This window comes from Dendrobates tinctorius, unplaced genomic scaffold (assembly GCF_039654945.1).
Source record: "Dendrobates tinctorius isolate UK_male_01 unplaced genomic scaffold, ASM3965494v1 ptg000189l, whole genome shotgun sequence".
Taxonomy (NCBI): Eukaryota; Metazoa; Chordata; class Amphibia; order Anura; family Dendrobatidae; genus Dendrobates; species Dendrobates tinctorius.
Window position 1 is genome coordinate 3,809,965 of NW_027361856.1, and position 144,179 is coordinate 3,954,143.

At 46.3% G+C, this 144,179-nt stretch overlaps 2 protein-coding genes across 2 annotated transcripts; one reads left to right on the top strand and one right to left on the bottom strand.

The window, feature by feature from the left end:
- Window positions 1-21,053: 21,053 nt before the first annotated feature.
- On the bottom strand, window positions 21,054-71,491 carry LOC141055631 (immunoglobulin superfamily member 11-like). Its single transcript, XM_073552278.1, has 7 exons — window positions 71,384-71,491; window positions 68,482-68,642; window positions 68,199-68,403; window positions 24,283-24,438; window positions 23,848-23,967; window positions 23,100-23,235; window positions 21,054-22,878 (listed from the first exon to the last, which is right to left on the bottom strand). The coding sequence occupies exons 1-7, from the start codon at window positions 71,475-71,477 to the stop codon at window positions 22,509-22,511; spliced, it is 1,242 nt and encodes a 413-aa protein (XP_073408379.1). The 5' UTR covers window positions 71,478-71,491; the 3' UTR covers window positions 21,054-22,508.
- Window positions 58,805-61,897, top strand: KIAA1586 (KIAA1586 ortholog). Its single transcript, XM_073552259.1, is given in 4 exon segments — window positions 58,805-59,381; window positions 59,384-59,460; window positions 59,463-59,578; window positions 61,165-61,897. Coding segments are annotated over 4 exon segments (1,503 nt in total).
- Window positions 71,492-144,179: the final 72,688 nt, after the last annotated feature.

Below are 144,179 nucleotides of genomic sequence, written 5' to 3' on the forward strand. Positions count from 1 at the left end.
TGTGGCTCTAGCAACTTACCTGGACGCAGCCGCAAGAGGAAAACTGATGACAAAACTTAGTGATGGATAATACAATCTGTCCCTTAATACAAACACAAAGCCTTACCTCTATACAAGGAACGATCTTTGAACAAATTATTAAACAGCAAGTATGTAAGTACTTGGATAAGAATACAGTAATTAACCAGAGCCAGCATGGGTTAGTTTCAAACAAGTCATGCCTGATTAATCTAATTTCCTTCTATGATAGAATCACTGACTGGCTTGATCAGGGAAATGCGGTATAGTATATCTCGACTTCAGCAAAGCATTTGATAAAGTATCTCATACTATCCTTATTGAGAAAATGCCAGGTATGGGATTGACAAGGCTACGGTTATGTGGATTCATAACTGGCTCAGTGATTGTACTCAAAGTGTGGTAATAAATGATTGGAAGAGTGTTTCAAGTGGGGTACCACAAGGCTCTGTCCTGGCCCCAGTGTTCAACATTTTTATAAATGATCTAGTTAAAGGAACTGAAGATAAACTAATCAGATTTGCAGATGATGCAAGGCTAAGAGGTATAACTAACACTAGAAAAGACAGAGAGGCTTCAGAAGAATTTAGATAAGCTTTAACAGTGGGAAGTGACTAATAGAATGGTATTTAATGGAGAAATGCAAGATTCTACATCTGGGCACAAGAAAAGAAAATTACATCTTCAGAAAGGGAGGAATAGAACTAAGCAACAGCACATGTGAAAAAGACTTGGGTATGCTAATAGATCACAGACTGCAGAAGTCAACACTGTGAGGCAGCAGCAAAAAAGACACAGTTCTAGGATGTACAGTATTAAGAGAAGCAAACAGTCTAGATCATGTGAAGTAATTATCCCCCTCCTGTCCCGGAAGAGAAGCTGCTGCCAGAGAGTCCAGAGCGATCTCTGTGCCGGCATCTCTGAGCCTGTCTGCTGGTGATTTCTGTGCCCGCTGCTCTGTGCCTTTTTCTGGTGATCTGTGCCCCTCAGCTATGTGCCCCAATATGATCTCTGTGCCCCCATGTGATCTCTGCCTCCCAGCTATGTGCCCCCATGTGATCTCTGCCCGTCCTGTGATCTCTGTAGTCCCAGCTTTGTGAACTCTGTGCCCCATAGCTATATGTCCCCTGTCATCCCTGTGCCCTCCAGCTATATGCCCCTTTGTGATCTCTGCCCCCACAGCAATGTGAACCCCTATGATAGCTGTGGCTCCCAGCTTTGTGCCCCCCTGTGATCCCCTGCTTTGTTCCCTTCTGTGATATTTGTGCTCCCATGTGATCTGTGCTCCCTGTTGTCTCTGTCCCCTCCAGCTATGTGCCACTCCATGATCTCTGTGCCCTCCTGTGATTTTTGTGCCCCCTATGATCTCTGTGCCCCCCTGTGATCTTCGTGCCACCCCTGGTGATCTCTGCCCCCCCCCGGTGATCTATGACCCCCACCTATGTGCCTGGTGCCTGTCCCCCCTAGTGCTGTATATACCTCCCAGGGCTGCATGTGCCCCCAAGTGATGTATATTCCCCAGTGCTGCATTTACCCCAAAAGTGCTGTATATCCCCACCTGTGATGTATATTGCCCCCAGTGATGTATATGACCCCACCAGTGATGTATATTCCCCCAGGGACATATATACCCCCAGTGCTGTCTGTGTTTCCTAGTGATGTATATAACCCCTCAGTCATGTCTCCCCCCCCCCCCCCCCAGCCTCCACGGTGATGAATATGTCCCAGCATCTACTGTGATGTCTATGCCCCCCAGCCCCTCCTGTAATTTATATGACTCCAGAGTCTCCTATGATGGATGTACAGCAGTCTCAATGTTTCTTGTTATGTATGTACAGAAGTCCCAGCATCTCCTATGTGATGTATACACTGGGTGCAGAATTATTAGGCAAATGAGTGTTTTGATCACATCATCCTTTTTATACATGTTGTCCTACTCCAAGCTGTATAGGCTTGAAAGCCAACTGCCAATTATGTAAATCAGGTGATTTGCATCTCTGTAATGAGGAGGGGTGTGGGCTAATGACATCAACACCCTATATAAGGTGTGCATAATTATTAGGCAACTTCCTTTCCTTTGGCAAAATGGGTCCGAAGAAAGATTTGACGGACTCTGAAAAGTCAAAAATTGTGAGATGTCTTGCAGAGGGATGCAGCAGTCTTGAAATTGCCAAACTTTTGAAGCGTGATCACCGAACAATCAAGCGTTTCATGACAAATATCCAACAGGGTCGCAAGAAGCGTGTTGATAAAAAAGGCGCAAAATAACTGCCCATGAATTGAGGAAAATCAAGCGTGAAGCTGCCAAGATGCCATTTGCCACCAGTTTTGCCATATTTCAGAGCTGCAACGTTACTGGAGTATCAAAAAGCTCAAGGTGTGCCATACTCAGGGACATGGCCAAGCTAAGGAAGGCTGAAAAACGACCACCTTTCAACAAGAAACATAAGATAAAATGTCAAGACTGGGCTAAGAAAATTAAGACTGATTTTTCTAAGGTTTTATGGACTGATGAAATGAGAGCGACTCTTGATTGCCCAGATGGATGGGCCCAAGGCTGGATCAGTAAAGGGCAGAGAGCTCCACTCCGACTCAGACGCCAGCAAAGTGGAGGTGGGGTACTGGTATTGGCTGGTATCATCAAACATGAACTTGTGGGACCTTTTCAGGTAGAGGATGGAGTGAAGCTCAACTCCCAGACCTACTGGCAGTTTCTGGAAGACACCTTCTTCAAGCAGTGGTACAGGAAGAAGTCGTTCAAGAAAAACATGATTTGCATGCAGGACAATGCTCCATCACATGCATCCAAATACTCCACAGTGTGGCTGGCCAGTAAAGATCTAAAAGAAGAAAAAATAATGACATGGCCCCCTTGTTCACCTGATCTGAACCCCATAGAGAACCTGTGGTCCCTCATAAAATGAGAGATCTACAGGGAGTGGAAACATTACACCTCTCTGAACATTGGGAGGTTGTGGTGGCTGCTGCACGCAATGTTGATCGTAAACAGATCAAGCAGCTGACAAAATCTATGGATGGAAGGCTTTTGAGTGTCATCGTAAAGAAAGGGCTATATTGGTCAGTGAGTTTTGTTTTTGAATGTCAGAAATGTTTATTTCTAAATTTTGTGTTGCTCAAGTGAGATGAGTATATATTTGATTTTTATTAAGTTGCCTAATAATTCTGCACTGTAATAGTTACCTGAACAAACAGATATCATCCTAAGATAGCCAAATCTAAAAAAAACCCCACTCCAACGTCCAAAAATATTAAGCTTTGATATCAATGAGTCTTTTGGGTTGATTGAGAACATAGTTGTTATTTGATAATAAAAAGAATCATGTCAAATATAGCTTGTCTAATAATTCTGCACATGGTGTATACAGCAGCCCCAGTGTCTCCTATGTGATGTACAGACAGCAGTACCAGATCTCCTATGTGATGTATACACAGCAGTCCCATGGTATCCTATGTGGTGTGTATACAGCAGTCTCAGTGTCTCCTATGTGTTGTATTTACAGTAGTCCCTGCATCTTCTATGTGATATATAGATATATATATATATACAGATGTCTCAGTGTCCTCTATGTAATATAAATACAGCAGTTGCAGCGTCTCCTATGTGATGTATATACAGCAGTCTCAGCAACTCCTATGTGATGTATATACAGCAGTCCAGGCTTCTATGTGATGTATATACAGCAGTCCCAGCGTCTATGTGATGTATATACAGCAGTCCCAGCGTCTATGTGATGTATATACAGCAGTCCCAGCGTCTATGTGATGCTTATACAGCAGTCCTATCGTCTCCTATGTGGTGTATATACAGCTGTCTCAGCATCTCCTATGTGATGTATATGATTTACAAAACTTATTATGAAAAAAAGTTGACTGCTCTCCTGGCTGACACAAACCTGGAAAAGCAGCTGTGAGAAAAGAATGATTGGTATCAACTAACATCACAGCTGCACCAATGAGAAGCAGCTCTAGCCGTCACATTAAGGGTGAGTTACCGTAATTAATAGTTTGACTAAATAAACCAGGGTAATTTTCAAGGTGATCATTTTTGTGTGGCCCCCAAATGATAGTATAAATTTCCAAATGGCCCCCCAGCTGGAAATAGGTTCTCCACCCCTGATCTAAATCCTACTTCTCATCTTTGGAAGAAGCTGAGACCTGCAATTTGGAGAAGGCATCTCATACAAGTGGGACACGAGGAGCCACCAAAATACCTGTGAGCGGAGAGGAAAAGTCTCACTGACAGGCATAGAAATGATTTGTTTGCAGCGATTGCCCAAAAGATCGTGCAATAAAATACTAAGTAGAGGGAACCGTCATTTTTGCCCAAGACATGGTCCTTAGGTTTTTTACATATTTTTTTTTGTTGAATGACAAGTCAGCAATGTCTGACTCCTTTGTTGTTATTCCGGAAATTTACATTGAAAACTACTTTAGTCAGTTTCACATTATTTCGGTGCTTATTGTGGGTTTTTCTTACATTTGTGTAACCTGTCTCAACTGAGAAAATCGGTCCAATTATTCTAATCACACTCTGATCAGAGTTTAATACGATTTTCTTGAATAATTTTTTTTACATCTTTTCTATATCCATCTTTTCCATTTGCAAGTCAATGGGTCAGTCAAAAGAATCGGACATCCAATGATCTCCGAGTGTAGTCCGATTTTATTTATTTTTTTCTACTAACCCATTGCCCGGTGTGCTCCAATTTCCAGATACAAATTGCGCATGCTGCAATTGTTTCCACGAACAAACTCTGTCCGAGGGGGAAAATCAGACGTACACGGCCCCATAGAATAGCATTGGTCTGAGCGTGATCCAATGTTTTCGCATTTAAACCAAAAATACGGTCGTCTGCACCTGTCCTAGCAAAGGGGGGCCAATAAATTTGTGTGTAAAAGTTCTTGGAGTTCGCACAATACTCTGTGGCACAGGGTGTTTCGTGAACCGGATCACTCTTGTGATCTAGATAAGATTATGGATGAATACTATTAAAGGTGGTGCCTCCTACGCCATCTATATGAGCATGTAGGAACATAGGAAGCGAAATAACATGATACCTTGCTATCCATGATCTGATGTCTTATTCCGAAGATCTGTGCAGGACTAGGGGCCACACATAGCTCTCCCTCCTCCAGAGCTTAATATACAGTAAATGAAAGTTGTCATGAACTGGGGGTGTGAGGTTGTCCCCAGTTGTCAGGGATTTATTATATTCCACCAAGTGTCACAAATTTACTATTGGTGGCCAAGGGCCATATAACCACCCTGTTCTGTCTCCGACATAAATAATGACTCTTAAATGTTTATTTTCATAGCATAAATTCAGTGATAATGCTCAGTTTCATAGTTTCTGATGTTCATTGTTTCCAGCTCCATCTAGTGGCCAAAAATAACTGCAGTGTTATTCTCTTCCTGCTTTCGTTTCATTTTCCCTCCAACTCCCACTGTATCATGGGTAAATTTGCAAGGGATTATGGTCTAGTCCAGCCCCATTTCCCTGTCTAGTCCTCCATTTTCAATCTGCTTGCATACTGGAAACACCTCATCCATCTTTCCCCCAGTGTTAGCATCGCTGGTAAGTGACATGCTCCCTTTATCTATAACTATCTCTCATATTGGCCAGCTTAGATAGTTCCATGGTCAGCTATTAGTGCAGTCATGTACATTATGTGTATATGTATTTTCTATGTATCCGGCACTGATTGTCTCTGTATTTCTGTTTATAGTTTCACCTCATCTTTATACCTACGTTCAATAAAACACAGATTCAACTACAGTCTCCCTTATTGGACCCGGTATACCGGTTTAGCTGCTTGCTAAGCTATTTGAATCCCGTTCATTTAGTGAGAGCATGACCGTGAAACAGCGGCTTTCCAGCTAGTGGGAATACAGAGAGGAGCTTTCCATCTTGCAGGACCCTAGTGAAATGGCGGCTTTCCAGCTAGTGGGAATACAGAGAGGAGCTTTCCATCTTGCAGGACCCTAGTGAAACGACGGCTCTCCAGCTAGTGGAATATAGAGAGAAGAGCCTTCATCCAGCTTGCAGGAACTAGTGATGCTGCAGAAATTCATCTAGGGAGATTCAAGTCACTGGCTACACAGAGACTGATACAGCTATAGCAATCTCTGCACAGCCAAGCATCCCTCTAAGACACCATGTCACACAAATCACACAGGACAAAATCTGCTACATCCGTCTCCTTAAAGACTATCCATCAGCAGCACGGTCGCCATTGCGCGTGCAAACGCTGAAGCCGCCAAAATGCGAGCAAGGTATGCTAAAGAAGAGATGCAACTTAAATTAGAGAAAGCACGACTAGATGATCAGGAGAGAAAGGCGCAGTTAGAGAAAGCCCGCCTAGATGATCAAGAGAGGTCACAGATAGAAACGGCACGAGTAGATGCTGCCTTAGAGAGTCTAGCAGTAAAAAGAGGCTGCTGCAGCACTGGCAGAGGCAGAAGCACTGGAAGCCGCACACAACCCTGAGCTACATAGTCGCAGCAGTACGTCAAGTCTGAAGTTGCCACTGCAAGATTCACCACAACACACATCTCAATATGTTAATGAACTTCCTGATCCAAACTATAACCAAGATCACGACACATCCAGTGAAACGAGTGAGAGTCATCATGAGGCTCAGCTCCAGGAAAACGTGAAGCAAAGCAACTCTCCTGTCTTCCTTGCCCCTCACCAGGTAACCAACGTGAATCACCTTGCTGACACACCGCATGTCAGACCGAAGCAATATGATACCGGCTGGCGCCACCCTGAGGATACTAACAGGTATGAATGCACCTCACATCACTATCAGGGTGACCCATCACCAGTATACTCTGCTGACAACCGGTTCATATCAGAACTTGCTAGGATCTTCACACGACGCAATCTAGTTGCCAAGGGACTCATGAAATTCACTGACCACGCTGAAGGTTACAGAGCTTGGAAAGCTTCCTTTCAAAATGTTACCAGAGACTTGGGGCTAAAAAAACAGGGAGGAGATAGACCTCTTAGTCAAATACCTGGGAGAAGAGTCCGTCAAACACGCAGTAAAAATCAGAGACATTAATATAAACCACCCACAAATAGGCCTTAAAGAGATCTGGAAGAGGCTAGATGAGTGTTACGGCTCTGCAGAGGTAATAGATAGAGCCTTGTTCAAAAGAATCAATGACTTTCCTAAAATATCTAACAAAGGTCTCCCAAAACTTAGAGAGCTAGGTGACCTGCTACAAGAGGTCCTAGTTGCCAAATGTGACGGTGACCTACCATTACTTGCATACCTCGACACAGCCAAAGGTGTTAACCCTATAGTCCAAAAGTTGCCCTACAATCTACAGGAGATGTGGCTCCACGTACAAATACAAACACAGTGTTTCATTCCCTGCCTTCTCCGTTTTTGTAGACTATACACGAACAAGCGGCAATCAGAAATGATCCCAGCTTTGACTTTACAACGTCATATGCCGCACCACCACCAGCTGCAAACCCACGCAGAACATCTGTGGCAGTGCACAAGACTAATGTTTCTTCTCCAAGTTCCAATTATAGGTCTGGCTGCTCTCGATCAGAGACAAAGATACGGGAACCTGGAAAGCAGTGCCTGCTTCATCAGAAGCCTCATCCTCTCCTGAAATGCAGAGCCTTCAGAGAAAAATCTATGCCGGATCGCAGAATCTTCCTGAAAGAAAACGGTATCTGCTACAAGTGTTGCTCATCTACCACTCATCTCACCAAGGATTGTAAGGTCAGTGTAAAATTCACAGAATGTGGAACCACAGATCATAACACTGCCCTTCACCCTGGCCCAGCTCTATGGAGTGCGCAAAATACGCCAGCTGATAGTGAGCATGGCGGGGAGGAAAGGAGCACTGATGCAGCTATGCCAGAGATTACTTCACAATGTACTGAAGGCTGTAAAGGGACAATAGACAGTAGGTCTTGTTAAAAAATATGCCTCGTCAGAGTATAGCCAAAGGGCCATAGACACAAAGCTGTGAGACTGTATACGATCTTGGATGATCAAAGTAATCGATCCCTGGCTAGATCAACATTCTTTGACCTATTCAACATTAAAGGACCAAGCACTCCTTACTCATTAAAGACATGTGCAGGTACTGTGACAACGGCATGCAGGAAAGCCACTGACTACCAAATTGAGTCCTTAGACGGACAATTCTGCCTGCCACTACCTACAGTCATCGAGTGTAATCAGATCCCAGACAACAGGTCTGAAATCCCTACACCAGACGTGGCAATCCATCATGCTCACTTAAAACGCATAGCACACCTCATACCGGAACTCGACCCTCAGGCACAGATAGTACTGCTGTTGGGAAGAGACATCCTGCAGGTTCATAAAGTGAGAAGTCATATCAATGGACTCAACAATGCTCCCTATGCACAAAAGCTAGACCTAGGATGGGTCATAATAGGAAAGTATGCTTGGGACACATGCACGCCCCATCTTCTGTGACAAGCATGCTAACAAATACACTGGAGAAAGGGCACCCATCTCTTTCAACCTTGCAACGAGTTCCATGTCAAGGAACTGCCACACAGCATCCAACTACCCAATCACTTAATAGACTTTACTCATGACAGCAGTATGGTGTCAGAAAGCTATGAAGATCAGCTGGGGTGCACAGTCTTCCAGAGAGCTAAGCAAGACAACCAAATAGCAATGTCGGTAGAGGATAAGCTGTTCTTAGAGGTAATGGACAAAGGGCTCGTAAAAGATGAGACCAACAGCTGGGTCGCACCTCTTCCCTTCAGAACCCACAGACCACGTCTACCAAACAACAGAGATCAGGCATTCAAACTTTTCTCCTCTCTCAAACACAATCTGCAAAAGAAGCCAGAGATGAGAGATCACTTCTTCATGTCAAAGATTTGAGAACTGCCATGCAGAACTAGCTCCCACTCTCAAAGACTCTGGAGAATGTTGGTTCCTACCCATGTTTGGAGTATACCACCCTAAGAAACCAGGCCAGATTAGAGTGGTGTTCAACTCCAGTGCTAAGTTTGATGATGTCTCCCTGAATGATGTTCTACTGACAGGACCAAATCTCAATAACAAACTACTGGGAGTACTTATGCGCTTCCATAAGGATTCCATTGCCTTCATCGCTGACATCCAGCAAATGTTCCATTGTTTCCTTGTGAGAGACAGGAACTTCCTAAGAGTCTTCTGGTACAGAGACAATGATCCTACTAAAGAAGTCACAGAGTACCACATGAGAGTGCACATCTTTGGCAATAGCCCTTCTACTGCAATCGCCATCTATGGACTCAAAAGGTCAGCTCTAGAAGGAGAAACAGAATACGGGTCAGATGTCAGACAATTCATAGGGAAAGACTTTTATGATGATGACTGTCTGAAAGCCATGCCTTCAAATGAGACTGCCATCAGTCTTCTCAGGAGATGCTTGCTTGCTCTAACCTCAGACTTCACAAAATAGTCTCAAACAGCCAAGAACTCATGAAAGCATTCCCTTCACAAGACTTGAGTAACGGTCTCAGAGACCTGGAACTGGGGTCAGACCCCACACCAGTGCATCGCAAGCCTCGGGCTTCTCTGGAATCTACAGTCAGACACTTTTACCTTTTCAGGTCAGCCAGGAAGAAAAGCCTTTTCGCAGAGGTGTCCTGTCTGCCATCAACAGCCTGTACGATCCGTTAAGTTTTGCAGCTCCTGTTACTTTACAAGGCAAAGCCATACTAAGAGACTTAACCAAGGAGTCTTCTGACTGGGTTGCACCTCTGCCACCTGATAAGAGAGTCCAGTGGGAAGCATGGAAGAACTCTAGCAGCTCTCTCCAACCTAAATGTGCCAAGGTCATACACCCCTGTGCCGTTTACAGAGATACAGAACCAAAGACTGTATGTATTTGCAGATGCTTCTGTCAAAGCAATTGCTGCTCTTGCTTATCTCAAAACTGTGGAGTCCAAATGTCAAAGCCACATTGGATTCATCATGGGGAAAGCCAAACTTGTTCCACAACCAAAGCACACCGTACCAAGGTTAGAACTTTGTGCTGCAGTCTTAGCCGTCGAGTTAGCAGAGTTCATCACATCCGAGATGGATATCGACTTGACAGAAGCCAAGTTCTACTCAGACAGCAAAGTAGTCCTGGGATACATCTACAATGAAACCAGGCGATTCAACGTTTGCCATCAACAGAGTGCTACAAATTAGGAGATCAGTTCATCCAAAACAGTGGCATTACGTCCCCACGGACCAAAACCCTGCAGATCATGCAACTAGAGCAGTTGACGCAAGTCGACTAGAGAGCACAACATGGCTCTCAGGACCAAAACTATAGTACACTGAGGAGCGTTGTCCAGACACCTTTGAACTGATAGGAGAGGACTCAGATGCTGAAATCCGCCCTCAGGTGTCTACACTCCATACAAAGACTCCATCTACTCTCCTAACCCAGAAAACAGGACTATCCAGTGCCCCTCCAGGAGGATTCGACACTAAAGACCTCTACAAGCGCCAAAGGAGGCAGGTACAAAGTCTTGCCAATGCATTCTGGGACAGGTGGTGCAAACAACACTTGTCTACCCTGCAGCCACAGATGAAGTGGCAATCTACCAGGCCAAATCTTCAGATTGGTGACCTCGTCCTTGTTAAATACTGCCAGGCCCATCAGAACCAGTGGCCACTTGGACTAGTTACTGCTACGTTCCCGAGTAAAGATGGCCATGTCCGCAAAGTCGAACTCAGGATGGCCAAAGGAGATGGACCTAAGACATTCTCCAGACCAGTGACTGAGCTGGTCCTATTGTTATCTTCGGAGGATAAGGATGGTGGCATCTGTTCGATGCCAGACGGGAGTGTTCTGTCTCCGACATAAATAATGACTCTTATTAAACGTTTATTTTCATAGCATAAATTCAGTGATAATGCTCAGTTTCATAGTTTATGATTTTCATTGTTTCCAGCTCCATCTAGTGGCCAAAAATAATAACTGCAGTGTTATTCTCTTCCTGCTTTCGTTTCATTTTCCCTCCAACTCCCACTGTATCATGGGTAAATATGCAAGGGATTATGGTCTAGTCCAGCCCCATTTCCCTGTTGCCCAGTGTTAGCATCGCTGGTAAGTGACACGCTCCCTTTATATATCACTATCTCTCATATTGGCCAGCTTAGATAGTTCCCTTGTTCAGCTATTAGTGCAGTCATGTACGTTATGTGTATATGTATTTTCTATGTACCCGGCACTGATTGGCTCTATGTATTTCTGTTTATAGTTTCACTTCATCTATATACATACGTTCAATAAAACACAGATTCAACTACAGCTTCCCTTATTGGACCCGGTATACCGGTTTAGCTGCTTGCTAAGCTATTTGTATCCCATTCATTTAGTGAGAGCATGACACACCCAAAACTTTTGTTTCCACCTTCAGTTCTGGTTTTGGAACTTGCCACTATCTGGCACCCCCTTACCCTCAGGTCAGTCAGGGAACTACACCTAGGATAAGTATTCGCCAAAAAGGCTGCCTTGCCGTGAACTGGCTATTGGGCACTCTGCAGGTAGGGCGGTATGTATGTCCCCAGTCTCAGGCGGGTAATACACACATAAATCTTCCATTACGTCACTGCCAGGGTCTCCCAAATACCCCAGAACACTGTGCTGCCACCAGCTCCTCGTTCTACATAAAAATCAATATCTGGTCAGGAGCCAACACACACGGTAGCGTAAATTTAGCAAGGAGGACGTGGCGGTACGTTTTAAAGCAAGGAAACACTAAACTAGTACATTTTTACAGATTTACTCAAGAAAATATAGGCAGTGTTTACAAAAATATAAAAGACAAGTGATTGCACGCGGTGGGATTACGAACCACGCAACAGACTGGCGTATGTGCAGACTAACAGCACTGTCCCCATATGGGAATAGAAGTGGATATGTCATTGCATCACACTTTCTGTGAAGAAAGCTGATTTGAACTGTTTGGTTTTCACTTTTCAGGTGAACTCTGATGTCCCTATTAAATGGGAGTTCACCCAATGCATTTTGGTAAATTATAGCTACTTCATTGCACCTTGGTGCATTGTAGCGCCTCTGGTCATCATTGTAGTCATTTATAATTGACATCATTATTTCGAGTGGATCGTGATGTTCTAATTCAGCAATCCTCTGGCTCAGTGGTTAGTACTGCAGCGCTGGAGTCCTGGGTTTGAATCCCACCAAGGACAACATCTGCGACTGCAAGGAGTTGGTATCTTCTCCTCGTGTTTGCGTGGGTTTCCTCCGGGTACTCTGGTTTCCTCCCACATTCCAAAGACCTACTGATAGGGAATTTATATTGTGTCCATTGGGGACAGTAATGATAATGTGTGCAAACTGTAAAGCGCTGCGGAATATGTTAGTGCTATATAAAAAAAAAGATTATTATTATCCTTTCTTCCGCTCTATCAAATTCCCTCATCATTGTGAAGGCTCTTGCGAGTGGGTTAATTGCTTTTATTTTCTCTCCAAGAGATAACAGCAGTGCTGGGAGGCAGTTTTTATTTGCTTGACTTGTACTTAATGCTTCTTCACTGTCCAAAATATAAATCTGGGCATACTTGGGAGTATTACCCACAGCGGGATGCAATGGGGCAGTTCTGTGGTAAATTTATCCATGAATTCAAAAACAGTATGGACCATGCCCAGGAGGTGGCGCTACTTATGCTCCCATTGATGTGAAAAGCAAGAGAGCTATTGTATTGCCTTTTATTAGTCATAAAGTTCTTAGAGTGCTGATGCTCTCCTTTCATCAACTTGACTAATTGATTATCCATGCGAATGGGCCGTAATTGGATGCACCCTCTCTTGCAGCAGGAAGGGAATGTTTTGTCGTGCGCCATTTCATCTTTGAAATTTAAAGATTGGCAGAACTGACATTGAAATGTCAGTTCACCAGCATAGTGCTCTTCAATACGTGTCTCATCAATTTGATTAAGACGCCCTCTAGCGGCAAATGTAACTTGCCGTCGTCGAGTGGCTCTTGCATTTTGGACACGTCTTCTATCTTGTTCTCGTCTTTGTGAAATTTGTGTATCACATTGTGCATTGTGTGTTGCTCGTTGTCGTGCAGCATTAGATGTTCTACGTGGTTCAATTACTTCATTCATTTCTCTTGCTCTGGCTGCCCTCTGTCGGGCTGCATCAGCAGGTCTTCGACCATTTTTGTTTGTCTTCTGTTTCACTAAGACGCAGGTTACACATCCGCCTGCGATTCGCTTCTCTACATGCAGCAGCGCAATCAATTTGATCCATCTTTGCAATGTTGCCTCACAGTGTTGCCTCACAGGTTAACGTTCAAAAAAGGCTTATGCCTTAACTCATCCTGAGGGAGAGCTCCTCTCCTTATTAGATATGTCACTTAACTCCTATCCAGGGCCTTACAGTACTTTGGTATCCATGGTTACGCCCATGGATATAGTCAGCTGCTAGTGGTAGTAACTGGATACCTAAGTTACTGTTGAGCTGCGGATGACTCATTGTGCACAGACCCACGGACACGTCCAAATTAGGTATATGGATGTTACAAACGAGACAAGATACAGTATATACAGGCAATTACAAAATAATATGGATTAAAATAAGAAACTTGTATATCTCAGTCAATGGCACGCCATGTGGAAGAGGGGGGAGGGGCGCCTTCCCCATGGAAAAATGGTCTATCAGCACAGTTTCCTAGCTGGCACCCCAGGCAAATGAAAAATTCCTAATTAGGCTTCATAGCCTTATACTTTTCCCTGGGTGACCTCATTGGGTGGACGGAGCTATAGAATGCACTCCCTTTTTGAAAGTTACTGAAAACTTATGAGAGCCATAACTCTGGCTGCTGGCCTCATAGCGTGCTGACAGAAGTGTCATATGTTTTCTTACCAAATTAAGTCCAAACAGGCCGTGTCTGTCTGGCACGGTCGGGTAGAAATCCATTTCTCGGATTCTGGTGGTCGCAGAAGTCGACAAACGTTGTGGTGAATAGCTTTAAGGATGTAGATCCCAAAAATATAAGTTTCCTGCCTCTATGCCTAATCTGCGTTATTATATTCTAGTTTGATTAGACAAAAGAACATGTGCTACAGGCAGACCGGATTTTGCTGGTCATAAGCCACATTCCCGAGGGAGGGGCAAGAGTGGGGTAGAATTACAAGCAGGCAGACAGATTACAGCTATTTGCCATTTCAACAATGAGAAAAAGGGAGGGGGGAAGAGGAGGGAGGCTGCAGCTTCCTGAGTGGGATGTAGCCTGAGGGTTTCAGTGTTAACGGCACAATCTAATGGGTGATGGGGTAGCATGTCAAACCCACTAGATGGAGCGGAAAGCACGCTATGTGTAATCGACAACATGAAAAATGAATCATTTTCCTGACACCTCCCCCTTTTGGACTGCGTTATGGAGGTAGAACATCTTGATACTCCTCCATGCGCACCTCTGCAGACTTGCCCCGGGACAACCTGTCTGCATTGCCATTCTCGCTGCCCTTTTTGTGTTTAACGGTAAAGTCATACTGTTGGAGGGCAAGGCTCCAGCGTAGCAACCTTCTGTTCGTACCAGACATGGAGTGAAGCCAGCTCAGGGGGTTGTGGTCAGTCACCACAGTGAAGCTGCATCCGTACAGGTAGGGCTGCAAACATTGCAGGGCCCAAACCATGGCCAGGCACTCCTTATCTATGGTGGAATAGGCCACTTCCCTCGGCAGAAGCTTCCGGCTCATGTACAACACGGGGTGCCCTTGGTTCCCTGAGTCAACCTGGCTAAGTACAGCACCAAGGCCAAACTCGCTGGCGTCGGTCTGTACTAAGAATGGCCGACTGCTGTTGACTGCCCTTAGCACAAGAGAGCTGCACAGGGCTGTTTTCAAAGCCCTAAAAGCCACCTCACTGTCTGTCCAGTTGACTGTATGGGGTACCTTCTTCCTGGTGAGGTCTGTCAAGGGCTTCGCAAGGCTGCTATAATTGTGTACAAAGCGCCAATAGTACCCTACAGTGCACAGGAAGGACATCACCTGCTCTTTGGTCCTGGGGGTGGGCCAAGACACGATAGCGTTCACTTTCCCAGGCTCTGACCTCATAGAACACCCACATACCCGGTGCCCCAGGTAGTGGACCTCTCTCATGCCCATCTGGCACTTTCTCGGCTTGATAGTCAGGCCTGCTTGGTGGATGCGCTCGAGCACCTCCGGGAGATGCTGAAGGTGTTCCTCCGAGGTGGAACTAAAGATGACAATGTCATCCAGGTACGCCACCGCGCACCTCTCCAGTCCCTGAAACAGGTGGTTGACCATCCGCTAGAATGTGGCAGGGGCATTCTTTATTCCAAAAGACATGACCGTGGACTCTTATAGTCCGAAGAGGGTGATAAAGGCAGACTTCTTCTGTGCCCCGGGGCTCAGGGGAATCTGCCAATATCCCCGACTCAGACCCATAATGGATAGTGCATATGGCTAACTGCTCAAGCATCTCCTTGATGCGTGGCATTGAGTGCGCATCAAAGGCTGTGATGGCCCACACGCTCTTGGACTGTTGAATCACCCCCAGCTGCAACATCTCATCGATCTCCTGGCGTATGACATTCTACACCTCATCAGAGATCCGATAGGGTGTCCGCTGTAGGGGGGCATGATTCCCGGTGTCCACTTCGTGAACCGCTACCTTAGTCCTTCCGGGTTGGTTGGTAAACACAGCCCAGAAAGGGTTCCAGCATGGCTAGCAGAAGCAACTACGGGGGTGCTGATAGCAAAGTGCTTACTTCCACGTCCTCCATTGCCTCACCAGCCTTAGCTTGGGCCAGCATGTCCAGGAGGGGGGTCTTCCTCCCCGTCCTTGGGCAGGTTGCAGACTGGTAGGACGCAAGCTCCATGTCTTTGATGAGCTTTAAAGATATTGACATGGAAGGTTGAGCCTAAACCAAGCGTGGTAAAGAGTGACCACCTAGGTGACTAGGTTGAGCTGTTGGTATACGACATACAGGCCTTAACAGGCTGCCTGAAGCTTATAATGATAAGAAAAAAAGTTTGTTCCAGCTCCTTTTAAAAAATTTTATCCTTTAATGATTCCAAAAAAGTTTTCACACGAGCTTTGAGAAAGATCTGTAATAGATCGAAACATGTCGCTTGCACTCATATTTGCATTCTGTCTGTGGAGTTTTTAATCGCGTGAAAACTTTTTTGGAATCATAAAAGGATAACATTATTTAAAGGAGCTAGAACAAATTTTTTTTCTTGTCATTACAAGATGACATCGCATCAGGATGGAGTTCCGTGCACCTGATGGTCTGGTTGGTGAGCTGGCTTTGGTTTTATACCATTTTCTTTTCATATATGCCTGAAGGTTATCCTTTGGTACGGGAACCAGCACCCACACCTTCTGACCCACCTGGTAGGTCCGCTCCCGGGCGTTCTGGTCGTACCAGTGCTTCTAGTCAGCCTGCGCCATGTTGTCATGCACCAACTGCGTCAAGGTCTGCATCTTGTCACGGAAGCCCATGACATATTCCAGGATGGACACTTCTGAAGGGCTCAGCTCTTCCCAGGATTCCCTTACCAACCCAAGGGGTCCCTGGACTCGCCTGCCGTACAGGAGCTCGAAGGGAGAAAACCCTGTTGAGGCCTGTGGAACCTCCTGGTAAACAAAAGCAGGTGTGGGAGGTACCGCTCCCAGTCACGTCCTTGGGTTTCAACCAGCATTCTTAGCATCTGTTTGAGGGTTCCGTTGAAGCGCTCACACAAACCATTGGTTTGGGGGTGATACACCCTCGATACCAGACGCTTCACTTGCATTTTCTTACAGAGAGTCTCCTTTAGGTGAGACATTGGGTCCCCTGGTCGGTAAGCATCTCCCTGGGAAATTCTACTCGTGAAAAGATGGCCAACAGGGCATCCGCCACCTTATCCGTCCTAGCTGAGAACAGAGCCACTTATTCCAGGTACAAGGTAGCATAATCTACCACAGTGAGAATGTACTGCTTTCCAGAGCTGCTAGGTATGGCCAGTGGTCCCACATTGTCCACTGCAATCCTCTGGAAAGGCTCTTCTATCGTTGGCAAAGAGATCAGGAGGGCCTTTGGAGCAGGCCCTGACTTTCCCACTCTTTGACAGGTGATACAGGAGCCGCAGTAGTTTGTTTCATCTGTCCCCAATTTGGGCCAATAGAAGTGTTGAGACAGCCAGGCCTTAGTTTTGCAGACTCCCAAGTGTCAAGCGAGTGGAATCTCATGGGCGGGCAATCCATAACAACTCAACCCTAAATTGTAGGGGACGATCAGCTGTCTTTCCCTCAACCACTCCCTTTGGGATTTAAGGGGAAATATCTACCGGTACAACCTCCCTCATTCCCAGAACACCCTCTCCTTATCAGTCTCGGAGGTGGTCATCTCAGCGAGGTGTCTCAAGGTCTCCAGGCTCACATCTGAGTGCAGAGCATCCTGAAACTCCTGGCTGGAGGCAGCCAGAAGTGATGTCAAGGTCCCTTCCTCACGGGAACCCTCTGGGACCTGCTCTAGGTCCGTCTCTGGCTCAGTCATCCCTCTGACTGAGGAGGGTCCTGAAGGCAGGGCTTTAACTACATTCTGGGCACTCTGATCGTGGGTGACAGCGGCTACATAGGCTTTCTCCCCGGGGATTTCCACAGACCCATCAGCCGGCGCTGCTATGGGTACTACCTCCCCATCCACCCCCATTACCTTAGGAGCAATGCTATATATGGAGCAGTTACCTTCCTCTGTGGCACAGGTTAGTTGCACAGCATCACATTCCTCCTGTTTCCCGTGCCTTTCCCCATTTCCCTTAGCACTGTCGCTTGCTCCTGTTAGGGGTTCCTCAGCCATCTCACCCTGCAGCGTGACATGGCTGAGTATTCCTGTACCTTCAGATACATAATAATTATCAGATAAATCATTATTAGGTAAAGCGTTATGGGGTAAATCATTGTCGGGTATAGCATTATCAGGTAAATCACTGTCAGATGAAGCATTATCAGGTAAATCACTGTCAGGTAAAGCATGCATATTCACATCATTATCATTAGCATTACCCTCAGTCTCAGATTGGGGCTGTCAGGGACATAATATGCGAACATCCTCCCCAAATCAGTCCCCAACAAAATGTCGGCGGGCAAGTTTTCAGACACCCCCACTTCCTTCACCCCGTTCCCGACTCCCCAATCTAAAAAAACCCAGGCCATCGGCAAGGGACAGCGGACACTCCCAATCCCAGTGACAGGGTTTTCCCCAGAATAATCTCTTCAGGGGCTGCCAGTTCGTGTTGGATGAGGGTTTGTTCGGCCCCGGTGTCCTTGAGGCCTCTAGCGCCCTTGCTCCCCACAGTGACGTGCTGCAAATTTTCACAGGCCCTCCCAACTGCCCCACCCACAAAAAGAACTGCTGCATTATGCCCTGAGGCATTGACTGGGGGGCTTTCTCCTGCTTCTCTGGTCAGGTGGCGCTGAGATGTCCAGTCTGATTGCAGAAATAACTCTTGCAGGGATTGGATGTAGGCCTGGTGTTGGCGAAGGGGAAAGGGCCTCCAGTGAGTTGGCTGGCAGGGGTACTGGGATTGGTTGTTGGCTTACCCCCTTTCCAGCTGGCGGTGACTGGCTCCCCCCCTCCGGTTTCCAGTTGGCCTTGTAGGTGTCGGCGATCTGCGCTGCTTTATCCTCGTCTTTTGTCTCCCGGTCCGTCACAAAGTGTCACACCTCAGCTGGGCAAAGATGTGGGAACTGGTCTTTTATCATCAGGTCCCGCAGCATCTCAAAGGTATCCACTGACAGTCATGGATCCACTGGTTAAAGTGGGTTCTGAATGCATGCACCACATCACTGTAGCTGTCGTGTGGGCCACGATGGAGGTTCCGGAACTTTTTATGGTAAACCTCAGTAGTCAGCTGGTATTTCTTTATCCGGGCCTGCTTCATGGCCTCATAGTCTCCATCTTGGTCTGGAGGGAGAGAAGCAAACGCCTCCAGAGCTTTTCCTTTGAGCCCTTGGGATTTGAGGCTTTCTCAAATCCCTGCAGAAAAATGTCCTCGTCCTTTTCCATCACTGGAAAGTGCTCTGGGGTTTAGGAGTTGTTGCATTATTGGACTCCACGCTCCATGGGCTAGATGGTGTTACCCTGAGTCAGGTCAACTGCAGTTCATGGTCCTTGGCTTGGGCCTCCCGTTCAGCTCTTTCAGCCTCTCGCTGGCTGATACTAATGTGTCACAAACAGGAAGTTGATATCACCAACCATTCCCATTTAATTTAGGTGTATCCATATAAATGGCCCACCGAGATCTAACCTTATAAATGGCCCACCCTGTAGATCCCAAAAATGTATGTTTCCTGCATCTATGCCTAATCTGCATTATTATATTCTAGTTTGACTTGACAAAAGAACATGTGCTACAGGCAGACCGGATTTTGCTAGTCATAAGCCACATTACCGAGGAAGGGGCAAGAGTGGGGTAAAAATTACACGCAAGCAGAGAGACTGCAGCTACAGTCTCAAATGAAAGCTGAAAGTCTGAACTTCAACTGCATCTGAATTGTTTTGTTTAAAATTCATTGTGGTAATGTCTAGAACCAAAATTAGAAAAATGTTGTCTCTGTCCAAATATATATAAACCTAACTGTATATGCCATTCCAACAGGGAGAAAGAGGGAGGGGGCAGAGGAGGGGAGGGACAGCAGCTTCGTGAGGGGGATGTAGTCTGAGGAGTTCAGTGTAAACGGCACAATCTAATGGGTTTTGGAGCAGCATGTCAAACCCAGACAAAAGTTACCAGTATGAGAACTGTAACACAAGACAGCAGAACTGAACTTTGTCTCATAACTAACACTATCAGCTGCAGCTCTCACAGCTCTGCTGTATTATCTGGGCTCCTGTGAGATCCCAGTAGCAGATGTGTCAGTGATACACACAAAGCTCTGCAGTGGATTCAAGAGAGCAGAAAGCGGACATCACACTGTTAAACAATTTACAATAATCTCTGGAGGTGGAGTCTCATGAGATCTATGCCTCGCCCATAGTTCTGAACAGTTCATTGGAATAAGACATCGGATAACAGATATCAGGGTAGCATTGAGAGTATATCTTACTACCAAATTCCTTTTAAATATATGGAGAAATGACCATGTCAGCTTGATGGTCGGTACTAGCCCTGTGACGTTCTTTTCAACCTTAGCGAATGTGACAAACCAGGAACCTCCTCACCCCATATCCCACACTGTCTCTGGTCAAAGACAGTGATAAGGCTTACCCAATGCTGCTGCTCAGTGTAAATGGGTCATGGGGAACTAATGACGGAGAAAATAAGCTGCATTGGTGGGATCTCTTTATAAAAGGCGTGAATAGGGGAGGGGGGTTATAAGTAGAATAATTGAGTTTTTCTGCAGGATTCTGCACTCTGCCTCATGGTTTCCGATGCCCTCCACATCATCTTCATTGGATTCCAGGGCCTTTAGCACTGTAAGAGCTGAGCACTGACCTATGAAGAGTGTACAAATGACAAACATGATGGTAAAAATTAAAAGCTCTCACTTTACAAATATGTCACTATACAAATATTACAAAAATCTGTCAGGATGGATTATGACTCACTGCAGAATCTGAGGAACCTGCTCCAGAAATAGTGAGGGCACCAGGAATCTTCTCCAGAGACAGCGAAGGCACCAGGAATCTGCTCCAGAGAAAGTGATAGCACCATTAATCTGCTGCAGAGACAGTGAGGGCACCAGGAATATGCTGCAGACACAGTGAGGGCACCAGGAATCTGATCCAGACACAGTGAGGGCACCAGGAATCTGATCCAGAGACAGTGAGGGCACCAGGCCTCTGATCTTACTTGATATTGGGACTATAAAACTTTCACACCACTAATCTAATCCAATTATGGATTCAGTCTCTGAGCTCAGTTTGTTTATTTAAATGTCCATGTATTATGCCATGCCTTTATTTTTTTTCTTTTGTGCATAAAACTTTGTTATACCATGCCTGAGGAAGAAACCTATAAGAAGACTCAAAAGCTGCTTTGTAAAATCATTTATTTTATTTTTGTTAGCCATTAAAAGGTATCATAACTACAAGAACAATCTTTTTACAACTATGACACAAAATAATTTGTGAACTTACTACAATGTTTATCTACAAATTCTGGATTTGTGAAGCTTCCAACAAGTAAAATTCAATTACTATATTTAATAACGGACAATTTACAGATCAGAGAACAGAAAAGACAATAGAGAAGAAACGACAATGGGAACGGTCAGCACGGAGAGAACCAGGAGGATGGGAATGGGCAGTGCAGAGACAACCAGGATAGGCACGGGCAATATGAAGACAACCAGGATAGGAACGCCCAGTGTGGAGCCAACCAGGAATGGAATGCCTAGTATGGAGATAACAAGGAATGGAACGGCCCGTGCGGAGAGAAACAGGAATGAAATGGCCAGTGCAAAGACCACCAAGAATGAAAGAGCCAGTGCAGAAACAACCAAGAATGAAACGGCCAGTGCAGAGACAACCAGGAATGAAGCGGCCAGTGCAGAGGCAACCAGGAATGAAACAGACAGTGCGGAGACAACCAGTAAAGAAACGGCCAGTGTGAAGGCAACCAGGAATGGAAAGACCAGTGCAGAAACAACCAGGAGGATGAGAATGGCCAGCGCAGAGAGAACCAGGAGGATAGGAACACCAAGTGTGACAACAACCAAGAATGGAACGTGCAGTGTGGAGACAACCAGGATGGCAACACCCAGAGTGTGGGTTACAGGGAAAGGAATACTCAGGGCAGGTAGAACAACTATGGGAATGCTCAATGTGGGGGTGACAGGAGAGAAATGCTTAGGCTGAGGGGTACTGGAATGGTAACACTCAGAGCAGAGTTGTTTTAAGAACCTAGAGTGCTGTTGGACTAGGCCAAATGAAAGAAACATGGCTATAATAAGAGAACTATGAATTGAATGGATGACACAGATTACGAGACTACCTGAAGATGGAAGTCTACCACTGAGTGTACCAAAAGGTGAGGTTTTCCAATGTCTACTGTGTGTAATATTTGGCACAAGTTTGAAGACCTTAACCATTAATCCAATCTCAACCCCATTATAAATTTGTGGAAATGAGAAGGTAGAGTCATGGAGTAATTTGGTGATCAAACAACATATCAAATTGACATACGCGTTAGATCCAACTTTTCATGAACATTTATCATTGGGAACCTCAAAAATCCCGAATATCACTTATTTATTTCCAGATGATGATTTTATAGTTTTTTACACACTTTTTTTTTTACTCACTGAGCTGAAGAAACTTCCTCCATTAAAGGTTCACTACCCTGAGTTTTTTGTAAATTTCACAAATCTAGCCTGAGGGGTACTGGATCTAGCCGCTAAACAAAATTTTGTGTCATATCTATGATTTGTGTATTTGCTACAAAGTAAAAAAAAACAAACATTTTACCATCGTCTTTGTGTCAGAGGATTACACCAGGTAACCTGAGTGTACAGAGTAGATGGGTGAGTGTGATACGTTCCTTTTTTCATACTCCTCCTCACTTCCTATAGTGCTCAAATCTGAGGATACTTCCAGTGTGGGGGCCAGGGTGGCCCAAGTCCAAGGTCTGCTGACAGTGGACACCTCCATGGTGGCATGGCTCTCCTGTCTGCTGATGGGAACCTGCAGGATGGACTGGCCTTGCTGCCTGCTGATGGTGGAAACGTTTACGGTGGGCTGTTGAGGCTGGCTCTGCCGCACACTGTAAAGGGTATGAGGTGGCTCCTTGCTGGACATGGTATAATCAATGCAGTGGCTCCTGTTCACAGGATGCTGTCCAGAAAACATATTATCCACACTATAGAGGAAGAACATTATAATTGTATGTTAAAAGCATAGTGGAGACCACTACACAACCCCGAGATTAACCATGCTGTGGTTCACTCTAGAGTATACACCTATACATGACACATAGCGCATATGATGTGAAGGTCCAAGAACTTCAACCCACCCCTGTGACTTGTCTGAGACTTCTCCCATCCACTGCCTCTACATCTCTCCGGCTGTCATCCTCATTACCTGTACAATTCTTCATGCCATTTTTCTCTGCTATGCTGATGTAAGCACAAAACCAAGATGAAGAGCACCAAGAGAACCAAGCCCATGATGAGAGTGATAGTGATTGCAGCGAAATTGCCCATTGATCCCAGGCCACCTAAAACACAAAAGAGCATGCTTGTGTCATGACATACTGTACTGTTGCAATCAACATTGTTCATTCCCCATTATAAACTTGGTTTATTGCAATTAGTAAAGCGGTTTCTCCAAATTCGGCTAAAATGCCACTTTTACTGAATGCTGCAGTCTCATGATTATTCAGCTATTTCTGACCAGTGTCTTTAGTTGTCAGTAGAGCCCTTCTGGCTGTTATGAACTGCTGCAGACATTATTCACCAGTTTGGTTACATTCCTCATTGGCAATGGCTTCCTGGTCATTAATATACTTAGGTTCGCAGGAGCCAGCTTCTACGCATCCCACTAGAGTTTCCATGGATGTCATGTCAGCCACTCCAGAATCTTCCAGAACTACTTCTTCCAAGCCTTGGTGGACTGTTGGAAGACCTAATGATGATTGAGCTTCAGCTCCTCATCGAAGACATGTTGTTTTCATCTAGGGTTCCTAATACTTGTTATATTACTTGTCTTCAGCTGGTTACATGCAAACAGCAGAAAGTTTCAAAATGTGATGAATAAACCGACTTTACAGTGGGGTGTATATTGGGGGAGAATTATGATTGTAAGTGTATAATTTTCCTTAGGTACATACCAACACTTATGTGCAGCTCCACAGAACATGTCTTGGATCCAAGCTGGTTGCTGATGGTACAGCGGTAGAGTCCTGAAGTTTCTGATGAGATGTTCCTTAGAGTAGTAAAGGCGTGATAATCTGCAGAGACAGTAATGTGGTTGAGGATATCCACATCATAGCTCCTTGCTCTACTTCTGGACATGAGAGTACAAAGTACACGAAAATTGCAGAAATGGCAGTCGTGCACCGCAGATAGAGATGTGATGGTTACATGTGAGGCTCACCTGGGCCTGCACAAAGTAGTCACACATGACGGCTAAACATGCAGACAACACGTGATGTTTACATGTGACAGTTACATGGTCTCATGTAGAATATATTAGAGCTCGGTCTCTGCATGGATGGCATGCTGCTCTAAAGGCCTTACTCACAACCTACATCGATTACGCTCACCTTCCCGGGTGCTGATCAGTTGCTGAGCTCCAGGTGCAGTTTTCTCCCATCGTATTGTTGGTGTAGGGATCCCTTCCTTCACTGCACATCGAAGTTGGATGCTTCCCCCTTCTTGTCCATAACTGTCACTGGAGCAATCAGGAATCGACGGGGGCACTGCACATACAAGAAAGGCAGGATGTGAGGACTACTGCACACCTTTCTTACCAATTTACTACCCATTTACGCCTCCCAGCCAGGATTTTCCAAATCTCAACTTTCATCATAACCATCCCCGCTACAGGTTGTCAGGACATGCCAAATATTATAGTTTTACAACAACTAGAGAGACCTAAGCAAAGAAACATTGATCTACACACCTAAACATGAGTCAGTAACGGGTCACCTCTGCATAAAACAGCAAAAAAAACAGACTCTACAGTGCAGCTGCTCCAAACGCTCTCCAGGAGCTCTAGTATCCTCTCAGTATGAGGGCGCAGTATGTCATCCCCACAGTACATTCCCCCCACACAGTATGATGTCCCCATAACACATTTCCCCCACACAGAGTATGATGTCCCCACAGTACATTCCCTCTTCACACAGTATGATGTCCCCACAATACACTACCCCCACACATATTATGATGTCCTCATAATACATTCCCCTCACACACAAAGTATGATATCCCCACAATACATTACCCCCACACAGAGTATGATGTCTCCATAGTACATTACCCCCACATGCACTATGATGTCCCCACAGTACATCCCCCACACACAGTATGATGTCCCCCCAATTCATTAGCCCCTCACAGAGTATGATGTCCCCACAGTACATTCCCTCCACTTGCAGTTTGATGTCCCCACATTACATTACATCCTCACCCTCCACACAGTACGGTGTACCCACCCACAGTACATTCCCCCCACACACAGTATGATGTCCCCACAGTACATTACCCCCACACAGAGTAAGATGTCCCCACAGTACATTCCATCCACACACAGTATGATATCCCAATGGTACATTCCTCCGACAAACAGTATGATGTCCCCAAAATACATTACCCCCACACAGAGTATGATTTCCCCACAGTACATTTCCTCCACACACAGTATGATGTCCCCACAGTACCTTACCCCACACACAGTATGATGTACCCACATTACATTCTTCCCCACACAGTATGATGTCCCTATAGTACATTTCCCCCACATACAGTACAGTAGTACGTCCCCACAGTACATTCCCCCCACACAGAGTATGATGTCCCCACAGTACATTCCCCCACACAGCATATGATGTCCCCACAGTACATTACCCCCACACAGAGTATGATGTCTCCACAACCAACCTGAGCAAAGTGCGGTCCGTGGGCCACATCTGGCTGCTCCAGTCCGGCCCGCAGACCAAGACAACTGAGGGGCTGAAAACAGTGGCCAACAGGCTGCACCGTGCCCACCCGCTCGTCTCAAAAAGCCTGCCCACTTGTCTCAAAAATCCTGCCCACCCGTTTGCAGTCTCCGCAGTCACTCTCCATCGATGCTGACTGCATTGGTGAAGGAAGGGCCTCTGGCCACTTCCTCCATCAATCAGTGTGTGAAACAGCTGACACGATGACGTCATGTCATCGCGTCAGCCATGTACTGCGGAGAGTCAACGCATCAGAGGCAGAAGCAGAGCGCTATGGTAACGGGAGAGAGGTGAGTATGTGTTTTTTTTTATTTATGTGTATGGGATGTATGGCTGCATATGGGGAGGCTATATGGGTCTTGTCATAGGCATGGGGAGGGTATATGGGTCTTATCATGGACATAGGGAGGCTATATGGGTCTTATCTTGGACATGGGGAGGTTATATAGGTTTTATCGTGGACATGGGGAGGCTATATGGGTCTTATCATGAACATGGGGAGGCTATATGGGTCTTATCATGGACATCGGGAGGCTATATGGGTCTTAAGGACATGAGGAGGCTATGGGAATCTTGACACGGGGAGGCTATGGGGGTCTTAAAATGGGTATGGGGAGGTTATGGGGGTCTTAACATGAACATGAGAAGGCTGTTTAGGGCTCATATGGTGACCATGGGGAGGCTGTGTGGGCCTCATATGGTGAGGTGACCATTGGGAGGCTGTGTGGGCCTCAGATGCTGGCCATGGGGAAGCTGTGTGGGCCAAACATGCTGGCCCTGGGGAGGCTGTGTGGGCCTCAAATGCTGGATATGGGGAGGCTGAGTGGGCCTCAAAAGTTGGACATGGAGAGATTGTATGGGCCTCAGATGCTTGACATGGGGAGGCTGTGTGGGCCTCAGATGCTGGCTATGGGGAGGCTGTGTGGGCCTCAAATGTTAGACATGGGGAGGCTGTATGGTCCTCAGATGCTGGACATGGGGAGGCTGTGTGGACCTCAGATCCTTGACATGGGGAGGCTGTGTGGGCCTCCGATGCTGGACATGGGGAAGCTGTGTGGGCCTAAGATACTGGACATGGGGAGGCTGTGTGGGTCTCAGATGCTGGACATGGGGAGACTGTGGGGGCCTCAGATGCTGGCCCTGGGGAAGATGTGTGGGCCTCAGATGCTGACATGGGGAGGCCATGTGGGCCTTAGATGATGTAAATGGGGAGGCTGTGTGGGTGTCAGATGCTGGACATAGGGAGCTGTGTATGGTCCTCATATGCTGGACATGGGGAGGCTGTGTGGGTCTCAGATGCTGGACATGGGGAGGCTGCGTGGGCCTCAGATGCTGAATATGAGGAGGCTGTGTGGGCCTCAGATGCTGAACATGGGAAGGCTGTGTGGGTCTCAGATGCTGGACATGGGAATGCTGTGTGGGTCTCAGATGCTGGACATGGGGAGACTGTGGGGGCCTCAGATGCTGGCCCTAGGGAAGATGTGTGGGCCTGAGATGCTTGAAATGGGGAGACTGTGTGGGCCTCAGATGCTGGCTATGGGGAGGCTGTGTGGGCCTCAAATGTTGGACATGGGGAGGCTGTATGGTCCTCAGATGCTGGACATTGGGAGGCTGTGTGGGTCTTAGATGCTGGACATGGGGAGGCTGTGTGGGCCTCAGATGCTTGACATAGGGAGGCTGTGTGGGCCTCAGATTCTGGACATGGGATGGCTGCGTGGGCCTCAGATGCTGGACATGGGGAGGCTGTGTGGGCCTCAGATACGTGCCCTGTACTCCTTACATATGTTCCTAGTAAAAGAGGTATATTCCATATATCTTGCAATGTCATGTATTGTGATTTATTGTGTATTGCATTGTACCTATATTTATGGGTTGCGAAGATATAGGGATAGTGTAAGGACTTAGGCCAGTAGGGGGAGCACAATAGAATAGGATAGGGATTAGTTAGACCAATAGGATTTGTCTGGTTAGGAGGGGCTAAGAAAGGGTAGTGTTATGATTGGGTCACCGAAGCAAGACCAAGCTAAGCCACAGAAATCCACAGAGGTTGGTAACTAAGCGGATTGCAGACCCCTGATCCTATCCACACAACTAGCAGTAGCCGTGGAGTGTACCTACGATGATTCTAGACGCCTCGACACAGCCGGAGAACTAAATAAGCCTAAAGCAAGAAAGGGGAAATCTAAACTGCCCCAGAGCAGACCCCAAAGGAATAGATAGCCCCCAAACATATATTGTCGGTGAGACAAGATGAAAACACAAACGCAGGTAGGAAAATAGGCTGAGCAAACGATGGGGCCCAAACTAACTAGACAGGACAGGAAAGGAAAGACACTGTCTGCAATCACGCAAAAACCCTGCAAAAAATGCCCAACACGTCTGATAGAAAAAACACTGAAGTCACTAGACTTCGCCCACTATATCAGCACTCTGGTATATTCTGAAAGCAGAGCAAAGGGAGGCCAGTCTAATAAGGGACAAAAACAAACAGTAACATAAGGATGGAAATTCAGCACAGCCCCAGCCGGGGCTGGCTGACCACACAAAACTGAAATAGACAAAACCAAATCAAATGTGAACAATACCAAAAGAACACTTAGCTTGAGCATGCAGGGACTGAGCTGGAAACTAAGACCTCAGGAGGCAGGAAAAAATCACGAGCAGGGATAGAGGGAGTCGGCTGTCTTAAATCCAATCAGAAACTCCAGATGTCCAATCATCCTCATTATCAGGTGGCAGACCTCTGTTAATTAGATCAGCTCCATTACCTCATGTAACCAACAGAGGGAGCCCGGAAAGAGAACTCGCAACCCCTCTGTCAATACAACCAGCTCCACTGCCTTCACTAGTAACCAGAGGTAGGCCAGAAAGTGAATTCACAACAGGGTAGTTTGGGGAGCTTCCTGGAGTTAGTTAGTGTGAACCGTGAGCAACAACAGGACAGCCGTATCCAGGGGAGCGTTTAAGCAGAGGAGCCAGCGGTCCAGGGCCTAATAGCTGACAGTCACACAGTGGTGGAGGAATATCAGGGCAGCATAAGTATGGTAGCAGCTAACTTTGTGGGAACAACCCTTAACGTCCGAGGCCTACGGCCTGGAAAGGAATGGTAGAGCCATCCTTCAACATCACCTTCGCAGAGGGAAGCAGGAGGAAAACTCCAGCTCCGCCCCTCATGGGCGTCCTAATCTGAAAATGGCATGAAACTCCGTATGGCAGAGACAGTGACCCGGGCCTGAGATGCACCCCTTGGTGAGCGGTGCCCGCCCATGGTTGGCGCGACAGAAGAAAATTAAGTCTCGCCCATTACAGCAGATTCCCAAGGAATGGGCAGAGTCCGATGCTGAACAAATGGAGCAGCCAGAAGCGGTTCCACCCTGGAACGGGTAGGGCCCAGAAGAAATCCTCATGTGCAGCTATGCGGCACCATTGCGAGGCATAGCACGGGCACCGATGGCACACTCCTGTATCCGTTGTTGTGGAGGTGTTGGCCGCATGTAGTGGAAGTGGTGGTAGGCAGAGGAAAGAACCTGGCCCGGAAAGTTGTGGGGAGCATCCGATGTCGGAGATGAGAATCGGCCCGACAGGTTCCTGTTGTACCCTGGAGAGCAGTAGTGGCGGCTGCTGGACCCGGAACGCCACCGCGTAACGGAGGAGATCGGTGATCCGGAAGAATGTGATCTGGAAGGAGCTGCCCCGGAGGAGCCTGAATTGAAGGAAGCGGAACCGGAAGAGCCTGAGCCGGAGGATGTGACAGCTGTGCCTGTAGAGTCTGACGGTCGCAGAGCAATCGCGGCTGGGATGCCGGAGCAGCAGGAGTGGGACGACGAGCAGGCGGTGAGTGGAACTCAGTCCCACACCCTGGAGCACAGGCCCATATTCATAGATGTTCCGTCCCTTGTTCCATCAACCCAATACCAGGAAGGAGAGGGTCCCTTCCCATCCCCTTGGCAGGCAATGTGGATAGCGGGGGTGATTGAAAGGAAGAAGGAGAGAGAGAAATCTGGTCAGAGCTGCACTGACCAGGAGGGGCGCAATGGCTGGACGGCAGACCAGCGGGTTGTTGATGCACACCAACCCGTCTCACGGGTATGGCTTTATCCGTGAGGCCTACACCGATGACAAGGTGTATGGGAACGCCAGCTCTGTCAAGTTTCAGAGGCCCCTGAGGGAAGGAGATCAAGTCACCTTTTTCAAGGAGGATGTACCCTGGGGGTATTTTGCCATTGCAGTCGCCCTGCTACTCCCGGAGGAAGACATGGAACTGCACGAGTGCCAGGAACGGGCGCAGTCGTCCTCACATTCGTTGTCTGTTGCACGCCGGGCTTTGCATCTCCCCTGTTGTTGACTCTGGGGGACGTGACACCTGAGGTGGCATTGGAACTACTGTCACTTGCTGGAGCACGGGTGTGGAGCCGATGTGGGATAGAGCGGCACGGGCCGTGTGCCGCCGGGACACTGACTGACAATGACCACTTGAAAAGGAGGGTTGTGCTTGTTGCACCTATTGATAAGGAAAGGAGAATGTGACTGTTCCGCGTCCCTGTGGGCAGAGGAGCCCTGTAGTACCAGAGCCTGGTGCGGACTTGAGTGCAGTGTGGCCGGTGCAGCCACAGTTGAACGTTAATGTGGAACATTGTTTTTTCCCCTCTCCATGTTCTGTTGCGCCCGTTGCGCCTCCCCTGCTGGATTACAGGATTCTGACCCTGAAGGATTATGTGCCCTTGGACTAAAAACGGACTGTACATAGCTGCTGCAAAGGACTGTGTTTTAGCTTGCTATGTGTAACCTGAACTTTATCCCTAGGGAAGAGCAGCACACATGCGTTACAGGGCCATACTCTATACAAAGAAGAGAGGGGGTAAAAACTCAACCAGGAGAACCTGGTGAACTAGTCAGGTCAATATAATGTGGACTGTAGCTGCTGGGACTGTGGTGAGTCCTAATGTGAACTGTGTACATGCTCGGGTCATGGAGGACTGTACCCAAGCGCCTGCCCAAAGCATATTGCTGGCCAAAATGTCAGAGGTGGACGTTAAAAAAAACCTGACTCTCATGTAGAGCAAAGAGAACTTTATTACGGTTGACTATGTTTTTTTAAAAAAAATGTGTCTTATGTTGTGCCAGCACTATATGGTCGGGGACAACCATATTTTAGGAGGGAGGTGTGTAAGGGGTGCGGGGGGTTAGTTTAGTGTCCTGCACTCCTTGCACATGTTCCTGGTAAAAGCAGTATATTCCATATGTCATGTAATGTTGATATATTGTGTATTACATTGTACCTATGTTTATGTGTGCGAAGATACAGGGATAGTGTAGGACTTAGACCAGTAGGGGTAAGCACAATAGAATAGGATAGGAATTACTTAGACCAATAGGATTTGTGTGGTTAGGAGGGGCTAAAAAAGGTTAGTTGGGGGAGCTTCCTGGCGTTAGTGTGAGCCGGGAGCAAGGACAGGTCAGTCGTGTCTGGGGGAATGTTTAAATAGAAGAGCCCAGCGGTCCAGGGCCTAAGAGCTGACAGTCAAACGGTGGTGGAGGAATATCAGGGCGGAATAAGAATGGTAGCAGCTAACTTCGTGGGAACAACCCTTAACGTTCGAGGCCTACGGCATGGCAAGGAATGGAAGAGCCATCCTTCAACTTTACCTTCGGAGAGGGAAGCGGGCGGGGAACTCTTGAAGTGGGTTAGTCTGACCAGTCAGGAAGCCGTGGTACCAGCAGATATGGTACGGAAATGTGATATTCCTGGAGGAGTGATGGACAGTACAGGGAACGGAATGGTTATATTCTGCGAATAATCTTGTGCTGTTTCTGTGACTAAACTGGATAAGCTGAGTAAAGTTGTTTTGCTCAAAATGAACTTGGACTCTGACTATCATTGTGTGGTGCTAAAAGAAAAGGAGCCCCGACAGTTTGGAATGGACCCTGACTTACTAGTGAGTAGGGCTACAATGTGTTAATGTGGCAGGAAGATAGGGTTTGCCAGTACTACCATGTCACCCACGAATATTCCCCTGGCCTCTGTTTCACTCACACAGTACATTCCTCCCACACATAGTATGAAATCCCCACAGTACATTACCCCCACAAAGAGTATGAAGTCCATCCACACACAGTATGGTGTCCCAACAGTACCTTCCCCCACACACAGCAAGATGTCCCCAAAGTACATTCCCCCTGCACACAGTATGATGTTCCAACAGTACATTACCCCCAAACACAGTATGATGTCCCCATAGTACATTCTCCCCATGCACAGTATGATGTCCCCGTAGTACATTACCTCTACACAAAGTATGATTTCCCCACAGTAAATTCCTCCACACAAAATATGATGTCCCTACGGCACATTACCCCCACACAGAATATGATGTCCCCACAGTACATTCCCCCACACACAGTATGATTGATGTCCCCACAGTACATTTCCCCCACACAGAGTATGATGTCCCCACAGTACATTCCATCCACACAGTATAATGTCCCAATGATACCTTCCCCCACACACAGTATGATGTCCCCATAGTACATTCCTACCACATAGTATGTCCCCACAGTACATTCCCCCCACACAGAGGATGATGTCCCCACAGTAAATTACCCCTACACAGAGTATGATGTCCCCACAGTACATTCCATCCACACACAGTATGATGTCCTAACGGTATCTTTCCCACACACGCACAGTATGATGTACCCGCAGTACATTCCCCCCCACACAGAGTATGATGTTCCCACAGTACATTCCATCCACACAAATTATGACATCCCAACAGCACCTTCCCCCCCACACACAGTATGATGTCCCCACAGTACATTCCCCCACACACAGTATGCTGTCCCCACAGTACATTCTCCCCACGTGCAGTATGATGTCCCCACAGTACATTCCCTCCACACACAGTATGATGTCTCCACAGTACATTCCCCCCACAGAAAGTATGATGTCCCCACAGTACATTCCCCCCACACAGAGTATCATGTCCGCACACTACATTACCCCCACACAGAGTATGATGTCCCCACAGTACATTCCATCCACACAGTATAATGTCCCAATGATGCCTTCCCCCACACACAGTATGGTGTCCCCACAGTACATTCCTACCACAGAGTAGTATGTCCCCACAGTACATTCCATCCACACACAGTATGATGTCATAACGGTATCTTCCCCACACACTCACAGTATGATGTACCCGCAGTACATTCCTCCACACACAGAGTATGATGTCCCAACAGTACATTCCATCCACACACACTATGACGTCCCAACAGCACCTTCCCCCCACACACAGTATGATGTCTCCACAGTACATTCCCCCACACACAGTATGCTGTCCCCACAGTACATTCTCCCCACGTACAGTATGATGTCTCCACAGTACATTCCCCCTCACACAGTATGTGGTCCCCACAGTACATTCCCTCCACACACACTATGACGTCCAAACAGCACCTTCCCCCCACACACAGTATGATGTCTCCACAGTACATTCCCCCACACACAGTATGCTGTCCCCACAGTACATTCTCCCCACGTACAGTATGATGTCTCCACAGTACATTCCCCCTCACACAGTATGTGGTCCCCACAGTACATTCCCTCCACACACAGTATGATGTCTCCACAGTACATTCCCCCGGCACAAAAAATATGATGTCCCCACAGTACATTCCACCCACACACAGTATGATGTCCCCACAGTACATTTCATTCACACACAGTATGATTTCCCAACGTTACCTTCCTCCATACACAGTATGATGTCCCCACAGTAAATTCCCCCACACTGATTATGATGTCCCAATGGTACATTCTGTCCACACACAGTATGATGTCCCCACAGTAGCTTCCATCCACACACAGTATGATGTCCCCACAGTACATTCCCCACAGTATGATGTCCGCACAGTACATTCTCTCACAAAATATGATGTCCCCACAGTATATTGTCCCACACAGATTATGATGTCCCAATGGTACATTCAGTCCACATACATTATGATGTCCCCACAGTAAATTCTCTCACACAGTATGATGTCCCCACAGTACATTAACCCCACACAGAGTGTGATACCCTCACAGTACATTCCCTCCACACACAGTATGATGTCCCCACTAGTGATGAGCGAGCATATTCGTCACTACTTGGGGTCACTGCTCAAGATGCTCTGTGCTCACCGAGTATTTCCGGGGTTGCTCGGTGAGAGCTCGGGTCCCCGCCCTGCATGTTTGCCGCTATTTAGAGAGCCAGTGAATATGCAGCGATTGTCTGCCACACACTGTAATGCCACAGCCATGTTCGTTGTGGCATTACAGTGATTGGCTGGCCGCACAGCATCATCACGTCTATATCAGACCTGGCACCGCCATGTTCGTCAAAGTCTGCTCCGGAATCAGGCAGTGTAGGGAGAGGTGCTGCTGAGCTAGGGAGAGATTTACTTGGTTCTTACTTAGTGTGGGTATACCATATATAATACATATATCCATCTCAACAAACAGTCCTTCTGAGGACTAATAAAGCTGCATAGATATACTGTAAGTGCTAGGCAGGCAGGCAGTGTATGTGGCAGACTGCAGTGCATATGTGCATATAGCAAGAGGGTCCATTCCAGTTCTGTCTGCTGCTGCTATTACAGATATTTTTAGACATAGCCCCAGGTATCAGGGGCCAGGAATAATTTTTTTACAGGCCAGCTGTTTCAAACAGTGGTTTGTCCGTCACAGGGATCAAAGATAAAAAGTGGGCTCAAAATTCTGCCATTTCTATCCTCCCTTTAAATTCTGTTCCAGTGTGTTATCGAATTTATTGAGACCAGTTTGCTAGTAAAAATAGTTACCTTCAAGCCAGCTATTTCAAACAGTGGTTTGTCCGTCACATGGATCAGAGATAAAAAGTGGGCTCAGAATTCTGCCTTTTCTGTCCTCCCTTTAAATTTTGTTGCAGTGTGTTATCGAATTTATTGACACCAGTTTGCTTGCAAAAATAGTTACCTACAGCCCAGCTATTTCAAACAATGGATTTACGTTACACCGATCAGAGATAAAAAATGGGCTCAAAATTCTACCATTTATGTCCTCCCTTTAAATTTTGTTGCATTGTGTTATTAAATTTATTGACACCAGTTTGCTGGTAAAAAAAAAGTTACCTACAGGCCAGCTATTTCAAACAGTGGTTTGTCTGTTACACGGATCACATATAAGTTCACTCCAAATTCAGCCCTTTGTAGTGAACGTGGAAAATAATGTCCCCCATTTAAAATGGGCAAGGCGTGTGTCAAAGGTCGGGGAACTGGACGTGATGTTGATAGTGCATGCAGAGGCCGTGGTCAAGCTGAAATTATGCCACAACAAACAACCACATCTTCTCACCTGACCTACCTGTCCAAATTACTAGAGGACCGCAGCACAACACTATTGAACGCAGAACGGTGTCAAAAGGTTGTTGGTTGTATAGCAGATAATGCTTCAAGTCACTTTGCCACCACCACCCTGTCTTCCACACAGTCAAGTCGCAGTAGCCGTGAGTCTAGACCGTATATTCCTCACCTTGATCCTCCTTCCTCCCATAATGTCGAGTGCCCAAAGACAATTGACCCCACACCTGGACATTCCGAAGAGCTGTTCACTTTTCCATTTATAGATTTGGACCTCTAGCCCGGTCCACTTGCAGCGGGCAAGAAGACATCGCATATAGCGATGCCCAAATATTTGAACAGCCACAGTCACATGAAGGCGACGGTGGGAAAGTGTCACAAGAGGTGGATGATAATGAAGACCCAATTGCCAGAAAGTCAGGCGGAGGACCAGGGTGCGGAAGTGGAAGATGAGGTAGTGGATGATATAGAAACTGACCCAAGCTGGCAGGAGGTCATGCAGAGGGAGGACAGCAGCACACAAGGTGAGGGAGGCGTAGCACCCCAACAGGCAGGAAGAAGCAGTGTGGTGGCCACAGACAGAAGGCGGGCAACCCTTCCCCCTAACACCAACACGACTGAAGTTGCCAGTCCAACTATTAGGTCTTCCCGAGTCTGGTTGTTTTTTAAAGACTCTGTCGATAACCCCAAAAAGCCATTTGCACCACCTGCAAGGCCAGCAACAGCAGGGATAGCAAAACTACCAGCTTGACCACCAGCAGCATGATCAGGCACATGACAGCAAAGCACTTGACTTTGTGGGCCGAACCCCAGGCTCCAGGAACAATGTCTGCGGATGACACCACTGCTTCTTCTGCTGTTGTGCATGCAAGCCAATCCCCTGTCCATGGTGCATGTGAAGATGCCTCCTGCACTGCACCTGTCATTGCACACACTCAATTAGCACCATCAGCAAGCACGTCCGCGTCCTTGTCCCAGCACAGCGTTCAGTTGTCCATATCCCAGTCCTTGGAACACAATCGCAAATACGCAGCCAATACCCTACAGGCCACACTACTAAATTCACACATTTCACGACTGTTTTCACTCGAAATGTTGCCTTTTAGGCTTGTGGAGATGGAAGCTTTCCGCATCCTGATGTCAGCGTCCGTCCCTCAGTACTCGGTCCCCAGCAGCCACTATTTCTCCCGGTGTGCCGTCCTCGCATTACACAAGCACGTGTCCCACAACATTAGCTGTGCCCTAAACAATGCAGTTACTGGGAAAGTCCACCTAACCACGGACATGTGGACAAGAGCTTGTGGGCAGGGACGGTACATCTTGCTGATGGCACACTGGGTTTACATAGTGGAAGCCTGGACCCAGTCTGACCTTGGGATGGAACACATACTCCCGAAAATGAGGATTGCGGGCCCTATGTCAATCAGGGTTGCCCCCCACAGTCTACAGCTTCTGCACCTCCTCTTCCTTCTCCTCCTTTTCAGTTTCCATCTCCGAAATGACCACATCAGTCACAAGCTGGAAGCACTGCCTCAGTCAAGCAGCAGCAGGCTGTGCTGAAGCTAATATGCTTAGGTAAAAATCTCACAATGCTGAAGAGTTGTGGACAGGTCTAAAAGAGCAGGCAGATCTGTGGTTGACACCGCTGAACCTACAGCCAGGCATGGTTGTGTGTGACAATGGCTGGAATCTGGTGGCGGCTCTGAGGCGAGGCAAGCTCACACACGTACCATGCCTGGCCCATTAGCTTAACCTCGTGGTGCAGTGGTCTCTCAAAACTTACCCGGAGCTGCCAGATCTGTATGTAAATGTACGCCGTCTGTGTGCCCATTTTAGAAAGTCAGCTATAGCTTCTGCCTCCCTTGCCATGCTTCAGCAGTGTTTGCATCTTCCAGCTCACCATCTGGTGTGTGATGTCCCCTTGCATTGGAACGCTACACTGCAGATGTTGGAAAGGATTTGTGAGCAGAAGGGGGCAGTTGTTGACTACCAGCATCAACAAGGCCTTCAGTATTCAGTTCAGAATCCACACATAATTAAACAAAACCGTTGGCACAACCCTGTGGTATTGGTGGTGCTCAAGTAGGATCCCAATCCGTGACTCGTGATATACAAAAACTTGGCACACACTAGTGGATTCTGATGCAGAAAAGTGATGGAATTTAATAAAGTACAGTACATACAAAAAGACGTTTCGGTCTATGACCTTCATCAGTGTACGTGAGACTGTACTGTGAGCTCAAAGATAACTGGGCATAATTCTAGAAATCCAATAAATGAGGAGGCACAAGAGGCCGTTTCTCGTTGCTTATAAATGGTAAATGGACGCGGTATCCGCCAGGACATGGAGTGGACATGGATGTCAGACATATGTATCATCCTCCAAAACTTTGAGGACTCCACCAAGATAGTGAGCTGCGTTGATGCCATAATTAGCGTTACCATACAGCTACTCTGTGTTCTGAAATGCTCTCTGCTCACAATGTAAGAGGATGCATTGCAGGCGGAGCACGATGAGATGGAGCAAGGAAGCACACAGGTTGATTACACACAGCCCAGCCTCATCTCATCCCAATGTGGATTGGGTGACAATGAGGAAGAGGAGGAGGAAGAACAGGAGCTAGTTTCATGCGCTATAGATGGTACTACCTGCACAACTGTCATACCGTTTGTTCATCAGGAATGGCCCGAGGACAGGAAGGAGGAGTAGGACAGCATGGTTAGTTATCCTCTTGGTGAGGACATGGAAGTCTTGCCTATTAGCAGTTTGGCAGGCATGGCTAAGTTTATGTTACGCTGCCTTTCCCATGACCCTAGCATTCTCAAAATTTTGGGTGATAGTCATTACTGATTGGTGTCACTTCTAGAAACACGCTACAAGGAGAACTTTCTATCTTTTATTCCCAAGGCGGACAGGTTTACTAAAATGGGGTAGTGCCAGAGAGCCATTGTTGTGGAATTATTTAAAAAAATCCCATCTGAAAACACTGGCAGCAGAGGTCACAGTTCCTTGGACAACCAAGGAGTACAGACGAGAGAGACGCAACTCCAATCCAGCAGAAGCAGGGGAACACTGCCAAAATCCTGAGAGCGTTTTCTCAGACCATCCCATAGCATTGGCCCTGAGGTGTGGGGTACTCTTACAAGGAGTGCAAAGTTTTGGAGGATGCTTAGGGAGTAACTTGCTGACTGTACCAACTACCTCTGTGTTTCCTCTGTGCCTTATAATTATTGGGTATCCAAGCTGGACACATGGCATGAACTGACTCTCTACGCCTTGGAGGTCCTGGCCTGCCCTGCCACTAGCATTTTGTCAGAGCAGCTTTTTAGTGCTGCTGGTGGAATTATAACTGATAAGCGCATTCGCCTGTCAACTGAAAATGCTGACATCCTGACTCTTATAAAAATGAACAAAGGGTGGATTGGGCCAGACTTATCTACACCACCAAAATGATAACAGTGAAACATAACCTCCAATACAGTGTCTTTTTTTCTAACACAGACCACCAAGTAAGGTCAGCAAGGGAAGAGTCCTTTGGCTTTGGGCCAACAGCGTGGATGCTAGCTGTCAGATACCCGGAAAGACAGCTAACATCCACACTGTGCTGATGAACCATTTTTCCTTAGGATGGCTCTCCTCCACTTTATCGACATGTCATACCTGTGACTGAGATAGAGTAAGTTTCTTATTTTAATCCCTTTTTTTGTAACTGTCTGTACATACTGTATTTTGTTTCCTTTTGTAATATCTTTTGTATTTTTGTAAACACTGCCTATTTTTTCTGGAGTAAACTAAAATTACTAGTTTAGTTCTTTTGCTCTATGATCAAATCGACACGTGCTCCACTCCAAATCACGGTACCTGTGGGTTGGTTCCTGACCCGATATAGGTCTTAGTATCAAACGAGGAACTGGTGGCAGCATAGTGTCCTGGTGGTATTGGGGAACCCTGGCAGTGACGGATCTGAGGTTTATGTGTGTATTCCCTGCCTGAGACTGGTGAAATACACCCAGCCAGAACGCGACAAGGCAGCCTTTCCGGCGACTACTTATCCTAGGTGCAGTTCCCTGACTGACCTGAGGAACAGGCGGGCGCCAGAGAGCTGCAAGTTGCTAACTGGAACTGAAAGTGGAAACAAAAGTTGTGGGGTTATATATCTCATGACAAATTGGTTTTAGATTACTATAATTTTTCTGACAAAGGGGTATTGGGGTGCGTCAAAATTTTTGCCAACCATTGCATTTACTGCATAGGCAAACAGTATGGGAGACCCACTTCCTAATAATGGGAATATTGTTTTCATAAGACCCTCCTGTACGCCTAGTCAAAGAAGTATTGGGGTGCGTCCACATTTTCAGAAGCCCTGCCACTCACTGAATAGGCAAACACAGTGTGATACCCACTTACTAATAATGGGAACATCGTTTTCATGAGGTCCCCCTGTACGTCTCGTCAAAGGGGTATTGGGCTGCGTCTAAATTTTTGGCAGCCATTGCATTCACTGCATAGGCAAACACTATGGGAGACCTACTTGCTAATAATGTAAACATTGCTTTCATGAGGCCCTCCTGTACGTCTCGTCAAAGGGGTATTGGGGTGCGTCCACATTTTGGGCAGCCCTGCCACTCACTGCATAGGCAAACACCATGGGAGACCCACTTCCTTATTATTATGGGAACATTGTTTTCTTGAGGCCCTCCTGTACATCTCTACAAAGGGGCAGTAGCATAGCTACCAGAGGGCAGAGGGGGCGGTGGCCCCGGGCCCCGCGCTCTGAGGGGGCCCACCCAGAGCTATGCTATTGTAACGGTATCGGCATGAGATCTCCCTGCTCTCTCTGCTCTGCTGCCGCTACGGTGCCAGCAGTGGGTCCCCCGCCCATCATCGCGTGGGGGAAGTGGACTGATGTACGGACCTGTCTGCAGTGGAAGGGTTAATGTACAGGGTGCTGGACAGGGACTGCTGTAGGTGAAGGTGGGAAACAGCTAGAAAGAGAAGTATGTTGGAGTACAGGGTTTGGCCACTAGGCGGAAACCAAGGACAGCAGAAATGAAGGAAGGTGTAGTACTGCAGTTTGGCCACAAGATGGGAGTAGAGAGTTGTGAGCAAAGGACTGAACAACAGCTTTGGGCTTAGGAAATCGCACAGTGATGGGGGGCGTGGTTACAGGAACTCTAGAGTGGAATTCCCAGTGAGAGAGGGGATAAAAGGGAGCTGGAAAGTTCCAGAAGTGGTCAGTCCAGAGAGAGGAGCTAAGGAGAAAAGAAGACCCCAGGAAGGAGAGAGACAGTGAGGAAGCTCCAGGGAGGACTGAAAGCTGAGACGGTCAGGGGCATGGCCCCGACTAGAAGAGCCGCAGGACAGACAAGGCCCCGGGGGGTACCAGATGGATGACGTACTCGGACTGGTGAAGCGCTGTGGTAGATAGGCCTAGGGCAGCCACAGTGAAAGAGCTGCGAGGGACGCCACTACTAAAGGGAAGGAAAGTGAAAGTACCCGGGCCTGTGTACGGAGAAGTGTGAAGCTGCTGCAGTGTATTGCTGTCATCATCAGGAGGGCGGCCAATAAACGCCGACCTGTTGGACACAACTCTGTCTCCGTCTTGAGTCTGTTCACAGTAAGCGGACCACCCCCCCAGTTGGCTCACGTTCCCACATTCGCAGGGTCAGCTGTATCGGCATCCAGTCGATACAGCTGACCGCATTGATGAGAGAAGGAGCGAGTGCTCTTCCCATCATCCATCTCTCAGCGTCTGACAGCGGGCGCGATGACGTCACTGCCCATCAGGAGATGAGCGGGAGAACAGAGAGCAGCGCAGGAGCCAGGAGGAAGAGAGGTGAGTACTGGATTTATTATTTTTGTAATGGGGGTGCATGATACTACAAAGGCTGCCTATGGGGCTGCATTATAATATAGAGGCTGCCTATGGGGGTGCATTATAATATAGATTCTGACTATGGGGGTGCATTATAATATAGAGGCTGCCTATGGGGGTGCATTATAATATAGAGGCTGCCTATGGGGGTGCATTATAATACAAAGGCTGACTATGGGGGTGCATTATAATATAGAGGCTGACTTGGGGGTGCATCATAATATAGAATCTGCCTATGGGGGTGCATTATAATGCATAGGCTGCCTATGGGAGTGCATTATAATGCATAGGCTGCCTATGGGGGTGCATTATAATACAGAGGCTGCCTATAGGGGTGCATTATAATATAGAGGCTGTCTATGGGGGTGCATTATAATACATAGGCTGCCTATGGGGGTGCATTATAATACAGAGGCTCTCTATGGGGGTGCATTATAATACAGAGGCTGTTTATGGGGGTGCTTTATAGTACAGAGGCTGCCTATGGGGGTGCTTTATAATATAGAAGCTGCCTATGGGGGTGCATTATAATATATAGGCTCCCTATGGGGGTGCATTATAATACAGAGGCTGCCTTTGGGGGTGCATTACACTGTAGAGGCTGCCTTAACCTTTTCCATAACAAGTATTTTACGACCAGCAAAACCATCCACCCTTGTTCGGAATTCGACACTGGCTGTAGCAGCACGGAACAAGTTAACGCTGGTGATCTAGTGGCGGTGGATGATGAGACTTGGAGGAAGGCCTCATTAAAAACTAGGCCCAATTTAAAGGAGCGGGTCTCCTAGACTCGTAATGCCCATACACTAACAGCATGGGCTGACAAACATTTCCCCCTGGGGGAGTAAAATTGTTAAAAATATTTTATGAGCATCATAGACACTCTTGCCAAAAATTGGACTGCCTGTAGCAGCCCAGAATACATTAACCCTGGTTATCTAGTGGTGGAGAAGGAGGAGACATATAAATTTATATTGGAGAGGTATACACTAGGTCACAAGAGGATGTTTCACAGATAGGCAATAAGAATAAATGGGAAGAATATACGTACATCTCAGTTTTATGACAGTTCCCCCTGGGGGAGTAACATTTGTTTTGATTTCAAATTAGTACCGGGCATCATAAAAACACCCTTGCACAAAAATTGAGTGACTTTTGCATCACTGAATATGTTCACCCTGGTGATGTAGTGTTAGAGAATGAGGAGACATTGATGAAGGCCTCATTAAAAACTAGGGCCAATGTAAAGCGGTGGGTCTCCTAGACTTGTAATGCCCATACACGCAGTGCATGGGCTGACAAACATTTCCCCATGGGGGGTATATTTTTCAAAAATATACCATGGGAATCATAGACACCCTTGCCAAAAATTGGACTGCCTGTAGCAGCACAGAAGATGTTAACCCTGGTGATCTAGTGGCGGAGAATGAGGTGACATAATGATAAATCATACTGAAATCAAACAAATAAATAAAAAATGTGAAACCACCTATGTAAGAAAATAACAAAAGGGAGGGGCGAACACGGCTTCATAGATATGAAGCCAGAATGTGTCCAAGAGATATGTTTGTCCCTAGCAAAAGCTCAGAGACATTGATATAAATTAAAATATAATATAATAGTATTTCAATATTTTTCTATTGTAGACACATACACTAGGTCCTAAGAGGATGGTCCAGAGATAGTAAAACTGGAAAATATAAGAATAAATGGGAAGAATATACGTACATCTCATTTTTATGACAGATCCCCCTGGGGGAGTAACATTTATTTTGGTTTCAAATTAGTAACGGGCATCATCAAAACACCCTTGCACAAAAATTGAGTGACGTTTGCAGCACGGAATACGTTCACCCTGGTGTTCTACTGGTTGTGGATGATGAGGATGAGGATAAGGAGGAGGCTAACACCAAGCAGACCAAATCAGGAAACGGATACCCATGTGTGGTTGTGAAGAGGTGCATGAGAATACACCTCCACAAAAAAGATAATGTATTTGAAGTTATGTTTCGCTGTTTTCATTCGGTAGTGTACAGAAGTCTTGCCCAATTCAGCCCTTGTTCATTTTTATAAAAGTCAGCCTGTCAGCATTGTCAGTTGGCAGGCGGATGCGTTTATCGGCAGGGGTGGGATTCAGCCGGTTCTCCCCGGTTCAATGGAACCGCTTATTAAAAAAGCAGCTGGTTCCCCGAATCGGGGAGATTCAGAGCCGCAATCCGGTACTTTGTTATGCAGCGCGCGTAGAACAACACTACGGAGCAGGGCTCTGCTTCTTAGGCTGCACACCCCGCCGGGCCCTGCGCACTGATACCATACCTGCGGCAGTGCGGCAATTGGGTATCTCCTGATGCTGTTTCACATGTTACAGCAGGCAGCATCACCGGACTCTTGGCACTAGTACTGTGCTCACCACGCTACCCTACGCTACCCAATGTGAGCTGCGCTGGACTGGACATCACCCCGGTGTAACTTGTGCAGCTGGAGCAGGTGCACGTGCGGGGGCTGGGGGTGTCCATCTAGGAACCGATTTACAGAACCCCAAACCCGATACTGCACTAGTGAGCAGGAGGATCTCGTCCATTGTGCAATAGGGTGGAATATGACTGTTATTTCTGCTGTCCTGTTACTAGCAGAAGACCCTGGTGGTCTGCGGTGCCCCCCAGTGTAAAAATTACTGTGAGCCTCAGTGCTTCTGTATAAGGAGAGCTGCACGGTAACAGTTCTAGTTTCCAGGGTCTTGGCTCCAGGCCAGCGCTGAAAGCAATCTCATGTGTCACCATGATGTGATGTATAGAGGGGTATATTCTATATACAGAGCAGTGGGGGGCCATCCAGCCTGGGGGTCAACCGCTGCAAAGCTCATCACCTACCGGGACTGAGACGCTGCCTGTGTACCAGGACTGCACCAACGCCATGTCAGAGCCTGACACCATCCTTGTGTGCCCCAAAATGTGCCCTGAAATGTCCCAAGACTCCCAAGTATGCTCTGGGCCTGTGTGCGTGCCCCAAAATGTACCTAGTATGCCCTCTGTGTGTCCCGATGTGCTGTGCCCTGAATTGTACCACGTATACTCTGTGTGCTGAGCCTGTGCCCCACAATGTACCAAGCTAAGTATACCCTATATGTACTGTGCCCCAGAATGTGTCCTGTAGCAGGAGTGCACAACCCCAGGTCAGAGCTCGACCCCTTGTGTGCCCTGAAATGTACCAAGTATACCCTATGTGTGTCCCGATGTGTGCTGCCTGTGCCCCATAATGTGTCCTGAAATGTACCATCTACACCCTATATGTGCCCCATGTGTCCTGTACCAGGAGTGCACAACGCCAGGTCAGAGCCTGACCCCATGTGTGCCCTGAAATGTGCCAAGTATACCCTATGTGTGTCCCGATGTGTGCTGCCTGTGCCTCATAATGTGTCCTGACACGTACCATGTACACCCTATATGTGCCCCATAATGTGTCCTGTACCAGGAGTGCACAATGCCAGGTCAGAGCCAGATGCCATGTGTGCCCTGTGTGTGCCCTGAAATGTACCAAGCATACCCTATATGTGTCCTGAGATGTACCAAGTATGCCCTATGTGTGCTGTGCCCATTAATGTGTCCTGTACCAGGACTGCACCAAAGCCAGGTCAGAGCCTGACACCATGTGCGCCCTGAAATGTACCATGTATTCCCTATACATGCCCATAATGTGTCCTGTACTAGTACTGCACTAATGCCAGGTCAGAGCCTGGCACCTTGTGCGCCCCAAAATGTGCTATGTATATCCTATATGTGCTGTGCCCCATAATTTGCCATGTATACCCTATATGTGCTCCTTAATGTGTCATGTACCAGAACTGCACCAACCTCAGGTCAGAGCCTGATACCATGTGTGCCCCATTATACAGTAAAGGAGTGTGCCTCATTATGTACAATGTATGCCCCGACAAGTGCTGTGCCTCATTATACAAGATGGGAATGTGCCCCAATAATGTGTCCTGTACCAGGACTGCACCATGTATGCCCCATAATGTGCCCTGACATGTTCTGTGCCCCATTTTACAGGACAGGATTGTGTGCCATAATGTACCATGTGTGTCCTATATGTGTCCTGTATTAGGACTGTTCCAATGCCAGGTCAGAGCCTGACACCATGTGTGCCCCATAATGTGTGCTGACATGTGCGGTGCTCCATAATGTGCTGTGCTCCGACATGTGCTATGCCCCATAATGTGTCCTGCATTTCATAATGTGCCCAATAATGTACCATTTGTGTCCCAAAATGTGTCTTGTTCCAGGACTGCACAAACACCTGGTCAGAGCCTGACGTGCTGTGCCCCATTATATAGTACAGTAGTGTGTCCCATATTTTGGCCCATAACAGATCTGCCAGAGCTCTAGTTACAGTATGTGCTGTGCCCTGTTACACAGTACAGGAGTGTGCCCCATAATGTGTCCTTTGCCTCATACCTTATGATATAGTACAGGACTGCACCAACACCTGGTCTGAGCCTATTCCTTATGGTTTTCCCATACATGCCTGATTATATAACACAGGAGTGTCCCATACTTTGCCCCATAACTGGACTGCACAAACAGCAGGTCAGAGCCTGAAATCTTCCTCATGTCTGCCCCATAATACGCCCTAAATGTGCACTGTGCCTCTTATCTCATTATAATACTACATCAATGCCAGGTCAGACCTCAAAATATGTGCTGTGCCCCATAATCTGCTCTGTGCCTCATTCTGTAGCACAGGATACTTCCCTATACTGTGCCCCATAATAGGAGCCAGGTCAGACCCTGAAATGTGTCCTGTGCCTCATTATGTAGGACGCCCGATTATGTGCCCTGTGCCTCCTCCTGTACAGTCTGAGTTTGACTTATGTTTTGTCCTGGGCCTCGCATCTTATTACAGATATTACACTATAGATGTTAGCTGCAGTCCTATGTAACACCCCAGATAACAGGGCTGTGCCTCATTTTCACCTGACAGTGGCGCATAGGTTGTACATGACAGTGGCGCAGAGGTTATACCTGACAGTGGCGCAGAGGTTGTACATGACAGTGGCGCAGAGGTTGTACATGACAGTGGCGCAGAGGTTATACCTGACAGTGGCGCAGAGGTTGTACATGACAGTGGCGCAGAGGTTATACCTGACAGTGGCGCAGAGGTTGTACATGACAGTGGCACAGAGGTTGTACCTGATAGTGGCGCAGAGGTTGTACATGACAGTGGCGCAGAGGTTGTACATGACAGTGGCGCAGAGGTTGTACCTGATAGTGGCGTAGAGGTTGTACATGACAGTGGCGCAGAGGTTGTACCTGATAGTGGCGCAGAGGTTGTACATGACAGTGGTGCAGAGGTTGTACTTGACAGTGGCGCAGAGGTTATACCTGACAGTGGCGCAGAGGTTATACCTGAACCTTTACTTCCTGACCCACTGTCATGTACAGCTGTTGCAGAGCAGGGCACAAGCAGTTCTACTTTGACCCCTTCACCCCCAAGGGTGGTTTGCACGTTCATGACCGGGCCAATTTTTACAATTCTGACCACTGTACCTTTATGAGGTCATAACTCTGGAACGCTTCCATGGATCCCGGTGATTCTGACATTGTTTTCTCGTGACATGCTGTACTTCATGTTAGTGGTAAAATTTCATTCAAATAACTTGCGTTTATTTGTGAAAAAATGGAAATTTGGCAAAAATTTTGAAAATTTCGCAATTTTCCAACTTTGAATTTTTATGCCCTTAAATCACAGAGATACGGCACACAAAAAACTTGATAACTAACATTTCTCACATGTTTACTTTACATCAGCACAATTTTGGAACCAAAATTTTTTTTGTTAGGAAGTTATAAGGGTTAAAAGTTGACCAGCGATTTCTCATTTTTACAACACCATTTTATTTTTAGGACCACATCACATTTGAAGCCACTTTGAGGGGTCTATAGGATAGAAAATACCCAAAAGTGACACCATTCTAAAAACTGCACCCCTTAATGTGCTCAAAACCACATTCAAGAAGTTTATTAACCCTTTAGGTGCGTCACAGGAATTTTTTTGAATATTTAAAAAAAAATGAACATCTAACTTTTTTTCACAAAAAAAATACTTCAGGTTCAATTTTTTTTATTTTACCATGGGTAACAGGAGAAATTGGACGGCAAAAGTTATTGTGCAATTTGTCCTGAGTACGCTGATACCTGATTTGTGGGGGGGAACGACTGTTTCGGCGCATGGCAGAGCTCAGAATGGAAGGAGCGCCATTTGACTTTTTCAATGCAAAATTGGCTGGAATTCAGATCGGACGCCATGTCTCGTTTGGAGAGTCCCTGATGTACCTAAACAGTGGAAACCCCCTACAAGTGACCCCATTTTGGAAACTAGACCCCCCAAGGAACTTATCTAGATATGTGGTGAGAACTTTGAACCCACAAGGGCTTTACAGAAGTTTATAACGTACAGCGGTACAATTAAAAAATCATATTTTTTCCACAAAAATGATCTTTTCACCCCAATTTTTATTTTCCCAAGGGTAACAGGACCCTAAAAGTTATTTTGCAATTTGTCCTGAGTATGCTGATACCCCACATGTGGGGGTAAACCACTATTTGGGCGCATGGCAGAGCTCGGAAGGGAAGCAGCGCCATTTGACGTTTTTGGCTGGAATTGAGATCGGACACCATGTCGCGATTGGAAAACCCCTGATGTACCAAAACAGTGGAAACCCCCCACAAATGACACCATTGTGGAAACTAGACCCCCTAAGGAACTTATCTAGATGTGTGGTGAGAACTTTGAACCCCCAAGGGCTTCACAGAAGTTTATAACATAAAGCCGTACAATTAAAAAATCATATTTTTTCCACAAAAATGATCTTTTCACCCTCAATTCTTATTTTTCCAAGGGTAACAGCACCCTAAAAGTTATTGTGCAATTTGTCCTGAGTATGCTGATACCCCACATGTGGGGGTAAACCACTATTTGGGCGCATGGCAGAGCTCGGAAGGGAAGCAGCGCCATTTGACGTTTTTGGCTGGAATTGAGATCGGACACCATGTCGCGATTGGAAAACCCCTGATGTACCTAAACAGTGGAAACCCCCCACAAATGACACCATTTTGGAAACTAGACCCCCTAAGGAACTTATCTAGATGTGTGGTGAGAACTTTGAACCCCCAAGGGCTTCACAGAAGTTTATAATATAAAGCCGTACAATTAAAAAATCATATTTTTTCCACAAAAATGATCTTTTCACCCTCAATTCTTATTTTTTCAAGGGTAACAGCACCCTAAAAGTTATTGTGCAATTTGTCCTGAGTACGCTGATACCCCACATGTGGGGGTAAACCACTATTTGGGCGCATGGCAGAGCTTGGAAGGGAAGCAGCGCCATTTGACGTTTTTGGCTGGAATTGAGATCGGACACCATGTCGCGATTGGAAAACCCCTGATGTACCAAAACAGTGGAAACCCCCCACAAATGACACTATTTTGTAAACTAGACCCCCCAAGGAACTTATCTAGATGTGTGGTGAGCACTTTGAACCCCCCAGTGCTTCACAGAAGTTTATAACGCCCAGGCGTGAAAATAAAAAATTCGTATTTCTTCCACAAACATGATCTTTTAGTCACCATTTTTTTTATTTTCCCAAGGGTAAAAGGAGAAATTAGACCCCAAAAGTTGTTGTCCAATTTGTCCTGAGTATGCTGATACCCCATATGTGGGAGAAAACTACTGTATGGGCACACGTCGGGGCTCGGAAGGGAAGTAGTGACGTTTTGGAATGCAGACATTGATGGAATGGTCTGCGGGTGTCATGTTGCCTTTGGAGAGCCCCTAATGTACCTAAACAGTGGAAACCCCCCACAAATGACCCCATTTTGAAAACTAGACCCCCTAAGGAACTTATCTAGATGTGAGGTGAGCACTTTGAACCCCCAAGGGCTTCACAGAAGTTTATAATGCCAGGGCATGAAAATAAAAAAATCGTATTTTTTCCACAAACATGATCAATTAGTCCCCAATTTTTTTATTTTCCCAAGGGTAACAGGAGAAATTGAACCCCAAAAGTTGTTGTCCAATTTGTCCTGAGTAAGCTGACACCCCATATGTGGGAGAAAACTACTGTATGGACACACGTCAGGGCTCAGAAGGGAAGTAGTGACGCTTTGGAATGCAGACTAGAGTTGAGCGAAACGGGTCGAAAAATTTCAAAAGTCGCCGACTTTTGGCAAAGTCGGGTTTCATGAAACGAAACCCGACCCTAGGATGAGGTCGGCCATGAGGTCGGCAACTTACGCGCCAAAGTCGCGTTTCAAAAGTTTGTTTTGCGCTCTTTTTCAGCCAATCAGGATCCACGGACACTGTGGGCAACGTGATGACATAGGCAGGGGTCACCACCATCTTTCAGAAGGGCATGCAAGTGATTGGCTTGCTTTGGTGGGCGTCACAGGGGTTATAAAAGGGCATGCACGCCGACCGCCATCTTACTTCTGCCGATCTTAGCATAGGGAGAGGTTGCTGATTCTGTAGGGAGAGCGTTAGGCAGGGAAGAAGAAAAAATTACTGCTTCTGCTGCTAGCGATTTTGCCTGTACAACACACCAGTCACTGTGTGTGCAGTGCAAGGGGAGGCTATATTGTGGTGGATCAGCGGTGTTGGTTGTTAGGCTGCCTTCTAAGGCTTCCTGACAGCTGCATTGCTGTTTCCCCACTGCTCTGCAAACTGCTTTTTTAAAAGCAATCCCAATTTTTTTTTTTGTCCTGCTGAGGTACTGAGCGTGCATTTATTCACACCATACAGCGGTGTACGCTCCTCACACAGTACCGTGTAACGGCTGTTATCACAGCCACAGTGAAGCTATCTGTGTGTCACTGTGGAATGATAAGTGGAGGACTTGTTCCGTTCTTACAGACCTACACTCTAGGGAGATTCCTATTCTGCCCAATTCTACAATTCACTTTTTTCACACCTGTGCCATCGAGCCTGTGACATAGCGCTCTGATATTCAGTGGGCCTCACACAATCCAAAAGTGTCCAGTGTCCACAAGTGTCTGCAGAAATTCAAAATCTAACTTATCCTGTAGTCACTTTTTTCACACCTGTGCCATCGAGCCTGTGACATAGCGCTCTGATATTCAGTGGGCCTCACACAATCCAAAAGTGTCCAGTGTCCACAAGTGTCTGCAGAAATTCAAAATCACCCTTATCCTGTAGTCACTTTTTTCACACCTGTGCCATCGAGCCTGTGACATAGCGCTCTGATATTCAGTGGGCCTCACACAATCCAAAAGTGTCCAGTGTCCACAAGTGTCTGCAGAAATTCAAAATCTCCCTTATCCTGTAGTCACTTTTTTCACACCTGTGCCATCGAGCCTGTGACATAGCGCTCTGATATTCAGTGGGCCTCACACAATCCAAAAGTGTCCAGTGTCCACAAGTGTCTGCAGAAATTCAAAATCTCCCTTATCCTGTAGTCACTTTTTTCACACCTGCTGCATCGAGCCTGTGACATAGCGCTCTGATATTCAGTGGGCCTCACACAATCCAAGTGTCCAGTGTCCACAAGTGTCTGCAGAAATTCAAAATCTCCCTTATCCTGTAGTCACTTTTTTCACACCTGTGCCATCGAGCCTGTGACATAGCGCTCTGATATTCAGTGGGCCTCACACAATCCAAGTGTCCAGTGTCCACAAGTGTCTGCAGAAAATCTAAATCTCCCCTGTCCTATAGACACCTTGTACCTTGTTTTACATTACTATATAGTTTGTTGGATTTTGTCTACATTTCTACCAAAAATGAGGAAGGCTGGTGGAAGAGGCCGTGGAATTGGGTGGGGGTTGGCAGCTGGTAATGATGGTGTTGGTGGTGGATCTGATGGTAGTGGCAAAAGCAAAATAGGACCGAATGCAGGAGGTGTTGAGCCTGCGTCATCGTCTGGCTCCATAAGGCTTCGAAGGCTTAGTTTTCTAGGAGTTGGCAAACCTCTTTTAACGCCAGAGCATCAGGAAAAAGTTTTGTCTTACATTGCTGACTCAGCCTCCAGAGCTCTATCGCCTCCTCTTCTGAAGTTGTAAAAAGTAAAAGCACTGAGTCGTCATTGGAGGCTCATGTTCATGAACCACACCTTTCCTTGTGTCCTTCACCACAACCAAGATTGAAGGATGACGCAGGCCATACTACTGATTACTCCATGGAGCTGTTTTCACATACCATGCCTGGATTATCAAGTGAAATGGTGAATTACCCAGGCCAAGATGAATCTGACATGGAGTGCACTGATGCACAGCCGCTGATAGATGATTCTGCTGGTACATTCACTCAGAGCACTACATTGTCCTCGCAGTGTACAGAGCCAGATTCTGACCCTGATGAGACTCAGGTGCCCCTTCCCATATACAGTTCCATCTTACACGGTGACAAAGAGGAAGCTGCAGATGAAAGTGCAGGTTCGGCCCACCCGCCATCAGACACACCACCGTACTATCAAGGGCCCTGTGCCAGTGCCGTCGCCAACAAGTGGGCCCCCCCCTGCTTGCTCAGGATCACAGCACTTGCAAGGTTGAAATACTGTGCAGTGAGATGGAAGATGGTGATGACGAGGAGTCCAGACTAGTACAGGGATTCCCTAGCGAGGAGACTTATTTGATTGTTTTCAATGTTGGGACAGCAATTTTTGGGGAGCACTATACTCTGGAGAATGATAGATGGGGCCCACCATACACTGGAACATTCCAAAGGTGGACATCAGACACTGGAGCAGCATTTACAGGGCCCATTATACACTAGAGCATTAGAAATGGGGCCCATTATGTTTGGAGCATTATTTGGGCCCATAAGACAGTGGAGCTTCATCCATGGGGACCAACATATACTGTAGCATTATGTGGAGCTCATCATATACTGTTTCAAACATTATATGGGACCAATGATTCTGTATGGAGAAATAGATGGGCCTCGTCATGAGATGTAAAAAGTGAAGTATTTTTCATTGTACTATACTGCTATTTCTCTGCCGTATCGGAGCATGATGAGTTGTGGTATGTGTTAAAGGGGCGCTCTTTCGCCCAGGGCACATGAAAACCTGGAGCCAGCCCTACCCCCCCACAACTTTAGCCAAATAACCCCCATTTTTCAGTGCGTAAGGCTGGTTTCACATTCGCGTTAAAACGACGCTGCGCACTGCGTCGTTAAGCCCCGCCCCGATCCGGCTCCCTGCCCGCCCCATCCGGGATCACCGCCTACTTTCGCATTTGCACGCATGCGATCGGCGCACCCTATCTTTAGCATAGGGTGCGCAGATCATGCGCTGCCAGTGTGAAAGTAGCGTGCTGCACACTTTTGCTGGTGCGCCGTGCGCGCCGAAATGCAGCATGTTGCACTTGCACGGGGCTTAATGACGCAGTGCGCAGCGTCGTTTTAACGCGAATGTGAAACCAGCCTAACTTGTATTATGAAGTTAATTAAGGTTGACCAGCTTAAGTAAGAAGAACTGATGCTTTTGGCATTCAAATGAGCACTGTAGGTGTGTTTCCTGTCCTCCTCTCACTGCCGACTTTTATTCCCCATTGACTTACATTGGGTTTCGTGTTTCGGGACGACCCCGACTTTTCCCTATAATCGGCCGATCTTGCTCGACCCGACTTTTGGAAAAGTCGGGTTTCACGAAACGAAACTCGACCCTAAAAAAACAAAAGTCGCTCAACTGAAATGCAGACATTGATGGAATGGTCTGCGGGTGTCATGTTGCCTTTGGAGAGCCCCTAATGTACCTAAACAGTGGAAACTCCCCACAAATGACCCCATTTTGAAAACTAGACCCCCTAAGGAACTTATCTAGATGTGAGGTGAGCACTTTGATCCCCCAAGGGCTTCACAGAAGTTTATAATGCCAGGGCATGAAAATAAAAAAATCGTATTTTTTCCACAAACATGATCAATTAGTCCCCAATTTTTTTATTTTCCCAAGGGTAACAGGAGAAATTGAACCCCAAAAGTTGTTGTCCAATTTGTCCTGAGTACGCTGACACCCTATATATGGGAGAAAACTACTGTATGGACACATGTCAGGGCTTGGAAGGGAAGTAGTGCCATTTTGGAATGCAGACTTTCATGGAATGGTCTGCGGGTGTCATGTGCGTTTGGAGAGCCCCTGATGTATCTAAACTATTGAAACTCCCCACAAGTGACCCCATTTTGGACACTAGACCCCCTACGGAACTTATCTAGATGTGTGGTGAGCACTTTGAACCCCCAAGTGCTTCACAGAAGTTTATAACGTTCGGACGTGAAAATAAAAAAATCATTTTTTTCCACAAAAATGATATTTTTGCCCCCAATTTTTTATTTTCCTAAGGGTAACAGGAGAAATTGGACCCCAAAAATTGTTTTGCAATTTGTCCTCAGTAGGCTGATACCCTACATGTGGGGGTAAAACACTGTTTGGGCGCATGGCAGAGCTTGGAAGGGAAGGAGCACCATATTACTTTTTCAACTCAGAATTGGCTGGAATTGAGATCAGACGCAATGTTGCATTTGGAGAGCCCATGATGTGCCCAAACAGTGGAAACCCCCAATTCTAACTCCAACCCGAACCCCAACACACCCCTAACCCTAATCTCAGCCCTAACCCTAACCCTAACCCTAGCCCTAACCCAAGCCCTAACCCTAGCCCTAACCCTAACCCTAATGGAAAAATGGAAATAAATACATTTTGTTAATTTTATTATTTTTCCCTAACTAAGGGGGTGATAACGGGGGGTTTGATTTACTATTTATGGCGGTTTTTATTTTTGGCAGCTGTCGCACGCTGAAAGACGCTTTTTATTGTAAAAATAGTTTTTGCATCACCACGTATTGAGAGCTATAATTTTTCCGTATTTTGACCCACCGAGTCATGTGAGGTCTTATTTTTTGCGGGACGAGTTGACATTTTTATTGGTACCATTTTTGGGCACGTGACATTTTTTGATCGCTTTTTATTCCGATTTTTGGGACGCAGAATGAACAAAAACCAGCGTTTCATGAATTTCTTTTGGGGGAGTGCGTTTACACCGTTCCGCGTTCGGTAAAATTGATAAAGCGGTTTTATTCTTCGGGTCAGTACGGTTACAGCGATACCTCATTTAGGTCTTTTTTTATGTTTTGTCGGTTTTATGCAATGAAAACTATTTTATATAAAAAATAATTATTTTTGCATCGCTTTATTCTGCGAGCTATAACTTTTTATTTTTTCGCTGCTGATGCTGTGTTGTGGCTCGTTTTTTGCGGGACAAGATGATGTTTTCAGCGGTACCATGGATATTTATATGCGTCTTTTTGATCGCGCGTTATTACACTTTTTGTTTGGCGGTATGATAACAAATCATTATTTTTTGCTTCGTTTCTTATTTTTATTTTTTAAGGGGTTCGCTAAAGGGGTTAACTAATGGGACAGTTTTATAGGGCGGGTCGTTACGGACGCGGCGATACCTAATATGTGTACTTTTAGTGTTTTGGGTTTTTTTATTTTCAAAAAATGAATTTATTGGGGAATATTTTTTTTTTTTTTACTAATTTATTTGCCGATTTTTTTTAAAATTATTTTTACACTTTTTTTTAATTTTTTTTTTACTTTATTACATAGTCCCAGGTGGGACATCACTGTCCTGTGACAGATCGCTGATCTGTCACATCACAGATCACTGTGACAGATCAGCAATCTGTCACAGGCATTGAAGAAGACTTCCTCTTGCCTGCGCTTTGCAGGCACTGAGGAAGCCAGCTTCCTGCAGGCCCCCGAAGGCCCCCGTCGCCATCTTGGAGGAAAGGAGCCCCCCGCAGCAGCGCTGCACATTGCGCTGCCGTGGGGGGCTCAGGGAAGCACGGAGGGAGCCCTCTCCCTGCCGATGCTTCCCTTTAACCCCCGGTACACCGCGATCGTGTTTGATCGCGGTGTACAAGGGGTTGGTTAACGTGTCGGGGGCGGTCCGTGACCGCCCCTGACACATTGTGCCGGGTGTCAGCTGTGATAATCAGCTGACACCCGGCCGCGACCAGCGGTGCTCACCACGTGGGCGCCGCTGATCACGGTAGACGTACTATCCCGTCCATGGGCATAGGGGCCCGGGTCCCATGGACGGGATAGTACGTCTCATGTCAGGAAGGGGTTAATATCATGTTGGTCCAAGTGGACTATTTTTTGAATTTGTACCCATGGCTTAAAGTAAAAAATAATAAATTGGGTTGTAATGTGTGCTCTACAGTAGGAAGAACATTAGGAGTGCCAAATTCAAAATCTTGTCACCTTTCTGAGGAAAGAAAGAACTTTTTAGTGAAACCATCTGGTACCCTTAAATACATTCAGCAAGTTTCTCTTCGCAAAAAAATAAGAGAGCATGCAACGTCTAGATCTCACGATAAAGCTGAGAACATTTTTACAGCCTCAAAGGGTCGTACACTAACAAAGGCTTTTGACAGGGTCAATGAAAAAGCATTGGCTTCAACAATGCATGTTTTTAATATTGTGTATAGTCTAGCTTTACGAAATTGGCCTTTGGTAGACATAAAGGCAGAAATTGAACTGAATGAAACAAATGGCGTTGATCTGGGAGTAGGTCTTCATTCAAGGAAAACTGCCATGACAATCATTCAACATTAGAGTTGAGCGATACCGTCCGATACTTCAAAATATCGGATCGGAATGGATCGGCCGATCTTTAAAAAAGTATCGGTATCGCCGATGCCGATACCGGAAGTCCCATTCATGTCTATGAGACTTCCGGTATCGGAATTGGAAAAACCCTTTCCTGCCCTTGTACAGCCTCTCGGGGGTCTGTACGGGCCTTCCGGGGGTCTCTGCCGGCCTGCCGGGGGTCTGTTCCGGCCTGCCGGTGGGCTGTGCGGACTGCCCGGGGTCTGTGCACCCTGTGGGGGTCTGTACCGGCCTGCCGGGGGGCTGTGCCGGCCTGCCGGGGGGCTGTGCTGATGTCCGGGGGTCTGTGCAGGCATCGTCCGATGGGACTACAAGTCCCATCGGACGATGCCTGCTACCATGATAGTGATTGACACATTAGCCAATGATGGGACAGTAGTAGTCCCATCATCCGGCTAATGTGTTAAATGTAAAAAAAAAAAAAAATACTACATACATACATACTACATGCATGCTACATACATACTACATGCTACATACATAGTACATATATACTACATATATACTACATGCATGCTACATACATGCTACATGCTACATACATACTACATATATACTACATGCATGCTACATACATGCTACATGCTACATACATACTACATGCTACATACATACTACATATATGCATCATACATACTACATGCTACATACATACTACATACATACTACATATATACTACATGCATGCTACATACATACTGCATGCATGCTACATACATACTACATGCTACATACATACTACATGCATGCTACATACATACTACATGCTACATACATACCACATATATACTACATACATACTACATACATGCTACATACATACTACATGCATGCTACATACATACTACATGCTACATACATACCACATATATGCTACATACATACCACATATATACTACATACATACTACATGGGAATTTCCCACACAGCTTTTACCATAAAGTAAGACTAGGGATTTTTTTTTTTAAGTGGCGGAGGAATACAGTGCGGAAGGATACCTACCTTCCGTCATTGGATTTCTGCAGCCCGTAGAGAGCGGCAGCATCAGCTGATGCTGCAGTTCTCTACCCAAGATCGTCGTGGGACACACTCGTGGACTGCTTCGGATCATGGGTGAGTATTTTTGTGGTTTGTTATGTTAATATTTATTCCGTAGACGACAATGGCTTCGGGGAACAATGTGACAAGTATTGGTAAGTATGTTACTCTATGTTATATGTACTGTATGTCTATGTATGTATTGTATGAATGTATTGTATGTAGCATGCATGTAGTATGTATGTAGCATGTATGTAGTATGTATGTAGTATATATGTGGTATGTATGTAGCATGTAGTATGTATGTAGCATGCATGTAGTATGTATGTAGTATGTATGTAGCATGTAGCATGTATGTAGCATGCATGTAGTATATATGTGGTATGTATGTAGCATGTAGTATGTATGTAGCATGCATGTAGTATGTATGTAGCATGCATGTAGTATATATGTAGTATGGATGTAGCATGTAGTATGTATGTAGCATGCATGTAGTATGTATGTAGTATATATGTGGTATGTATGTAGCATGTAGTATGTATGTAGCATGCATGTAGTATGTATGTAGTATATATGTGGTATGTATGTAGTATGTATGTAGTATGCATGTAGCATGTAGTATGTATGTAGCATGTATGTAGTATGTATGTAGTATGTATGTAGCATGTATGTAGCATGTAGTATGTATGTAGCATGCATGTAGTATATATGTGGTATGTATGTAGCATGTAGTATGTATGTAGTATGTATGTAGTATGTATGTAGCATGCATGTAGCATGTAGTATGTATGTAGCATGCATGTAGCATGCATGTAGTATATATGTAGTATGTATGTAGCATGTAGTATGTATGTAGCATGCATGTAGTATATATGTAGTATGTATGTAGCATGTAGTATGTATGTAGCATGCATGTAGTATATATGTAGCATGTATGTAGTATGTATGTAGTATGTATGTAGCATGCATGTAGCATGTAGTATGTATGTAGCATGCATGTAGTATGTATGTAGTATGCATGTAGCATGTAGTATGTATGTAGCATGCATGTAGTATGTATGTAGTATGTATGTAGCATGTAGTATGTATGTAGCATGCATGTAGTATATATGTAGTATGTATGTAGCATGTAGTATGTATGTAGCATGCATGTAGTATATATGTAGTATGTATGTAGCATGTAGTATGTATGTAGCATGCATGTAGTATATATGTAGTATGTATGTAGTATGTATGTAGCATGCATGTAGCATGTAGTATGTATGTAGCATGCATGTAGCATGCATGTAGTATATATGTAGTATGTATGTAGCATGTAGTATGTATGTAGCATGCATGTAGTATATATGTAGTATGTATGTAGCATGTAGTATGTATGTAGCATGCATGTAGTATATATGTGGTATGTATGTAGCATGTAGTATGTATGTAGCATGTATGTAGTATGTATGTAGTATGTATGTAGCATGCATGTAGCATGTAGTATGTATGTAGCATGCATGTAGTATGTATGTAGTATGCATGTAGCATGTAGTATGTATGTAGCATGCATGTAGTATGTATGTAGTATGTATGTAGCATGTAGTATGTATGTAGCATGCATGTAGTATGTATGTAGTATGTATGTAGTATTTTTTTTTTTTTATAAACATTTAACACATTAGCCGGATGATGGGACTACTACTGTCCCATCATTGGCTAATGTGTCAATCACTGTCATGGTAGCAGGCATCGCCCAATGGGACATGTAGTCCCATCGGACGATGCCTGCACAGACCCCCGGACATCAGCACAACCCCCCGGCAGGCCGGCACAGCCCCCCGGCAGGCCGGTACAGACCCCACAGGGTGCACAGACCACCGGCAGGCCGGCACAGCCCCCCGGCAGGCCGGTACAGACCCCGGGCAGTCCACACAGCCCCCCGGCAGGCCGGCACAGCCCCCCGGCAGGCCGGCAGAGACCCCCGGAAGGCCCGAAATGACGGCGCATCATGATGCGCACACACCGCGCATCATGATGACGTCATTTCGGCTGTCAATCAACTTTGAACTTCCGATTCCGATGCCCGATATTGAAAAAATATCGGATGTCGGTATCGGAATTCCGATACAGCAAGTATCGGCCGATACTTGCAGTATCGGAATGCTCAACACTATTCAACATATATCCTCAGAAATTAGAAAAGATTTGTTTTCTAAAATTATTAGTTGTAAAGCTAAGTTGTGTCTTATAATTGATGAATCATCCACTGTATCACAGAAGAGTGTTCTGGTTATCTATGTATGTTGTAATCTACCCACTTGTCCAGACCCTGTCAATGTCTTTGTTGATCTGAAGGAGCTTGATTCTACTACCGCTGAGGCCATAACCAATGCTCACTTTTCATGCTTGTGTGAAAAAGGTTTTAACAAAGAGTATTAAATGGAAAATTTGATAGGATTTTGTTCTGATGGAGCTAGTGCCATGCTGGTCTGCAAGTCTGGGGTGGCTGCCAGAGTTCTAAAAGAATATCCAAAAATTGTCTTATGGCACTGTTTAAGCCACAGAGTTCAACTTGCTCTTGATGATGCAATCAGATCCATATCTCAAGTGAATCACTTTAAAATTTTCCTTGAAAAAATATATAATATTTACCATGTATCCAACAAAAATCAGTTAGAACTTCATAAAATAGCAGCAGATCTAGAGTTGGAAATAGTCAAGATTGGTAGAATTCTCGGTGAGTAGCTAGTAGTGCTCATGCTGCAAAAGCTGTGTGGAGAGCGTATCTAGCTCTGTATAAGCACTTTTTAAATGACAACTATTTCTTGGGGCTCAAAAAAAAATGGAAAATTTGTGTTTCTTAAAAGATTTGGCTTTAATGATAGAAATTCTGGAGGAGCTTTCTCTTCTATCTCTTACTTTACAACAACGGGAGCTATCTCTTTTAAGGGCTGACCATCTACTTTGTACAGTCATGGCCAAAAGTTTAGAGAATGACACAAATATTAATTTTTACAAAGTCTACTGCTTCATTTTTTCTAATGGCAATTTGCATATACTCCAGAATGTTATAAAGAGTGATCAGCTTAACAGCAATTACTTGCAAAGTCAATATTTGCCTAGAAAATTAACTTTATCCCACAAAACACATTTCAACATCATTGCAGCCCTGCCTTAAAAGGACCAGCTAACATCATTACAGTGATTGCTCCATTAACACAGGTGTGGGTGTTGATGAGGACAGGGCTGGAGATCAAGATTAAGTAAGAATGACACCACTGGACACTTTAAAAGGAGGCTGGTGCTTGGCATCATTGTTTCTCTTCTGTTAACCATGGTTATCTCTAAAGAAACACGTGCAGTCATCATTGCACTGCACAAAAATGGCCTACAGGGAAGAGTATCACAGCTAGAAAGATTGCACCTCAGTCAACAATCTATCGCATCATCAAGAACTTCAAGGAGAGAGGTTCCCTTGTTGCCAAAAAGGCTCCAGGGCGCCCAAGAAAGCCCAGCAAGCACCAGGACCATCTCTTAAAAGTTTTTCAGCTGCAGGATCTGGCTACCAGCAGTGCAGAGCTTGCTCAGGAATGGCAGCAGGCAGGTGTGAGTGCATCTGCACGCACTGTGAGGCGGAGACTCTTGGAGCAAGGCCTGGTCTCAAGGAGGGCAGCAAAGAAGCCACTTCTCTCCAGAAAAAACATCATGGACAGACTGATATTCTGTAAGTGGTACAGGGAGTGGACTGCTGAGGACTGGGGTAAAGTCATTTTCTCTGATGAATCCCCTTTTCGATTGTTTGGGACATCTGGAAAACGGCTTATTCGGAGAAGACCAGGTGAGCGCTACCACCAGTCTTGTCTCATGCCAACTGTCAAGCATCCTGAAACCATTCATGTGTGGGGTTGCTTCTCAGCCAAGGGAATGGGCTCTCTCTCAGTCTTGCCTAAAAACACAGCCATGAATAAAGAATGGTACCAGAATGTCCTCCAAGAGCAACTTCTCCCAACCGTCCAAGAGCAGTTTGGCGATCAACAATGCCTTTTTCAACATGATGCCATAAAGCAAAGGTGATAACTAAATGGCTCAGGGAACAAAACATAGAGATTTTGGGACCATGGCCTGGAAACTCCCCAGATCTTAATCCCATTGAGAACTTGTGGTCAATCATCAAGAGACGGGTGGACAAACAAAAACCTTCAAATTCAGACAAAATAAAAGCATTGATTTTGCAAGAATGGACTGCTATCAGTCAGGATTTGATCCAGAAGTTGATTGAGATCATGCCAGGAAGAATTGCTGAGGTCCTGAAGAAGAAGGGTCAACACTGCAAATATTGACTTGCTGCATTAACTCATTCTAACTGTCAATATAACCTTTTGTTACTCATAATATGATTGCAATTATATTTCTGTATGTGATAAAAACATCTGCCAAACACACATAAAAACCAGAGGGCAGCAGATCATGTGAAAATATAATATTTGTGTCATTCTCTAAACTTTTGGCCATGACTGTAGATGCATTAGGGCACTTAAAAACTTGAAGGAACGTCCAGGCGACCATGAGACACAGGTTGCTGCAATGATTAATGCAGAGCCATTTAAAGATATTCCGTTTAAAGTGATTGAAAAAAATACTGGGCTTCCACGATCACAATTAATTCAAAGTGTCATTGACAATATGAAAAGTAGGTTGCTTTCCACTGCTAATAAAAGACAGATGGACAGTGCTACACGTGAACAAAATGTAAACCACTACAAATATTTATTGTCCCTCTCCTTGTTATTGGAAACAAGTTCATGGCCATCTGAGATCATACTATCTCCATGGCCCGAAGGAGAAGTCAAGTTACAAAATTTAAGTGACATCCTCAAATTCCCCATCAAAATGAATGATTTTCGTGACTACATAGACAACCGATGTCTTGCAACTAGTAGCCTTCCACCCTCCATTCAAGAAGCAAAGAAAATTATTCGTGGAATTGCAGTCAGTAGCGCTGAAGCTGAAAGAGGATTCAGCATCATGAATAATATTGCTACACATGAAAGAAGCAGCCTTACTATTTCTAATATTTCACACCTTATGACGATCAAAATTCTTGGCAAACCTCTTTCTAACTGGAGTCCAGAAAAATATGTGAAGTCTTGGTTAAGGAAAAATCATCACACTGCCACAGACCGTAGAGAGAAAAAAAAACCCACAACATTACAGTATGATGAAAATTTTGTTGCCATTTGGTCTAAGTTTTAAAGGGAATCTGTCACCCTTTTTTTCGACTATCAGCTGCCGGCACCGCCATCAAGGGCTTATCTACAGCATTCTGTAATGCTGTAGATAAACCCCTGATGTAACCAGAAAGGGAAGAAAAATGAGTTATATTATACTCACCCAGGGGCGGTCCGGATCCGGTTTTGGTCCTATAGGTGTTGCGGTCCGGTCCAGCGCCTCCCATCTTCTAACGGTGACGTCCTCTTCTTTGCTTCCCGTCGCGACTCCTGTGCAGGCGTACTTACTCTGCCCTGTTGAGGGCAGAGCAGAGTCCAGCAGTGCGCAGGCGAAGGGAGAGGTCAACAGTCCCCCTGCTTCCATACATAGCCTGCTTTAAAGGGGTATTCTCATGCTGAACAGCAAAATAAGGCAGCATGCTTTCAGCAATCATGTTGCGGTAAGCATGCTGCCGATCTTCCCCTCCTGGTACTTACCTAGATGTCTTCTGCTCATCTTTGCCTGATCTTCTCCTGGCTGTGTGGGCTGCCGATCGTCATGCTGGATCCGGAGGCCACTACAAGTCATCTCCTTCTTCCCAGCGTCCTCTTCTTATGCCTGATCTCATCGCGGCACTGCCATGCACAGCAGTGTCTTGGTCACAGGAGAGGCATCCTGCCCCCTAGAATGACTGATGAATGGGGCAGGAGTGACGTCATATCTTTGTGAGCGGCCAGGAGACATTCGGCCTCACTGCCCCACGGCATTCATCATTCTTCATGGATCAGTGATCCAGGCAAGATGAAAAGACAGCCGGAAGCATGAGAAGACGTCATGGGGAACCACTAGACTGGACTCCAGGACCCAAGGAGCTGCAGCTGTGACAGGTAAGTATGTCAGTTTTTTTGTGTTCTAGGGTGATAATACTCCTTTAAGGCCAGCCAGAAGAGACACTAGGTGAGCTGCTGAAAAGGCATCCACAGGAATCCTCAGCAATTGGGGTCCTGTATATTTTACCCCCAGGTATGTTCAGCCCTAGATGTTTTGTTCCCTGCATGTTGACCCCAAAAGCTGAGGGTGAAACATCTGGGGTCAAAATGCTAAGGGCGAAACATCAGATGGCGACACATCCAGTGACAAAATGCTGTAGGTGAAACATCCGGGGGCGAACTGCCAGGGGGCAAAAAATCCGGGGGAGAAACATCCGGGGGGCAAACTGCTGGGGGTGAAACATCCGGGGGCAAACTGCTGGGGACGAAATATCCAAATCCCTTATAATACAGAGGCTGACTCTGGGGGTGCATTATAATATACAGGCTGCCTATGGGGAGTGCATTATACTATATTGAGGACTATCTAGTGTATTATGCTATATCAGGGGTCCCCATCCTGTTGCTCAGGAGCCACATGTGGCTCGCTGTCCTATGAATTGTGGCTCGCCAGCTGGTGCATTAGGTCCAGGTCTAGCAAAAAGGTTTGAAGAGCACATCTCAAAATGGTGAATTTTGTGAGTAGCCCTGCACAGAAGAGCAGATCTGGATGCACATACACTGGTCTTAGGGGTTTAGAGATGTTTTAGGTATGGTACACTGGAGGATGGTACTACCTGTTAGAGGAGGTGCTCAAAGCTGGATGTGACAGTATGTTAGGAGTCCTTGATGGGAGAATAATGAATGGGGGCATTGTGGGAACCCCTGGATCTCAGTGTACTGCTTTAGAATGATTTCTGTGGAAAAGCTTTGGTTATCATTATACCTGTAATGAAGGTTTTGGTAGACACTACTTTGAAGGGGGTGGGAGCTGGATATGGCTTGTGCCCCTCTGTCTAAGCTGAATGTGGCTCTCAAGGTCAGAAAGGTTGGAGACCACTGTGCTATATGGATACTATCTAGTGGGCCATCATATAGTGTGGGGATTATAGTGACCGGGCAATCATACAGTGTTGGAGCCATTGAATAATTTGGGGATATAGAGGGGTCAGTATATACAGTATGGGATATATTTTTAAGGAGCTGGAACGTTTTTCCTTTTTTCACTATATTATTTACCACTGTGCATATGGCGGTAATACAATATTGGTCTTTTTATATATAGATTATTTTTGGCAACAGTGCGGTCATCTGCTGAGGTTCTCTGGCTAGGGGCCCACTCAGAAATATCGCCCTCCCTGAACCAAAACCCTAGCTACGCCTCTGCAAAAGGGGTATTGTGGTGCGTCCACATTTTTGCATTCACTGCACAGGCAAGCACTATGGAAGACCCACTTCCTAATAATGGGAACATTGTTTTCATGAGGTCCTCCTGTACGTCTCGTCAAAGGGGTATTGGGGTGCGTCCAAATTTTTGGCAGCGTTTGCATTCACCGCATAGGCAAACAGTATGGGGACCCCCTTCCTAATAATGGGAACATTGTTTTCATGAGGCTCTCCTGTATATCTCATCAAAGGGGTATTGAGGTGTGTCCAAATTTTGGACAGCCCTTGCATTCACTGCATAGGCAATAACAGTATAGGAGACCCACTGTTTAATAATGGGAACAGCAAAGCATAGCTGGCTGATGGATCTCTAAAGCCCCGTTACACACTGCGATATCTCTAGCAATATCGCTGTAAAGTCACCGATTTTGTGACGTTGCAGCGATATTGCTAGCGATATCGCTGCATGTGATACTTACCTCCGACCGGCTCCCCCGCTGGTTATCGCTGATCGCGCGAGAAGCTCCTGGACCATTCGCGTGGAGCCGGGCGGGAGGACGCAGGATCGCCGCGTCTGACAGGTAAGTAGCGATCCCCGTCCCCAGCGATGTCGCTAGTGAGATCTGCCTGTGTGGCAGCTCACTAGCGACCACTTAGCGATGCACCAGCGATCCTGACCGCATCATATCGCTAGTCAGGATCGCTGGTGCACCGCTAGGTGTAACGGTACCCTAAGAATAGTGAGGGCTGACTGCTGGCCCTTTAAGAATAGTAAAGGCCGCCTGATGGCCCTATAGAAATAGGCTTTGTGACTTCCTTCATAAATGAAACAGGATGTGTCTGATGATATGTCACACACCACATGGCTAGCTAAGGTTGTAGAATGTTAAATTGAAATTTCCCAGTGAATGCATTTGTCTTGGTTAAAAACAATGCTAAAGTTCAAAAACGCATCAAAAACGCTACGTGTGAACATAGCCCAAGGTGTGGAGGAGCATTTTTGTTTTTGATTATTTATTTTGCCTTATATACAAGTCATTACCCTGGAAAGGATGTTCCTTAACATATTTCCCAGAAAAATCCATTCTGGTTTTGTTTTTGTTTTATTGTGAATCTGTAAAAGTGGCGTATGAGTCTGACAACATTGTTCACAGCAGTGACCTGGGAGTCAGAAATGCTTCCAGAGGTCTTCCCCATGATGTTCCCATGTCATTTGATCACTGTTCTTCCCATCAACTTCCGCAATTTCTAGTCCCTCTGCAGTCCCAGGGGGAGGGGGGCGCCGGAAAAATGCTAGAGTTTCCCACAGTAAACTTACATTGGGCTCGTTCACGGTCGGACTGGCCCACCGGAGAATTCTCCCGTGCGTCCAGGGACTGACACCTGCTGGCATACTGGCCAACAGCTGCCTAGGGCTCCCAGCCAGTGGCGTGTCGCTAATAGCGGCACACCCAGCTGCTATGGGGCCCCTGAGTCAGGGGGGCCTTCCCGATGCCAGTGGAGCAGCAGCTGGAGACTGTCCCCGCTGCTAAAGTGAAATAAATATTCAGGCTTCCCCATGCCCCCATGGGCATGGAGAGGAGTGAATACCTTTTCACTTTAATAGTGGACAGGGTTAGCCACAGGTGTGGAGAGGAGTGAATACCATTTCACTTTAATAGCGAGCAGTGTTAGCCACAGACATGGAGAGGAGTGAATACCATTTCACTTTAATAGTGGGCAGTGTTAGCGGGCAGGCTGAGGCTAACACTGCCCACAGGAGCGGACATACCGTATGTGATGTAACCCGGAGGTGGGCCCCTGCAGGGCCTGAGTACAATTGCTGGGCAGGGAGCTATCCCTGCAGCTTGGCAGCAGAGTGGAGCTGCAGGGATCCAATGCCATCCTGCTTTCTGCCCTGCAATTCCAGTTTGACAGTGCAGCTGAAAGACGTCATCATTCAACGCGGATGTTTCAGAGGGAAATCTGTCGAGATGTGCTGCGGCTGCGGGGAATGTGTGGAGAGGTGAGTGATGCTGTGTGTGTCTGTCTGCATGTGGTGTTTTGTGTGTGTGTATGTGAGAGAGAGTCGTGCAGTGCTGTGTGTGTGCGATGCTGTGTGTGAGTATTGCTGTGTGTCTGTATTGGAGATTGGCAATCATGTGGGTGATGGAGAGAGCAGTGATGAGGGTGGTGGGGGAGAAGGCAATGTTGGTGGTGGTGGAAAGGATGATGGGGGTAGTGGGGGAGGAAGCAATGATGGAGGTGGTGGAATGGGCAATGATGGGTTGGTGGGGGAGAAGGCACTGAAGGTTGTGGTGGAAAGCACAATGGTGGCGGTTGTGGGGGGGAGGAAATTATGCATTTGTTGGAATGTGCAATGGTGAAGGAGGAGGCAATGAAGGAGGTGGTGGAATGGGAAATGATGGAGGTGGTGGAAATGGCAATGATAGAGGTGGTGGGTGAGAAGGCATTGATGGAGGTGATGATGAGGACAATGTTGGGAGTCAAGGGGAAGAACAATGATGGAGGTGGGGGGGACTGCATTATACCCTATGAGAAACTGGGTCTGAGCAGAAAAAGTAAATTAATGTGCATGCAAAATGTAATTGCATATGAACACATGACCTTTACACAGAGAAAACCAAAACACAAAACAAATATCCTGGAATAAAAAAGTAAAAAAATATATTGCAAAAATTGCATGAAGGTAGTAATAATAGTAATAATAAGGGTATTTAGTTAACATAATTTTGATCAAAATAATGTAGAAGCCATCCCGCCACGTCACGGCAACCCTTGTGGGACAGTCCTAACTCTTGTATTTAAAACCTTTCCACTTGTCAAGTGACGTAAATGTGAACAAGGACAGAGGGACTGAACCACCAGTAATAGTATAGGCCAGACAGGATGGATTTTCCAACTCAGAAACACTATTATTACTACCTTCATGCAATTTTTGCAATATATTTTTTTACTTTTTTATTCCAGGATATTTGTTTTGTGTTTTGGTTTTCTCATTATACCCTATGAGGAAGGCTGCATTATGCCCTATGAGGGGGCTGTGTTATACTTTGAGGGGGCTGCATCATATTTTGTGTGGGAGCTGCATTATTCTCTCAAGGGGCTACATCATACTATATGAGGGGGGTTGCATTATACCCTATGATGGGGCTAAAGTATATTCTGTGGAGGGGCTGCATTATACTATATGAGGGGGGCTGCATTATAAATTATGAGGGGGCTGCATTATATTTTGTGAGGTGGTGCATTACACCATAAAAGTGGGGCTGCATTATATTCCATGAGGGAGACTACATTATATTCTATCAGGGGGCTACTTTATATTCTATCAGGGGGCTACCCCAACTCCTTCTACATAATTAAGACGTGTACTACCTTATATTATACCCTGATATTAGTGTGTTTTACCACACAATTGGTGGTCTTGTATTTATTTCTATGTTAGCTACTTAGTGGGGCCCAAGAATGATTTTCTCTGGTGGGCCCAAGGTGCTCCAGTCCAACGCTGGGCTCGTTGCTCGGGTTGAGCACCCAAGCATTCCAATTTGCTCGACCCGAGCATTTTAGTGCTCGCCCATCACTAGTCCCCACAGCACATTACCCTCATACACAGTATGATGTCCCCATAGTCCATTAACCCCACACAGAGTGTGATGCCCTCACAATACTTTTCTCCAAATGCAGTATAATATCCAACAGTACTTTCCCCCACACACACAGTATGATTTCCCCACAGTATATTAACCCCACACAGAGTGTGATATCCTCAAAGTATTTTCACTCACACCCAGTATGATGTTCAACAGTACTTTCTCCCACACACAGTTCGATGTTCCCACAGTAAATTCCCTCACACACGGTATTACCCCCAAAACATTGCTTGTCCCCGACAGTACGTTTGCCCTCAATATTTTCTGCTTCATGACATCTTTCTGCAGCTATTGAGGAGATACCTTCACAGTGACAGTTTCTCTGTATTACCATTAGGGGCTGCCTTGAGGTATGATCTCATAATGATTGGGGGTGTTTTCAGGGTGACAACTCTCAATGATGGGGGTCTTCTAGTGACAAGCTCTCTCTATGATGAGGTGTTATCAGAGTGAAGCCTCTAGTCTAGGACAAGGCAGCTTGCATTTAGTGTCACTTACCGAGTACAGTAAGCCTGACGAGACCAATGTTGGGTGTTGCCCCATCAGGAGGGTTGATGACTGTGCATTGATAGGTCCCAGTGTCGGACACACGGCTATTGTTAAGGACAATACTGGCATCCTGCGTTGGCTGGGAAACAAATGTAACCCTTCCCAGGTATTCACTGAGGCTTTCTACGATCTGACCCTGTTCATAAGAGATGACCTGCATGGAAGGATGTTACATATTCATATCAACGGCAGGCATTGTGTATACAGTGACATGGAATAACTAGCCACAAACCTGCAGTGGTTGCTTTGGCTGCAGCAGGGGAAACACAGTCCAGATGATATTGAGGCGGTTGAGCGCAGCTGTGTTTCTGAAGGAACAGGGGAGCAGGACATTTCCACCTCTTGTCACCTGAACACTGGGAGTGTTCACAACGACCTTCACAGCTGCACCTGCTGCAATAAATATGGAGGCATATGAGCCAAACATAGGAACCCTGCACCAGCATGTTTATAGACTGTGAACTCCATGGGCCAGCCCCTCTCCTAGATACTACCCCAGATCCACCGCTAATCACAGAACATATGGAGCCCAAGCAAAAGAAAAGATCCAACAATGAGGAACTAGAACAACTAGGCAGGGTGTAATAAGGAGACCAACATGTCTTCCATAGGTGACACCTGGCTGTAGTGGAGAAATGTGTATGAGGCCCTTGTGTTCTCCCAGCTCCTTTCTGTGAGGATGTGAGCAAATTCTCAGATGGGCTCAGAAATACACAAATTGTGACTGTGTAAAAGCTTAAGATATAGAAGTGATTCAAGCCCATCTGGTCCAAGAAGCACCACACACATCAGCAAACCATGGTTGCAACTGATCCCCAAAAGCTGCAGAAGCACAAACTTCACAAAAACAAAACAGCAGTACAACAAGAAGAGACACCATGATGAATTCTAATATGTAACCTGTGATGTCAGAGCTTGTGCATATCCTCTTCTAATGATTCAGATTGTGTATCACTCCTCAAGAATGAACTATAGACACACCTACAGTATGATGGGAAGAACCATAAACTTCTCAGTAGGATACATCTTAGCACTACTTCTCCCAGCACTTTTACATCATCATTAGAGAATGATTGCCACTTGAAGGATCTTGGATCTTAAGTGTTTCAGCTGATAATCCATAAATTATAGCTATTTTATGGTAACTTATCCTGCATGCTTACTCTGGAGTCTGGTGGGTACCAGATCAGTGGATTGTTGTTGGTTTGTCGTGTTCTATGGCCTGGTCTGGACTCTATTGATGGGATGCAGATCTTTCCTTTCTGGTCCACATTGAGCTGTGGCCTGGTCTGGTTTCCACTGGATATAGATCTATGGTTTAGAGGAATAACTTTCCACCAATTGCATTTATAATCCCAAAATACAACAGATCAGCTTCTCACAATTTGGCCAGTTTTAGTGCCATCTCCACTTTGTTCAAGAGACATCTCCTATAAGATCCATATTAATGGAATCCATTTACAGATTACATAGTGGAGAGATGTTTTTGGTGTCACTCATCATTATTTATCTTGGCATGTCTGCAAGGGTGTAGGTTTTTCAGGAGAGTCACTGTGTAAATTGTGTTGTGTAAGATGAATGTGCATAAAAAAGGTTTTAAACATGTGGCCAACAAAGTTTTCCTTTACACCTGCCCATATAGAAGCAACCAGAATTTTTCTGCACATATCTAACATGAGTCCTTCACCCACTGTCCTCATACATTAGGATAAAGAGGTCTCTGGCGGTCTGCCCCAAGATAGCCACCAAAGAGTGTCTACGCTTTTAAAGTTTTGTGCAAGGTCAAAATAAATGCATTATACAAGATCTCTCGTAAAACAACGCAATAAAATTAATCTAAGACTTGAATATGTGTGTAGCGAGAAGCACAGATAGTTCAAATGCCACCCAAAACCACATTACCCCAACCATATGACCTCCAAAATCCCATCATCCCAACCCTGTAAACCTTAAGGACGACATCACTCAGCCATGCCGACCTCGAAAGCCCTTCGTTCCAGACATTAACCTCCAGAGCCACTTGACCCCCTACAAGTTAATCATAAGTACCCATCATTCCAACTTCTAAGACTCCATCATCCTAACCATGCAGACCCCCAAGACCCTATCATCTCAGCCTTGCTAACTTCTAAGACCCTATCATACCCAATAACTTTACCTTTCACACCCTTCATTCTAGCCATGCTGACCTTTAGAACACAATCACAGCTTGTATACAAATATCCAAGACCATATTACTCCCTACCATGCAGATCCCCAAAACCCAATCACAGCAGCAATGCAAACCTCTAAGAACCCTAATCACCCCAGTCATTCCAAACCCAAGGAGTTCATCACTTGAACCATGCTAGCCTCCACCATGAACCCATAACTCCAGCCATGTTTACCTCCATGACCCTATCACTCCAGCAATGTTGACATTTGAGACCACATCACCTCCAAACATGCAGATCACGAAGACTACATCACCCATACCATGCCGAAGGAAGACCCCATCACCCCAGCCATGCTGTCCTCTAGTACCGTTTCACCTCAGCCATCTTGAGCTTAGGACAATATCATTCTTGCCATGCTAACCTTTAGGACAGAATCATCCTAGCCATGTTAACATACAGGATCCCATCATTATAGTCATGTTAACGGATCCGAACCATGGTGACCTCCATGATCCTATCATGATGGAAAAGTTAGCACTCTGGACCCTTCATTCCAATAATGTCAACTTCCACCCCAGCAATCCTGACTGAAAATAACAAGCTATCCTTGTGAAACATCTCCAGCTACCTTGACCTCCAGGACCCTATCATTCAATCCATACTGGGCCATAGGACACATTCACACCATTCATGCTTAACTTTAGGTTCCATCCACTCCTAAAAGTTTAACCTTTGGACCTATCATTACACCCATGCTGGCGAGCAGGACCCCATTAGCCCTGTCACACTGACCCCCAGGATTCTATCACCAACGGCAAACTGACTTTAGGATGTCCATCCTCGATCTTTGTCTGCCTACATAGTGATAAATCAACTAATCCTCAATATAATTTCCAAATGGAAAGCACAAGCTAATCCAATAGTAATTTGTCTAAGCAGAAGGGGCAGTTATGAAGGGGGCAGAGGTGGGAATGTTACCTGTGAGGGTACAGTACAGAAGGCACAGGTGGCTCAGGAGAGACTCGCTGCTCATGGTGCAGGAAGGAAGATGTCTTTGTGTACGTACACTCATCAGAGGTCTGTCTGTTGTCTGTGCCTCTCTAGCCCCCTTCATTCTGTGTACCTCCGGGATCACCCTCTTTCCCCTCCCTCATTATTTGCTTCATTTCTTCCGCTCCATTTCCCTCTCTTGTCAGTCTTTCTGTGCCCACCACATTGCTGGATGCCCATCCTGCTTGTTTTGTGGTAATAAAAACAATGCTCAAGCTGTTGTCTAAGGGGAATCCCATAAATATAACCCCAGAACCTTCTGTCTCTAGCATTGGTGGACCTCTGTAGCCAAATAGTGGAGACATTTAACTCTAGAGCTTTTCTGTAGACAGTGAAGTGTCAGAGACAAGAGGGAATCGCAGCTCAGGGCTATGAAGGACAGTGAGTGAGGGCTCAGCCACTGCCCTTGCTGAAGCATCTTTAGACCCAACAATTAATCTACCCTCAAGGTTCAGAACATAAGAAAATGCGAACAAACAGGTCCAGCGGTAGATACAGTCGTTATTAGATATCCCAGGCAGAGCTGGCTACTTTGGTCCTGATATTACAAGTCACACTTTGGGCTGCAGTTATTGAGGGAACATGGTCATCTGCTGGCCACACTGGCCACTGTGGCCCTGATTTCATAAGTCACACTTAAGCTGCAGTTATTCATGGATCTGGAGATGCAGGTATGCCGATGAGAAGAGTATTATTTCATGTAGGGGAAGGACTGGACACAGCTGCTACAGTAATACAGGTCACGACTACATTCCTGTCCCTTCCTTACAGCTACTAGCCACCATTGGCTACTGTGGCCCTGATATCACAAGTCACACTGTGGGCTGCAATTATTGATGGCTCCTGGACCTCTCCCTTTGGCCACTGTGGCCCTGATATGACAAGTCACACTGTGGGCTGCAGTTATTGGATGCTCCTGGACCTCTGCTGCTGGCCACCCCTGGATACTGTGGCCCTGATATCACAAGTCACACTTCACACCATTGGCTGCAGTTATTGGAGGCTCCTGGACCTCTGCTGCTGGCCACCACAACTTAATTTGCGTTCACCTATCTCCTATATGCCCCCCAAGGATAACCTGCCGATAGAAACCTTTATCTCTTTGGCTGAGAAGGACATTTCAACCATAAGTAGAGAGCTCAATCAGGACCTACTACATTATACATCTAATCTATCACCAGAACAAAGAATAGCTGTAGATGAACTGGCGCTGTAGTGGTTATGGACCGTGGGGATTACCTCTCAGAAATAAATTCACATCTTAATAACTCTGAGGTATATACGATCATCCCACATAACCCCTGTCAAGGATTTATTTGTCTATCCTACCGCTGACACCAATATGCCAGGAATTCGGAGGGAAAGTTTGCCCCCCCAGTTGTCAGGAATTTATATATTATATATGTGGTCGTATGATATACAGTCATATGTTAAAGTTTGGGCACCCCTATTATTGTTAACCTTTTTTCTTTATAACAATTTTGGTTTTTGCAACAGCTATTTCAGTTTCATATATCTAATAACTGATGGACTCAGTTATATTTCTGGATTCAAATGAGGTTTATTGTACTAACAGAAAATGTGCAATCTGCATTTAAACAAAATTTGACCGGTGCAAAAGTATGGGCACCCTTATAATTTTCTTGATTTGAACACTCCTAACTACTTTTTACTGACTTCCTGAAGCACTAAATTGGTTTTGTAACCTCATTGAGCTTTGAACTTCATAGCCAGGTGTATCAAATCATGAGAAAAGGTATTTAAGGTGGCCACTTGCAAGTAGTTTTCCTATTTGATTCTCCTATGAAGAGTGGCATCATGGGCTCCTAAAAACAACTCTCAAATAATCTGAAAACAAAGATTATTCAACATAGCTTTTCAGGGGAAGGATACAAAAAGTTGTCTCAGAGATTTAACCTGTCAGTTTCCACTGTGAGGAACATAGTAAGGAAATGGAAGAACACAGGTACAGTTCTTGTTAAGCCCAGAGGTGGCAGGCCAAGAAAAATATCAGAAAGGCAGAGAAGAAGAATGGTGAGAACAGTCAAGGACAATCCACAGACCACCTCCAAAGACCTGCAGCATCATCTTGCTGCAGATGGTGTCACTGTGCATCGGTGAACAATACAGCGCACTTTGCACAAGGAGAAACTGTATGGGAGAGTGATGCGAAAGAAGCCGTTTCTGCAAGCACGCCACAAACAGAGTCGTCTGAGGTATGCAAAAGCACATTTGGACAAGCCAGTTACATTTTGGAAGAAGGTCCTGTGGACTGATGAAACAAAGATTGAGTTGTTTGGTCATACAAAAAGGTGTTATGCATGGAGGCTAAAAAACACAGCATTCCAAGAAAAACACTTGCTACCCACAGAAAAATTTGGTGGACGTTCCATCATGCTTTGGGGCTGTGTGGCCAATGCCGGCCCCGGGAATCTTGTTAAAGTTGAGGGTCGCATGGATTCAACTCAGTATCAGCAGATTCTTGACAATAATGTGCAAGAATCAGTGACGAAGTTAAAGTTACGCAGGGGATGGATATTTCAGCAAGACAATGATCCAAAACACCGCTCCAAATCTACTCAGGCATTCATGCAGAGGAACAATTACAATGTTCTGGAATGGCCATCCCAGTCCCCAGACCTGAATATCATTGAACATCTGTGGGATGATTTGAAGCGGGCTGTCCATGCTCGGCGACAAGCAAACTTAACTGAACTGGAATTGTTTTGTAAACAGGAATGGTCACAAATACCTTCATCCAGGATCCAGGAAATCATTAATAGCTACAGGAAGCGACTAGAGGCTGTTATTTTTGCAAAAGGAGGATCTACAAAATATTAATGTCACTTTTATGTTGAGGTTCCCATACTTTTGCACCGTTCAAATTATGTTAAAATGCAGATTGCACATTTTCTGTTAGTACAATAAACCTCATTTGAATCCAGAAATATAACTGAGTCCATCAGTTATTAGATACAGTTGTGGCCAAAAGTATTGACACCCCTGCAATTCTGTCAGATAATACTCAGTTTCTTCCTGAAAATGATTGCAAACACAAATTCTTTGGTATTATTATCTTCATTTAATTTGTCTTAAATGAAAAAACACAAAAAGAATTGTCCTAAAGCCAAATTGGATATAATTCCACACCAAACATAAAAAAGAGGGTGGACAAAAGTATTGGCACTGTTCGAAAAATCATGTGATGCTTCTCTAATTTGTGTAATTAACAGCACCTGTAACTTACCTGTGGCACCTAACAGGTGTTGGCAATAACTAAATCACACTTGCAGCCAGTTGACATGGATTAAAGTTGACTCAACCTCTGTCCTGTGTCCTTGTGTGTACCACATTGAGCATGGAGAAAAGAAAGAAGACCAAAGAACTGTCTGAGGACTTGAGAAACTAAATTGTGAGGAAGCATGAGCAATCTCAAGGCTACAAGTCCATCTCCAAAGACCAGAATGTTCCTGTGTCTACCGTGCGCAGTGTCATCAAGAAGTTTAAAGCCCATGGCACTGTGACTAACCTCCCTAGATGTGGACGGAAAAGAAAAATTGACAAGAGATTTCAACGCAAGATTGTGCAGATGTTGGATAAAGAACCTCGACTAACATCCAAACAAGTTCAAGCTGCCCTGCAGTCCGAGGGTACAACAGTGTCAACCCGTACTATCCGTTGGTGTCTGAATGAAAAGGGACTGTATGGTAGGAGACCCAGGAAGACCCCACTTCTTACCCCGAGGCATAAAAAAGCCAGGCTGGAGTTTGCTAAAACTTACTTGAAAAAGCCTAAAACGTTTTGGAAGAATGTTCTCTGGTCAGATGAGACAAAAGTAGAGCTTTTTGGGCAAAGGCATCAACATAGAGCTTACAGGAGAAAAAAAGAGACATTCAAAGAAAAAAACACAGTCCCTACAGTCAAACATGGCAGAGGTTCAGTGATGTTTTGGGGTTGCTTTGCTGCCTCTGGCACTGGACTGCTTGACCGTGTGCATGGTATTATGAAGTCTGAAGACTACCAACAAATTTTACAGCATAATGTAGGGCCCAGTGTGAAAAAGCTGGGTCTCCCTCAGAGGTCATGGGTCTTCCAGCAGGACAATGACCCAAAACACACACTTCAAAAAGCACTAGAAAATGGTTTGAGAGAAAGCACTGGAGACTTCTAAGGTGGCCAGCAATGAGTCCAGACCTGAATCCCATAGAACACCTGTGGAGAGATCTAAAAATGCTAAAAATGGCAGTTTGGAGAAGGCACCCTTCAAATATCAGGGACCTGGAGCAGTTTGCCAAAGAAGAATGGTCTAAAATTCCAGCAGAGCATTGTAAGAAACTCATTGATGGTTACCGGAAGTGGTTGGTCGCAGTTATTTTGGCTAAAGGTTTTGCAACCAAGTATTAGGCTGAGAGTGCCAATACTTTTGTCTCGCCCATTTTTGGAGTTTTGTGTGAAATGATCAATGTTTTGCTTTTTGCTTCATTTTCTTTTGTGTTTTTTCATTTAAGACAAATTAAATGAAGATAATAATACCAAAGAATTTGTAATTGCAATCATTTTCAGGAAGAAACTGAGTATTATCTGACAGAATTGCAGGGGTGTCAATACTTTTGGCCACAACTGTATATGAAACTGAAATAGCTGTTGCAAAAACCAAAATTGTTTTAAAGAAAAAAAGGTTAACATTAATAGGGGTGCCCAAACTTTAACATATGACTGTATAAATCCCCACAAATTATGTTTCCACTTTCAGTTTTGGTTCGGAACTTGCAGCTCTCTGGGGCCCCCCTTCCCTCCTTATACTAAGGTCAGTCAGGGAACTGCACCTAGATTAAGCCGGAAAGGCTGCCTGATCGTGTCCTGGTTATTGGGCATTCTGTAGTGAGGGTGGTATGTATATCACTAGTCTCAGGCCGGAAATACACACATAAACCTCCGATCCATCACTGTCAGGGTTTTCCAATACCACCAGGACGTTTCGCTGACACCAGTACCTCATTTCATACCAGAGGCGATATCGGGCAAGGAAGCAATCCACAGGAAGTGTAATTTAGCGTGGAAGATGTGTCGGTTCGATCATAGAGCCAAAAGAACTAACTAGTAAAGTTATAAATAAATTTACTCCAGAAAAATATAGTCAGTGCTTACAGAAAAAATACAAAAGATATTGCCAAAGGAGACAAAATACAGTATATACAAACAATTACAAATAAAAGAGGATTAAGATAAGAAATTACATCTTAGTCACTGGTATGACATGTCGATGAAGGGGAGGAGCGTTTCCAAAGGCAAAGATTCAGTCCACAGCATGGATGTTTGGCTGCCTTCCCCAAGACTGAACACCTTCTGGATTGAGCATCTGCGCTTTATACCTTTGCCCAAAATCAAGGGACTCCCCCCTTGCTGACCTCACTTGGTGGGCTGGGTACACCCCCTTTTGAAAGTTATTAAAAACCTTCTATGTGCCATATCTCTGGCTGTGGGGCTCATAGAGTGATGGCAGGGGTATTTTATTTTTTCTTACGAAATTATCTTTTATTTAAGACCAAACATTTTGTCTCAGTGTTGTACTGGAGGGCCGAAACCCTTTCCTTAGTTTGTTGTGGACGCACAGGCTGCAAAACTTTGCTTTGTGTAGCCCTAATTATGCCGAATCTGAAAATATATGTTTCCTGTCTCTCGGATTATTGGAAGTTATTATATTTGATTTTGAACAGACAAAGGGAATTTTACATGTTTGAGGGAAAATCCGCTCTGAACTGGTCTGGGTAATGACCAGCTGCTGGAGGAAGGGAAGGGGGAATAGAGTTTCACATAGGCAGAGAGAGGGGGGAAGTCTTGCAGTGGTGTGACTGCACTGTGTGGAGCTCAGGGTTACACTGTACAGACCAAATGGGGGTGGGGCAGCATGAGCACTGGAAGTGTAGGCAGTATTTTAGGAATTAACTCATATTTTACTGACAACTAGTGTTGAGCATTCCGATACCGCAAGTATCGGGTATCGGCCGATACTTGCTGTATCGGAATTCCGATACCGACTTCCTATATTTTTTCAATATCGGAATTCGGCATCGGAATCGGAAGTTCAGTTGATTGACGGCCTGACGTCATCATGATGCGCGGTGTGTGCGCATCATGATGCGCCGTCATTTCGGGCCTTCCGGGGGTCTCTGCCGGCCTGCCGGGGGGCTGTGCCGGCCTGCCGGGGGGCTGTGTGGACTGCCCGGGGTCTGTACCGGCCTGCCGGGGGGCTGTGCCGGCCTGCCGGGGGGCTGTGCACCCTGTGGGGGTCTGTACCGGCCTGCCGGGGGGCTGTGCCGGCCTGCCGGGGGGCTGTGCTGATGTCCGGGGGTCTGTGCAAGCATCGTCCGATGGGACTACAAGTCCCATCGGGCGATGCCTGCTACCATGACAGTGATTGACACATTAGCCAATGATGGGACAGTAGTAGTCCCATCATCCGGCTAATGTGTTAAATGTTAAAAAAAAAAAAAAAAATACTACATACATACTACATGCTACATACATACTACATATATACTACATACATACTACATACATGCTACATACATACTACATGCATGCTACATACATACTACATATATACTACATACATACTACATACATACTACATGCATGCTACATATATACTACATGCATGCTACATATATACTACATGCTACATACATACCACATACATACTACATGCATGCTACATATATACTACATGCTACATACATACCACATACATACTACATACATGCTACATATATACTACATGCTACATACATACCACATACATACTACATACATGCTACATACATACTACATACATACTACATGCATGCTACATACATACTACATGCTACATACATACCACATACATACTACATACATGCTACATATATACTACATGCATGCTACATACATACTACATATATACTACATGCATGCTACATACATACTACATGCTACATGCATGCTACATACATACTACATACATACTACATGCTACATACATACCACATATATACTACATACATACAATACATTCATACAATACATACATAGACATACAGTACATATAACATAGAGTAACATACTTACCAATACTTGTCACATTGTTCCCCGAAGCCATTGTCTTTCCGGAATAAATATTAACATAACAAACCACAAAAATACTCACCCACGATCCGAAGCAGTCCACGAGTGTGTCCCACGACGATCTTGGGTAGAGAACTGCAGCATCAGATGATGCTGCCGTTCTCTACGGGCTGCAGGAATCCAATGACGGAAGGTAGGTATCCTTCCGCACTGTATTCCTCCGCCACTTAAAAAAAAAAAAGTCCCTAGTCTCACTTTATGCCATTGCTGTGTGGGAAATTCCCACACAGCAATGGCATAAAGTGAGACTAGGGACTTTTTTTTTTTTTAAGTGGCGGAGGAATACAGTGCGGAAGGATACCTACCTTCCGTCATTGGATTCCTGCAGCCCGTAGAGAACGGCAGCAACAGCTGATGCTGCAGTTCTCTACCCAAGATCGTCGTGGGACACACTCGTGGACTGCTTCGGATCGTGGGTGAGTATTTTTGTGGTTTGTTATGTTAATATTTATTCCGTAGACGACAATGGCTTCGGGGAACAATGTGACAAGTATTGGTAAGTATGTTACTCTATGTTATATGTACTGTATGTCTATGTATGTATTGTATGAATGTATTGTATGTATGTAGTATATATGTGGTATGTATGTAGCATGTAGTATGTATGTAGTATGTATGTAGCATGCATGTAGCATGCAGTATGTATGTAGCATGCATGTAGTATATATGTAGTATGTATGTAGCATGCATGTAGTATATATGTAGCATGTATGTGGTATGTATGTAGCATGTAGTATGTATGTAGCATGCATGTAGTATGTATGTAGCATGTATGTAGTATGTATGTAGTATGTATGTAGCATGTAGTATGTATGTAGCATGCATGTAGTATATATGTAGTATGTATGTAGCATGCATGTAGTATATATGTAGTATGTATGTGGTATGTATGTAGCATGTAGTATGTATGTAGCATGCATGTAGTATATATGTAGTATGTATGTAGCATGCATGTAGTATATATGTAGTATGTATGTAGTATGTATGTAGTATGTATGTAGCATGTAGTATGTATGTAGCATGCATGTAGTATGTATGTAGCATGTATGTAGTATGTATGTAGTATGTATGTAGCATGTAGTATGTATGTAGCATGCATGTAGTATATATGTAGTATGTATGTAGCATGCATGTAGTATATATGTAGTATGTATGTGGTATGTATGTAGCATGTAGTATGTATGTAGCATGCATGTAGTATATATGTAGTATGTATGTAGCATGCATGTAGTATATATGTAGCATGTATGTGGTATGTATGTAGCATGTAGTATGTATGTAGCATGCATGTAGTATGTATGTAGCATGTATGTAGTATATATGTAGTATGTATGTAGTATGTATGTAGCATGTAGTATGTATGTAGCATGCATGTAGTATATATGTAGTATGTATGTAGCATGCATGTAGTATATATGTAGTATGTATGTGGTATGTATGTAGCATGTAGTATGTATGTAGCATGCATGTAGTATATATGTAGTATGTATGTAGCATGTAGTATGCAGTATGTATGTAGCATGCATGTAGTATATATGTAGTATGTATGTTGCATGTAGTATGAATGTAGCATGTATGTAGTATGCATGTTGTATGTATGTAGCATGTATGTAGTATGTATGTAGTATGTATGTAGCATGTAGTATGTATGTAGCATGCATGTAGTATATATGTAGTATGTATGTAGCATGCATGTAGTATATATGTAGTATGTATGTTGCATGTAGTATTTATGTAGTATGAATGTAGCATGTATGTAGTATGTTGTATGTATGTAGCATGTAATTTTTTTTTTTTTTTTTTTTTTTTACATTCAACACATTAGCCGGATGATGGGACTACTACTGTCCCATCATTGGCTAATGTGTCAATCACTGTCATGGTAGCAGGCATCGCCCGATGGGACTTGTAGTCCCATCGGACGATGCCTGCACAGACCCCCGGAGCCTGCACAGACCACCGGCAGGCCGGCACAGCCCCCCGGCAGGCCGGCACAGCCCCCCGGCAGGCCGGCACAGCCCCCCGGAGCCTGCACAGCCCCCCGGCAGGCCGGCACAGCCCCCCGGCAGGCCGGCACAGCCCCCCGGCAGGCCGGCACAGCCCCCCGGAGCCTGCACAGACCACCGGCAGGCCGGCACAGACCACCGGAGCCTGCACAGACCCCCTGGCAGGCCGGCACAGCCCCCCGAAAGGCCCGTACAGACCCCAGAGAGGCTGTACAAGGGCAGGAAAGGGTTTTTCTTATTCCGATACCGGAAGTCCCATAGACTTGAATGGGACTTCCGGTATCGGAATCGGCGATACCGATACTTTTTTTAAAGATCGGCCGATACCATCCGATACGATACTTTGAAGTATCGGATGGTATCGCTCAACTCTACTGACAACCCCACACAATTAAAACAGTGCAACAAGGCACTATTGACAAAAAAATGAAGGAGTATCTTATCAAGACAGAACCCATAGTACCCGTGTTCTACATCCTCCCTAAAATTTTCAAATGATTAAACAAACCTCCAGGCCGACCCATTGTTTCCTCTGCAGAGTACATTCTATCGCCTTTGGTCATTGGGCCTTTGTACTAGAGCTGATTCTAACAACCCTAGTTAAAAAGACAAAATCTTTTCTTCTGGATACTAATGACTTTTACGACACATCAAATCCATGGGCCCTTTACCCTCCTCCTCCATTCTTTTCACATGGGACATGAACAGCCTCTATACCTCCATAACATATAAAAGAGGCTTTGAGGCCGTACTTAGGGTATGTGCACACGTTGCGGATTCCATTGTGGATTTTTCCTCATGGATTCTGCAGAATCCGCAGGTAAAATGACCTGCGTTTTACCTGCGGATTCCCTGCGGGTTTTCTGTGGATTTTGTGCGAATTTCACCTGCATTTTTACACCTGCGGATTCCTATAATGGAATAGGTATAAAAACGCTGCGGATTCTGCACAAAGAATTGACATGCTGCGGAAAATAAACTGCTGCCATTCTGCGCTGAATTTTCCACAGCATGTGCACAGCGGATTTGGTTTTCCATAGGTTTACATGGTACTGTACACCGCATGGAAAACTGCTGCGGATCTTCATGGCCAAATCCGCAACGTGTGCACATACCCTTAGATTACTTAGGGAAGCTAATGTGGATTTCAATATTAGAGAATTTTGCTCAGATCTTTTTGAACTAGTCCTAAAAGAAATGTTTTTCTTTTTCAAGATACATATTATGTTCAGACCCAAGGTACTGCAATGGGCTCAAATGTAGTGCCCCTTTATGCAATTGCATATATGTCCTCATTCAAGGAAGATCACACATACACACATACGCTCTTTTTACATCATTCAGTCATTTGGAAAAAGTATATAGATTACATATCTTCCATTTGGGATGGCCCACTAGAAAAACTACATGAGTTTGATAACCATATCAATGGCATTTGGCCTGAGCTTAAATTTACGCTAATATACAATATGAGTATGATCAGCTTCCTCGAAACCCTAGTGTATAGGGACAATAAAGGGACCCTCTCCACTGATCTTTTTGTTAAAGAGAGGGACTGCAACAGTATTTTACATTTTTCCAGCTTCCACCCCTTATCTTCTAGGAAATCTATCAAAAAATCGCAGTTCCAAAGGATAGACAGGATAGTTTCAGAGGAAGAAACCAAGCAAATTTGATTTAAAGAGATGGAGAACAAATTTACAGCCAGGGTTTACCCGACAAGATTACTTTCAAAAATAAAGAATTTTCCTCCCTCTCCAGATCTCAAGAAAGACACTAAAAGCATGGCTTTCGTCCACACCTACCACCCTTACTTTCATCAGATACACACCGTTATCCGAAAACATTGGGCAATTCTCCGTAACAGATACCCAGCCATTCCAGAATTGCAAAATCCCTTTCTACCATGCTACCGTTGCCCAATAAATTTAAAGGACAAATTGGTTAAAGCGGATATTGGTTCAGGAACAGTGATTCCCAGAGAAACCTTCCTTTGGACCCAGAAACAGGGTACCTTCCCATGTTTAAACTGCCTTCAATGCAATAATATCCAAAAAGGTTACTTCATTTTTCACCCACAGACCGGTCAAGGAATTCCCATCAAAGGTTTTTTACATGTGAATCTGTAAAAGGAAGAGATTCGTTGGATGCAGTGACGAGCCAGAGGCAGAGAAGGGGGTAAAAGGGTTTACTGAACAGGTTATTATACAAGGAACACTCCACGCAGGGAGGCAAGATCAGCAACGGCAACGACGGGAATTGCACACAAAACACAATGCTTGAGAAAAAGGTATACAAAAAAAGGTAACTTATCGCTTGCAGTTCTTGTAGGGGAAAGGCTGGAATATCTCCTGATGGCGTTGCATATCATGGATAATGTCTCTGGCTCTGTTACGGAGGAACGAAAAGCACCGTCTCCCGACGGTGCCAATGTATCCGGTCTCACTTGGCTTGAGTGCGCTGTAACATAGAAACAGTCCTTTGTGTGGATTCCTCTGGAATGGCGCTGAACACGAACCGTGGGCATGCCCGCAGGCCGCGGCAGCTGGCGGTGCTCTGGAGTAGTCTCTAAGAATGGAGCAAGTCAGCTTATCTGCAACTGCAGGCGGGAAGGAGTCGTCCAAAAAGGAAGGGTCAGAAGACAGCTCGGTAGTGTCATAGTCAATAGTAGAGTCAGAACACTGGGGGAAGAATGACGTGGCGTTAGCAGTCGGAGCAGTGGGGAGGGAGTCAACCTTCTCCTTGTTCTCCTGTCGCTTTCCCGCCAAGTCTGCCCCGTTCCCAAGCTCAGTCTTTTTTTATCTCCCCCGCGCCCCCTGCTGTCCAGCGTAAAGGTCCTCCCCTTCCAAAGGGCACCGGAAACTGCTGACTGTCTAGGCTCATCTTCTTCTTATAAATCCACGTTTGAAATATATGATTGTGGGCTGCAGTTATTGGTGGCCCCTGGACCTCTGCTGCTGGCCACCACTGGTTACTGTGGCCCTGATATCACAAGTCACACTATAGGCTGCAGTTGTAATAACGTGCAGGTGCCTAGTATGTCACCACGGAACAGACGAACCAACAGTTAAAGGGAGGTTTATTTACAGGGATGTAAACTGGTAATATAACAGTGTGACTATTGGAAAAGTGAAACAGGTTATCAGATAGGCAAATGGTATGAACAGTCATAAACAGTATCTCTTGGAAAGAACTTATCAGTCTGAAAGGGACTTGCTTGCAGGGTCGTCTTCTCCAACGTAGGCGCCGAACAACAGCGGCACTTGCCGTCTATAGTCTCTGTGAACTCTGTGGTCTTAACAAATCTCTGCTGGGGTCTCAAGGCTTACTGCAGGAGGCAGAGGGGGCACTCGGCAAACAGGGTCCCCTCTGCTCTGAGTGTTTTGTTTAAGCACAACAGCCTCTCCCAGGGGAAACAACACTCCGCCGTCTCTTGCTAAGTCTCTCAGCAGGAATCAGGGGCTCTACACTAGCACCGCGGGTACCGGGGCTACGCGTGGGGGTCACCGTCTCTGCACGGGTCACTGTCTCTGCACGGGCTGCTGTCTGCACGTGCCACTATCTCTGCACTGGCTGCTGTCTCTGCATGGGCCACTATCTCTGCACGGGCCACACTCTTTGCACGGGCCACAGTATCTGCACTGGGGTCAAGACACACCTTAACTGTCACTGTGGGAGAAGGGGCCCCCGTCGAGTGTCCGGGCCGGAACCAAGGGGTCTGTCATTTAGGTTCCGGGGCAGGTTGCTTCCGGGGGACAGAGTTCAGGGCCGGACCGTTGAGACTGACAGATGGTCTGGGGGAGGAGCCAATATAAAAGGGGAGGAGAACGCCAGTCACAGTGAGTCTGCAGAACAGGGAAGAAGGAGCAGGAGACCGTGGGACTGTGTGAGAGCCAGAGCGACGTACAGAGGCCCGAGAGGAGGACAGAAGCAAGAGGGACACTTACACTGGACAGCAGGGGGATGGCGCCGAGTCGGCCGTCAGAGAACCGCTGCTCCGCTGCGGCTGTTGCCGCCACACTCTAGCCCACAGCTGCGGCCTGCCCGCGGTCATCTGTGCCCATTGCCGCCACACTCCAGCCCTCGGCTGCGGCCTGCCCGCAGTCACCCGCGGCCGTTGCCGCCTCACTCCAGCCCGAGGCTGTGGCCTACCCCTCGCCGCCTGCAGCCGTCCCGCTCCCGACTGCGGCCAGTTCACTGCAGACGGCAGCCACTAGTTCTCTGCTCCAGCCAGTGGCAAGAGTTGGGCCGTCGCCTGCTGCGGACTCCCTGTTACAGCCGCTGGCTGCGCCGGTGACTTGTCAATCGCCACCCCGCTTCGCGACTGCTTACCCCCACCCCGGGGATTGCGGCCCATCTGTCCAAGAACTCTTCCGGGCCTGCTTCGCCTGAGCGTCGGAACGCTCGAAGACTTCGCCAGTTCTTCAGCAGCTGGGCCCAGCGGCTGCTACGCCAAAGACCCATCACCCAGGATGCCAAAGACGTCAGGACGGATAAGTGACATTATATAACTAAGGACCCGTAGTTGGCCATACCTCGGCCCTATAGTGACCGGCCGCTGCCAGGGTAGTCTTGTTCATATATACATCCGTGTTTGCTTGTGTTGAGTCCCTGCGAGGACAATCCCTGTTACCCGTTTGGTTGCTTAGACTAGTCACCTAATCTATATTTATAAAAAGCTATCACCAAAAGCATAAAGTCTCGCGTCTCGTCACTGCATCCCACGTACCTGCCGGTACCACATTTGGCGTAGTCGGCAGGATACAGTCTCCGAGTGCAGACAGCGGCACACCTGACCAAGTCGGGGCCGTAGGTGACGCAGGTAACGGAGGCCCCCGGTCCAGCATTTCTTTAGGGGCTATGCTAAGCAACCTGCCACGGTTTTTGGGCTCTAATACCATGCTGTGGAGCTGGACAGAGCGCATGCGAGGGCTCTTCCGCATGCTTCCGATGACCCCTGACTTAGAAGCCGAGGTAGCTCTCATGGCTTTAGATGGGGAGGCCCAGAATTCAGTAATGTTGAGGCCTCCGGGACACCGTAACACCTTTGCTAGGGTCTTGCGGATTCTGGAAGAAACCCAAGGGGATGCAACCAATGTGGGAGAGTTGAGGACCCGGTTGTCATGATCCATGCGGGATCATGTCAGATAAGAGCACTGGTAACCTTTTTTTTTTCTCTCTCTAAGCTTTGTGCTTAATCTCTAAGCTTTGTCTAATCTAAGCTAATCTAATCTAAGCTAATCTAATCTAAGCTAATCTAAGCTAATCTAAGCTAATCTCTAAGCTTTGTGCTTAGAGATAGTTTTGCCCCCGGTGGCCAGTATGGTCATTGCATTGGTGTGCTTAGAGATAGTTTTGCCCCCGGTGGCCAGTATGGTCATTGCACTGGTGTGCTTAGAGATAGTTTTGCCCCCGTGGCCAGTATGGTCATTGCACTGGTGTGCTTAGAGATAGTTTTGCCCCCGGTGGTGGTTAGTGTAATTGCACGGGAATCACTAACAGGTGTGTTTACTCATTAAAGGTGTGTCAGTTGTGCTCACTCACGTTGGTGATATTGTTGGGCTTTTCCAACCATCCTGGGTGAAGGAAGGAGCTGAAGGAGAGTCCAGGGCAGCTCAGTCAGAGTCCTGGAGTGGCAGCTATGGTGTCAGCAAGGAGTTCGTGTAAAGCATGGTGGAGTGGCAGCTATGGTGTCAGTGAAGAATTCTTGCAAAGCTTGGTGGAGTGGCAGCTATGGTGTAGAGCTCAGTTGCTGGAAGCTGCACTCAGGTGCTGGACTCCGTTGCTGGACAGTTGCACTCAGGTGCTGCACACTGTTGCTGGACAGCTGCACTCAGGTGCTTGACTCTGTTGCTCCAAGGCGGCACTCGGGTGCTGGACACTGTTGCTGGACAGCTGCACTCAGGTGCTGGACTCTGTTGCTCCAAGGCGGCACTCGGGTGCTGGACGCTGTTGCTGTAAAGCTGCACCCAGGTGTTGGACACGGTGGGAGGAAGATGCACTGAGGTGTTGAACTCTGTTGCCAGGAGTAAGTGCATCAGAGCAAAGCTAAGTGTTTCCCTGTTTGTCACTTTTCCTCATGTTGGTGTTAGTACAGTGGTGGGGCCAGTGCCTGCACCACCCAGCTCCCTAGTAAGGAATAGGTGTAGGGTGTGCTAGGGTGACAGGTATCCTGATCGGTGACAGGTGAGGAGCCTGTATAGGGAATGTTAGGAGTGTTAGGGGAGTGCAGGAGGCCTCCACGTTCCCCGTTCCCGATCGCAGGGCCCACCGTTGTAAATGTTTCCCTATCCCCTGTGTCTTGTTGTATTAGTTACCGGCCTGCGGGCCATGTCACACTGGACAATTACACAAGCCGTGTCCTGTTGTATTAGTTACTGGCCTGCTGGCCGTGTCAAACAGGACAAGGCACGTGACACCGATTGTTCAGTCGAATGCAGGGAGAGGGGGAGACCATCACCCAGTATATGAGTGTCCTCCAAGAGCTATACACGGCCATCGAACGGAAGGACAGTGTAGGGGTGGGACCCATCGACATTACATTACGTGACCTGTTAGTGACTGGATTCCGAGACCCGTTAATCAAGCAGGCATTGCGGGAGCAGGTCCGGGTGAACCCACGTATGGCCTTCTCTGAGGTGGGGAGTGAGGCACAAGTACGAGAGCAGGAGCAGGGAATGACGGTCCCCGTGGGAAAGGTCCGGGGCATGGAGGCTTCCATAAGCGCTGTTGAAAAACCCCAGTGGATCGAAGAGATGAGGCAAGAGCTGAAGAACATCAGAGGCAAGTTGGCCAAAGTGAAAAGGAGAACCGAGTCCACAACTGGGCGGCCTGGTTTCAATGCTCGGAGTGGCCGTACCTCGCAATCCTGGTGTTATGAGTGCGGGGAGCCGGGCCACTTCGCACGAGAGTGTCCGCAGCATGGGAGATAGCCACCCCGACGGCCATTAAACTAGAGGGCTCCGGGCAGGGGGGATGCCGCTCGGAGCCAGAAGCCACAAGGGGTGGTGGAAGTCCCGAAAATCTGGTCGTAAAATGTCCAGTGGTATGGGCAGAGGTCGAGGGCCGTGCCGTACGGTGCCTAGTGAACACGAGGTCGCAAGTGACGACCATGCCAGCAACTTGTTTTCGGCAGCATTTCCCTGAAGCAGCAAGGCCCCAGTGGGGATCCATGATAAGACTGGTAGCCGCTAACCAACTTCCAGTACCTGTCGCCGGAGTGGTATGGCTGCAAATGACGCTGTGTGGTAAATCTCTCGGCCACCGTGGAGTGGTCCTGACCCAAGGAGAAACTAACCACCATCATCCAGTTATCCTGGGCATGAACGTCTGTGGGAGTTTGGCAATCTACTCCTCAATGACCCCATGCAAGAGACCCTGAACCAGTGGGGTTCCCACACAGCCCAAGGGCAGGTTTTCCAGCAGCTGGTGCGGGAGTCATGAGTACTCCAGGACTGCCAGGAGGGCGAGGCACTGGGCAAAGTCATCGTGCCTGCGGCTCCCCGCTCATGCTTCCCCCCGGGCAGACAGTGGTGGCCCTGCCGATCCACGCCCCGATACCATTGGAGGGCGTGGAGATGCAGGTAGAGCCATGCTTCTCAGAACGCCTGCACCCTGGCATACTGGTAGCTCGCTCCCTGGCCACGGTGCGAGGAGGGACCGTCCTTGTGCGCTGAAGACCAAGATATCGTCTTGAAGCCACGGGCCGAAGTGGCCAAGCTAGTAAGGCCTTTGGAGGAGGTGCTGCCTGCCCCTGCGGTCCAGTTAAAGGTGCAACCTGAGGATCCGTGGGCAGTAACGATACGAACCATACAGATGGCCGAAACCTCGACCCAGGAGAAAGGTCGAACCGTCCTGGAAAGAATGCAGGCCGAACTCTTCGACCTGACGTCAGTCCAGCTTCTCCAGGTACAAAACACTTCTTGGACAGTATTACAAAGTATTCGCTAGCCACGAGGATGATTTTGGGTGTACCACGGCCATCACACATGGAATCCCCACAGCAGGAACGGCCCCAATCCGGGGACGATATCGGCAAATTCCTCCACAGCTACAGTTGTGGCCAAAAGTATTGACACCCCTGCAATTCTGTCAGATAATGCTCAGCTTCTTCCTGAAAATGATTGCAAACACAAATTCTTTGGTATTATTATCTTCATTTAATTTGTCTTAAATGAAAAAAACACAAAAAGAATTGTCCTAGAGCCAAATTGGATATAATTCCACACCAAACATAAAAAAGAGGGTGGACAAAAGTATTGGCACTGTTCGAAAAATCATGTGATGCTTCTCTAATTTGTGTAATTAACAGCACCTGAAACTTACCTGTGGCACCTAACAGGTGTTGGCAATAACTAAATCACATTTGCAGACAGTTGACATGGATTAAAGTTGACTCAACCTCTGTCCTGTGTCCTTGTGTGTACCACATTGAGCATGGCGAAAAGAAAGAAGACCAAAGAACTGTCTGAGGACTTGAGAAACCAAATTGTGAGGAAGCATGAGCAATCTCAAGGCTACAAGTCCATCTCTAAAGACCTGAATGTTCCTGTGTCTACCGTACGTAGTGTCATCAAAATGTTTAAAGCCCATGGCACTGTGGCTAGCCTCCCTAGATGTGGATGGAAAAGAAAAATTGACAAGAGATTTCAATGCAAGATTGTGCGGATGTTGGATAAAGAACCTCGACTAACATCCAAACAAGTTCAAGCTGCCCTGCAGTCCGAGGGTACAACAGTGTCAACCCGTACTATCTGTCGGCGTCTGAATGAAAAGGGACTGTATGGTAGAAGACCCAGGAAGACCCCACTTCTTACCCCAACACATAAAAAAGCCAGGCTTGAGTTTGCCAAAACTCACCTGAAAAAGCCTAACACGTTTTGGAAGAATGTTCTCTGATCAGATGAGACAAAAGTAGAGCTTTTAGGGCAAAGGCATCAACATAGAGTTTACAGGAGAAAAAAAGAGGCATTCAAAGAAAAGAACACGGTCCCTACAGTCAAACATGGCGGAGGTTCCCTGATGTTTTGGGGTTGCTTTGCTGCCTCTGGCACTGAACTGCTTGACCGTGTGCATGGCATTATGAAGTCTGAAGACTACCAACAAATTTTGCAGCATAATGTAGGGCCCAGTGTGAGAAAGCTGGGTCTCCCTCAGAGGTCATGGGTCTTCCAGCAGGACAATGACCCAAAACACACTTCAAAAAGCACTAGAAAATGGTTTGAGAGAAAGTACTGGAGACTTCTAAGGTGGCCAGCAATGAGTCCAGACCTGAATCCCATAAAACACTTGTGGAGAGATCTAAAAATGATAGTTAGGAGAAGGCACCCTTCAAATATCAGGGACCTGGAGCAGTTTGCCAAAGAAGAATGGTCTAAAATTCCAGCAGAGCATTGTAAGAAACTCATTGATGGTTACCGGAAGTGGTTGGTCGCAGTTATTTTGGCTAAAGGTTGTGCAACCAAGTATTAGGCTGAGGGTGCCAATACTTTTGTCTGGCCCATTTTTGGAGTTTTGTGTGAAATGATCAATGTTTTGCTTTTTGCTTTTGTGTTTTTTCATTTAAGACAAATTAAATGAAGATAATAATACCAAAGAATTTGTGTTTGCAATCATTTTTAGGAAGAAACTGAGTGTTATCTGACAGAATTGCAGGGGTGTCAATACTTTTGGCCACAACTGTATATCAGGAGGTGAAAACTCTACTAGCGCAAATGCTCCGGAAAGGGGTCATACAAGAAAGCCAGAGCCCTGGGGCGGCTCCCATCGTGCTGGTCTGCAAAAAGGATGGTACCCTCCGGTTCTGTATGGACTATCGGAAGCTGAACGCCGGCACCATTAAGGACTCGGATCCGCTGCCCCGCATAGAAGAGTCTCTGTCCACCTTGGGAAAAGCAATGTACTTCTTGACTCTAGACCTGGCCAGTGGGTACTGGCAGATGCAAATGTCGGAGGAAGACAGAACCAAGGCGGCATTTATTCTCCCTATGGGACTGTTTGAATTCAACCGAATGCCGTTTGGGCTGGCCACCACCCCAGGAACTTTCCAGCGGTTGATGGAGTGGTGTCTGGGAGATCTCAAATTCGAAGCCACTCTCATATACCTGGATGATATCATCATCTATTCCGCCATGTTTAAAGACCGCCTGCGGCGGTTGGGGCAGGTGCCCGGCCGGCTGCAGAAGTACGGGTTGAAGGTAAAGCCACAGTAATGCCATCTGTTTCACACCCAGATAGAATATCTGGGGCACGTAGTCTCGGCTGAGGGCGTTCGGCCGTCCCTGGAAAAGGTTGCCGCCATCCAGGGGTGGCCTACCCCCGAGACGGTGAAAGGCGTGCGGGCCTTCCTGGGGTTGGCCGGCTATTACCGTTGGTTCGTGTAGAATTTTGCACGCAGAGCCCGAGCCCTGCAGGACCTGCTAAAGGGGGCTCCTGCCGGGGCAAATGGACGGAAAATTCAATGGCAGCAACCGCAAGAAGACACATTTCAAGACCTCAAGGCTGCACTCTCTGGAGCTCCGGTGTTAGCGTATGCAGATTTCTCGCAACCGTTCATACTGCACATTGACAGGAGCCTCCAGGGACTAGGGGCTGTGTTGTCACAGGTTCAGAATGGTCAAGAGAAAGTGATCGCCTATGGTAGCTGATCGTTGCATGACTCCGAGCATAACCCTGACAATTACAGCTCCTTTGAGCTCGAGCTCCTCGCGATAGTGTGGGCCATGACGGAGCGGTTCGCAGAGTACCTGGCGGGCTCCGAGGTAGTAGTGCTGACGGACAACAACCCACTGGCCCATCTGGAAAATGCCAAGTTGGGAGCCCTGGAGCAACGGTGGGTGGCTCGAATGGCCAAGTTCAATTATAAGATCATCTATAAAAGAGGGGCCGAAAATGTACATGCTGACGCCCTCTCCCGAATTCGGCATACAATTCCAGGGAAAAGTCGGGACGACGAATTGGAAGGGGAAGAGACGCCGTTCGCCCTTACCCATGCCGTGATTACAGCAAGCACACAGGAGGCATCCCATTCAGGACCCTCACGGGGGAATGCTGGAGCAACCACGAGACAAATGGATCCAACAGCAGCAGGAAGATGGAGAAATTGGGCTCATGCACCGTTGGGTGACTGACCGCTGATTTACAGAGACAGACTCTGACCCAGGACATTTGGTTGATGTTGCGCCAATGGGAAAAATTCGCCATCAAGAAAGGGCTATTGTACAGTAAAGCAGTGTCACGGGCGACGTCTGCTACAACCTGGCAGGTGGTGAGTTCTCTTTCCGGGCTCCCTCTGGTGGTGGCAGGAGGTAATGAAGCTGATCTAATTGGCAGAGACCTGCCACCTGATAATGAGGAGGAGGAGTGGACATCTGGCATCTCAGACTGGATTTAAAACAGCCGACTCCCTATTCCCATGCTGGTGATTTTTTCCTGCCTTCTGAGGTCTTGGTTTCCAGCTCAGTTCCTGTCTTCTCAAGCTAAGTTTTCTCTGCTAATGTTCAGATTTGATTTGGTTTTGTCTATTCAGTTTTTGTGTGGTCAGCCAGCCCCGGCTGGGGCTGTGCTGAATTTCCACTCTTATGTTACTGTATGTGCCAGTTTGCTTTTTGTCCCTTATTAGATTGCCCTCTTTTTGCACTGTTCTCATAATATGGCAGAGTGCTTATATAGTGGGTGAAGTCTAGTGACTTCAGGCTTTTTTTTTTGCTATCAGACGTGTTGGACATTTTTTGCAGGGTTTTTTGGCATGATTGCAGACAATATCTTTCCTTTCCTGTCCTTTCTAGTTAGTGTGGGCCCCATCATTTGCTCAGCCTATTTTCCTACCTGTGTTTGTGCTTTCATCTTGTTTCACAGTCAATACATGTGTGAGGGCTGTCTATTCCTTTGGGGGTCTTCTCTGTGGCAGTTTAGATTTCCCTTTTTCTTGCTTTATGCTTATTTAGTCCTCCGGCTGTGATGAGGCGTCTAGAATCATCGTAGGTACGCTCCACGGCTGCTGTTAGTTGTGTGGTTAGGATCAGGGGTCTGCAATCTGCGTAGTTACCAACCTCTCTGGTTTTCTGTGACTTAGCTTGGTTCTGTTTTCCTCCTCGGTGACCCAATCATAACAAAAAACCCCTATCGAGTGTTGCGCCGAGTAAGCCCCGATGGACCTGTGTATGAAATACAATCTGAGGATGGCGTACCCCTCACTCGCACCGTGCAACGTAATATGTTACATCCTTGTGCATCCACCGACCCCACGTGACCCGAGCCTATCCCTCAGGTCCCCGACCCTCCGCCAACGGTTTGGGACCTAGATGAGGAAGAGGACTGCCCAGTCATATCAGCGGGCCCTCCAAGTAGGGACATGGCAATAGACTCAGTCAGCTCACCAGAGTCGACCAGCCCACCACCCTCCACCACCCCAGAAGGCCCCACCACAGTTTAACTCAGACACTCCGAGCGGTCAACAGCTGGCAAACCCCCCGAACGTTTCGAACAGGACCAATTCATATGGCGACAAGAACTGTCATCTCCAAAGACCACTTCAAGCCGACTAAGGCCCTCGCCAGAGGACTGGCGAGCATACAGGATGGGGGAGTGTGGGAGAAGGGGCCCCCGTTGAGTGTCCGGGCCGGAACCAAGGGGACCGTCATTTAGGTTCCGGGGCAGGTTGTTTCTGGGGGACAGAGTTCAGGGCCGGACCATTGAGACTGACAGATGGGCTGGGGGAGGAGCCGATATAAAAGGGTAGGAGAACGCCAGTCACAGTGAGTCAGCAGAACAGGGAAGAAAGAGCAGGAGACCGTGGGACTGTGTGAGAGCCAGAGCGACGTACAGAGGCCCGAGAGGAGGACAGAAGCAAGAGGGACATTTACACTGGACAGCAGTGGGACGGCGCTGAGTCAGCCATCAGAGAACTGCTGCTCTGCTTCAACCTGCAGCCTGCCCGCGGACACCTGCGGCTGTTGCTGCCACACTCCAGCCCGCGGCCTGCCCGCGGACGACTGCAGCTGTTGCCACCACACTCCAGCCCGCGGCTGCAGCCTGCCCGTGGTCATCTGCGGCCGTTGCTGCCACACTCCAGCCCTCAGCTGTGGCCTGCCTGCGGTCACCCGCGGCCGTTGCCGCCTCACTCCAGCCCACGGCTGCGGCCTAACCCTCGCCGCCCGCAGCCGCCCCGCACCCGACCGTGGCTGCGGCCAGTTCACTGCAGATGGCAGTCACTAGTTCCCTGCTCCAGCCCGTGGCAAGAGTTGGGCCGTCGCCCGCCGCGGACTCCCTGCTACAGCCACTGTCTGCGCCGGTGGCTTGTCAATCGCCACCCAGCTTCGCGACCGCTTACCCCCGCCCGGGGATATCGGCCCATCTGTCCAAGAACTCTTCCGGGGCCTATTGTGCCCCTGCTTCGCCTGAGCGTCGGAACGCTCGAAGACTTCGCCGTTCTTCAGCAGCTGGGCCCAGCGGCTGCTACACCGAAGAACCATCACCCAGGACGCCAAAGACATCAGGACGGATAAGTGACATTATATAATTAAGGACTATAGTGACCGGCCGTTGCCGGGGTAGTCATGTTCATATATATATCCGTGTTTGCTTGTGTTGAGTCCCTGCGAGGACAATCCCTGTTACCCGTTTGGTTGCTTAGACTAGTCACCTGATCTATATTTATAAAAAGTTATCACTAAAAGCCTAAAATCTCTCGTCTCGTCACTGCATCCCGTGTACCTGCCGATACCACATCACTGCAGACTCCAGCTTCACGTAGTCACAGGCTACAGTCTCTCTGTGCGGTCCCCCAGCCTTTGTCTTCTGAACGGGAGCTCTGTCCCCCGGTCTCCGGCTGCATCTTGTCCTGACCGCTGCCCAGGCTGCTCTGAGGTATGCGCGCATGCTTTTCCCACTCTCTGCCCAGTTTCCTTCCTGTGCAGCACCATTTCCTCCTCCCCACTGCTACTGACAGGCCCATGATGCAGTCAGTCCAAGTCCAAAAATCTTCCCCCCTGGCAACCCTACTGCACTGCTAAATGGTTCCAGACATGGAGCAGAGGAGGTAAACCCTTTCTTGCCCTCCTTGTGCTTCACCCCTTTACATTGCTATTGGTTGATCTTGGACGTCTGCTGGCCACCACTGGCTAAGGTGGCCCTGATATCACAAGTCACACTGTAGGCTGAAGTTATTGGTGGTTTTCTGGCACCCGGGTAAAGAACCCAGTTTGACGCCTCCCTCCCCTCAAGCACATATGCGACATGTACACATGCACACATGCCGACAATCTGCTCTTCTTAATTCGATGTTCAGTGAAAACTGAGAGAAGCAAAAGAGAATCTTGTTGTCACATGTCCGTTAGTATTAAAATCTCATATGAGTGAAGTGTCCATGTGATCACTGCTGGAACCTGCAAGCAGAGCTGAATCCTGACAGTGAGGATAGTACATGCTTTTAGAATAGGCTACAGGGCTTCATGGTATGATTAAAGGGCGCATCCAGGTCAGGGAAGAACATATGCAGTCACTATAGGAAGCTGCAGACTTCTGAATTCTCACAGAACATGCTCTGCACACTTTTAGGATTCTCTCTCGCAAAAGTATGTGATTTGTACAATTCTGGCCACTCTCCGACTAGACATCCCCAGCCTCGCTCAATTCATTTTCATAGAGTGAGGACACGCATGTCTACTCAGCATGTGACCGCATGTATGCAAATCGCCGACACGAGAGAATCCTGACAGCGTGCAGTGTGAGAATTCAGAAATCTGCAGTCACATAGAATGAAGCGCCTGGGGTGTGCGCGCAGCGGCGTGAGCGCGAGAGAGCGCTCGCGGTGCAGGAACGTGGGGTACTAGGTAACGGGTCCGTCGACTTCAACGGGGAATGGTGTCACGGCGACGGCGACCTGGACCGTGGTCCTGGGGCATCCATTAATTAAAATGATGAAAGGGGAAGGGGAAAAGTTGTTGGTGATGTGGTAAAAATTAAGATAAAGTTTGTAGATGATTAAATATGTGACGCCACCTGTGGTATTCTGGTCAGAGGTGACCAGCACTGAGGTGTTGTTACCCTGAGACTGTTGATGTGGCGCAGCTGAGGTGAAAATAGCCTTCCACTGGTAGAGCAATAGTCCCAGAGCAATGATGTTAGATTGATAGTCAAAATGGCTGTGAACGTTGGGGTGCAGAGAAATGAGAGGAGGACACAGAGAGGTGCAGTTTCTTTACCTTTTACTGGTAATTGGTTGCAATCCGGAGTACCACGTACAGGTGATGGAATGAGTCTGGCTCGCCTGGAGGCATTCAGGGGATCCACCTTGCCAGGTGGGGATTTTGGACCTTCCTTATGCGCTTTGTGTGTTGGTCTCCGCTGTTTATAACTATGCTGCGACCCTCTATTGCGTGATGATTTCACTAACCTGTATGGCTGTCAGCATGAGCCTATTCCACGGGTACCGTCCTTTTCACCGTCAGCCTCGGGCTCCTTATCTGCTGCCGTGCCCTCAGGTGCTCAATGTCGCACAGGAATTTATCTCCTGTACTTTAAGATTCAGCGGTCAGGACATACAGCTCCTGACCACCAAGGACTCTGACGTCCCTTTTCTCTCTATTAGCGCTTCGCTCTAGGGTCTGCTATACACAGTTTTTTTTAGCTTCCCCAGAGCCTCTCTGTCTCTGCTCGTGTCCTTTCCCTCTTCACAGATCAGCTCCCCCTCACCAGCTCCTCACAGATCAGCTCTCTGTCTTGAACTGACTGGACCTTCCAGAAAGATCTTTTTACCTCACGTTTAACTATCCTGTCATTTTCTCTCAGCTCACAGCTGCTCTCGTTTCCATGACAACTCCCTCAGCTCACTCCTAGCTGACTCACCAACCCCCTCTGCTGGCCAGAATTTATAAGGCAGCTCCCTTTTCTGACCTGCAGCAGGAATTGTAATTTAATCTATGTTACCTGGCATGGGGGCCCCTTTCTGCCTCCAAGCATGACTTCACCTCTTAGGCTACTTTCACATTTCCATTTTGAAGCATCAGGCGCGATGCGGCGAAAAATGTAAAAACCGGATCCGGCGCCTGCTGCCACCGGATCCCGGCTTTTTTCCCATAGACTTACATTATCGCCGCATTGCGCCTGATGGCCATGCGGTGTGTCCGGCTTTAGCCGGAAACGGCAAAAAATGCCTGTCCGGCAACGTTTTTTGACAGCGCCGGACCGCTTTTTTGCAGAGCGCATGCCCGAAGACTCTCTTTCCCTCTCCCTCTCCTGCACCGTATCCGGCAAAAACAGATGATCCGGCGGGCTGCGGCTCCTACCGGATCAGGTTTGACAACTTTTCGCCGCAGCCCGCTGGATTTAAAATCCGGAAATGTGAAAGTAGCCTTAGAGGGAGGCAATGTCACTGTGACAACTGGACTCTGGGGTGTCACACAGACTCATCAAAAACCTGGGCAACCCCTTTAATGCTCCAAAGAAATTAAAATATGAGAATTAGACCAGTGTTACAGAAACAAATTTACAGCCAGGTACCTGATAGAAGACGTTGTCTCTGGAGTCGTTCTCTTTCTTTTCTTCATCTTCTCCATTGTCATAGAAAATATTAAAAACCCTTGAGGTCCCTCATATCCCCCTCCTTTTTTTTCTTTCATCAACCATTTGTCCTGAAGAGTTGGGAGCTAGCAATCAAACCTGTCTTTATGTAAAATGACAGTGACACAGCCATGGGAAACGGATTAATTACAATGCAAGGATTCCTCTTGATGTCCAGATGACTGAGGAGGATGTCGATTGTCCATAGAGACAGGAAAAATATTATCAGGGTCTGAAATGAATCAAAGAGCATCTGACACCCTTTACAAATAGCCATGGTGACAGTGTAGCAAGGTCGCATGGGGTGTAGTAGTCATTGCCGAGTTTACCAAGTCACAGTCAGTGAGCACCCTGTCACCTTGCACATGAAAAGACAGTCCAAATCCCAGTCCTCGGGCACAGTTGGTTACCTCTGGCATACGGTTGCTCTCCATACTGGATGCACCACACGTCACACTTTGGTTCCAACAGTGTCAAAACTTACAATGGAAAAGAGGAGATGATAACTCCTCAGCTGTCCCTATTCAAAGATGCTGCTTCATTAGTAACTGCTGCAGCAGCAGAAGCAGTGGCTCCCAATCGGCTCCCAGGAGCTAGCAGTCTCTTTGTGGGCACTTGCACAGTCCTTGTGCCCGATCCTACTGCCTGACAGTCCTGTGGCAGTCCTTTTCCCCACCAGGGACATATTCCGTTCCCAGCAGTGGAGCAAGCCTGCTTGGGCACTGCTCCAGAAGCAGGAGCTTCCTGCTTCTTTGATGCTGCTAGTCCGGCCTTCTCTTATTAAACGGAATCTGTCACCCCATTTTTGGCCTATCAGCTGCCGGCACCGCTCTCAGGGGCTTATCTACAGCATTTACCAGAAAGATAAGAAAAACAAGTTAGATTATACTCACCCAGGCAATCGGTCCGGTCCGATGGGTGTCGCCATCCCATCCGGCACCTCCCATCTTCATACGATGATGTCCTCCTCCTTGCTCTTCCCTTGGCTCCCGTGCAGGCGTACTTTATCTGCCCTGTTGAGGGCAGAGTAAAGTACTGCAGTGCACAGGCGCCGGGAAAGGTCAGAGAGGTCCTGTGCCTGCGCACTGCAGTCCTTTACCCTGCCCTCAATAGGGCTGATAAAGTACGCCTGCGCATGAGCTGAGGGAGAAGCAAGGAGGAGGACATCATCGTATGAAGATGGGAGGCGCCGGACGGCGACACCCATCGGACCGGACTGATTGCCTGGGTGAGTATAATCTAACTCATTTTTCTTATCTTTCTGGTTACATCGCGGGCTTATCTACAGCATTACAGAATGCTGTAGATAAGCCCCTGATTGCGGTGGCTGCAACTTATAGGCCAAAAATGGGGTGACAGATTCCCTTTAACCACTTCTGTCCCTAATCTGCACATAGGCACAGGTAACATATTGCAGTACACTACAAAGAGATATAATCAAAGGGAACTAGGGAACTTCACACAGTAAACAGGAAACAGTAGTATCATAGTAGACATATAGACACATTAATAAAACAATGACACATTAATACATAGCCAACTATTAGGGCACCGCAGGGGAACCACATGTCCGACATATAAGGAAGAAGGGAGCAACCGAGGGTCCCCGCCAACTCCTTACAACAGTACAATGAGGGAGCAGACAGTATGGCTCTGGGAGAAAATATGGAATATTGGATTTTCTATACATCCAATATTAATGAGATGTACATTGTTGGCACCAGGATAACTAGGCCAAAAATACACATATTTTCCAGGACATCCCTCCTGACAGCACCAGGGAGGACGTCCCTCGCCTCCTTGCAGGGACAGGAAGAGCATACAAGAGGTTAAAAACAGTCTCCACCCCCATTCCCTCAGTGTTTCTTCCTGTCTCTGCATGGAGGGATGCACAAGAGGAGTCGGCTTACCGGAGGGGTCCAGGGGGATCGGACGGCACTGCCAATCCTTCCTCCTGTGAAGCGGCCCCGGCGCTGAAACCCTTCAGGGTGGGGGTCCCTCACCCACAGAGACCAGGGGAAGACCGAGCCCCCTGGGTAAAGCTGCTTCCTCCCGTAGCGGAGGCTCTCAGCTCCGACGCTGGCAGCAGCGCGGGGACCGGAAGTCGCGTGCAGAGAGACCGCGGCACACTTCCGGTGACATCAGAGCGCCGGAAATACAGGCCGCTGGCGGGCGCTCTGAAGGAGCAGAGTGTGGCATCAGCAAGACTGGCAGCACCCGCCTGTCCTGACCTCACAGAGGCTCACAGCAAGAATGGAGAACCGGGGCAGAATCGACCTGAACGGGGTAAGTGCACATAGCGCAGACCGATCGACCGAGACCCGGACTGCCCAGATCAGAGCCTGACTGTCCCTCTCTTGCACTATGCAGGGAAAGGAACAACCGACAGCACCCACTCCCACGACCAAGCAGGTGGAGAAAGACCCAGGGAAGCCCAATAAGTGTCCCGTATGCAGGGTTAAGCTCCCGAGCAAGCACAAGAAGTTGCTGTGCGACACCTGTATGGCCAAAGTAATGAAGGGCGAACAGCTGTCCCTCCTATCGGAGATGAGATCGCAGATTCAAGAAGAGGTCCAGGCTTCCGTGGCCACCCTGTCCCAGCCACAGCCAGCCAGTCCAGGCCCCAGTGCTAAGTGAATCAGACAGGAGATGGAGCCTAGTTCAGAGGAAGGTTCCTACTCCTCGGAGTCAGATCAGGAAGAAGGTGAGCTGGGCACTAGCGAACCGGAGTATGGGAAAAGATACCTCTTTTCCTCAGAGGATACAGACAATCTGGTACAGGCGGTCAGAGACACAATGCAGATTGAGGAGGTCCAGAAACCTCAGTCCAGACAGGACATGATGTTCGGGGGCCTTAGGGCGCAGAGGAAAGTAGTATTCCCAGTGAACAACCATGTGCGAGCTATGGTCCTGGAGGAATGGGAGGAGGCGGAAAAGCATCTCGTGATATCTCAGGACTTTAGGAGACGTCTCCCCTTCGACCCCGAGGACATTAAAGAATGGGAGGTAGTTCCCAAAATTGATGTCCCTGTGGCAAAAGTGGCCAAGAAAACAACGATCCCCTTTGAGGTCTAGTCTGAGGGACCCCATGGATAGGAAGGCGGATAACCTACTAAGGCGGGCCTGGGAAACATCAGCAGCCTTAATTAAAACAAATGTAGCAGCTACTTCGGTAGCAAGGTCTATGTTTTTATGGTTGGGGCAGTTAGAGGAACACTTAACTAATAAAACCCCAGGGGAGGAAATTATAGATTTGTTAAATATTAATAATCCGTTAATTTCTTATAAGATTCAGTTCTGTACATTGTTTTCGCTGACACGACATAGGCTATTTAAGTTTAGCTTGAGGTAAATGTCAAGCTCCATATATACCGAGATCACGTGCTTCAAGAGACGAATATAATTCATGGCTAACTGTAGAGGTGGCTCGCTCCTTCCCTCACCATCATGAGACACAGACGCAAGATGTCATCTCTGCACGGACATAGCTGAACAGCTGGTATGGAACTTTACTACGAAGAAGCCTAAGAGAGACAGAGGCCATTTGCCATGTGGGATCCCAGAGAAAGAAGGTGACAAGCTTTTGCTATGAACTAATGGACAATTTCTCTTTCACCTATTTTTATGTTTTTCTGTAATAATCTTTTCTTTGATGGAAGAATCCAAATAAACCACTATATATTTATCTGGTAACTAGTCCTGAGTATTTTACAAGGATAAGCATTATTTTACATTGGAGAGCCAGCCAGATCTGAATTTTTGTATTTTTTTTTGCGGATTTCCCTCAACTTGCCCAAAAGGGGGATTGAACTTTGCTAACGTCATATGTGCAAGTTATCAGGAACTCCACTACTCACAAGAATCAGACAGAACCTAGAAGTGAGGACTAAGAATTGCCACATGGATTGAGAAGTACTACAAGTGCCAGACGTGCTGAAGCCAGACGTGTGAAGACAAGAGCCCAGCGTTGTCCATCAAAGGAACAAGCTGAGACATTTCAAGGTAAGAGAAATGGATGTCATTAATTCTCTTGCTAAGCAGAGTAAATTGAAATTTAAGTCTGTAGACAAGTCTAATCCAGAAGTATTATGGCTCAGCTTATATGCAGAATGTGAACTGGAGAATCAGAAGTTAGATTCTAAGTTTTTCAATAGCGAAAGAGAGAGATTAAAAAAATATTCTACAGATGGTAGATATATATCATAGATCTGTGTCAGAGAAATCCAAAAATGATTGTGTGAAGGAAAATAGTGATGTTCCCGAGATACATTGTAATGTAGAAAAGCAGTTACAAGATGAAAGGCAAATAGTAGCAGCAGCCATTCAAGGTGACCTTGCAGACGTGGAACAAGATGGAGAAGTAGGAGGAGACTTCAGAACTGACGTAGAGGACGTACAAGGGAAAGACGGACCACTAAAAATAGACGACTCACAGGCCCAAATCCGAAGTAAAGTAAGGAAAAGTTTGCTAAAAATATGCAAAATCATTCCTGCATATGATAACAAAATCCATGTTTGTAGAAACTCTGAGGTTTTTGAAATCTGTGTTGACAAATTTGATTTATCTAACGAGGAGAAGAATCAGTTGTTCAAAATGTGGATCCCTGTAAACTTTGCTAGGAGATTGACTTTAAAGTTATCTGGTGAAACACATGAGAACGTAAATGATAAAGACAGATTACAAATTCTCATTTTTTGTTCATCAAATGAAAATCATCCAGATATTGATATTCTTCAAAAATTAAGGATTGGTCGGAAGGAATGTACTTTTACGTTTATGTCCATATATGAACGTCTGTACAAAATGCTGAGTGAGAATGTCAAAACACCGTCCCTCATAAGGAGTTTTGTAAGCAAATTTTGGTTTTTAAATCCTACATCTCGTGTTATTGCGTCACAAAAAGATTCTTTATTGGAATGTGCGCAATCCCTTGATTTTGCCAGAAAACACGAGAATCGTGAAAGGAAAGTAAATTGTGCTAATTTTGTGAAGACAGGCAGAGTAAAATCTTATCAGAAGCCTGTATTAGCAAAGCCTTCTAAAATGAGTTTTCCCCGAAATCAAATCTATGAAGAACGAAGAAAATCACATGTTTGTTATAAGCCATATGGAATGATGCAAAGGATCACCGAAAAAACTTCACAGTTTAAGCCCTATAAAATTCCAATTTCTGATTTTCTTTCTATAACAAAGATGGCCGAATTTGACAGACAGAAGCAGGTGGTGAGTGACATCACGGCCTGTAAACTGAATACTCTGCTCCAAGAATCTATCAGCTTCAAAATGGCAAGAACTTTTCAGGATATTTTTTGCAGAGAAATAAGTATGGGTGTAGGAATTGGCTAGAAAAAGTAATTATATATATATTGTGTAAAAGTGTTATGCAATGTATTAGTCAGTTATATGTAATTATTTTATAGAGCATAATCCTGTAGTTCTATGGTTTGTGGATAGATACATATTCATACAGTATATAGAGTGTTTGTAGGAGTAGAGATTGTAGAACTGTATTTTTTAATAAAAATTAAAATCTACTCCAGTAATAATATTTAGAATTATGAATATGATATTAACCTTATCTTTTATTTTTCCTTAGAATTTTCATTTCAAAGCAGAACTTAATCAGGAAAAATTCTCTTACAAGGATTTATGCCTTTATTTACACATGAAGTTGCAATAATTGCATGATTATATATATCTAACCCTTAAAAGAAAATAACTAACTGCATTTTAAAATGTGTTCTGTGTGTGTGCCTTTACTGCATGGCATGAATGACTACCATAGCATGTGAAATTTGAACTTTGTTCTAATAATAAGTATACCAGTATACTATGTCCCTGTTCTTTAGGAAAATAATTTTTAAGGGGGTCTCAACTCTTGCAAACCAATGGAATTTTTTTCCAGGCCTAAATGTCAAGTATAGCTATACATATACATATATTTATGTCATGTGTATTTGGGGAATATTCAAAGAAATATTAAGACTAAATTTAAATAGTTTACAATGCATTGATAATTTGGGTTAAAATACGTGTATTCATCACACCTCTGTATGTGGGATAATATGTGACACAGTCTGAGTGTAGGAGCAGCTGCTTAGGAGTAATGTGATACGTTTGTTGTATGTGTGAGGCCTCAGGATTCTGAATGCAAGAAAAAAAACAAAAAAAAACTGTCCTTAGGAGAAATATGCAAATCAGTTAAATTATTAGAATATTAGGATATATAATGAAATATTATCTACACAACATATATTTCTATATTTCTATAGTAATTATTATTTCTTGATTAGTTAATTGTGGATAAGTGCAAGCGCACATCAAAATGGTTTATGAAGAAAATCTACATTTAAATTAATTTTTCCAAAGGATAATTTTATGATATTCAAATTAATTTTAATGGTTACACATCTTCAGACAAATAATGGTATAAGCAAGTATAATATTCACACAATTTATAAATTAATTATTTTAATTTTGGTTTTGATAAATGAATTATTTCATAAAACAGTATTTTTCGGTATTAAGGGGGAAAATATGTTTTTGATCCTGACTACATCATCACATTTGATTAATACCTCTTCTTCACACATTTTAATAGAAAAGAAATATAAATAAGGTACAATGGTATAAGTATTGGGTATAATAACATTAGGTATTATAAAAAATAATTTCTTTACACTGAGAGGAGTATTACATACAAAGTTGCATAATTTGAATATTTTGGTAACACAAGTTTATGACAATTATTAAATAATCCAGATCATGGAAATATTAAGGGTATATGTTACTGAAGACATAACTACTCTGCATCAACATAAAGGCCTTATTTTTATTTTTATTCTTATTCTTATTTTTAATTTTCAATTTTTTAATCTATTTTTATTTTAATTCTTAAATTTTTATTTTTTCTTTCATTAACAGTAAAGTAATATCTACTATAGCATATTGCTTCATTAAATATAGTGATGATATGGTTCTATTACAAAGGAAAATGTTTCACTTCTGAGTTATAAGCAACAATTCTTTTATTCATTCATTCGCTCACTCATATATTCTTATTTTGGTTCATGGCTATACATTCCTACATATTATTAGTATAATAAATATATTCCTTATTAATAAAGATGAAAAAACTTGTTACATAAAACACAGCGACACCTATGGGTTGAAAAAGGTAATTACACCTATGGCATAAAAAATGTTCTATCACATGAAGAATATGGATAATAATGTATTATCACTTATTATTGGTTTATTATTTCAGTCATTGAAATCCATATATGGTACAAATTCTGATAATAATTATATGGATATTACTGATTGCTATGGTTCGCTGTGATATTATAGGATAGGAAAATTACCAGATTTGGTATAGAATAGGGAATGAAGACTTCAAGCAAGATACTGAAATTACGTTAATAAAGACTTTTCATATTCCTAAACTTTATTGATTCTTATCAGTTGCAAGAAGAAGAATGCCGCTATCCAGAAGTCCCAGAAGGTAACAAAGCTATGATTACTGAGTAATAGACTGTGTTAATCACAAGTGCAGTATCCACCACTGACAGTCACAATTAAAGTGTCTAACCTGACAAACAGAGGACGGTGATCCTATGATGCTGAGATGAACGGTGTTATCACGTTCTTACCATGCTCCAGAGGTTTCCAATCACCTGAAAAGCTTCGATGAAGGCTGGTGAACAATAAGGTAATTGTCAGGAAGCTACAACCCTGACATATGTCCTGTGCATTAGGACAAGGACTGGTTATGGTGCTATGTTTAGCAAGGAAGAGTCATTTTAACCCTTGCTTTGCTGACCAAAGACGTCACACCTGTTCAAAGACCAGTACCGATGGGGGATTCCAGAATATCCAAGGCGAGCCAATGTAAGCCCAGGTTTTTAAAGGTGACACTGCACAGATATTAAAGCTGCATTTCATCTATAGACTTTGTTTTTGTACCAACATTTGAATTTATGGACTTTGATTTGATACACAACACGATTTCTACAACATCTATATGCTAAAGGAAAACTGTGTTTTTAAAAGAACCAAGAAGAAGACAGAAGACATCAAAATGAAGACCAGATGACATCAGATGATGATGACTGGACCTCAGATGCTTCAATTTAGATTTAGGGAAGTATAATTATACATATTTTATATGAATATTGTTCACGGCTTACCATAACATGAATTCACATCAATTATGTCATTGAGTACTTATAACGGTAATCTGATACTATTATTATTATTGATATTAAATTATTTTGTCAAAGAAGAAGAAAAGAAGAAAGAAGATCTTGTTATATTTTGAGGGTTCCAATTAATGTCTGTCTCCCTCAAAAGGGGGAATTGTTAAATATTAATAATCCGTTAATTTCTTATAAGACTCAGTTCTGTACATTGTTTTAGCTGACACGACATAGGATATTTAAGTTTAGCTTGAGGTAAATGTCAAACTCCATATATACCGAGATCACGTGCTTCAAGAGACGTATATAATTCATGGCTAACTGTAGAGGTGGCTCGCTCCTTCCCTCACCATCATGAGACACAGACGCAAGATGTCATCTCTGCACGGACATAGCTGAACAGCTGGTATGGAACTTTACTACGAAGAAGCCTAAGAGAGACAGAGGCCATTTGCCATGTGGGATCCCAGAGAAAGAAGGTGACAAGCTTTTGCTATGAACTAATGGACAATTTCTCTTTCACCTATTTTTATGTTTTTCTGTAATAATCTTTTCTTTGATGGAAGAATCCAAATAAACCACTATATTTTTATCTGGTAACTAGTCCTGAGTATTTTACAAGGATAAGCAATATTTTACGAGATTCACTTCCGATCATGAAGTCAGTCACAGCCTTCCTAGCCGATGCATCGGCAGAATCCGTTAGAATTTCTGCCCGGAATGGCTCTTTGTCAAATTCGGCACGCAGTGCCATCTGGTTAAAGACCTGGACAGGTGACGGAGCCTCTAAAAACAAGCTCTGTGCCCTTCCCTTCTCTGAGTTAAAAGTCTTTGGCCCAGCATTAGACAATATACTAGAAAAAGCATCTGATGTAAAGAAAGGGTTCCCAAAAGAAAAGAAACCTAGGGACCAGCCCTTTCATAGACCTGGGGGATATAGAAGACAGCAGTACTATAGATACCAGGGGAGCTCTCAGAGGGGTTCCTACGGTAGCACCCACTCTAGAGTTGGAAGATCTAGAGCCCCCCTTCTGGATCTCGTACTAGATCCAGAAGAACATGACGATACCAACAGTGGGTTCAGTTGCCACAGAGTTACTGCACCTCCTCCTGAGATGTGGTACCCCACCATCCAGGTGAGTTGGAGGCTCCTAACCACGCTCCAACACTCTCATCCCTCACAACACGGTAGTTCAGCAAAGCTAAACTGCGGCTCCCTGCTTGGAGTGTAGCAGAGCACCTTTGGTGCCTCCCTGCTTGGAACAGGAAATGTGCTGGGAGGCGGGTGGAGTTTAGAATACATAAAAGAGCGGGAAGGTTTAGGATTTCAGGTCAGTCAGTTGGGCAGTCACTCGGGGAGGAGTGACGAAGGAAGTTCCCTGAGAGAGGGATGGAGGAAGGAGTGCTGCAGCTGCCTCAAGGAGAAAGACGTTGAACAGAAACCTGATCTTCCATAATAAGGAAAGACTAGTACGGAACATAGGAGTAAAAGGGAACAGAGGACATGGGTTAGAGGAAGAACCCTGCCTTGAAGTTCTAAGCACAAGGCAGGGGCCCGGTCCCCGAGGTTGTATGGTCACTAATGGTTCTGCAGCAGACACCAGTGGAGTAGTGGGCTGTAAATGCACTACTCCCATCTAAGACTTGGGGGCACAACAGCAACATTGATAGTGAGCCGGGATTCAGGAATAAGGAGTCCCCGAAGCAGGCTACAGCTGTCTGCCGTACAAGTAGAGTTCTTGGGAACATCTGTCAGGAGGAACTCCAGTGTAACTCAGTACTAGGAGATCCTCACACTTAAAGGCGCTATAAGAGGAGACGTTCAGAAAGGTACATGTTGGCGGAGTGTTGGAAGGGAGCATTCCATCTGGCCTGGAGTTTGATTGAGCCTCTGACCCGGAGGACACAGTACGGAGGCAGGCACCGGTGTGTACAACAGACTGTGAGTAAAGCTTTGGAACTACAAGCCCCGGTGTCCTCCATTCATTCCTGCACCAACACATCTGGGTACCAGCTTCTACACTGCCCGCGCCTCTCAGCTACCCCTACATCCCCACTGCCCTGGGACTACAGCTCCACCTGTGGGGAGCTTCACCATCTTGGCTGCAACACACCACCAATCCCAGAGGAACTGAATGCAGCATCGGCTTAATATGTCCCTTGCCGAGCACCACAGGTGGCGTCACGAACTATTCATCAATTCTACTTCATTGTTCTTTCACCCCCTTTTGCCATGGAGCCCCAGGGCCACGGACCGGGTCACAGCTTCCATGACAACTCCCATTGAGATCAACGGGCCCGGTGCCGAGTACCCCGATAGCCCTGGCCGGGGCGCTCCAGCTGACTCAGAGAATTCAGTTCCCAGTGGTCTCAGATCACAAAAAATCAGTGGGTACTGAGAACAATAGCAGAGGGTTACCAAATAGAATTTTGATCCCCTCCCCCGAAAGGTCCATTTCTCCCCGCAGAATAAAAGACGACTCCCAGATGTGGGTCGACGTGACAGAACTGGCAAACTCCGGTGTGATAATTCCGGTTCCCCGGGCAGCAATTGGGGCAGGCCACTATTCGTCCCTATTTGCCGTTGCGAAGCCATCCGGAGAATCCCGTACCATTATAAACCTGAAACCCTTAAATGCCTGGGTAACGTACAAAAATTCCGAATGGAGTCAATCAGATCCACAGTCCATCTGATAGACAAGAATGCCCTGATGTGTACCCTGGACCTGAAAAGTGCCTACTATCAGGTACCAATTCACCCAATGTCACAGAGATTCCTGAGGCTTGCAGTAAGACTTCAGAATCGGACCTGCCACTTTCAATTTCAGTGTCTTCCGTTTGGTCTGGCCTCGGCGCCTCGAGTCTTTACGAAGCTAATCGCGGAAGTGGTGGCGTTCCTAAGAAATCAGGGAATAATCATCATTCCATACCTAGACGACTTCCTCCTGGTGGCGAGATCAACAGAGGAACTGCAGAGGCACAAGGAGAAGACAATAGAGGTTCTAGAGTTCCTGGGCTGGATCATAAACAAAGAAAAATCGGACCTAGTACCAGAAAAATAAAAACACTTTTTGGGAGTACTACTGGACTCTAGAAGCAGAACTTCCTTCTTACCACCAGAAAAAGAGACAAAGATACGAGACAGCATGAAGGAACTTCAAAAAGGCCGCGTTTCCATCAGAGCAGCAATGCGTGCTCTGGGCCTCATGACATCCTGCATCCCTTGTGTCCGATGGGCACAGTTCCATTCGAGAACCCTTCAAAAAGAAGTACTTGCTGCCTGGGATCGTCACCAGACCTCCCTAGACAAGAAAATGGCCTTGTCTCCAGCAGTAAAAAGATCCCTGGTGTGGTGGATGCAGCGACAAAACCTAAGGAAAGGTGTCCCCTGGATCACCTTCCCATGCGTCATAATCACTACAGATGCCAGCAAATGGGGCTGGGGGGCTCATCTAGAAGGCAGAATTCTTCAGGGAGAATGGCCGGCAAACATGCGGTCCACTTCCTCCAACTACAAGGAACTTTACGCCACATGGGAGGCCCTAAGAAGAAATCAGGACCGACTAAAAAACCAACACGTCAAGATTCTATCAGACAATGTGATGGCGGTATCCTTCCTCCGGCATCAAGGAGGAACAAGGCATTGGGCACTCCAGGACCTGGCAAAAAAGATTTTTTCCTGGGCAGAAAATACTGTTCTGTCACTAACAGCCATCCATCTCGAAGGATCACAAAATACAGTGGCAGATTATTTAAGCAGACAGAAGATCTGTCCCACGGAGTGGGAGCTGAACACAGAGATTTTCCAAAACCTATGCCAGCGCTGGGGAAGTCCGTACATAGACCTCTTCGCAACCAGAAAGAATACCAAGACGTACAGGTTTTTCTCTCTGAATCCGCTGGACAATCCAGAAGGGGTAGACACCCTAAGCCAGAAGTGGGGGCAGACTCTCTCATGCGCATTTCCAGCGATAGCTCTCATTCCAGCCATCTTCAGGAAGATTCAGGAGGATCAGGCAAGAGTGCTACTGATAGCACCTTATTGGCCGAAAAGGAGCTGGTTTCCACTCCTGGGGATTATGTCAGAAGATCGACCACTTCTGCTTCCACAGAGGGAAGACATCATTCACCAGGGGCCGGTTCTTCCCCAAGATCCAGGAAGACTTCACCTGTCAGACTGGATCCTGAACGGCAGATCCTGAGGGCTCGAGGCCTGTCAGACCAGGTCATATCGACTATTCAGGCCACCAGAAAGCCCATAACTTCTGTGATATACCACAAAATTTGGAAAAGATTCTGTCTAGATTGTGGCAGGCCTGACTCAGTGGAAGGAAAACCAGACATCCCAAAGATACTAGATTTCCTTCGGACAGGCTTTAATAAAGGACTTATGCCTAGTGCGCTGAAGGTGCAGATCTCGGCATTAAGCGCCTTTCTTGATTACCCCTTGGCCTCCCATCCCTGGGTAATAAGATTTATCAGGGCAATTCAGAGGTTACGTCCCACAATCAGGAGGTCAGTCCCCCCATGGGATCTTAGTCTTGTCCTGCGGTCCCTTTGCTTAGATCCCCTTATCCAAAGCCAGGAGATACCCATTTCACATTGAACCATGAAGGTAGCATTCTTAGTGGCGATCACCACCACGAAACGGATAATGAAGGTAGCATTCTTAGTGGCGATCACCACCACGAAACGGATAAGTGAGATACAGGCGCTATCTATCTGAGACCCAGATCTCCGAATCTGGGAGGATCGTATAATCATGAGACTAGATCCCACCGTTTTGCCCAAAGTTGCGTCAGTCCAGAACTTAAACCAGGAAATAATTTTGCCTTCCTTTTATGAGAACCCCTCAAATGACAAAGAAAGGGCCCTGCACGAATTAGACGTACGCCAGGCAGTTATTAATTATATCAAGGCCACGCAGGGTTGGAGACAGAACCATAACCTATTTCTACTCTTTGGGGGGAAAAACAAAGGGAGGAAAGCCTCAAAAGCCTCAATCGCAAGATGGATAACATCGCTAATCAATTTAGCCTACGTCTCTCAGGGGGTTCCTCCCCCAGAAGGGTTAAAAGCTCATTCAACATGAGCATTATCAGTTTCCTGGGCAGAAAGGGCAGGGGCTTCAGTAAACCAAATCTGTAGGGCCGCAACCTGGTCCAGGTTGGACACATTCCGTTAACATTACAAATTAGATGTGCTGTCAGGAGGAACGTCCTGGAAAATAGGCATTAGACCTACCGGTAATTATGTTTCCTGGAGTCCATCCTGACAGCACAGATAGTTCCGTTCCCGAAATAATTATGTCATATGTCGTAATATGATTCTGTAAATAAAGTGTTCAGTTGCATCATCCATGGTGTGGTACTTGGAAAAACACTGAGGGAATGGGGGTGGAGACTGTTTTTAACCTCTTGTGTGCTCTTCCTGTCCCTGCAAGGAGGCAAGGGACGTCCTCCCGAGTGCTGTCAGGATGGACTCCTGGAAACATAATTACCGGTAGGTCTAATTCCTATTTTCTCCTAATTATAACCCCCACCAAAAAAGCCCAAAAGCCATAGGGGCCATATAATAACCAGTAGCTAGGCCATGTTTGGTTTCTAAGAGTAGCTAAAATCCCGATAGAAAAAATGACATTAGTTGCGACTTTCTGAGATCGCTCTATGAGGAGTTATTACATAAATTGAGATTTATGAGTCCAGCCTACAACCATGCCATTGTGAGATGATTGTAGAGGGGTGTGTGGGTGCGACTCAAGGTCTGATAAATGATCAATAACAATTATCATCAGCGTTCATACAGAGAGTTACATGTCATGTATGTAGAAACCCCATTATTGACGGCCAAAACAAAACGCTGTCCTTCGGCTAAACTGAATCGTCTCTGCGATCAGTGTAGTAAGTTCTCCTGTTATTCCCTTTTTTAATGTAACGGTGTCTAATCGACTGAAACAGATTAGTGGTGGCAGCGAGTAGTCTGGGGTTATCTGAGAGTTGGCTGTGACCGTACTGGAGTGTGTACACATATTCCATGTGTTGGAATCCGGAGGTGTATATGCCTTACATTCCCGGATAATTTTCCAATAGCCAGCCTAGTGGTGCGAACAGGTTGCGACCTTCTCCGTTGATCATTGGCCAATCGTGTAATTGTCTGGACGATAGGAGGCAGCAGAGAGCTGGGTGCTCCAAAGATCACAGTGGGTGGTACTCGTGACCTTCCTAGATGAAAAAAGTCCTGACAAATATCGTATCCCTGACAAATTGGCGCCAATCAGTTGGATTTTACAGAACATCAATGATCTGGTTTGAGAAATTCCTGTCACTGAAAGCTTGCACAGATCTTGCAAAAATCCTGTGCAAGGTTTTAAGGAATCATACTCAATGCTTTAATATTTTCTTTATCTGGGACATTAAATGTGCATGTAGCAGGTTACACCCCCCCCTCTTGTTTTTCTGTCCTATCTTTTATTTGGCAATAATGGCTACATTGGGGAAGCCATGGTTTAACCAGCAGACCAACGACACTCTTATTGCTCTCTGTACAATGAGATAGATTGACTCCACTGGCAAAACTAAGCACCAAATGACTGCGGAACTGTTGCAAGGTGCCGCAAAGCCAGTCTGTCACCAGAGCCCTGATGACAGATAGGCCAGCCCAGACACAGGTGGCGCTGCTGCGGAGGTCTGACCGGTGAATGCCAACCATACTTGCAACCAGAACAGTGTGGACTCCCTCCCGCAGATAGCCTTGGAGCAACCCCACACAGACAATCGTGAGGGACGTCTCCAGCTGATTCAGCAAGACAAACAGCATGAGAGGAAGCGGGAAAAGCGACAGGCCCAGGCCGAGTGGGAAGAGAGACAATACCAGTTGGAGTTAGCCTGAATCTAGAGCAGAGATTTTCCCCATACAGCAGTGAGTCCAGCCACACCAATTGCTTTAAACCCCGTCCTGAGCATTTTCCTGTGATGGACAAGGATGGGGACTTGTACATACAGTGGGGCAAAAAAGTATTTAGTCAGTCAGCAACAGTGCAAGTTCCACCACTTAAAAAGATGAGAGGCGTCTGTAATTTACATCATAGGTAGACCTCAACTATGGGAGACAAACTGAGAAAAAAAAATCCAGAAAATCACATTGTCTGTTTTTTTTTCATTTTATTTGCATATTATGGTGGAAAATAAGTATTTGGTCAGAAACAAAATTTCATCTCAATACTTTGTGATATATCCTTTGTTGGCAATGACAGAGGTCAAACGTTTTCTGTAAGTCTTCACAAGGTTGCCACACACTGTTGTTGGTATGTTGGCCCATTCCTCCATGCAGAACTCCTCTAGAGCAGTGATGTTTTTGGCTTTTCGCTTGGCAACACGGACTTTCAACTCCCTCCAAAGGTTTTCTATAGGGTTGAGATCTGGAGACTGGCTAGGCCACTCCAGGACCTTGAAATGCTTCTTACGAAGCCACTCCTTCGTTGCCCTGGCGGTGTGCTTTGGATCATTGTCATGTTGAAAGACCCAGCCACGTTTCATCTTCAATGCCCTTGCTGATGGAAGGAGGTTTGCACTCAAAATCTCACGATACATGGCCCCATTCATTCTTTCATGTACCCGGATCAGTTGTCCTGGCCCCTTTGCAGAGAAACAGCCCCAAAGCATGATGTTTCCACCACCATGCTTTACAGTAGGTATGGTGTTTGATGGATGCAACTCAGTATTCTTTTTCCTCCAAACACGACAAGTTGTGTTTCTGCCAAACAGTTCCAGTTTGGTTTCATCAGACCATAGGACATTCTCCCAAAACTCCTCTGGATCATCCAAATGCTCTCTAGCAAACTTCAGACGGGCCCGGACATGTACAGGCTTAAGCAGTGGGACACGTCTGGCACTGCAGGATCTGAGTCCATGGTGGCGTAGTGTGTTACTTATGGTAGGCCTTGTTACATTGGTCCCAGCTCTCTGCAGTTCATTCACTAGGTCCCCCCGCGTGGTTCTGGGATTTTTGCTCACCGTTCTTGTGATCATTCTGACCCCACGGGGTGGGATTTTGCGTGGAGCACCAGATCGAGGGAGATTATCAGTGGTCTTGTATGTCTTCCATTTTCTAATTATTGCTCCCACAGTTGATTTCTTCACTCCAAGCTGGTTGGCTATTGCAGATTCAGTCTTCCCAGCCTGGTGCAGGGCTACAATTTTGTTTCTGGTGTCCTTTGACAGCTCTTTGGTCTTCACCATAGTGGAGTTTGGAGTCAGACTGTTTGAGGGTGTGCACAGGTGTCTTTTTATACTGATAACAAGTTTAAACAGGTGCCATTACTACAGGTAATGAGTGGAGGAAAGAGGAGACTCTTAAAGAAGAAGTTACAGGTCTGTGAGAGCCAGAAATCTTGATTGCTTGTTTCTGACCAAATACTTATTTTCCACCATAATATGCAAATAAAATGAAAAAAAACCAGACAATGTGATTTTCTGGATTTTTTTTTCTCAGTTTGTCTCCCATAGTTGAGGTCTACCTATGATGTAAATTACAGACGCCTCTCATCTTTTTAAGTGGTGGAACTTGCACTATTGCTGACTGACTAAATACTTTTTTGCCCCACTGTATTTCTGCGGGGGTTTGAAAAAGCCTGCAGATAGTACCAGCTGATCCGATATTTAAATCCAGGGCTCAGAAGAAAAGCTCTGGAGGTGTTTGCGTCTCTCCCTTGAGACCAAGAAGGAGACTATGAGGCCATCAAGCATAATCCTCTGATAAAAAAAAAAGTACCAGCTGACTCCTGAAGTCTACCGGAAAAAGTTCCGAGCCCTCCAGCGCAGACCGCATAACAGCTACGGTGAAGTGGTGGATGGGCTCAGAACCAAGTTTGAGCAGTGGGTCCAGGGACTGTCCATCACCACCTTTGCGGAACTGAAGGATCTGATGGTGAAAGACCAATTTCTTTATCTTTGTCCCATGGCGGTGCAACAGTTTGTGCTGGACCAGGAGCCAAAGGAAGCCGCCAAGGCAGCACAGATCGCCGATGCGTATGAGACCAATCATACACTGGAGGTGCAGAAGTCAAAAGTTACCAGTTGGAAAGGGGGTAAGCCGACAACCACCCCCAATGACCTACCAGCCATCCCTCAGGGGGTCTGGCCCCATCTTCCAGCAAATCAGTCGAGACCTTCTGTGATCGCTCTATGAGGAGTTATTACATAAATTGAGATTTCCTAAAATTATGAGTGTCTGAGTCCAGCCCACAACCAAGCCCTTGTGGGGTCAACATAGAGGGGTGTGTGGGTGGGACTCTGGGTCTGTTAAAAGATCAATCCCAATTATCATCAGCGTTCGTACAGAGAGTTACATGTCATGTGTATAGGGACCCCGTTATTGACGGCCAAATCGAAAAGCTCTCCTTCGGCTAAACTGAATTGTCTCTGCAATTAGTTTAGTAAGTTCTCCTGTTAATCCCTTTTACTTTATTTAACTGTTTATGCTGTATTGTTTGTCCTCCTTCTAAAATCTTTTGTATATTTTTTACAAACAGTGCCTCCCTTTGAATTAAATATAAAATTTAATAGTTCTGTTCTGCCACAATCCACTTTTGGATTTGTGGCAGCTGTGGTTCCACTATATTTTAAATGTAGCTTTTTTGCTTTCAATTTCAGCGGGGGCTAATGTCAGTTTCCCTTGCTGCAACTGCAGAGTTGCTAGGGGTGCTGATGTGGGTGGTGACCACTTCCACTATCCTTTAAATAGTGTTACACCGCTCCGTCATACTCACCCGGCCTCCGCCCCCACGCCGCAGCCTCTCTCCACCCGACGGCCACGGCGGTCACCTCTGACGGGCTCGCCGCCGACGCCATCCCTGCATGCAATGCGCATGCGCCATAGGCCGCAGCCGCGCCTCCCTGCTGCTTCTTGTGCTCCAGCTGTGTCCTGACCCGGAAGCAGCTTCGGACCAACGCTTCGGATGGGGCTATATCAGGCCGCTTCCCCCTGAGGGAGGCGCCTGATCATTGTGTTACCTTGCACACTGGGCCCTGCTTCCTCCTGTGCTCTCTTCAGTCTCTCGGTGCTGTCCTCAGTGTTTCCTGCAGCAGCCTCGCAGCCTGTCTTCCGTGTTCGCTAACAGTTATTCTCAGTCCTGCTCCAGTGTTCCTGTTTCCTCCGTCTCCTGCCTCCGGTGTTCCTGATCCATCCTGCTCCAGTCCTGCCATCCTACTCCAGTCCTGCCTCTGGTGTTCCTGTTCCATCCTGTTCCAGTCTTGCCGTCCAACCCCAGTCCTGCCTTTGGTGTTCCTGTTCCAGTCCTGCCGTCCTACTCCAGTCCTGCCTCCGGTGTTCCAGTTCCATCCTGCTCCAGTCCTTCCGTCCGCCTTTATTCCTGTCTCCTGTGTTCCAACTCTGTCCTGTTATCTACACTTCTGTTCCTCCATGTTCCAGTCTATAGTCTTACTCCATTCCTTTCTCCTGTGTGCCAGCCCTGTTCTGTCATCTACACTTCAGTCCCACTGTCCAACTCCAGTCCTACCTGAGCCGCCCCTCTCGGTACTGGCTACCGTGGTACTCGAACCCCTGGGCCTGCTCCTAATGGTCCCTGTATAGGGGTCGGTTCCACCTGGCAGCTCGCCCAGGGCCCCTCGGTGCCATGGTCCAGAGGGTCCTGTTATGAATGAGTCATGGAGGAAGAAAAACAAAAACAAGCTAAGCCACAGAAAACCAGAGAGGTTGGTAACTAAGCGAATTGCAGACCCCTGATCCTATCCACACAACTAGCAGTAGCCGTGGAGCGTACCTACGATGATCCTAGACACCTCGTCACAGCTGAAGAACTAAATAAGCCTAAAGCAAGAAAAGGGGAAATCTAAACTGCCAGGATGGAGGGGAGGGGTTCCCTCTGAGGGCCAAGAGGAAGGAGTGGTGGGATAGTCTGCGGAGGGTGAAGTGTGCAGACGTGTGGAAAGAAGCTGGAGGTTGATCGAGGAAGGAGAGCTCCCTCAGCTGAGAGCGCACAAACTGGAGCCTGGTCTCCACGGCTGTACGGATACTAAAGGTCCTACAGCAGATACCAGAGGAGTAGGAGGCTGTACATGCCCTACTCCCATCTAAGACTTGAGGCACAACAGCAGCTTGGATAGAGAGCCAGGACTAGAGAGGAGTCCCCGAGAGAGGCTACAGCTGTCTGCCGTGCAAGTGAGGTTCTTGGGAACATCTGACAGGAGGAACTTCAGAGTAACTAAGCACTGGAGTGCTTTACACCACAAAGCGCTAGGAAGGAGACTGCACAGCCTGTCTGTGAGAGAGAATCCCTGAGTTGCTTCCAGGCTAGCCTGCTCCAATACCATCTGTAATCAGGACCCTGGACTGCAGTTATCAAGTAAAGGTACAGAACTTGCACCCCGCTGTGTCTTGTCTGCTTCCTACCCTTATGACACTGCTACAACACCGTGCCAACCACCGCTACACTGCCCTAGGACGTTAGCCCTGCCTGTGGAGGGCTATACCATCACTGCTGCACCCCACCATCTGTCCCAGCGGAGCTGTCTGCAGCGTCGGCTTAACATCTCCCTTGCCGAACACCACAGGTGGCGTCACGAACTATTCCATTCAATTAACTACATCCCCCATTACTTGGGTGCCCAGGGCCACGGACCGGGTCACTGCTGCTGTGACACATCCCCCTGACACCGGCCTGTACCGAGTACCCCACAGCCCTGGGAGGGCGACCCATTTTCTCCGTGTCTTTCTAGTGTTTGTCACTGTCCCCTGTGTTGTACCATTTGCCGGCAATGGCACTAGCCAGGGCAGTGCTAGGTGACAGCGAGGGACAGGATCTTGATGGCGGTGGAAGGGAAGGACCCACTTAGGGGAGTGCAGGGACAGGCTCAAGTTTGAGCTCAGGTGGTGACCATCCCTCATTCCCTATCGGTAGGGGCTTCCTCTCCCAATTTCCATCCCATTGTTTTTTGCGCCGTCCGCTGACCGACCCCCCGGTGTCATTGCATTTCATGACATATTCCGTCTGTTCTGTAAAGTATGCCTCAAAGTGATAGCTACCATTATCCGTGTCTAATCGACCAAAACAGAATAGTGGTTATGGCGAGTAGTCTGGGGTTATCTGAGAGTTGGCTGTGACCATGTAAGGAGGTGGCAGGGACCCTCATGTTGTAGCAGAGTGTATTTTCTGAGAGTCCACGGGAACATAAGAGAACTTCAATCAGCAAGTTATCTTGAGTAAACAGTATTTACTTCATATGGATAAACATGAGATAAGAGAATTCAGTAGCACACAGCCCGTGCTGCTGGCATAATACACTTAAAAGCAAAAGTAAAAGTAACAACAACAAGAGATCTTCCCTCCCCACAATACAGCAAACATATCGCCATCTGCTGTCAGGCTAGTGTAAAGTCCTCCCTTCACTTATAATAAGTACTGATCTGCTGTATAAGTCAACAACACCCTTTCTCAACAGTAAGGACTTAAGGGCCCATTACACATAGCGCTATCGTTAGCAATATCGCTGAAACGTCACTGGTTTTGTGATGTAGCAGTGATATTGCTAGCGATATCGCTACATGTGATACTTACCTCCAACCGGCTCCCCCGCTGGCTATCACTGATCGCGCGAGAACGTCCTGGACCATTTCTCATCGGGCGCTTCCTGCTGGGCTTCCTGTGGCGCCAACGAGCGATGTGTGGACGTGGGCGGGAGAGCGTCAGGATCACCACGTCTGACAGGTAAGTAGCGACCCCCGACCGCTGCTATGTCACTGGTGAAATCTGCCTGTGTGGCAGCTCACTAGCGACCACTTAGCGATGCACCAGCGATCCATATCGTTGTCAGGATCACTGGTGCATCGCTTAGTGTAACAGTACCCTTATTCAGTCAAACCCAACTTTTTTGTTAGTCTCTGGTGTTTACCAGCATGCAATGCCTTTGTGAAGATGTCTGCTGTCATTTCTTCAGTAGGACAATATTCTAACTTCAAGACTCCTTTTTCCTGATGATCTCTCAAGAAATGATACTTCACAACAATATGCTTAGCTCTTGGATTGACTCTTTCCATCTGAGCAAAGAACAAGACATCCTTGATTGACCTCTTTCAATTTTGTCGGTTCCAACTGTGGTTGTCCTAAGTCTGTCAACAATTGTCTTAACCACAGAACTTCTTGACTTGCAGGTGCTGCGGCAACATACTCTGCTTCTGTTGAAGACAGTGTAACAATTGACTGTTTCTTACTTGTCCAACTTATTGGTCCACCTGAGAGGAAAAAAATATTTCCACTGGTAGTTCTTCTGTCAGTTGAATATCCAGCCCAATCTGCATCAACGTATCCTGTTAAAATGCAATTATCGCTTGTGGGTAGTTTGAGCTTAATGTTGCTGGTTCCTTTCAAATAATGCATTACTCTCTTCACAGTATTCCAGTCAGCTTTATTTGGTTTTGACACCTTTCTACTCAGGATTCCTACTGCTGCGGCGATGTCTGGCCTTGTAACAGTCGCTAGATACAATAGTTTTCCTATTGCTGTTCTGTACTTTTCATTATTTGGTAACATATTTTTCTCACTATTCATCTCTTTAAGATGATTAGTTTCCATTGGAGACTTTACTGTTTTTTCATCCTTCAATCCAAATTTTTCTGTTATGTCTTGAATCATGTGATTTTGATTCAGTAGGAAACTTCCGTCTTCTTCTCTATTTATCTGTATTCCTAGGTACTGTTTCACATTTCCCATGTCTTTGATTTCGAAATGTCGCTTCAGGATTTTTAGAATGTTTTCTTTATCCCTTTCTTGTTCAGAACAAATCAAAATGTCGTCTACATATATGAGTACATAAATACATCTATTCATCAGCCTTTTTTTGTACAAGCATGGATCAGATTTGCTTCTTTGAAATTTTTCATTTGTAAGCACTTCTGTGATTTTGTCATTCCACGCTTTAGCTGCTTGCTTTAAACCATATATGCTTTTCTGTAGTTTGCAAACTTTGGGTTTCTTTCATCTTTGAATCCTGGAGGTTGTTCCATGTAAATGTCTTCTGTTAAATCTCCATTCAAAAATGCTGTCTGTACATCCAGATGTATCAGTTCCATCTGTTTCTTTGCTGCAACAGTAAGTAAAGTTCTTATAGCATGTTTGACAACTGGAGCAAATGTCTCATCATAGTCTTCTCCATATTTTTGCGAATACCCTTTAGCTACGAAGCAAAGAAGGAGGAACAGCATCCGTATCCAGGTGAAAAGATTTGAAGCTTTATTCTGCCATCATAGAATTCTATGATGGCAGAATAAAGCTTCAATCTTTTCACCTGGATACGGATGCTGTTCCTCCTTCTTTGCTTCGTGTATACCGTTGATCCTGACAGGTCCTGGGACCTTTGGAGCGTGCATCCCATACATCTGTGTGCTGTTGGCTGTTTGTTTTCATTTACCCTTTAGCTACGAGTCTTGCTTGGTATCTTTCAGGTGTGCCATATGTTTGGTATTTTATTTTAAAAATCCATTTACATCCTATTGCTTTTCTTCCTTCCGGTAAATCTGTCAGTGTCCATGTATTTGAGTCATGTATGGATTTCATTTCTGTTTCTGTTGCTTCTATCCATTTATTAGCTTCTTCTTTAGGGAGTTTAGATATGTCTTCCCAAGAAGTAGGTTCATAAATTTTACTTGTGCTTGTCTTGTATGAGAGACGTTTTGGTGGTTTACCTTTATTTTCTCTCATTGAACGACTTGGTTCTGTGTCTGTTTGTAGTTGTATTTCTTCATTTTCAGTATTCTGTTCTTCATCAATTTCAACTGCTTTTTCATCAGATACCTCTTCAGCTATGTCACTAATGTTTTTCTCATTTTTGCTTCAATTGAAATCATAGTGTCTTCATTTAGATCCTCAATGAATGTCACACTGTTACTCACCGTCACTCTGTTTTGGGATCTAGGATTCTGTATCCCTTGCAATTTTCACTATACCCAACAAATATTCCCTCCATGGATCTGTTTTGAAGTTTGGAACGTTTTTATGTTGGAATGAATAGAAAAACTTTACATCCAAAAACTTTTAAATGATTGACACTTGGTTTCATACCTTGCCACAGTTCATATGGAGTTTTCTTCAGTTCTCTGCAAAAAAAAGTCTGTTCTGTAGATATGTAGCTGTCATTGCTGCCTCACCCCAATATTTCTCTGGTAGTTTGGAATCTGTCAGCATACATCTCATCATTTCTGTCAGAGTTCTGTTTTTCCTTTCTGCTACTTCATTTTGTTCAGGTGTGTATGGAACAGTTTTCTGGTGTTCTATACCACTTTGTCTTAAGTAATTTTCTATTTTGTGACCTGTAAATTCACCCCCATTATCACTTCTGATGACAATTGGCCTCCTTTGAAATTTGTTACTCAACCTTGTTACATAGTCTACAAGTTTATCAAAAACGTCACTTTTGTTCTTAATTAAGTATGTGACTGTGTATCTTGAGTAGTCATCTATGAAAGTCACTATGTATCTTTTTCCTCCTGATGTAGTCACTTACATGGGTCCACATACGTCAGTATGCACCAAATCAAGTGGGCTTTTGCTTTTCATCTCACTTTCTTTTGGAATAGATATTCTTGTGGCTTTAGATTTTATGCAACGTTCACATCTCATGGTAATTGAGGAATCTGATATCTTTAGATCTTTTGTCAATTCTTTTCTTTGTAGTTCCCTTATACTATCAGGGTGTCTGTGTCCTAGACATCTATAGAAAATGGAAAGGAAGATTAGCTCCAGCTGCATAAAATTCTTCTTTATTATAAATCGTTAAAATAACATGTAATGAAACTCTTCTTGTAACCGCACCAGTGCAAGATGATACAGAGGCTACGCGTTTCGACCTACATGGTCTTTGTCAAAGCCATATCTAGTCCCCAGCCTAGCTCGGCTATATGTACGAGTCTAACCAATAAAAATCCATATATACATCACATGATTCACAGGACAGGTCCTGTGTATAAGAAAGACATCACACACAATTAATTACAATAAAATCATTAATAATAGTGCAACATTAGATCATGTCTCTTGTTTAAACCACTTGGATATCTCGTATTTAATTGATAAATCCAGAACGCCTCTCGAGTGAGAAGGCGCCGCCTGGTGTCTCCCCCCCGAGATGAAGGACTCACACGTTCAATTCCTTGTACTATAAAATGGGAGGTACTTCTACCGTGACATTCAATAAAATGTTTAGAAGCCGCTGATTTATTTCTTTTAAGGTTATTAGTATTCGTAATATCATACAAATGCTCTCTAATTCGTACCTTTAATTGCCTTGTAGTACATCCAACGTAAGACAAATTGCAGACATCGCAACTTATCTTATACATTATATTTTTTAAGTTGCAATTAATATAATTGTTAATTTTAAATCTATGAGTGTTATCATTATTATTAAATTCCTTTGATATCATAGAATCATAGAATCGTAGAGTTGGAAGGGACCTCCTGGGCCATCTGGTCCAACCCCCTGCTCAAAGCAGGATTCGCTAAATCATCCCAGTCAGATGTCTGTCCAGCCTCTGTTTGAAGACTTCCATTGAAGGAGAACTCACCACTTCTTGTGGCAGATTGTTCCACTCATTGATCACTCTAACTGTCAATACATGTTTACACATTTTGCAACACGTGGCTCCACATTTGTAAAAACCTCTATTGGTAAGCCAATTATCCCTTGATTTTTTACCGGCAGATGAAAACATACTTAGTGATAATATATTGCCCAATGACGGTGCCCTCCGGGATACTACATTTATGCCAGAGGTCAAAATTCATGCCAATTTATCATCTTCATATAGTATAGGTAAATATTTGTTTACGATATTTTTGATGCCAACAAATTGCGGACTATATTGAAAGCAAATATATGGCTTCTTCTCTATATCCTCATTTTTCTTCCGATCTATTGAGGAAGACATGATTAATTCCTCCCGTTTTTTAGCCTGTACTATATGTTGTGCTCTATTAAATGTCCAATTGGGATACCGACAATTCTTCAATTTATTTGTAACGCATTCTAATTCATTTTTTAAAGCATCATTTGAGCTACAATTACGTTTAATTCGAGTGTATTCACCCACTGGAATTGATTTTATTGTTTGTTTATTACGACTACTCGATGCATGTAAGATGGTATTCCCACTACGTGGTTTATGATGCGTTTTTGTACAAATAAATTCACCATCTATACCCCTCACATCTAAATCCAGAAAAGAAATGTTCTTAGGATCACTTTTATGTGTGAATTGGATGTTATATTTGTTTGAGTTCAAGTACTCCACAAAATCCGGTATGGCAGACATATCTCCACCCCAAATAATTAGGGTATCATCGATATATCTGCCATACCAAATCAGGCTTTGGGGTGGAGATATGTCTGCCATACCGGATTTTGTGGAGTTTTCATCTGCCGGTAAAAAATCAAGGGATAATTGGCTTACCAATAGGGGTTTTTACAAATGTGGCGCCATGTGTTGCAAAATGTGTAAACATGTATTGATGTCAAAGGAATTTAATGATAACACTCAGATTTAAAATTATCAATTATATTAATTGCAACTGAAAAAATATAGTGTATAAGATAATTTGTGATGTCTGCAATTTGTCTTATGTTGGATGTACTACAAGGCAATTAAAGGTACGAATTATAGAGCATTTGTATGATATTACGAATACTAATAACCTTGAAAGAAATACATCAGCGGCTTCTAAACATTTTATTGAATGTCACGGTAGAAGTACCTCCCATTTTATAGTACAAGGAATTGAACGTGTGAGTCCTTCATCTCAGGGGGGAGACACCAGGCGGCACCTTCTCACTCAAGAGGCGTTCTGGATTTATCAATTAAATACGACGAGATATCCAAGTGGTTTAAACAAGAGACGTGGTCTAATGTTGCACTATTATTAATGATTTTATTGTAATTAATTGTGTGTGATGTCTTTCTTATACTCAGGACCTGTCCTGTGAATCATGTGATGGATTTTTATTGGTTAGTCTCATATATATAGCCGAGCTAGGCTGGGGACTAGATATGGCTTTGACAAAGACCATGTAGGTCGAAACGCGTAGCCTCTGTATCATCTTGCACTGGTGCGGTTACAAGAAGAGTTTCATTACATGTTATTTTAACGATTTATAATAAAGAAGAATTTTATGCAGCTGGAGCTAATCTTCCATTCCATTTTCTGACGTTGGTCCGCATGGAGCTCCGTGAATCTGCAAGAGTTTACTGGTGAGCTGCCTTTTCTTCTTTTTTCTTTGTCCTAGACATCTATGCCACATGTGAATACAGTTCTTGTGATCATGTGTACATACCTTCATCTGTTCCTTTGGTGTGTCAAGACGATATAATTGTTCATCTGCCTTGACATTAGCTATCACCTTGTTTCCTGCTAGAATTGCACACTCATTGTCTTTGAATTTTACAGTGAGTCAATTGGCTGTTAAACGCTTCACAGATAACAATCCGCCTTCCAATTTTGGAACATACAACACATCCTGTACAAGTGTCTTTGAATCTTGTCCAAACTTGTTTGAACAGTTTAGCATACCTTGTCTTATACCTTATGCAGTTATTTTGCTTCCATCTGCAAGATAAATGGCTTCTTTCTTATCTAAATCAAGATAAGTCAAGAAATTCTTGTCACTTGTCATATGACTCGTTGCTCCTGAATCAATAAACCAACCAAGTGATGATTTCTTGTCTGTTACTTTAAATGTGCCATTCCAATTATTCTCACATGAATCAGAAATTGTGTTTTTCACTTTCTGTGTATGCTCTTTATGTTGTAATTTTTGTTGATCTGCTTTCCACATAGTACAGTTTTTTCTTTAAATGACCTTTTTTCTTAAATTTTAAACATTCTCTTGTCTCTTTATTATAGGGTTTTTTAAATTCTGTAGCTTTAAGAGCGTTTCCACTGTCCTTTTCAGTAGAAGACTCATTTGTTTGTTCTTTTCTTCTCTGATATTCATCTATGAGTCTGGTCTTCACAAATTCTAATGTGACGTCTTTTTCAGATCTTGTCTCTAGTGCATTTATTAAGGCTGTATACGACTCTGGTAAACTAAGCAACAATATTGCTGCTACATGACTTTCTTTAATATCTTCATCAATAGACCTTAGCTCTGATATTGCTTCCATCATTGAGAATATGTGCTTCTGCATGTCATCATTTGCACTTAATCTCATACTGTAAAGCTTTCTTAATAGAAATAACTTGTGATTTAAACTGGGTCTTTCATGTAATTTTCTTAATGCGTCCCACATTCCTTTCACTGTATCCTCATTCCTTATGTGTATTAATTGAGCATCATACACTAATAAGCTAATGGTGGCTCTCGCTTCTCTATTCTTTCTATCCCATGTCTGATTATCTTCATCAGGTCTATCTCTAATGATTACTTCCCATAAATCGTCCTTAGATAACAACATCTCTACTTTGAATTTCCATAACTGATAATTTTCACTGTTCAGCTTAGCTACTGTGAGTTTCAGCTCAGTGCTGCACATCATTTTTGTATTATCTTACTTATTTTATGAAGATATTATTCTTTCTTCTTTAGAGTTCCTGTACATCCTGTGTGTGGTGATTCTCTGTAATGATCTCCAGTGTGCGGTCATGCAGTTCCTGGAATCATAAATTCCTTTGTCCCTCTGTATCTGGATTTTTTCAGCCTCCGTTCACTGGGTTTTATTTTATCTGCTTCTCCCGTATCTGAGGTTATTGCTCGGGGTTTTCAGTGCATCTGGGATTCTGTGTTCTGGGACTATCTCCTGGGCCCATATCCTGCAGCAGAGTGTACTGTATTTTCTGAGAATCTACCAGAACATAAGAGAACTTCAATGAGCAAGTTATCTTGAGTAAACAGTATTTACTTCATATGGGTAAACATGAGATAAGAGAATTCAGTAGCACACAGCCTGTGCTGCTGGCATAATACACTCAAAAGCGAAAGTAAAAGTAACAACAACAAGAGAGCTTCCCTCCCCACAATACAGCAAACATATAACTTCACATTATCACCATCTGCTGTCAGGCTAGTGTAAAGTCTTCCCTTCAATTATAATAAGTCCTGATCTGTTGCATATGTCAACCCATGTACCTTCTGTCTCCTTGATGCTGTTCACCTGTGTCACATGCGGCACCCTGATGTTCTATTAATGTTTTGCTATTGTGTGCACTGTAATGTATTTGTCATGTATTGCAATGTGTTGCATTTGTTATATACTGTGTGTAGGCTTAGAGACAGTATATGACCATAGGGGAATAGAATAGAGGGTGCACATTAGAGATAGAGCATAGGATAGATGTAAGCGTGGTGCCCCCAGGAGTACGGTCGCCACAGTGGCATTACCTCCCTCCTAGGTAGTGTGATGTCATGCTTGGAAGCAATAAAAGGGTCTCTCTTACAGGTAATTATAACACACAGCACAGTTCCTACTCCAGGCCAACAGGGGGAGCTCTGAACCAAACTGCTGAGGAGCTGCTCTCTGTGGTCGGGAGGAAGGAAGTTAGTTGGTGCAGAGAGAGGGAAGAAAGTGGACATGTGGAGACGACCTGGGGACTGAGCTAGAGTCAAGCTCACCCCTAACCTCAAGCGCATTGCCGGACCCCGGCATCCAAGGCTGTGTGGATACTAAAGGTCCCACAGCAGAAACTGGAGGAACAGAGGCTGTAAATGTTCTGTTCCTAACTGAGACTCGACGACACAGCAGTAACGTGGGTGAGCCAGAGAGAGAGGGCTACAGCTGGCTGCCATGTGAGTGGAGTTCTAAGTGAGAGCAAGAAAGAGGAACTTGGTGTGTAATTCATAACTACAAGTACTTCAGATTAGCGCTAGAAAGGAGGCTACACAACCCATCTGCATAGAGAGATTCCTAAGTTGCTTCCAGGCCGACCAACTCCTGCACCATCTGTGATCTGAATCTTGGACTGTACCTACAAAGCACAGTTAAAGGTAAAAGAAACTGCACTCTGTCATGTTCTTTGAATTCTCCCTAAAACTCCTTCAGCACTGCTACATCTCTGTGTCTAAACACTACATCATCTACCTTAACATCCACTACTACAGCCCTGGGACTACAGCTCTGCCTGTGGAGAGCTTCACTAACTCTGCTGCATCATACCATCTGTCCCAGAGGATCTGCAATGCAGCGTTGGTCCCCCTTCTGACCAGATACCACAGGTGGCATCACGAACTACCTACATATAAACTTTATTCAATTCCACCTATTTTGCATGGACACCCAGGGCCACGGACTGGGTCACTGCCGCCGCGACACTTCCCCTTTAAGACACCGGCCCGGTACCGAGTAATCCCTCAGCCCAGGGGGTGCTCAATAAGAGTAGTAAGGTATTGGCAGCATAGGAGTTAAGTAGATGGGAGGGCCACAGAGCAGCACAGCAGGGAAACAGGAAACGGACTTACTGTTTGGAGTCAGACACCAGGCAGTCTGCCCAAGGGGTAGAACGCATACAGTGAGACAGTTACAGGCTGTGGGGGATAAGTCTGCAGATGGCAGTAAGGGCCCCCCGGCTGAATAATAGTGCAGGCAGACACTAGCTCCACAGGACCATCCCCAGGAAGGATCCGGGGTCTACGATGGGGGCGGGAGCAGCTGAGATGGCATTCCCGGCACCTTTTACTATTGGAACCGGACAAAGGGCTGAGGGAGATCTGGTGACTCTGAAGGTACAGATGGGACATGGACTGACCAAAGGGACTGCCCAGATGGTAGAGGGAGGGAAAGTACAGGAAACATTGCCCTGTGTGAACTGTTTAACCCTTTTACCCCCAAGGGTTGTTAATGACCTGGCCAATTTTTACAATTCTGACCACTGTCCCTTTATGAGGTAATAACTCTGGAACGCTTCCATGGATCCTGGTGATTCTGACATTGTTTTCTTGTGACATATTGTACTTCATGGTAGTGGTACAATTTCTTTCCTATAACTTGCGTTTATTTGTGAAAAAAATGGAAATTTGGCAAATATTTTGAAAATTTTGCAATTTTCCAACTTTGAATTTTTGTGCCCTTAAATCACAGAGATATGTCAACTTAATAAGTAACATTTCCCACATGTTTACATCAGCACAATTTTGGAACCAAAATTTTTTTTGTCAGGAAGTTATAAGGGTTAAAAATTGACCAGCGATTTCTCATTTTTACAATACCATTTTATTTTTAGGGACCATATCACATTTGAAGTCACTTTGAGGGGTCTATATGATAGAAAATACCCAAAAGTGACACCATTCTAAAAGCTGCACCCCTCAAGGTGCTCAAAATCACATTCAAGAAGTTTATTAACCCTTCAGGTGCTTCACAGGAATTTTTTGAATGTTTTAAAAACAATGAACATTTAACTTTTATCACAAAAAAAATTACTTCAGGTCTAATTTTTTTATTTTACCAAGGGTAACAGGAGAAATTGGACTGCAAAAGTTATTGTGCAATTTGTCCTGAGTACGCTAATACCTGATATGTGGGGGGGACCACTGTTTCGGCGCATGGCAAAGCTCGGAAGGGAACGAGCGCCGTTTGATTTTTTCCATGCAAAATTGTCTGGAATTGAGATCGGGCGCCATGTCACGTTTGGAGAGCCCCTGATATGCCTAAACAGTGGAAACACCCCACAATTGACCCCATTTTGGAAACTAGACCCCCCAAGGAACTTATCTAGATATGTGGTGAGAACTTTTAACCCCCAAGGGCTTCACAGAAGTTTATAACATACAGCGGTACAATTAAAAAATCATATTTTTTTTCCACAAAAATGATCTTTTCACCCCCAATTTTTATTTTCCCAAGGGAAACAGGACCCCAAAAGTTATTGTGCAATTAGTACTGAGTACGCTGATGCCCTATATGTGGGGGTAAACCACTATTTGTGCGCATGGCAGAGCTCCGAAGGGAAGCAGCGCCATTTGACTTTTTTGGCTGGAATTGAGATTGGATGCCATGTCGCATTTGGAAAGCCATGATGTGCCTAAACAGTGGAAACCCCCCACAAATGACACCATTTTGGAAACTAGACCCCCCAAGGAACTTATCTAGATGTGTGGTGAGCACTTTGAACCCCCAAGGGCTTCACAGAAGTTTATAACGCCCAGGCGTGAAAATAAAAAAAAGCATATTTTTTCCACAAACATGATCTTTTAGTCCCCAAATTTTTTATTTTCCCAAGGGTAACAAGAGGAATTGGACCCCAGAAGATGTTGTCCAATTTGTCATGAATACAATGATATCCAATATGTGGGAGAAAACTACTGTATGGGCACCCATCGGGGCTCGGAAGGGAAGTAGTGACGTTTTGGATTGCAGACTTTGATGGAAAGGTCTGCGGGTGTCATATTGCCTTTGAAGAGCCCCTGATGTGCCTAAACTGTTGAAACCCCCCACAAATGACCCCATTTTGGAAACTAGACCCCCCAAGGAACTTGGTTCCTTACACTTGCCAGTCCTATTGATGAAGAAGAGGCATTCCAGATGTGCAGGTACATCAGCAGCAATGGAGCTGTTTAGAAAATACTAGGGTTCTCCATTCATGAGCGCTACCAACCAGTTATGCATCATAGTGTTCATTTGGAACATGAACAGAGGATTTACTTTGACCCGGCAAACCTGATCCAGTAGCTTCAAACACCACCTAAGACCATCCTCTTGGCATTTTTTTAACTTTATCAACAAGATACATTTGCAAATACAATACTCTGCTGTGATCTACCAATGTACTACACTTGGATCGCATCCAGAAAAACACTGGCACAGAGGAAACAGGGCTTGATGTTGAAGGCCATTCAGGGGTCAAAGCAAATGATACTCTTGGTCACGTCTACACTATTCATCTGTCATATGCAGAGTGCTTCTACCTGCGCATGTTACTTTATGTTGTCAAGGGTCCAACATCATTTTCTGACTTGAAGACTGTTGGAGGCCATGTTTGTGAGACATTCAGAGAAGCTTGACAAAAAGGAAGACTTCTGGAAAATGACACACACTGAGCTATGACTCTCAGTGAAGCAGCAGCCGCACAAACACCAAAGTGGCTAAGACACCTCTTTGCTATTCTTCTAATAACCTGTAACATTTCAAATCCTCTTGACATTTGGACAAAGTTCAAAACTGATCTCAGTGAGGACATCCTCATGCAGATTAAAAAGGAAAATTGTCACGCCGTGCTCACCTGGGGGCGGGACCTCAGTCCCGACGTCATCTCTTCCGGAGCTGCGGTCACTCCGGGGGTCCCGTAGGGTGCGCACGCGCAGCTCCCGTTCCCGCAGCTCCTCCTACATGTCACGTTTGCGCTTGCGCGCTCCTGTCAGTGCTGTATAGGGCTCGGTCCTCTCTATGGTAATGGAGGACCTGACCCGGAACCTGTAGTGGTCATGTGCTTTCTGGCTAGGTCCTGACCCGGAACCAGTAGTAGTCATGTGCTATATCAGACGACCTCCCCCTAGGGGAGGTGCCTGATTATTGTTGTGCTTCCTGGCTTGGTCTGCCGTGTCCCTGCCTGGCTGTGCGCTGTACTCAGGTCCTCTGCCTTGCACTCTGTTGTGCCTCTTGGCACACGCTCTGAATCTGCACTCTGCTTTGTACTTGGTTGTGCCTCCTGGCACACGCTCTGACCCTGTGTTCTGTCTCGTACTCGGTTGTGCCTCCTGGCACATGCTCTGACACTGTACTCTGTCTCATACTCGGTTGTGCCTCCTGGCACACGCTCTTACCCTGTACTCTGTCTTATACTCAGTCGTGCCTCCTGGCACACACTCTGATTCCGTGCTCTGTCTCCGTTGTGCCTCCGGGCACACACTCTGATCCTGTACTCAGTCTCTTACTCTGTTACACCTCCTGGCACACCTGCTGCCTGACTCACTGCTCTGACGTGCTCCTTGCACGTTTCCTGCTTCACTCACACCCGGACGAACGAAGTCTCTGTATACCACGTGTTCCCGTGTCCACACTTTACACGTTCCTGCAGACACTCTCACCCACTCGTGTCTCCTGTGAGCCGGCCGCCTGGTGCCAGCAGTCGTGGTGCCTCACCCCCTGGGGCTTGCCCCTGACACTCCCTGTATAGGGGGTGGTCTTCACTAGGTCAGCTCGCCCTGGGAGGGTTGGTGTCACGACCCAGAGGGTCCACTCCAGGAGTCGTCACAGTATAATCAGGCCATGGACCCCGCTGGTGCCACCACCTCCATCCAAAAGGAACTGGTGTTCCTACGGGAGAGTCAGACCAGGATTATGGTCTTTTTGAAATCCATGGAGTCTCGTTTGTCGGCCATACAATCCGTTTCTGCCCAGTCCTCGGCCCCGCACCCGATGCCGCGCCTCGGCAAGCCACCCCGATATAGCGGGGACCCTAAGTTTTGTCGAGGATTTCTGAACCAATGCCGGTTACATTTTGAGCTTTTGCCGCAGCACTATCCCACTGAGCGCGCCCAAATTGCCTTTATTGTTTCACACTTAGAGGGGGAGGCATTAGCATGGGTGAACCCCCTCTGGGAGCGCAATGACCCACTCGTCTCTCGGCTTTCCACCTTTTTGGACACCTTCCGCAAGGTGTTCGACGAGCCGGGTCGGCTGGCCTCTATCACCGAGTCCCTCTTTAACCTCCATCAGGGTACGCTACCGGTAGGACAGTATGCCATCCGTTTTCGTACCTTGGCCTCCGAACTCGGTTGGAGCAACGAGGCTCTCGTAGGGATCTTTTGGCGTGGCCTGTCCAGTCGGATCAAAGACGTACTGGCAGGTCGGGATACTCCCACCTCTTTAGAGGATCTGATCTCACTGGCGACATGCATCGACCTGCGGTTTCAGGAACGTGCCCGTGAATTACCAGAGAGAGGAGCTCCTCTCACCTCCTCCGTTCCTGCTCCAAGAAGCCGGGAAACTTCTCCGCCTAGGGTTGATAGGAGAGGCCTCCCTAGGTGTACGTGATTCCTCTCCTCCCCTGCTCGTGTCCGTATTATTGAATCTCGGTGCCAAGCGTTATTCTGAGGAGGCTTTCCTGGATTCTGGCGCGGAGGGGAATTTTATCACACTCGAGGCGGTTAAAAAATACCGGATTCCTGTCAGATCCCTGGAGACTCCTCGGTCGATTGTTTCGGTCAATGGTACGTCCGTGCTGGAGTCCGTTACCCAGGCCACCGAAGTGATCGAGCTGCAGATCGGAGCCCTGCACCTGGAGAAGATCTCCTTCCTCGTCTTGTCCACCATGTCTCACACACTTCTTCTAGGCCTCCCTTGGCTACGGACTCATGAGCCAACCCTGGACTGGCGGTCGGGCGAGATACTCCGGTGGGGACCGTTCTGTCAGGAGAAGTGCCTGTTGCCCGTCCGTCTGATGAACTCTGCCGGTCCATCCCCGGCACCTACAGGTCTGCCGTCGGCTTACTGGTCCTTTGCAGATGTTTTCGACAAGAAGGAGGCCGAGACTCTGCCCCCCCATCGGCCATATGACTGTCCGATTGACCTCTTTCCTGGTTCTACGCCACCCAGGGGTAGGATATACCCGCTATCCCCTGCTGAGACCCAAGCTATGTCTGACTATATCCAGGAGAACCTTGCTAGAGGTTTCATCCGTAAGTCCTCCTCGCCCGCGGGAGCGGGATTTTTCTTTGTAAAAAAGAAGGACGGCTCCCTCCGTCCTTGCATAGACTACCGAGGCCTGAACAATATCACGGTCAAGAACAAGTACCCATTGCCATTGATCCCGGAGCTCTTTGACCGACTTAGAGGAGCTCGAATTTTCACCAAACTGGATCTTCGTGGGGCCTACAACTTGATCCGCATTCGTTCCGGGGATGAGTGGAAGACCTCCTTTAACACCAGAGACGGTCACTACGAGTACTTGGTCATGCCCTTCGGCCTCTGCAATGCCCCAGCGGTTTTCCAGGAGTTCGTGAATGACGTCTTCCGGGATATGCTGTACTCCTGCGTGGTAGTCTATCTGGATGACATCCTCGTTTTTCTCCAGACCTCTCCGCCCACAGAAAGAACGTGCGTCAAGTCCTCCAGCGCCTGAGGGAGAACCGCCTTTATGCCAAGCTCGAGAAATGTGCCTTCGAGCAAACGTCCCTGCCATTCTTGGGGTACATTATCTCAGAATCAGGTCTATGCATGGATCCGGCAAAAGTGTCCGCCGTCCTCGATTGGCCACAGCCCCATGGGGTGAAGGCAATCCAACGCTTCCTTGGTTTTGCGAACTACTACCGACAGTTTGTTCCTCATTTTTCCTCGTTGGTTCGCCCCATCTCGTCCCTTATCTGCAAGGGAGCTAACCCAAAGGCTTGGCCCTCTGAGGCTGAAGAGGCCTTCCAGTCGTTGAAACAAGCCTTCGCCGCTGCTCCGGCGCTTCACCGACCTGAGGTTAGTAGACCTTTCACTCTCGAGGTAGACGCATCCTCTACTGGGGCTGGCGCAGTCCTTCTGCAGAAATCCTCTTCTGGACGTTTTGTCACCTGTGGCTTCTTTTCTAAAGTATTTTCCTCCACTGAGCAGAACTACTCCATTGGCGACAAAGAGCTATTGGCCATTAAGTTGGCCTTGGAGGAGTGGAGGTACTTACTGGAGGGTGCCATACATCCATTCAAGATCTTCACAGACCATAAGAACCTGGCGTACATCCAGTCCGCACAGAGGCTCAATCCTCGGCAAGCCAGGTGGTCCCTATTCTTCGCCCGCTTTGACTTTGAGCTACATTTTCGGCCCGGCGATAAGAACGTTAGAGCGGATGCGTTGTCAAGATCATTCCTGTCGTCTGATGCAGAGGAAGAACCCTCTCATATCATTGATTTATCCAAAGTAATTACTGTGGCTCCTGTCAAGTTAACCACGTTACCTCTGGGAAGAACCTTTGTGGCTGAGAATAACCGAAAACGAGTGCTAAATTGGGGACATTCGTCCAAGATTGCCGGCCACGTTGGTGTCAAAAAGACTTTGGACTTAATCTCTCGCCATTATTGGTGGCCTTCACTCTCCCAGGATGTTAAAGACTTTGTAGCATCTTGCCCGTCCTGTGCCCAGAACAAGATACCCAGACAACCACCCTCCGGTCTTCTGTTCCCGCTTCCCATTCCGTCGGCTCCATGGCAGCACATAGCCATGGATTTCATTACTGATCTGCCTTGTTCTTCCGGTTGTACTGTGGTCTTGGTGGTTGTAGACCGATTTTCAAAGATGGCTCACTTCATTCCTCTTCCCGGACTACCCTCTGCTCCTGACTTGGCGAAGATCTTCATTTCCCATATCTTCAGGATTCACGGCTTCCCCCAGCACATCGTGTCGGATAGAGGGGTCCAATTCACCTCCCGGTTCTGGAGAGCTCTATGCGGACTCATGAAAGTGTCATTGGATTTCTCTTCCGCCTATCACCCCCAAACCAATGGGCAGGTGGAACGTACCAACCAGATCCTTACATCCTATCTCCGGCATTTTTCTAATGCTCATCAGAATGACTGGGTCGGTCTACTTCCTTGGGCTGAGTTCGCCTACAATAATCACTCCAGTGAATCGTCTACCAAGTCTCCTTTCTTCATCGTCTTTGGACAGCATCTCAATGTGCCTCTACCGGTACTTCCTGTCTCGGGGGTACCTGCTGCCGATTCTCAGTCTGTGGAGTTCTCCAGGGTATGGCAGGAGACCAAAACCGTTCTCGAGAAAGCACGGGACAGAATGAAATTACACGCTGACAAGAGGCGCCTGGACGTTCCTCCATTTCTCCCTGGTGACAAGGTGTGGCTCTCCACCAAATACGTCCGCCTTAAGGTACCATCTTACAAACTGGGTCCCCGTTACATTGGTCCTTTTGAGGTCCTCAGGCGGATTAATGATGTTGCTTACAAATTGAAGCTGCCTCCTTCACTCCGTATTCCCAATTCCTTCCATGTGTCTCTCCTAAAACCTGTGGTTCTTAACCGATTTCATCCTTCTCCAGGCCACACACCCCAGCCTGTTGGCTTGGGGGATGAGTTTGAGGTGAATGACATTTTGGCCATGAAGAAGGTAAGAGGGAGAACCATGTTCCTGGTCGATTGGAAGGGTTTTGGCCCCGAGGAGAGGTCATGGGAACCCAGGGAGAATATCCACGCACCCCAGATTTTGTCTAAGTTCCTCTCCAGTTTTAGAAAGAGGGGACGTAAAGGGGGGGGTACTGTCACGCCGTGCTCACCTGGGGGCGGGACCTCAGTCCCGACGTCATCTCTTCCGGAGCTGCGGTCACTCCGGGGGTCCCGTAGGGTGCGCACGCGCAGCTCCCGTTCCCGCAGCTCCTCCTACATGTCACGTTTGCGCTTGCGCGCTCCTGTCAGTGCTGTATAGGGCTCGGTCCTCTCTATGGTAATGGAGGACCTGACCCGGAACCTGTAGTGGTCATGTGCTTTCTGGCTAGGTCCTGACCCGGAACCAGTAGTAGTCATGTGCTATATCAGACGACCTCCCCCTAGGGGAGGTGCCTGATTATTGTTGTGCTTCCTAGCTTGGTCTGCCGTGTCCCTGCCTGGCTGTGCGCTGTACTCAGGTCCTCTGCCTTGCACTCTGTTGTGCCTCTTGGCACACGCTCTGAATCTGCACTCTGCTTTGTACTTGGTTGTGCCTCCTGGCACACGCTCTGACCCTGTGTTCTGTCTCGTACTCGGTTGTGCCTCCTGGCACATGCTCTGACACTGTACTCTGTCTCATACTCGGTTGTGCCTCCTGGCACACGCTCTTACCCTGTACTCTGTCTTATACTCAGTCGTGCCTCCTGGCACACACTCTGATTCCGTGCTCTGTCTCCGTTGTGCCTCCGGGCACACACTCTGATCCTGTACTCAGTCTCTTACTCTGTTACACCTCCTGGCACACCTGCTGCCTGACTCACTGCTCTGACGTGCTCCTTGCACGTTTCCTGCTTCACTCACACCCGGACGAACGAAGTCTCTGTATACCACGTGTTCCCGTGTCCACACTTTACACGTTCCTGCAGACACTCTCACCCACTCGTGTCTCCTGTGAGCCGGCCGCCTGGTGCCAGCAGTCGTGGTGCCTCACCCCCTGGGGCTTGCCCCTGACACTCCCTGTATAGGGGGTGGTCTTCACTAGGTCAGCTCGCCCTGGGAGGGTTGGTGTCACGACCCAGAGGGTCCACTCCAGGAGTCGTCACAGTATAATCAGGCCATGGACCCCGCTGGTGCCACCACCTCCATCCAAAAGGAACTGGTGTTCCTACGGGAGAGTCAGACCAGGATTATGGTCTTTTTGAAATCCATGGAGTCTCGTTTGTCGGCCATACAATCCGTTTCTGCCCAGTCCTCGGCCCCGCACCCGATGCCGCGCCTCGGCAAGCCACCCCGATATAGCGGGGACCCTAAGTTTTGTCGAGGATTTCTGAACCAATGCCGGTTACATTTTGAGCTTTTGCCGCAGCACTATCCCACTGAGCGCGCCCAAATTGCCTTTATTGTTTCACACTTAGAGGGGGAGGCATTAGCATGGGTGAACCCCCTCTGGGAGCGCAATGACCCACTCGTCTCTCGGCTTTCCACCTTTTTGGACACCTTCCGCAAGGTGTTCGACGAGCCGGGTCGGCTGGCCTCTATCACCGAGTCCCTCTTTAACCTCCATCAGGGTACGCTACCGGTAGGACAGTATGCCATCCGTTTTCGTACCTTGGCCTCCGAACTCGGTTGGAACAACGAGGCTCTCGTAGGGATCTTTTGGCGTGGCCTGTCCAGTCGGATCAAAGACGTACTGGCAGGTCGGGATACTCCCACCTCTTTAGAGGATCTGATCTCACTGGCGTCATGCATCGACCTGCGGTTTCAGGAACGTGCCCGTGAATTACCAGAGAGAGGAGCTCCTCTCACCTCCTCCGTTCCTGCTCCAAGAAGCCGGGAAACTTCTCCGCCTAGGGTTGATAGGAGAGGCCTCCCTAGGTGTACGTGATTCCTCTCCTCCCCTGCTCGTGTCCGTATTATTGAATCTCGGTGCCAAGCGTTATTCTGAGGAGGCTTTCCTGGATTCTGGCGCGGAGGGGAATTTTATCACACTCGAGGCGGTTAAAAAATACCGGATTCCTGTCAGATCCCTGGAGACTCCTCGGTCGATTGTTTCGGTCAATGGTACATCCGTGCTGGAGTCCGTTACCCAGGCCACCGAAGTGATCGAGCTGCAGATCGGAGCCCTGCACCTGGAGAAGATCTCCTTCCTCGTCTTGTCCACCATGTCTCACACACTTCTTCTAGGCCTCCCTTGGCTACGGACTCATGAGCCAACCCTGGACTGGCGGTCGGGCGAGATACTCCGGTGGGGACCGTTCTGTCAGGAGAAGTGCCTGTTGCCCGTCCGTCTGATGAACTCTGCCGGTCCATCCCCGGCACCTACAGGTCTGCCGTCGGCTTACTGGTCCTTTGCAGATGTTTTCGACAAGAAGGAGGCCGAGACTCTGCCCCCCCATCGGCCATATGACTGTCCGATTGACCTCTTTCCTGGTTCTACGCCACCCAGGGGTAGGATATACCCGCTATCCCCTGCTGAGACCCAAGCTATGTCTGACTATATCCAGGAGAACCTTGCTAGAGGTTTCATCCGTAAGTCCTCCTCGCCCGCGGGAGCGGGATTTTTCTTTGTAAAAAAGAAGGACGGCTCCCTCCGTCCTTGCATAGACTACCGAGGCCTGAACAATATCACGGTCAAGAACAAGTACCCATTGCCATTGATCCCGGAGCTCTTTGACCGACTTAGAGGAGCTCGAATTTTCACCAAACTGGATCTTCGTGGGGCCTACAACTTGATCCGCATTCGTTCCGGGGATGAGTGGAAGACCGCCTTTAACACCAGAGACGGTCACTACGAGTACTTGGTCATGCCCTTCGGCCTCTGCAATGCCCCAGCGGTTTTCCAGGAGTTCGTGAAAGACGTCTTCCGGGATATGCTGTACTCCTGCGTGGTAGTCTATCTGGATGACATCCTCGTTTTTTCTCCAGACCTCTCCGCCCACAGAAAGAACGTGCGTCAAGTCCTCCAGCGCCTGAGGGAGAACCGCCTTTATGCCAAGCTCGAGAAATGTGCCTTCGAGCAAACATCCCTGCCATTCTTGGGGTACATTATCTCAGAATCAGGTCTATGCATGGATCCGGCAAAAGTGTCCGCCGTCCTCGATTGGCCACAGCCCCATGGGGTGAAGGCAATCCAACGCTTCCTTGGTTTTGCGAACTACTACCGACAGTTCGTTCCTCATTTTTCCTCGTTGGTTCGCCCCATCTCGTCCCTTATCTGCAAGGGAGCTAACCCAAAGGCTTGGCCCTCTGAGGCTGAAGAGGCCTTCCAGTCGTTGAAACAAGCCTTCGCCGCTGCTCCGGCGCTTCACCGACCTGAGGTTAGTAGACCTTTCACTCTCGAGGTAGACGCATCCTCTACTGGGGCTGGCGCAGTCCTTCTGCAGAAATCCTCTTCTGGACGTTTTGTCACCTGTGGCTTCTTTTCTAAAGTATTTTCCTCCACTGAGCAGAACTACTCCATTGGCGACAAAGAGCTAATGGCCATTAAGTTGGCCTTGGAGGAGTGGAGGTACTTACTGGAGGGTGCCATACATCCATTCAAGATCTTCACAGACCATAAGAACCTGGCGTACATCCAGTCCGCACAGAGGCTCAATCCTCGGCAAGCCAGGTGGTCCCTATTCTTCGCCCGCTTTGACTTTGAGCTACATTTTCGGCCCGGCGATAAGAACGTTAGAGCGGATGCGTTGTCAAGATCATTCCTGTCGTCTGATGCAGAGGAAGAACCCTCTCATATCATTGATTTATCCAAAGTAATTACTGTGGCTCCTGTCAAGTTAACCACGTTACCTCCGGGAAGAACCTTTGTGGCTGAGAATAACCGAAAACGAGTGCTAAATTGGGGACATTCGTCCAAGATTGCCGGCCACGTTGGTGTCAAAAAGACTTTGGACTTAATCTCTCGCCATTATTGGTGGCCTTCACTCTCCCAGGATGTTAAAGACTTTGTAGCATCTTGCCCGTCCTGTGCCCAGAACAAGATACCCAGACAACCACCCTCCGGTCTTCTGTTCCCGCTTCCCATTCCGTCGGCTCCATGGCAGCACATAGCCATGGATTTCATTACTGATCTGCCTTGTTCTTCCGGTTGTACTGTGGTCTTGGTGGTTGTAGACCGATTTTCAAAGATGGCTCACTTCATTCCTCTTCCCGGACTACCCTCTGCTCCTGACTTGGCGAAGATCTTCATTTCCCATATCTTCAGGATTCACGGCTTCCCCCAGCACATCGTGTCGGATAGAGGGGTCCAATTCACCTCCCGGTTCTGGAGAGCTCTATGCGGACTCATGAAAGTGTCATTGGATTTCTCTTCCGCCTATCACCCCCAAACCAATGGGCAGGTGGAACGTACCAACCAGATCCTTACATCCTATCTCCGGCATTTTTCTAATGCTCATCAGAATGACTGGGTCGGTCTACTTCCTTGGGCTGAGTTCGCCTACAATAATCACTCCAGTGAATCGTCTACCAAGTCTCCTTTCTTCATCGTCTTTGGACAGCATCTCAATGTGCCTCTACCGGTACTTCCTGTCTCGGGGGTACCTGCTGCCGATTCTCAGTCTGTGGAGTTCTCCAGGGTATGGCAGGAGACCAAAACCGTTCTCGAGAAAGCACGGGACAGAATGAAATTACACGCTGACAAGAGGCGCCTGGACGTTCCTCCATTTCTCCCTGGTGACAAGGTGTGGCTCTCCACCAAATACGTCCGCCTTAAGGTACCATCTTACAAACTGGGTCCCGTTACATTGGTCCTTTTGAGGTCCTCAGGCGGATTAATGATGTTGCTTACAAATTGAAGCTGCCTCCTTCACTCCGTATTCCCAATTCCTTCCATGTGTCTCTCCTAAAACCTGTGGTTCTTAACCGATTTCATCCTTCTCCAGGCCACACACCCCAGCCTGTTGGCTTGGGGGATGAGTTTGAGGTGAATGACATTTTGGCCATGAAGAAGGTAAGAGGGAGAACCATGTTCCTGGTCAATTGGAAGGGTTTTGGCCCCGAGGAGAGGTCATGGGAACCCAGGGAGAATATCCACGCACCCCAGATTTTGTCTAAGTTCCTCTCCAGTTTTAGAAAGAGGGGGCGTAAAGGGGGGGGTACTGTCACGCCGTGCTCACCTGGGGGCGGGACCTCAGTCCCGACGTCATCTCTTCCGGAGCTGCGGTCACTCCGGGGGTCCCGTAGGGTGCGCACGCGCAGCTCCCGTTCCCGCAGCTCCTCCTACATGTCACGTTTGCGCTTGCGCGCTCCTGTCAGTGCTGTATAGGGCTCGGTCCTCTCTATGGTAATGGAGGACCTGACCCGGAACCTGTAGTGGTCATGTGCTTTCTGGCTAGGTCCTGACCCGGAACCAGTAGTAGTCATGTGCTATATCAGACGACCTCCCCCTAGGGGAGGTGCCTGATTATTGTTGTGCTTCCTAGCTTGGTCTGCCGTGTCCCTGCCTGGCTGTGCGCTGTACTCAGGTCCTCTGCCTTGCACTCTGTTGTGCCTCTTGGCACACGCTCTGAATCTGCACTCTGCTTTGTACTTGGTTGTGCCTCCTGGCACACGCTCTGACCCTGTGTTCTGTCTCGTACTCGGTTGTGCCTCCTGGCACATGCTCTGACACTGTACTCTGTCTCATACTCGGTTGTGCCTCCTGGCACACGCTCTTACCCTGTACTCTGTCTTATACTCAGTCGTGCCTCCTGGCACACACTCTGATTCCGTGCTCTGTCTCCGTTGTGCCTCCGGGCACACACTCTGATCCTGTACTCAGTCTCTTACTCTGTTACACCTCCTGGCACACCTGCTGCCTGACTCACTGCTCTGACGTGCTCCTTGCACGTTTCCTGCTTCACTCACACCCGGACGAACGAAGTCTCTGTATACCACGTGTTCCCGTGTCCACACTTTACACGTTCCTGCAGACACTCTCACCCACTCGTGTCTCCTGTGAGCCGGCCGCCTGGTGCCAGCAGTCGTGGTGCCTCACCCCCTGGGGCTTGCCCCTGACACTCCCTGTATAGGGGGTGGTCTTCACTAGGTCAGCTCGCCCTGGGAGGGTTGGTGTCACGACCCAGAGGGTCCACTCCAGGAGTCGTCACAAAAATCCTCAGCAACTTATCAACTTCACTGAATAAATTTTCAACAAAACCTTAATTCTCCTTGAGGACCACTGCATGGAAATCAGATACAAACCAGACAGGCCTAAATGCAACTGCACTAATACAGGGTGCAGCGGACCCAAGTAAAATGGCAGCTGCACAGGTGTATAAATACCAAATGAAACAGCCAGCCTACAATCAGGGATTGGCCGTGTGGTACACCAGTGCAGAAGAAATAATCCGCATGTGGCAGTGTTCACACAGGGAATGCAGGGTGTTGTGAGCTCATCTGTTCATTCATCTTTTGTGTCCGAGGATCTCCCTCTTCTGGTGAAGGAAGGTAGTGAGGCTGATTTAGATGAAAGAAACCAAACACCTGATCAGGTAGATGGTGACTGGGTAACGGGAACTTCTGACTGGATATAAGGCAGCCGACGCCCTTCTGAGTCGCTGGTGATTTCTCTGCTGGATTCTTGGAGACCAGTCTGATTCCTGCTTCCCAAAGATAAGTTTTTGCTCTGCTATTGAACTTATTAGTTTTGGTTTTGTTTACTTTGTTTTTTGGAGTTCAGCCATCCCCGGCCGGGGGTGTTCTGGATTCTTTTTCCTTGATCAGTGTTCTCTTTTGCTCTGCTTCCAGAATATTCTGAGTGCTGATATAGGGTTTGAAGTCTAGTGACTTCAGGGTCCTTTTTGCTTATCAGTTGTGTTGGTAATAATTTTGTCAGGGTTTTCTTGGATTGCAGACAGCAGCTTTTCTGTCCTGTCCTTTTTAGTTAGCTTGAGCCCCATCGTTTGCTCAGCCTATCTTTCTATCTGTGTTAGTGTTTTCATCTTGCTTCACCGTCATTATATGTTGGGGGCTGCCTATTGCTTTGGGGTCTGCTCTGGGGCAGTCAGTTTTTCCCTTTTCTCTCTTTAGGTTTATGTAGATCTCCAGCTGTGACGAGGTGTCTAGGATCACCGTAGGAACACTCCACGGCTACTGCTAGTTGTGTGATAGGATTAGGGGTCTGCAATCCGCTAGTTTCCAACCTCTCTGATTTTCTGGGCTGAGCTTGTGTTTTGTTTTTTCCTCCTCGGTGACTCAATCATAACAGAATCACCAGCCATACCGCAGATTCTAGGGTACTCAAAAGCAGGAAGGAATTGTTTAAAAGAAAAAAAAAGAAAAAAGAAGGTGTCAGAATTTTTTTTTTTTCTTCTTGTGTATAGTTTTTCCTCTTTTTCTCTGAAGCCGTAGGAGGAATATTTTTTTTTTTCTGATGGAGTTTAAGCAATTGTCTGATCGTTTGGAGCAGCTTGCTGCTGAAGTGCGAGGAATTTCCACCTATCTTGCTCATTCACACGCTGCTGAACCAAAAATCCCCACTCCTGCTGTGTTTTTTGGGGATCGGTCTAAATTTTTGAATTTTAAGAATAATTGTAAATTATTTCTTGCCTTGAAGCCTAACTCATCGGGGAGCTCTGCGCAGCAGGTTAAAATTGTCATCTCCTTGCTGCGCGGCGATCCCCAGGATTGGGCGTTTTCTTTAGTACCTGATGATCCCATTCTGACTAATGTGGACGCATTTTTTCAGGCCTTGGGGTTGTTGTATGATGAACCTAATGCGATTGATCAAGCTGAAAAGACCCTGTTGGCATTGAGCCAGGGTCAAGATTCTGCAGAACTGTTCTGTCAAAAATTCCAAAAGTGGGCGGTCCTCACCACTTGGAATGATAGTGCCTTGGCAGCTCTCATTCGGAAGGGTTTGTCAGAAACCGTAAAAGATACTATGGTGGGATTTCCTGTTCCCTCTGGTCTTGACGATTCTATGTCATTAGCCATTCAGGTTGATCGGCGTTTACGTGAACGTAAAATTATACGGGAAATGCTGCCACCTGTTGAACAAATGTCTGAACCTATGCAATGTGATAGAGTTTTGTCCAGGGAGCAACGTCAGGAGTTCAGAAGGCGTAATAAGCTGTGTTTTTTCTGTGGAGATGCCTCTCATATTATTTCTGTCTGCTCTAGACGAGAGAAACGTTTTGCACACACATTTGCTGTGGGTGGTGTACAACCTAAGTTTCTTCTGGCAATTACTCTGATCTGCTCCCTGTCCACATTTTCTGCTAAAGCCTTTGTGGATTCAGGAGTGGCTCTGAACCTAATGGATTTAGATTTTGCTAAACGTTGTGGTTTCCCTATGACACCCCTGCGGATGCCTATTCCTTTGAGGGGTATTGATGCTACTCCTTTGGCGAAGAATAAACCTCAGTTTTGGACCCAGGTGGTAATGCGGGTCGCCCCAGACCATCAAGAAAATTGCAGATTTTTGGTGTTGCATAATTTGCATGATACCATCGTACTGGGGTTCCCCTGGTTGCAAATTCATAATCCAGTTTTGGATTGGAAATCTCTGTCTGTGTTGAGTTGGGGTTGTCGGTGTGCTCTTAGTGACACTCCTGTTTTCTCCACCTCTCCCCAGTCGCATGAGGTTCCTGACTATTTGGCTGATTTTTATGAGGTGTTTAGTGAGAGTAAGCCTGCGTCTTTGCCTCCTCATAGGAGTTATGACAGTGCAATTGAGCTGTGTCCGGGGTGTAAATTTCCCAAGGGTCGAGTTTTTAATTTATCTGTACCCGAACATGAGGCTATGCGTTCTTATATTAAGGAGTCGTTGGAGAAGGGTCATATTAGACCATCCTCTTCAGCCTTGGGTGCTGGGCTTTTTTGTGGCAAGAAGGATGGTTCATTAAGGCCCTGTATTGACTATCGCTCCCTTAACAAAATTACTGTTAAATATCAGTATCCGTTACCCCTGATTTCTGACCTATTTTCTAGAGTTGAAGGTGCTTGCTGGTTTACCAAGCTTGACCTCAGGGGGGCGTATAATCTTATTTGCATTAAGCATGGGGATGAATGGAAGACAGCGCTTAATACTCCGGAGGGACATTTTGAGTACCTGGTGATGCCTTTTGGGCTCACTAATGCCCCTTCTGTCTTCCAGTGCTTCATGAACGATATTTTCCGGGACTTTGTGGATAAGTTTTTGATCATCTATTTGGATGATATTTTGATCTTTTCCAGGGATTGGGACTCTCATGTGGAACATGTTTGGACTGTGTTCCGGATTTTGAGGGAGAACTCCCTGTATGTTAAGGGATCGAAATGTCTTTTTGGTGTACAGAGGATTTCATTTTTGGGATTTATTTTGTCTCCGTCAACTATTGAAATGGACCCGGCCAAGGTACAGGCCATTTATGATTGGGTGCAGCCCACTTCTTTGAAGGCTCTCCAGAAGTTTTTGGGTTTTGCTAATTTTTATCGTAAGTTTATAGCCAATTTTTCTGTTATTGCCAAACCATTGACTGATTTGACTAAGAAGGGCGCTGATTTGCTGAATTGGTCTCCAGAGGCTGTTTCTTCTTTTCAGGAGCTGAAGCGGAGGTTCACTTCTTCTCCGGTTTCGCGACAACCCGATGTCTCACTTCCATTTCAGGTGGAGGTGGATGCTTCAGAGACTGGTGCAGGAGCTGTTTTGTCCCAAAAAGATCCTGTAACATCTAAAATGAACCCCTGTGCCTTCTTTTCCCGAAAGTTCTCTCCTTCGGAACGCAACTATGATGTGGGGAATCGAGAACTGTTGGCCATGAA

Excerpts from the sequence above, each read along its gene's own strand:
- LOC141055631 (XM_073552278.1), bottom strand. The coding sequence starts at position 71,477 with ATGAGTGTACGTACACAAAGACATCTTCCTTCCTGCACCATGAGCAGC. Across the intron at positions 23,236-23,847 it reads GGAGCTGCACATAAGTGTTG|GTGGCCTGGGATCAATGGGC; the intron begins GTATGTACCTAA and ends TTTGTGTTTTAG. Across the intron at positions 22,879-23,099 it reads TGGCATGAAGAATTGTACAG|TGTGGATAATATGTTTTCTG; the intron begins GTAATGAGGATG and ends CTTCCTCTATAG.